This window comes from Micromys minutus (assembly GCF_963924665.1).
Source record: "Micromys minutus genome assembly, chromosome: 4".
Taxonomy (NCBI): Eukaryota; Metazoa; Chordata; class Mammalia; order Rodentia; family Muridae; genus Micromys; species Micromys minutus.
In genome coordinates this window covers 16,699,572-16,824,361 of record NC_137973.1, presented here as the reverse complement: position 1 = coordinate 16,824,361, position 124,790 = coordinate 16,699,572, and the positions used below count along the sequence as shown (strand labels likewise).

The 124,790-nt window shown below is 44.3% G+C and overlaps 1 protein-coding gene across 1 annotated transcript; it reads left to right on the top strand.

Annotated features, from left to right (window-relative positions):
* The first annotated feature begins 6,424 nt into the window (after positions 1-6,424).
* Positions 6,425-105,220, top strand: FNIP2 (folliculin interacting protein 2). Its single transcript, XM_080916280.1, has 18 exons — positions 6,425-6,667; positions 48,218-48,344; positions 51,005-51,145; positions 53,327-53,427; positions 53,531-53,602; positions 56,182-56,282; positions 56,423-56,512; positions 57,967-58,038; positions 62,863-62,992; positions 69,398-69,599; positions 69,959-70,047; positions 73,282-73,428; positions 73,546-73,715; positions 80,459-81,776; positions 82,656-82,812; positions 96,122-96,322; positions 99,359-99,474; positions 101,897-105,220. The coding sequence occupies exons 1-18, from the start codon at positions 6,573-6,575 to the stop codon at positions 101,973-101,975; spliced, it is 3,408 nt and encodes a 1,135-aa protein (XP_080772406.1). The 5' UTR covers positions 6,425-6,572; the 3' UTR covers positions 101,976-105,220.
* The last annotated feature ends 19,570 nt before the right edge of the window (positions 105,221-124,790 follow it).

Genomic DNA, 124,790 nt, shown 5'->3' with positions numbered 1-124,790 from the left:
CTTTATCCAGGTTGGTCACCAACTCCCACACATCCTCCTGCCTCAGTCTCCCAAAGTGTCGAGACCACCTGTGTATGCCACTATGCTTATCAAACAGTAACAGCACCACCAGCAACAATTACCCCCAAATTAAAGGGGACAGGGCTAGAGAGATGGCTCAGCGGTTAAGAGCACTGACTGCTCTTTCAAAGGTCCTGACTTCAAATCTCAGCAACCACATGGTGGCTCACAACCATCTGTAATGAGATCTGACGCCCTCTTCTGGTGTGTCTGAAGACAGTGACTGTGTACTCATATATAATAAATAAATAAGTTTGTTTTGTTTTGTTTTGTTTTAAAGCTGTATGTGAAGCCAAGAATGGTGGCTGGGGCCTAGAATCTCAGCACTAGGGAGGCTAATTGGATGAATGTTGAATTGGAGACCATCTCGATCCACAAAATATAACTCTGCCTTAAACAAGCAAACAAACAAAAACAATATCCCCAAATGAAGGCAAACCAACACAAATTCCACCTGGCTGGGAAGGGAGCTAAATGGTAGATCCCTTCTCCAGGATGCACAAGCTCTGGGTTTAATTCACAGCTTTGGGGGTAAGGAAGAACATATGCAAGTAAAGGAAGAAAAAAAAGGGGGCGTTTGTAATACAGCACTATTAAGGATTATGAATAAAGAAAAGGTTTTCACTTTTGGTGACTGTAATAATCTGGAGAATTCTACGCCAAGGCAATCAGTCTGGCAAAGAAAGATAAGAGCTACAGGACCCCACTGGTTTACAAACCAAACTCACAGAGGCAGAGAGTAAAACGTGGCTACTGGGGACTGGGGTTTGGCGAATCAGAGGATGGAGAGATTGACCAAAGGTCAAGTCTCACTCACAAGAAGTTTTCTGAGTGCCATCTATTGTTACCATGGTGACAAAGCTAGTAACAGCGTATACGGCATAAATATAGTGTATATTCTTTGTGAAAAGAATAGATTTTTAAATGTTCACCAAAAAATGAATGTCAGCTAATGAACAAGCTAGATGTAATCATTAAAAATTCAGTACCTGTATCAAAGCATTACACTGCCCCCCAGAAACATTTTAAAGTACTGTTGGTTAAAAACAAAAATAGGAAGGATGGGTGATGGCTCAGTTAGTAAGGGGTCTGCCATTCAAGCACAAAGACTTGAGTTTGGGTTCCACACACCTAATCTTGGGCATGGGTGTATAGGTATATAATCCAGCGCTACTGAGGCAGGAACTGGATCACTGGTACTTACTGGCCACCCAGTACGGCAGAATTGTGAGATATCATGTCTCTAAAGATAGTGAGGCTCATTGGATAACAGCAGTGCTTAAGCATAAAGACCAGAGTTCAAATCCCCAGCAACCATGCAAAAATCTGGGTACAGATAGCATTGTTGGAGGGTCAGTGAGCTCAATGGTCAACGCCCTAGCTCCAGGCTCAGTGAGACGCCCTGTCTCAATGGAGGGAGTGAGGGAGTAGGGATGTGACAGCTTCTTCTGGTCTGTGTACATGCCATCTACATACATGTCCATATAACACACACACCCCCACATACACACACAGAGCAATGAGGAAGATGTCTGATGTTTTTGGGACTCAATATTCACACACAATATCCCCACCACTACAAACCTGCACACACACACAGTTATGTACACATAAAGTAAGAATAAAACCGTGTTGAGGCATGATGGTGCACATCTGTAATCCCTGGCAGTTGGGAGGGGAAGTCAGGAGGATCTTCAATTTGAGACCAGTCTGGGGTCCACAGAAGATCCGGTTTTAAAACAGGAAGGAGAACAGCCATGAGGTAACTCAGTGAGCAAAAAAAACCACTGCTCCAGGCACCCTCTCCCCACAAAAAAAAAACAGGATAGAGAGGGCTGGGGAAACCTTCAGAGAATAGCTAATAAAACAGAAAATTTGTGCTGTGGATATGTGGTGTGTGTGTGTATTGGTTGGAGGGGAACTTTGTGGTGTGTGTGTGCATGTGTGTCTCGGTTGGAGGGGAACTTCATGGAGTTTCTTCTCTCCTCCTACCTTTAATGTGAGTTCAGGATTGAGCCCAGGTTGCCAGGATTTAGGTTCTGGGTCAGGCATGGTGGCATATACTGTAAGCCTGGTATCATGGGGATATCACAGTCATTCTCAGATGAATAACCAGGAGAAGTCCAGCCTTGACATCATGAGTCTCTTTCCCTCTCCCAAACCAGCATCGTGCCAAAATGCACGTAGGTTTCTAAAAGGAGGAAATATTTAATTACCATGTTGATTATGAAAAATCTCCTGATTTTGGTATCCCTTGAGTGACCTCCACGGTGAGAGTGTCGGGTAAACGGGTAAACGGAGTCCTTCAAATTCACAGGATCAGTTTGCATGGATTAGTTCTTTAATTCCTCAGGCTCCTTAGGCCAGACCAAAGATTGTTAAGATCGTATTTCTTAGCTGCAACTCTGTTTACAGGAGCAAGGATTTCATTAATTTCTTTGAGATAAGTCTTCTGTAGCCTAGATTGGCCCCAAATGCCACGTGTAGCTGATGACAACTTTCTCATCCAGACCTTCCCATCTTTATCTGCATTTTGAACTTATAGGCAAGTTCCACCATGCCTGTCCTCAGGAAGTATTACAACATCTCCCAACAGTTATTTCTTTTTTTTTTTTTTGGAAGGTTCATAATTTTATTACTGGACAAACATCCCAATTTAGCCACGAACAAGTCTTCAGGTTAAAATGTTAAAATCCATCTGGTAGGACTGACCGATGACCACAGTTCAGCATAAGCCCTCAGTCCTGCCGTGTGTGAATCCGCACAGGCCCAGCTTCGTTCTCCTCCAGTGTCTTCTCTTAGAGTTGTACCTGATTTTGTTACCAGTTTTCATCCGAATCCACTGAGGAATAGGACGATTTTTGCCTTTGTTTCTTGGCCAGGAATCGCTTGATTCTGAAAGTCTTGTGGGATGACACGGCGAGAGGTTGTGTCAGGTGTAGCGCACAGGATGGCAGAGGAAAGAGTCAACAGTTATTTCTAACTATACTACTACTACAATAAAAAAAGGTAAAATGGAAGCAATTTTATGCTGGTTGGTGGTTTTTGTTCTGGAGACACTGTCACTCTGTAATTCATTGTGTGTCTAGGCTAGCCCTGAATTTGTGGTCCCTTGGATGCTATGAGGTATGAATCATCATATTGCACTAAGGATGTAGAATTTGGAATCCCCTACAAGGTTGATTCAACAGTGAAACAAGCCATTATTCTTAGATCAGCCTTCATTCCGTTATTGAATGGCCCCAAGACTGCAACGTTCTTTGAAAGAATATAAAAGTAATCTGGAGAGATTATCTTTGTCATTATTTTAGAGCTTTAATTAATCACTGATGGGAACTGAGGATTCTTCATTGTCTTTTCACAATGGCAAAGAGAGGAAACACCCAATGAAAGAAACATTCCGGGGCAGTACCTCTCGCTGTCAGAGAGCCTTCCAGCTCCGGCCCTCTCCTCCAGCCTTCCTGCGGCCACCGATCAAGACCGCTGGATTGGACCTTGCAGGGACTCTACAAACTGTGAGCCACCCATTCCCAGCGCTCCCGCTAACCCCGCCCCCCCCCCCCCCACATCCCAGCTCCAAGTTCAAACTCAGACGTGACTAAGCGCATGTTCCGAAAAAACAAGCCCGAAAGTGGTGAAGCACTTTTCTTGATACCCCTCCAAGCACCCCATCCCCACCTACAAGCTCCCAGGGGCTTCATAATTCCGTTGAGACCCAGGAGGGAGCTCTGAAATGTAGCTCCAGAGTTCTGAACACATTATTTCCCCTAATAAAATAACAGTAAGAAAAAAAAAAAAAAAGAAACATTCTGAAATACTAGGAAAAAATAGACTGGGCTGGGCATGCAGCTCAGTTTGTCTGTCATACGTGTAACCCAGGTGAGTAGTACATGCCTGTAATAGAAATATATGTATGTATATATGTATGTATGTATGTATGTATGTATATCTCACATGGATTGCAGGAGAACAGATTACCCTAGGTTAAACCCCACCACCACCAACAGAAAACTGGGATGGGATCATTGGTTCTGAATATTTTCTCTGGAAGACTAGGAATTAAAAACACAAATTTCTTTATGATATAAGAAGCAATAGAGAAAAAAATTTAAAAAATGAAATTCTCTTATAAATTTTGGATTCAGATAAAATTTCTCTTCTAAATTTGTTTAGAATAGCAGGATTGAGGACCAATACCTCTGTCCTTGTGGTATCTTTTCCTGGTTTTATCTGCAAGCTTCTATCAAGATAGGTGCAACATTATATCCAGGGATTAAATATTAATAATTATATCTCAATTAGGAGGGAAGAAACCTCTCCCGTTTTCCCTCTAGCCTCTTCAGGAAGGAGTACCAGGTTTCAGCAGGTCAGGAACGGTGTTCATGATAATACAACAGAAATCAAACAGAAACAGACTGCAGAGCAATGCGTATATTGAAACAAGTCACATGAACTGATCGATCGGCTTGTGAAAGACAGCCCTCAAAATTCCCCTTTTCCATTTCCTTGTTTCTCTGCCATCTCCAGGCGTTCACAACATTCCTGTTCCTCTTGACATTTAGAGCCATGTGGCAGTGCTAAAGACTGGGTTAAGAAACCAGGGAGGAGCCCTCCCCCACCCCCGCCCCCAGCAGCTCAGCGCTATGCCCCACCCCGCTCTTTTTGATTACTTATTTCTGAAATATGTTTGCTTTTAAGTGTCTAAATGTCCTCTTTTTGTTTGTTTTACTTTTTAACTGCGTTTGTTGTGTAACTTTACTGCATGTGAGCTCAGTGCCCCGGGGGCCCAAAAGAGGAGAAGGATCCTCTGAACTGGAGTTCCACTTGGTTGTGAGTTTTCTGATCCACCTTCTGGGAAGAGATCTCTAGTCCTGTGCAAGAGCAGCTTATGTGTGGAACCACTGAACCATGCTTCTCCATCTTTAACTTTCCACTGATCAACTATAAGAAATCTTGGCAGGTCATTTGTTTACCGTTCTCACATTTGGGGGAGACAGTTGAACTCAAAAGTTGAACTCCAGCCCAACTACCTACCAAATGAATCACATTAGAGGTCTAGGATGCAAAACAGATTAATAAACTGTTTTGAATGTGGTTAGACTCTTCATAACCGCAGGTTCTTTAGCGTCTTGCACCACAGCACATTAAATTCTCAGGGGGTCTGAGGCCAGAAAACACTGGCAAACGAGTCTAGAGCACACACCTCTCTCTAAATCAAAATCAAAGTATCTGCTGCATTTTTTTCTTATGTGCCCTGATTATGTGAACTCGAACTAGGAAAGCAACCATTTATGTCTCTCTCTCTCTCTCTCTCTCTCACACACACACACACACACACACACACACACACGGTCTTAACAAACGTGTAGCTTTTTGTGTGACTTACGTACAAGTGGGACCCAAGACACCAAACAAAACAGTGACCTGAATAAACTGTATATTCCAAGCTGAACCTGCAGATTTACTCGGGCCCTGGCAGCAGCTTGCTGAGACCTCAAATGCAGCAGGGGCCAGAATACCTTAGCACCAAGTTGCTCCTCCAGCACACGTTTTCTGCTATGAGTCCTGGACCCGACAAAATGAGGACCAAGTTCAAGGGCTCCCCCCCCCCCCCCGCGAAAGAACATAAACCTCCATAGTTGTGCACGCGAACTCAGTAGGTCAAGTGTGCAAAGACTCGTGCACCCCGCCCAACTCTCCAGCCCCAGTAAGCGCCGGGCGAGTGCTAACTCCGGGCGTGTCCCTAGTGATGTCGGCGCAGGGCGGGTGGAGCGCGCCAATGGAGACGTGAGACCGCCATGCTCCTCCCTCTCCCCCCCCCCCCCGCACTCCTCCCCCCGCCCCCTGCGGTCATAACTCCCTCCTCCCGACAAGCCTCTCCCCGCTCCTCCCTCATCGCCCCTTCCTTTACACTCCTCTCTCCAACTCCCTCGTATTCCTCTCCATCACTCCTCCCAACTCGCTCCTCTCCCCATCTCCTGCGGTCCTCCCTGTCCCCCTCGCTCCTTCCATCCTTCCTGCTGCCCCCTGGCGCCCCTCCCCTCTCCTCCTGGCGCTCCTCCCTCATCCCCTGGCGCCCCTCCCCTATCCTCTTGGCGCTCCTCCCCCATCCTCCTGGCGCCCCTCCCCTATTCTCCTGGCGCCCCTCCCCATCCCCTGGCGCTCCTCCCTCATCCCCTGGCGCCCCTCCCCATCCCCTGGCGCTCCTCCCCCCTCCCTCGTGCTCTCCCTCCTCTTCTTCCCGTGCTCCTCCCTCTCCCTCGTGCTGCCCTCTCCGCGCTCCTCCTCCCGCGGGAGCGAGCGAGCTGTCAGCCGGGCGGGCCGGCTCCGTCATATGACTGCCGGCGGCGGCGGCCGCGGCGCACCTTCCGTCCGCCGCTGCGGTCCCGCGCTCGCGCCCCTCCGGGCGGCCGCGCCCCCCGTCGCCATGGCCCCGCCGCGGCCGCTGTGGGCTGCGCGCTGAGCCGTCGGGTCCCGGAGCTTGGCCGCCCCGGGGCCGCCGCGTGCACGCCATGGCCCCGACCCTGCTCCAGAAGCTCTTCAACAAAAGGGGCGGCGGCGCAGCGTCCGCCCAGGCCCGGCCACCCAAGGAGGAGCCGGCCTTCAGGTGAGCGCGTGCGAGCCGGACGGAGGCCGCAGGCGGGCTGCGCGGAGACCGGACCCCCGCGCCGCCCTGTCCCCTCCTTCTAGGCGGGACCCCGCGCCGCCAGCTCCCTCCTTCCCGGCTCCTCCCGGATGGGACCCCACGCTTCTCTGTCCCCTCTTTCCGGGCGGGATCCAGCACCATCCTCTGCCCTCCCTCATCGGGTCCTTCCAGGTGGGACTCCTCTTTCCACTTCTTTCAGGGTCTCAGAGCCGCGAACCGCCCTGTCCCTTCTCTATTGCTTCCTCTGGGTGGGACCCTAGCGCCGTCCTCCTTCCCTGCTCTCCAGGTCTTCCTAGGTGGGAATCCCGCGCCATCCTCTGCCCTCTTCCCTCAGGTGCTCCACCAAATTTCTCCATGTGCTCTCGAGTCTGAGCACCTCTGGGACCGGCGTATACCATCCAGGGTCTCTGGAGGGAGAGTCGCCTGCGTCTCCCCTGCTCCAGAGCCCTAAGCTGTCATTTTGCAGGCAATTCTAACCTACTGAGTATGTGACAGTATTTTGAAGTTGGAAAGGGCGAAGCCACAGAAAAATAGCATCTTCTTTCTTGCAGTGTATGACAAGCTCGCCAGCGGATGAATAAAAGTGTGTAATTTCCTCATCAGTTAGAAGGCTGATACCGCATGATGAGTGGAAAGGGAGGGAAATGCTCTTATGAGACGTCTCAGGTTCTAATTTAACAAAGCGGAGGCTGATATTTAATAGTTCATCTTCGGAACACATACCTTTGAATTAGCGTGTGTTAAGAAGCTTGCTCAAAACCCACAGCTCTAAGTGGCTGTCTTGCCTTGCATTTTGATCTAAGCGATTGACTCACTGTGCAGTATTTAAAAACCATGTACTAGTCTGCGTTTAACTGGTAAGCTTCCAAAGATGCTTTCCTGGGTTCTGTGCTGTCTCTCAACACTACTAGTTGAGAAAACCTTTTATTTGCTATATAAGTTTTCAGCATTAAAAAAAGCAAGCAAGCAAACAAACAAACAAACAAAAAAAAAAAAAAAAAAAAAAAACAACCGAACACTTTACATAGATTCTGGCCTTCCTGAGGTATTTTATGTTCAGAATGTCTGCAAAAGTAGTTTATTGCTAAAGAAGTATAGATTTAGTACAATAAACCTTTTAACAATAAAACTTTGAATTTTTTTTTTTTAAGACAATGGCCTCACTAGGCCAGGTTGGCCTCAAACTCTTGTCAATCTTCCTGCCTTTGCTTCCCAAGTTCTGGAAACAGAAACATGAAGCATCACACTTGAAATGAATTTTGCTTAAATTTCATCTTCTATATTGCATAAAAATGCATTCAAAACACACAGGAACCCTAACTGTAGTTGCACAAGATTCTCTCTTCTCTTGCATTTCTAGTCTTACGTAGCCCAGGCTGGCCTCGGTCTCCTGATCGTCCTGTTACTCTCTCTCAACTGAAAGATTGCAATAAGCACGTGCTGCCATTCCTGGCTCCAGCTTGGAGGGAAGGAGACGTTAAACAGAAAAGCATTTGTTTGTGTGATGTTTGGAAGGTAAACGGTGAGGATTCCATGTGTCATAGTGTCATTTCCGTTAGGCAGACTGATCCTGGCTCTCTGCCTTTTGTCTGCCTGGTAGTGATGTTGTATTGTAGAATTACTTTGGAGTCAGGACATGTAAATTCTTGGAATCCCAGAGTAGATCAAGATCCCAGGTTTGGAGAGAGCGAGAGGCTTGTGTACCAGAGGTACTAAAGACTTTACAGCGTTTGGATGCCTGTGGAGATGCCGTAGTACTTGTGGCTGTTCCTTGAGTTCCCTGTCTACTTGTCCACCACCACTTTTTTCATGGATGAGGTTAAATTTGGTGTATTTTGAGCAACAACATCAACAACCAAAAAAAAAAAAATGGCTATATTTAGGGCCTGGCCATATTAGGAGAATTGATTCGCACTTTTGAGCACAATATTAGTACCATATTTTGTCCTCACATTTTTTTATATTCATAATCTTTACATTTTTTTATTGCATTGTATACTTATTTGTGTGCATGTGGGTGCACATACTCAAGTTCTACAGCGTGCAGGTGGAGGTCGGGGACAACTGTCAGAAGTCTGTTCTATCCTACCATGTGGGGCAACAGGTACCCTTCCCTGCAGAGCCACCATGACAGTCCTCATGTGCTATTTCTTGTCATTTGTTCACCTCGGGTTTTTTTTTTTTCCTTCAGTAAGCTTTTTGAGGTAGATGTTTTTGGAGAATTTTGAGATTGCCTCTGTTCCCTTCTTGAGAGAGTCTTATGTAACCCAGGCTGACCTAGAAGTCAAGGTTTCCCTCAGTCCTCATGTGATCAAGTGCTGGGATTACAGATTCACCAACGTGCTGGGCACTTGTATGACCTCTCTTCTTATGCGGGCTCTCCTCATCATCTCGAAGTCTCCCTGTTGGGTGTCAGGAGCAGTTTGTTGTACAGAGCAAGTGGCTCCAGTCCCACACTGTTTCTAGACGTGTCAGCCTTCACCTACAGAGCACTGTCAGAGTCAGGAGTACATCTTTTACATTTCGTGTATGATCTGGAAACCACCCCTTCTTGGTAAAAAACAGAAAGGAATATGCCTTGGTAAAAAACAGAAAGGAATCAAGAGGCCCGATTTACAGTCTTAACCAAAAGCAGTCAGGAGCAGTATATAATTATATTTCTGAAACTTAGATCCTGCTTAAAACCATAGTGTGTTTGACACTTGATAAAGTTCTGTTTGCTGATCTTCTAAATGCTTTTCAGTTTTAATTAATTGATAAGTATCAATTTGAATAACCGTCAGGCTAAAAATGAATACAGTTCAGAAACAGAAAGTCTGGACAAAATGCTTACTAAAAATATTTTTTATATGTATGCGTGCCTGAATGTATGTATGCGTGTTTCATGCATGTGAGACTCCCCTGGAGCTGGAGTTATCTTGAACCATCATGTACATTCTAGGAACCAACCTTGGGTTCTCTGTAAGATAGTAAGTGCTCTTAACAACTCAGCCATCTCTCTAGCCCCTACATGGTCAATGTATATCCAGTCAGTGTCTTCTGTGTCTTGCTTATGTTTGAAACATTATCTATATTACCTTTTTTCTTTACGGAGGACCAAACCCAAGATCTCATGCATTCTAGTTAAAGCATTATTTTTTTTTTAAAGATTTATTTATTTTATATATGAGTATACTATGGCTGTCTTTTTTTTCCTTTTTTTAATTGGATATTCTCTGTATTTATATTTCAAATGTTATGTCTTCAGACATTCATAAACACCAGAAGAGGGCATCGGATCCCATTACAGATGGTTGTGAGCCTCCATGTGGTTGCTGAGAATTGAACTCAGGACCCGTGGAAGAGCAGTCAGTGCTCTTAACCACTGAGTCATCTCTCTAGACCCCTAAAAACATTATTTTAAGATTGTTTTTGTTTGTTTTGAGACAAAGTCTCACGTAGCCAAGAACCCTTCTGTTTCCAACTCCCAAATGCTGACATTACCTTGTGTGCCACTGTGCACAGCTCTTGTATTATTATCATTTTCAATGTTTTGGTGGGCTTCAGACTGAATCTAGAGCCTTGTACATGCTAGGAGTTTTCAGGTTTTTATGTTTTTGGATTTTTGAGGCAGGGTCTCAAGTAGCCCAGGGTGGTCTGGAACTGCTGATTCTTAAGTGTGTATGTGATGTGTGTTTCAATTGTAGGTATGCACCGTCGTGCTTGGTTCTTGGTTTTGTTTTTGTTTAAGATTTATTTATTTATTTATTTATTTATTTATTTATTTACTTACTTATTTATTTATTTATAAGTACACTGTTGCTGTCTTCAGACACACCAGAAGAGGGCATTAGACCTCATTACAGATGGCTGTGAGCCACCATGTGGTTGCTGGGAACTGAACTCAGGACTTCTGGAAGAGTAGTCAGTGCTTCTAACCACTGGGCCATCTCTCCAGCCCTTGTTTTTGGTTTCTGAGACAAGGTTTCTCTGTGTATCCCTGCTTGTCCTGAAACTTGCTGTGTAGTCCAAACAAGATTCAAACGAGATCCCCCTGCCTCTGCCATCCGAGTGCTGGGATTAAAGTCATATGCCACTATCACCTAGCTTCTTGTTCTGTTTTTTTGTTTTTGTTTTTGTTTTTTTTTTTTTTTTTTTTTAATATCTTTAGTAAATTGTTAGACCAGCATCCACTTGAAAGGTGGTGAAAAGGATGGGCTGCTAGTTGTTTTCTTTTATCCTGAATTGGTTAGATGAAGTGGATATCATGTGGGATATGGAGACTAGACCAAGGCATTGCAGCAGCCCGGTAGCCAAGGAAATGCAACCAAGAGGGAGCTTCCTGGTAGTTAGCTGTGTAAATGCCACCAAGAGGGAGCTCCCGGCTTTCTACCAGTCCTGGATACCTAAGGCCAAATGGCCTAGTTAGTGGTAATCCCCATTTGTTCTGGTAGAACAATTCGAATAATCTGTTACTAGGCTGGGATTAAATATAATTAAATCCACTTACTGCTAAAGAGCAGCTACTTCCAGTTTACGGCTTGGCCTTCCACCTGTGCAAAGCCTGCTGGGACATCCGTGCTGTGTGCCCTACAGTTGAGGGTGGGGAGGACAACAGGTTATATGCTCAGTAAACAGACACAGACACATTAGAAATGATGGCAAATATATTCATAAGCCAAAGTCTGAGAATAGATCCAGTTTTATACTTAGGTCAGAATTAAGAGCTTATTCACTGTTCTTATGGTAGGTATGATTTGGACAAGATTGCCTTCTTTCATAATGCCAGCTCCCAGCCTGTGGTTATTTCTAATGAGATTGTTCTAAGGTAGGGTAGAGAATATCCTAGGAGGCAGAGCAAGGTGAGTGAGAGAGAGACAGAGAGAGGTGTGTGTATGATATATGTGTGCATTTGGGCACGAATGTGCCACAGCATGCTTGTGCTTAGAGGACAGCCTTGGGTACAGGCCCTGGCTTTTCACTTAGCTTTAGACGGGGTCTGTTGTTTTTTTCCGGCTGCATTTTCCACTAGTTGACCTGAAAGCTTCCAGGGATTCTCTTGGTTCTGCCGCTGGGATTACAGACTATTGTGCTATGTGGCTGACTTTTATATGGGTTATAGGAATTCAAAGTCTTGTTCTTGCGTCTCTGTGGCAAGCACTTTTACCCACCACAGCATTTCCCTAGCCCCATACATTTAAACCTTTTAATTCCCATAAGACAAGACTATGGAGATGTTCTTTCCTGCCACACTTGCATTTACTGGCTTCCTGACATATCATCTCATAGTGATGTTAGCATCTTAGTGATGTTAGCAGAGGTGAGTAGGGAGATTGTGCTATCTGATGCCCCCAGAAGATCCACACACAGTGGTGCATGCCTATGTCCAGGAACTGGAGGCTAGTTTCAGCTTTGTATAGAGAGTCAGAGGCCAGCCTGGGCTAAGTGAGACCTTGTCACAACAAAACAAACAAAAATGTATCTTGAAAGACAAAATGGGGAAGCGTCTTACCTCATGTAACATGTTGACATAAAGTTGAACAGTAAGTCTATAGGTTTCTCTGCTTGTCCAGTGTTAAATTATGCGATAAACCATACAGTCCTATGTAAAGGAACTTATTTAGGTGAAGAGGTAATAAAGTGTGCTTAAAAAACCAAACTTCCAGAAAGAGTAAAATGCAATTCAAAGTGATTTTTAAGTAGGAATGAGTCATCCTAGGTAGCGAAGTTTAGTCTTATTCTATTGAAGCTTTACTAAACATTATAATATTTTCAAAGTTTGATTTTTCCCCCCATGCCGACTTGAGAAAATTGAAGTAAATGTTTTTTCTCTTCCCCACCTCCTTTTTTTTTTTCATTTTGTTTACACATTTTTTATTTTTAGCCTTGGCGTAGTCAGTGGTGGAACACAGACCCTGTGATTGCAGCGAAGCCTTCGAGACAGACAGCAGGCAGCATTTCAAACCTGCGCACACGTGACTGCACCTCCAGAAATACTTACAGAAACGCAGTATCTTTTCTGAGTTATTTCCATTTTTTTTCTCATCCAAAACACTTAATGGAACAGATGAAACCCGTTCCTTTGTAGAGCTTAGTTCCATTTGCAGCCCTGAATTTGATATGTCAGAGACAATGTATTCTGAAGCTATGGCGTGTCAGTGAGAGGACACTGTACTGTTCTGTAGTACAGGGGTCTGACATATTACATATTTTAGTGGCATACAAACATATTTTTAATAACGTTTAAAATTTTCACTGGTACATATTATATAAAACAGTGGGTTTCATTCTGGCATTTTTATACATGTATGTAATGTGCATTACTTAAAATCATGGTTTTCTTTTTTTTTTTTTTTTTATGGGTTTCTTCATGTCATTTCCATATATACATGTAATGTGCTCTTATATCTGTAAACTATTGTCCCTCTCTTGTCTCTTCTTCATGGTCACCTTCTTTTACCTCAAAGTTTTTATTATCAAGGATGAAATTTTAGTTGAGCTGGAGTTACAGCCTGGTTGGTAGTACTTACCTAGAATGCAGGAAGCTCTGGGTTCAAAGTCCAGCAGCATGTAACTGGGTGTGGTGGTGCATATAAAAAGAGCTTGGGAGGTGGAGGCAGGAAGGCTAAGGTAATTCTTAGCTGCAGAGTAAGTTAGAGGGGCCTGGAGAGATGGTTCAGCATTAAGAGCACTAACTTTCTTCCTGAGTTCAATTCCCAGCAACCACATGGTGGCTCGTAACCATCTGTCATGGGATCTGATGCCCTCTTCTGGTGTGTCTGAAGACAGCTACAGAGTATTCATATAAATAACAAACATCTTAAAAAAAAAAAAAAAAAAGGAAGTTAGAGGCCAGCCTGGGGTACACTAGAAATGAACTTTCTACCTCTTTGTTGAGACAACCGAAAGTTCCCATTACTAAAATTCTTGTTGTGAATTTAATACAAGTCTTGGGAGGGCCAGTTTTGCTGTGAGCCTAGGAATGGCTTTAGAATTAGAGCATAGTTTTATCACTCAATGTGAGTTTACAGCTTTACTGAGTGCCTATTACACTGGGCTAGGTTAGATGTTTTTAAAGCAAAACTGTATAATTATGTTTTTGTTATTGTTTTTCTTTGAGTGAGGGTGCCACTGTGTAACCTGGGCTGGCCTGAAATTTGATGTGCAGACCAGACAGGTTCCACACCGTATCTTCCTGCTTTGAGCAGTACCAGGCAGGGCTGCTGTAAATGCCTTCCGAAATGTGAGTTTGCAGTGTTACACATTACTGTTTGATGAAGTTTGTTGGACTGGGCGTTTGCAAGACTCATAGCTCCAAGGAGGACACTGGAGTTTGTTATTGTTGCTTTTTGTTTTGTTTTTTTTTTTTATTGTTGTTAATTTAGGTTGTGTTTTTGTGGTTTTCGGCTAAAGATCAACTTAAGGAAGCCACTTTGTTTCTTGGCAAAGGAAGTTGTTTAAAAAAAGAAAAGGGATCTTTCTTGCCTCCTTGCTTTCTCTAACTGCTTTGGCTGTGAGCCTGAGCTACTGGTGGGTGACTAGGAGGTAGGAATGGAGTATGTGTTACTTCTCTAGCTACTGTTTTCCTTGTGTGTGCAAAAAGGGACAGATGATTTACAGGGATAATGTGGACCTTTGGGCTTGGTCTGTGAGGTCATGTTCTTGGCTATGAAAGTAAGTTGGCGAGTTCCTCTCTCCCAAGCATTCTTTATCTCAGGTTTGTAAAAATGATTATTATATAAAAGAGGAAAAACAGGATGGACTTTTCCAGCTCACTGGGCATGTAATGGTGATTTCCCTCCACTCCACCCTGTCTGTAAATGGAGCATGCATGACTCACCATGGTCACACAAGGCACTTTTGTAACCCTGCTTGAATGGGAGGTTGGGATGGGGATGGAAGGCTGGCATCCCACTTTGTTCTGCCCAGCTGCCATTGTATGGACTTCTGAGAAGGACAGTGTGCCTTCTCATACCTCATACTACAGAGGTTTGAAACAGTGCTTTCTGTGTGTACCAAAAGAACGACGTAATATACCAACGTAATAAAAGTGCGGCCAGTAAGAACGTAATGTTGTACATCCATGTTCTGTGTAGAGTGCTCTTCTGTTACATAGGTTTTAGTAGTGAGAGCCAGAGAGATGGTTCCTTAGGGGGTGGCGCTTGTCATCAGGCCCAGGACCTGAGTCCAATCTCTGAGACCTACGTGGTACAAGGAGAAAACTGACTCATGCAGGTTGCTCATTGAAGTCCACATGTGTTTCATGGCTGACGTGTCTACATACATGCATGATGCCGTAGATATTTAATCTCTCTTCTTAAGAAAAACATTTATTTTATGACTGTGAGTAAAGACTCTGTCTTCAGATGCACCAGAAAAGGACATTGGATCCCATTACAGATGGTTATGGTTGCTGGGAATTGAATTTAGGACCTCTGTTGAGGTCCTAACTGTTGAGCCATCCCTTCAGTCCCCTAGATATTTCATCTCAATCGGGGCTTTCTACTCCACCTTTGATCATTCAGTTCCCAGATAAAAGACACATAGTTGTGTGTATTTATAATAAATAAGCCTTACTCAGCACTTGAGCTGGGCAGATATCTACCCTCTAAGCTATTAGTTTTTACCTCCCTATAAATAACCCTGAGTTATGACTTGACATTGCACATGGGCTACTCTTACTCCAACTGGTCACATGGCTATTTCTTATGATCCCTTACCACATGGCATGTTCCTCTCTCCTCCTCCTCCTTGTGGTCACTCCCCAGACTCTAAGCCCCGGGAAAACCAAACTTCACCTATCTTTTTTTATGCCCACTTATAGGCTGTAGGCATCTTTATTAACCAATGAGGGATAATTTGGGGGGTAAGGTTACATAGTATCACTTGTGTGTGTGCAGATACTCTCATTTCTGGGGGCAGCCAGGCCTTGGGGGCCAGTATTTAGCATTGCAGTACACAGCAAAAGGCCAAACTTTAACAATTTTCCTTTTTTTGTCTAAAAAAGATTTTCTTTTATAATAATAAGACACATGCAGTAGGAACAATTATGAAAATTATTAGGTGAGAGTTACATTAAAAAATCTAGTTTGTTCATATTTGGTAACTCGGGAGGAAGTATTTTATTATCTGTCCTATCTTGGTGAGTTCAAAGTTCTGTATCTAAATCACTTTCTATCTTATATTACCATCCTAAAAACATCTTTTTAGACCTAGAACGTCTTCTTAAATCCTAAATAACTTTAGCTTATAGTAAGGCTGACTGACTATGTAGCCTTCAACCCCATCAGAGACCTGAGAAGGAATAAATATTACCTGAGTATGTGGAAGTGTAGGGACATATGTGCGCATGCGCACCCCCCCCACTCATCTACCTTGGAATGAGAAGTCAGAGGAACAGCCTGTGGGTGTTGGTTCTGTCCTTCTACCATGCGGGTCCTGGGGATGGAACTTGTCAGGATTGATGGATGCACCTTTACCTTCTTACTGGCCTTTCTGCTTTAAACTCCTGATCCTCCTGTTTCAGCCTCCCTTGCTGGCTGGGATTATAGATGTATGCTTTCACAATGTACCCATGATTTGATTATTTTGTAGATTAAGTTCTGAATTTGTATCTAGCATATAGACGTAGAGAAGTGTGTATGTGTGTGTGTGTGTGTGTGTGTGTGTATGTATTGCTTTGAAAAATAATTTTTTATCACCTTAACTAGAATTTAAAAAAACTTTAAGTACTATTTTATTCTGTTATTTACTTACAGGTATGGGTGCTTTGCCTGTATGTCTGTATATATGAATGAATGTATGTGTATATGTATCCTGTGTGCATGCCTGGTGCCCACAGAGGCCAGAAGAGGGTGTTCAATCCTTAGAACTTGGAGTTACAGATTATTGGGAGTCATGTGGGTTGGTTGAACCGAACCCAGGTCCTCTGCAAAAACAGTGAGCACTTTTAAGCACTGAGCTATCTCTCCAGCACTGGGTTTTTTAAAGTCGTAAATAAGAACTTGCCTGTATTTCATAGCTAGATCTTTAAATTAATGGTCATTGCTGCTTTTTTAACTTACTGATACCCAATAGAAAGTGAAATCTAGTTACTAGGTATCCTGTCTGCTGGGGTGTAGAAACTCATCCTCCCAGAGCCCAGGGTGAGCTTGCACACTTGCTGGAAGCTCTGTCTGATTTCCCCTAAGCTTACCTGCACGTTGTGGCAACTGTTGTTTTTTCACAAAGACATATTTTTGTTTAAGGTTATTATTACTTTTTGCAGAGTTAAATCAAGTGACGTACAACTTGCTTGCATACTGAGCCACATTAATATCTTCAAACCGTGTGTGTGTGTGTGTGTGTGTGTGTGTGTGTGTGTGTGTGTGTGTGGAAGTCAGAGGACAACATTGTGGAGCTGGCTCTCTCATTCCACCTGTGTATTCGTTTCAGAGACTCACAGGAAGTAGCTGGGGAACGTGATGAGTGCTGACGGTCTGGGGGTTCCTACCAAACCAAGGTTCCACTCAGCAGCACTGCTGTGTTCCACTCACCAGGCTGTAGTCGGTAATTTTCATGGTGGGTGAGCTTCTGCCATGATGTATCTTTCCGTTTTACTTTGGGTGTGGGAGGGGGCAGGGATTGAACCCAGGGTCTCACGTGTTAGTTAGCTGAGCCTCTGATTATTTTAGAGACCTTCAATGTAAGGCACCGAGCCTACAGCTCACCACTTCCTTTCCTTCTTTCTTTTTAGGTTTTCTTTTATTATTATTATTATTATTGTTATTATTATTATTATTATTATTATTATTATTATTATTATTATTATTATTATATGTGTGTTATTGTTTGGTTGAATGTATATACAGTGCACATGGAAGGCAGAAGAGGGCATTGGATCCCCTAGGACTGAAGTTACAGATGGTTGTGAGCTGCCATGTGGATAGCGGGAATCAAACCTGGGTCCTCTGGGAGAGCATCCAGCATTCTTAACCACCGAGCCACCTCTTCAGCCCCGTCACTCTTTTGCCTTCACAGTTTTATCCCAGAGATACCATTAGTAAGGAGAGTGCAGATACCCATTTGAAAAATACCTAGAGCAGGACACTGGTAATTTTAGCATCCGGGAGGCTGAGACAGAAGGAATGAGAGGTCAGGGTTAGCCCAGGCCACATAATGAGTTCTAGGACAGCCTGGCTCCGGTGAATCCCTGAAGTAAACAAACTTGAATGTGGAGGCCTTGGTTGAGTATGATCTCAACATTTGGGGGAGTCGGTTTGCACACATCTCCCCGTCTTCCTCGGAAATGGGGGGTTGCTGAGGGAGGAGCCCATTCACTGACTGGTTTTGGCTCTGCACGGCATAAATTCTCTTGGTTGGTTTCTTCTGGCCTCATGTAGTTTGAAAGATTGTTCAGTTTAAGGTTGAGCTTTGCATCCACTCTTTACCTGCTGCTGTGTTTCTGGTGCTGTCTCATCAGGACAGAGGGATAGATGCGCAGATGCCTGTGGGAACGACATAATAGAACCAATTAGTAATATTTTAGGTAACAGCAGGGTTTTGAGCCCATGTAACCTGGGAGAATGGTAGCATAATTAGCAGAAATGGGTACTTAGGAGGAGAAATGATTTTTAAAAGGAAATGCATTTGGTTTCATGTGAGTTGTATTGAGGTGAAATTGAATACTCCTGAGTAATAATGCATGAAGGTAGAGTTGTTAGAGAGAGATTAGCTAATATTTGCCTGAGTACCAGAGTTCATCTTTAACTCTTTGAAAACTTTCTATTTTGCCCCTTCCCTTACTAATTACTTTGTTAAAATTGCTTTTCCAAACTAAGGTCAACTGCCATCTGTGATCGTTGCTGATTGCTTCAAAAGGGATGCTGGTCCCTCTCAACTCCTGAACGTAGTATTTTATTTCTTTTTAATGTGGCAGTTAATAAGCTCTAAGCTTGTTTTTTTAAAAAATTTGTATGTAGGTCTATATTTGAATTTGAGACATTTGTGAGGGGCTTGGGAGGACTACAGAAAAAAGTGGGGGGCATGAGTGAAGATGGGAGACTATGAGTGAAGATATGGGGGGCTTGAGGGAAGATATGGGGGGCCATGAGTGAAGATGGGGGGCTGTGAGTGAAGACATGGGGGGCTGTGAGTGAAGACATGGGGGGCTGTGAGTGAAGACATGGGGGGCTGTGAGTGAAGACATGGGGGGGCTGTGAGTGAAGGAAGACATGGGGGCCTGTGAGTGAAGATATGGGGGGGCTGTGAGTGAAGACATGGGGGGCTGTGAGTGAAGATATGGGGGGCTGTGAGTGACAGGTACTACCAGAAGAGGGGAAGGGAGGGGGGGAATCTTTTGGTGCAGTACTGTGAACATTTTAGAAGCCTGTTACTATGTAAGCTAATTTTAAAAATAAAAATGTCTCTACGAGTTGTAAAATTAAAGTCAGCACAACTACTTTAGAAAGCAAGACTCACGGAAGTGTCATTTAGATTTGTCTTTTTTTGAACTGTTCAGTTCATTGTTGCAGTAGTGACTGGAACTTGTAGTGTTTGGGGAGGTTATTGTTTTGTGTTTTCTTTCTGTATTCCTGATATTAAACCCCCATGGGAAGTACAGCTGACACAGTTTCTCCCATTCTTTAGGCCATCTAGTCTGTCCTGTTGCTACCTTCTTTTGCCTGCTGAAGCTTTTTAATTTTAGTATAATCCTATTCGTCAATTTTGAGGACTGTTTCCCGTGCTCTTCTGGTCCCGTTCACAAATTTCTAGCTTATACCTGTATCCTCAAATGTTTTTCCTTGGCCGTTTTTGCATTCCTTGTTTCTGTGTGGTCCTTTGGTTCAGTGGTTAAGAATTGGGTGCTTTTCCAGAGGACCTGGATTTGATTCCTGGTACCTACATGGTGGCTCAAAACTATCTGTAACTCCAGGCTTTTGGGAGCCAATGCCTTTTTCTGGCCTCTGAGGGCACCACGTGCCTGTGGTGCACAGATAAACATGCAAACAAACACTCATACGAATACAAATAAAGAAGTTCTTAAAAGTTAAAGAATCCAAAATTGATTTCTTTTATGCAGGTTGACTCTTTTAATTGTGGTATTGTGCCTCGGCTAGTTTGTAGTCTTGTGGTATGGAAAATGTTCCTTCTGCCTATTTTCCCTTGTCCTGTTCTATACTTGAAGACTGCTGCCTTTTGTTTGTTTGTTTGTTTGTTTGTTTTGTGGCCGGGTCTTTTGTAGCCCAGGCTGTCCTTGAACTCACTGTGTAGCTCCTTGTTAGACAATAGGTCATAGTCATTAAACCCAGACCATTAGTACTTTGGTATTGTTTTCATTAGACATTTGCTTCTTTCTGGCATTGATGGACTTAGAACAAGTAGGCACCTCGAGTGAAACCCAGCCTCCTTCGCTTGGCTAGCTGCCTCACTTCCCTCATTTTATTATAGTGAACCTACCTCAGACCTTCACAGTGTTGACTTTCTCTTTGTGAAGGTTCATAGCTTGGGAATTGCGTTCTCTCTCCGTTGTTTCCATTTCAACAGTGTTCTATGTAGCCCAGGTTGGTCCTCACCTTATGTTCCTCCAGCGTCTGTCTTCTGGGTGCCTAGATTACAGGAGTGCTCCACCATGCCTACTACCTGTCATTGTTGACTGCACCATTACCTGCTTTGGTGGTTAGGAATCAGGTTCTCTCCCTGAACCTGGAGATGTCACTGATTGGCTAGACTGCCTGACCAGCAAGCCACAGACACACACAGACACACACAGACAAACATACACAGGCACATTAAAGATTTATCTATTTATTGTATATGAGTACACTGTAGCTGTCTTCAGACTCACCAAAAGAGGGCATTGGATCCCATTACAGATGGTTGTGAGCCACCATGTGGTTGCTGGGATTTGAACTTAGGACCTTTGGAAGAGCCGTCAGTGCTCTTAACCACTGAGCCATCTCTCTGGCCCCCCTTTGATCTTTTGCTTGGGGCCTTTGGTAGGTAATTTTGATAGAGGCACATGATAGAGAAGTTCATCTGTCTTCTAGTTTGACCTAGTTTTCTTCATAGAAGCTTCTAAAAGAGACTGTGTACTTTATCCTTCTCTGGAAGAAGTTGTGGACAGGTCTCTTTAAGAGTTGCTGCTTTAAATAAAACAAACAAACAAAAAAAACCTCCAAAGCCAAAATGCTATATTTGGGTCAGGTATAATGGCACATGGATGTTATCCCAGCATATAAGAGGCAGATGCAGAAGAATTGCTGCATGTCTGAGGCCAGCCTGGTCATTTCAAGGCTACAGAGGGATAAGGAATAAAACCTTGTCCCAAAAGGCTTTGAAAAAAAAAAACTCAAAACAAAACAAAGAAACAAGAAAACAACAACAAAACGGACTGAAAAGATAGCGCAGTCATGAAGAGCATCGACTGCTCATGCAGAAGACTTGGGTCCAGTTCCAGCACCCCCATGCTAGCACATCACCATTTGTAATTCCAGGGACCTGACATTGTCTTCTGGTCTCTGAAGGTACCACGTGTGCACACAGTGCACGTTCATATATGCCTGCAAACCAACCATGTACACAAAATAAAAATGTTTTTTTTTGTAATAGAATTGAAGTTATCCAGGGCATAATCCTTAGAGGAATTGAGGGACTGGAGACAGAGAAAGAGAGAAGAGGAGTAGAGGCTGGCCATGAGCATGTGGAGTGGGAGAGGAGAGTGGGGAGAGAGGGTAAGGAGCAAGAGGACAGAGCAAAAGCAAGAGAGCAAAATAGTTTTTTTTTTTTAAAGCCAGAAAACCAAAGAAATTATTCAAAATGTTTTGATTACACCACTTATGTATTTTGGTATATGTACGTTTGTGTGTGCACCCGCACAGGTGCACACGTGCTGTGTTGCACATGGAGGTCAGAGGACAACTTTTGATAGTCCAAACTCATCTGCAATCATGTAGGTCCCCAGGATCAAACTTAGGTTTGGCTAAAGGTTGCTGACACAGCCTTCTCCCTGCACCCACAAATCCTAGTCTTTGTTCTCATTCTTGTTTTCTAAGAAGCCACACCAGGTGCTTTCGTGCCAGTGTGGGCAGTTTCACTGTGGAAACAATTTAAAGTAGGAAAGACTGATTTTGAAGGGTTCAGGCCGTGGTTATTTGGTGGCAGTGGGAGCGTATGGTGGAACTTCTTCCCGGTGAGCAGGAAGCAGTGAGAGAGAGAGCAACTGGAATGTTCCTTAAGCAAACATGGCTCCACTGGCAACAGGCTGCACGCAGGAGAACACTGAGCCGATACCTATTAGAGTCTGCCTCTAATCTGGTTATTGCCCTGCCCGCCTGCTGCTCTCTGGACCACACTCTCAGGATTTCCTGCCATTCAGTTTTTGTTAGTAATCAGGTGTGCTGTTGCCGAAGTGTAGTGGCGTAAGCCTCCTGGCCTCATCGCCTTTAGATACTCATCTCTATCCAAGACTGAAAACAATGTGACTGGGAAACTCTGCCACAGGTGAATGAATGGCTTTGACTGGAAGTGGGAGAGTTTTTTTTTTTTTTTTTCCAGCTTCAGGGATCTTAGAGAGCAGCCTAATCCTGCCAGGGGTGAGGGATGGGTAGGGTGTGGCAGGGGGAGGGAGGTGTTCCAGAAGAAGGGTGCCTTATCTTGGGAGTAGATCTGGTAGAGGACAAATGTGATAAAAGTTTGCTTCAGACCTGCTAGTATTGTTCAGTCTGACGCCATTAAAGGTACATGAGAAGAATGAAAGCATCTTTGTTCTTCTGATGCTGAAGAATCAATTGATTTTCTATGTACAGTAGTTTGATGGCTGATATTGGTGGTCAACTTGACAAACCTGGGAAGAGATCGTCTCAGTCCACAAATGGCATGTCTTTGGAGCGTTTTCTTGGTTGCTAATTGATGCAGGTTGGCTCACAGACCACTGTGGGTGGTGGCATTCCTAGGCAAGTGGATTTGTGCCAGCTTATGAAAAAGGTAGCTGAACAAGCCATGAGAGCAAACCAGTAAGGATCATTCCTCCCTTGGTCTCTGCTTTGGTTTCTTCCTGGGCATCTCTTGATAATGTAAACCAAATAACCTTTTCTTCCCCCAAGTTGTTTTTGTTCAGTGTTTTAGCACCACAACAGCCATGAAAAGTAGAAATTGACTAGTGACCAACTGGACTTGACAGTTAGCTTCCCTACCTTCTACCTGTAAGTCCACACTCTGAAAGGAGCAGTGTGTGTGTGTGTGAGAGAGAGAAAGAGAGAGAGAGAGAGAGAGATCGAGAGCTCTTAATTCCTGAGCATTTCCTCATTTACCAGGATAATGGTTTTTGTGATATTCGAACTAGCACTACCTCTTAATATGATGCTTCTGATGTGTGCTTTGAGTTAGAAGGCTAAGCATAAAAATGAACTTATCCGACCCCTGTGTGGGGGAAAAACAACTCATTTCAAACTCACATTTTCTTACTCTTTTCATAACATAGACATTTTTGACCTGTGTGAGGGTCTTTACCTCTTATCAGGCAGGTAACAAGTTCTGATGCCTCTGGGGTATTCAGATCCAGTAAGTTTTGATACCATCTAGCTGGATACCCATGGGGAGATAGCATCATGTCCCACAAGACTCCTCCCCACAGATGCCAGTGCCAGGTGGTTTCTTATGGTCTGGCCCACCAGTTGTAAATCAGGGTTCCCACAGTCCTCTCTGCAGGTTTGATTAATGAGCTTGAGTCATTCACAAAACTCAAGGAATGCTGAGATGGTCGGCATCTGCCACCAGGCCTGGCTCTCTCTGATTTTCCACAGCTAAATCATAATTAGAATGTGCTGCCAGTTTTCTGAAAGAGGAATGAGGGTGGGGTGGGGGAGTGTCAAAAAAAGGTGGAGAAGACAGGAGTGAATGAAGTGAGGTGTGGTTGTCTTAGGAAGGGATTGGTGCTTTCTCCTAAGGCATTGCTCAAGTTCCCTCTGAAATCTTACTTTTACTATCCACAAGCACTGGAGATTGAGAATGTTTTTCATTTTCGTTACTTAAGTTTTATTTTGTGGGGTGTGTGTGTGTGTGTGTGTGTGTGTGTGTGTGTGTGTGTGTGTGTAAGCCAAAGGATAGTTTGTGGAAATCGGTTCTCTATTTCTGCCACCTGAGTCTGGGATGGTTGTATGTTGCATTCTTGGAATGCAGAGGCTACTTAAAATCAACTGCTGTTGAAAATACTGGGAAATGTCTGTTTTTTTTTTCCCGTAAGTTTGTGGATTGTAGTGCCTCCGTGCTCGGCGGTTCATTCCCCCACATTCGCTACAGCTCATCCCAGACATGGAAGCTTTGAAAACAGGTAAAAGGTGGTGGTATTGGGGGCACTGATAGAGCATCGCCCTTTTGGAGATGAGAATCAGAGAGACCCAGAGAGAAGATCTTAAGACATTCTTCTTCATCTAGAAACTTTCCTCCTGAGAGGAGCCAGAGTTAAATGTGGGTCTGGTTCTTGCTAAGAAATATTTACAATAAGGAAAGCCTTCTACATTTCAGTAACTGTGTTAGACTCTAGCAGGAGCTCTGAAGTGAGACAGGAGCGTTAACAAATGAACAGAAAACCCATACCCCTGTTACGGACTGACAACCTAGTCCTTGTCAGTTCAGCTCTTCTCTACAGCGTGTGTGTAATTCTCAATCCGTGTCCCACAGGGCGACCGTGGGGAGATCCCGCGTCCCTGTGCACACTGGCTTTGATGTTCACGTTATAGGTTTGTCATTTCATGGCTCCATTTTTCAGTTCCTTGTCACATGATTTTCGTTATTATGTCATTTATGTCTGGTGAATGCGAAGGTCCAGCAAATAGGGGTAACGGTTCCTCTCAGTTCTGTGTGCGTAGGGGAGACAGGCAGCTTCCTCCCAGCGGTAACTGGTAACGTTGGACCCTGAATTTCAGCCATCACAATCTGCTATTCACCAGGGATTGGGCCTCCTTTTTGTTTCTCGCTGGTCTCAGTGACAGAAGCTGGAAGTGGAACGAAGGCAGATCACTTGCCATCATTGTGGTTTTGGATCTGTGCTGCCCAGCTCGGTACCATGGCAACACGCAGCTGGTGCTGCTCCAGATGTGTCTAATCTGAGTGGAGATGGCCTGTAAACCACTGAGGTATGGTTGCTGCGATCCCTGAACATGAGAGGCTGAAGTCGGAGGACTGCTGGGGCCAGTCTGGTTTAAAGATTAATCGGACAATTTCAGATGTGGTGCATGTCCTTGAGAAGTTCCTTGTCTAGCTCTGGAATTCAGAAAGGACATCCTATCACTGCCGTGGGTGAGATGTGAGGAGGGAGCGATGCCGTACAATGGCACCTACGGCACGAGCGTTCGTGGGAAAGGCGGAATCCAAGATTCGCTTTCAGTGCCTGCCTCTATGGCAGTGTTCGAAGTCCAGGTGTCCTTGTAAAATTATGATCCTGGACAAGAAAAGGCTGAGACTGTCTTCTGAGGCACACACAGCGTGGGGAAGAGCTGAGGCCTGGTTACAGCTAGGCAGTTCTGTACTCTTAAGAAGCAAATCCTTCCAAGTCCATCCCATCTCCTGTGGAGGATGATGGAGCATCTTTCAGAACAGGGGCATTGTGGGAAATTCTTACCGAGTGAACAACCTTGGTTTCTCCCTAGTGAGCTTACAAGGTCTAGCTTGGAAAATTACTTAGAAGGTGTTTTAGACAGAGGAGTTGGTGTGTTTATGGGTGTTGTGATTGTCAGTGGAAGGGGCAGTTTGGAAGCTAATTATTTCATAGTTATATTTCTCTCAAGTGTATCGGTTTGTTCTGCATGTTACTGTTCTCTGTGAACTCTGTAGAATCTGTTTTAGAATTTCTTGGCGATTCCAGAGAACCAGTTGCATTTTGTGAGGTTGGAATTGGCTAAAATTGGCTTTGTGTGGTGTGGATCTCATGCTGTCCCCCGAGCTGTCAGCGCACAGTGGGTACTCTGGGCCTCCGTGCACACAGTCAGGACATCCCGTTTGTCTGAGCCCCATAGGTGTTCAGAGGTTTTTCAGCTGCTCACATGTATTTCAAAGCCCTTAGAGATGGGAAGAGTTGTAGCTGAGGAGACTAAGATGTTTGAGTAGTTTTCCTGAGTCACTTGTCTTCTGACCCAACCTTCTGTTCCTGGTGTGAGCAGCAGGGCCTCTGGCTGAGCTGACCCCCTCCCCCTGCATGCTCTGATGCCTCCTGAGTTCCTGGTACTCAGGCTTCCCATGAGGCACTTACTCAGAGAATCGTATCTGCTGATTCACAGTTCAGCATCCTTTTCCTTGCTTTCCCTTCTCATAAACTGATTTCTACATATTCTTAAGCAGCGGGTGTAGCTCCCTCCCCTTTTTTTGGCTATTGGAACCTAAAGAATGTTGAGTATTAGTTAGTGATGCATCTGTTACACAGGAAGCTTTTAATTTTAATTTTGTTCTGATATAAATCATGGTTGTTGCCTATCAATATAAAATGAAAAGAAGACAGGAGAGAGCCATCTTTTAACAAATAATTCTATTTATTTGTATATGTCGTTTTTAAAATTTATTTATTTACTTGCTTTTGAGATAGTCTTATGTAACCTACCTGGTCTACACAGTGAGTCCCTATATCAAAACTTAGTGTATATTATTAACTAGGTATTTTAGCATATAGGCTGCTTGGCTCCTGGGAGGATCATGAATTCAGGTCATTCTTGACTATATAGTAAGCTCCAGGCTAGTCTGGGATATATGAGAGTTTGTCTCCAAAAACCAAAACAAGCACTAAATAAAACACCCAAACACCCTTAGAATCTAGCACCAGCAAGGCCCTGAGTGCTGTCCCCTACCCCAAAGTTTACAATGTAAGAGAGGCCTTTTCACGAAAACTGTCTTTTTCAGGGAGACTGGGGAACGGGTCTAATGTGGGGCAGGTGTGTGCAGCACAGGGCACATGAGGAAGTGCAGAGGTTGTGGAAACAAGGCTTACTTACCACAGAGGCCTCCCTGCTGTGGTTAGAGCATGTGAAGTGGTGCTTCTCAGTACTGCCTTGTCTTATGACCCTGGCCATATATAGCACTCTGCCGGGAGTGCTCAGTGACAGCTACGTTTTTGTGAAGAAGTCAATTGTGCTACAAGAAGAGGCTGTTCTGAAACATTCGTGTAGGTGCGTTTCCAAACCTATTCCCCCCAATGATGAGACTCCGGTAAGAATAATTCCGTGTAGATCATTGCGGCCCGTACCTGTACTCTCCGCTCGTAGGAGAGGGAGGCATAAGATCAGAAATTCAAAGTCATCCTTGGCTACGTGGAACATTTGAGGACAGCCTGTGGTATATAAGATGCTGTCTCCACGCCACCCTCCACCCCCCCAAAGAAAAGATTTCTACAAATGCTCTTCAGAATCCCAGGATACCTCTATTTGAACTGTGTTCCTTGTTCACATGATTTACAGGAAACGAGAGACCTGTGAATGATTCCAGACACGATGGCCTCAATCCAACAATAGCTTAGCTTCCAATGTCTAAACAGGACTGGACTATTGATATCCTTGCTAAAGGTCCAAATCTGGTGACAACCTGCAGACATCAGAGTTAAATTTTAAAAGTTATCTAATGCTTGTTGCTAATGTTTTCCAGTGGTTGGTAATCTTTTTTTATATATTTATTTCATGTGCATGAGTGTTTTGCTCAAATGTGGGCTGGTGCCCCGTGTGTGTCCTGGTGCTCTCAGAGGGCAGAGGATGGCATTGAATGCCCTGAAACTGGAATTATGGATGCTTGTGAGCCACTGTGTGTGTCCTCTGCAAGAACAAATGCTCACAACCACTGAACTGTCTCTTTAGTCACGTAACTGTTGATAATCTTAAAATGAGTATGGCTGTCGTTAATTTTACCCAAACACAATCGGCCACAAAATTATATATAAGAAAGAAAGAGGTCTCTGGTGCTGGACCTCATAGGAAGAAAACAGAAACTAAGACAAAAAGATTTATGCTTGTAGAGAGGGCTAGTTATTTTTCTTACACAGTGCCCCTTGGGGCAGTGACACTGCAGACATGGGTCAACCTCTTAGTCTCTCCCTTGGTACCTTTTTAATGACAAAGTATGAGAATAAAGTAGCTAAGGCCACATCTTATCACAGCTCTTATCAGGGCTACTGTTTCACAGGCCAGGGGTAAGGAGTGGGGAGGGGGCCCTCCAGCCTTCTCACCTCCCCTCATTCTGTGCTGGCCCGAGGACCCAAGCTTGATCCCTGGATCCCACATGGTGGAAGTAGAGAGCCAGGTCTCAAGTAGTCCTCTGATCTCTAGGCATAGTACTCCGGCCACACCCGCACACACAGTGCATAATTATAATTCAACAGTGTTTGCCCTGTGTGGGTTCTATTGCTCCTTAGCATTAAAGTCTCCCAGTGAAAAGAATTCTACAGTTTTGTTTATAGCTGCATCTCTACATTGTTGCTGACTTAAAGAAATACTAACAAAGGTGGTGAAGAAGTGTGAGTGAGATTGTCCCCTTTGACAGGGCAGGTGCTTTTGAAATGCTTACCTACTGGGTTTTCTTCTCAGCTGTATCTCAGGTTGTATTGGCTCCGGTTGATTCCTATGCAGTAAGACCTACAGAATCAGGAAGTGAAGGGATCATTTCTGGGAAAAATTTTATCTATTTGTAAATAACAATAAATTTCTAATAAAATAATTAAATTATAATTAATAAAATTATAATTTTAATAATAGAGTAACTACTATAATTAATGATAAATGCAAATCTATTTGTAAATAATAAATGCATATTATTGGAGAAATAGAGATTAGATAAGGGAGAAAAAGAAAAGTAGCCTCAGACTAGCTCCCTTAAGACATTCTTCTGATAGGGGTAAAGAGATGGCTCAGTGATTAAGAGCACTGACTGCTCTTCCAAAGGTTCTGAGTTCAATTCCCAGCAACCACATAGTGACTCACAATCATCTGTAATGGAATCCAGTGCCCTCTTCTGGTGTGTCTGATGACAGCAACAGTGTACTCACATAAAATAAATAAATCTTTAAAAAAAAAAACATTCTATTCACCTCTAGTTTAGTTTTTCTCCACTAAGAACACACATAATATCAAAGTGTGTATACAACTTTGAGTCTTGCTTTTTTAAAAAAAAATTTATTTAGTGTGGGAGTAGACAAGACTTTTTTTTTAAGATTTATTTATTTTATATATGTGAGTACACTGTCCCTGTCTTCAGACACACCAGAAGAGGGCATCAGAACTCATTACAGATGGTTGTGAGCCACATGTGGTTTCTGGAATTTGAACTCAGGACCTCTGGAAGAGCAGTCAGTGCTCTTACTCGCTGAGCCATCTCTTCAGCCCTGTAGACAACATTTTTTGTGTCCAGGTTTCTATGAAGATACCTTGTCTTTAGTGCCCTTGATGATTCTCTTCAGAGTACGGAGATAAGGGGAGAAAAATCACCTAGATTCTAAGAGGAACAACAAGCTTTCTTTGCTTTATAAAAAAGGGTCTCCCTAGGTCGCTGTAGCCCAGGCTGTTCTTGAATTCCTGTATAGCCCAGACTGGCTTTGAGCTCATATTGTACAGAGGCTGAACTTGAACTTTCAGTCTTCCTTCCGTATCCCTCAGAATGGTAGAATCCTAGGCACACACTACCAAGCACAGCTTTAGAAACCATAGATCTTCATGAATTTTCATGTAACTTAAAAAAAAAATTAAATTATGCTGGGAAATAGTCCCAGAGCTTGGTAGTGCTAAGCGTGAAGTATGCTTAAAATGAGGGGGAAAAAAAGATAAGTATGCTTATTTGAAGTCAGAGCAGTAATACTGGCTGATTCTGGTGTACTCTTAAGCCAACTCTGGTGTGGGGTTGGGAGGGAGGGAGGAGAGAATGTGAGCAGGGATGTCCTTGTTGGAGCTCGGTGAGAGCCTGCACCTGCCCACCTAGTTGGATGCCAGGCCAGGCAGTCAAGTGGTAGCAGAATGGACACCCCGTGGTGTACTTGGCTCCTGCACAGGGGATGTTTACAGCTGAGCAGGGCAGGGTTCATGGCCAGGTGTCTGATGAGAGACTTAGTCACCCACAGAGTGTATGACTGGGACCTTGTCCTCGGTGCTAACTTAGAATCCAAAGGATTTAAAGTGGTAGGAAGGATTTTGACTCAGTGCCGGGATATCTGGTAGTCTGTACAGATGGTCACACCCAGGTGGGCTCCTGAGAACAGTGTGAGGATGCTCGTGCTTGCGCCAAACGCTCACAAGACAAGGGTGCCTGTATTTAAGTCACCGCTTGGCCACTGACAATTCACAAGCTTCCTTCCTCCCTTCTCTCACTCGTCCATTTTTCCTCCCTCCCTCCCATTCCTACCACACCTTTGTCCGCTCCCAGTTTCGGATTCTCTCCCCTCTCTTTCCCTCTCTTCATGGTGCTGGAAAGTGCACCTACCAGGCAAGTCTGCTAGCCCTAGCTCCAAGCTACATACTTTATACTCCATACGTTTTTAATTTTTGAAGCAGTATCTCAGTAAGTTGCCTAGGCTGTCCCTGAACTCACTATATAGAACAGCCAGGCCTTACACTCATCATCCCCCTGCCTCAGTCTCTTGAGTAGCTGTGATTCCAGGTGCGCAGCCATGCACAGCTATTGTTTCCCTTTCGTGTGTTTGGTTTTCTCTGCCTGTTAAAAGGCCACATTATTACTGCCCACTTCCTGTGATTGACAGAAACCCAGGGAACAATTCCAGGCATGCAAAATAAGCACTCGGTGTATCTAGCTAACTATTATCTGTATTGTACAACTGGGTTTGTATATATTGCCAGATTTCCTGACTGTCATGCTTATCTGATGAGTGGAGATAATTCAGATGTGTTTTGGCACAGATAGGCAGGAGTATTATTTTATTCCGTACTGAATTGGCCTTGTGAGGCTGAGGTGCTGTTGAGTCGCTACCCACTACCTCTGATCTCATTTCTGACCAGCTTGGTTCCAGTCTCGAATCTGGCTCTGAAGCTCCCCTTCTAAAGCACACTGTAGCAAAAAGTCCTTCCACTCCCCAACCTTAGTCTGCTTGCTGTGGGCTAGCATGAGAGAGCTTCCTTTCTTCTTCCCTCCCTCCCTCCCTCTTTTTTTTCTTGGGTCTCTTGTAGCCCATGCTGACCTCAAACTTGCTGTGTAACTGAGGATGGCCTTGAGTTCTTGATCCTGTTTCTGCTACCTCTGAAGTGCTGGGGTAACAGTTCTGAGCCATGAGTGTTGGATTTTGTCCTTTCTTGAGACAGGATCTTATGCAACTCAAGACACTTGCTGACATCATACAGACTTGCTTTGTAGCCAAGGATGACCTTCTCAGTCTCTTTCTAACTTATTTGGGGGTAAGTTTCTGTCACTGAACACAGAGTTTATTTATTCAGCTAGACTGGCTGGCCAGCAAGGCCTGAGCATCTTCCTGTGTCAGCTTCTCAGTGGTGAGATCACAGGCGTGCATTACAGTGCCTGGCTTTTACGAGGGTGCTAAAGATGGAGCCCAGGTATTCCTGCTGACTGAGCCATCTCTGTAGCCGTAGCCTTGACTCTGACACACAGTGACACACAAATCCCCCCGCCCCCACTCGCCTCTCAAGACCTGAAATTACAGATGTGTGCCACCACACCTGGTGCTCCAACACACTTCATTCTGAGTTAAAATATGCAGAAAACCACATATTTCACTTGGTCAGTGCTTAACCTCTCCAATGTTGAGATCAAGAAGCAGCGCCGTGTAATCCTCTCAAGCCTCCTCCTAGACACCACATTTAAAACCACAGCTGTGCTGTCAGTTGTCTGGAGATGGAAGAGAGAAAGGCACGGTAAAGGGTTGGCTGTCATACTGTGTCCCGCGTTTTTGGTTGTTTCTCGTGGAGATAATGTGAATTGGCAGAGAAGGATTGTTTAAGTGGGTTTAGTAGATGTGGGTACATTGCCGGAACTGGGCCAGATTTTAGGTTTTTCTTCTCTCTAACCCATTCCTCAACTGTGGCTTTTGAGTTGGGTTTTCATTGTGTATCGTGAACACTGCTTCCCCTTTTGCAGTATGAGGTTAGAGAGATGTGAAAATGCACCGGTACTTAACCTGAAACTTTTCTGCCCGTCATTCTAACTCTCCTTGAGGTGTGGACACTCACATTCCTGGTGTCCAGTCTTGGAGTGGAGGTGGTCCTGCAGCAGTGTACTGATGGTTTGGAGAAGACTGTGCATGACAGGAAACAGTGCTGTGGGTGGTCAGAGGTTCTTAGCACAGGCAGCAACACATGAAGACAGTTGCTATCTGAGTTTCGTCGGTGGAAACTTGCTCTTCTTTCTGTAGGGTGATTCGGTCCTGGGGTTTGTGACTGAAAGCAGTACAACAGCAGTTTAAACAGCTGAGAGGCAGTGCTGTGTTAGGAGTAGAGCACCTACGTAGCATTTGTGAGGTCCTGGTGTCAACCCATCACCAAAAACTGTACCCTGTAGCCCATTTCTTTCGGATATTGCAGGGCTTCGTTGCACCTCAGAGCTCTCTAGCCCTGCCTCCTCCCGCCTGAAGTTTGCTGTGCTAGGAGGCCGCCAGCTGAGGCAGCAGAGGTGTGTTGAGCTGCCACCAGCTGTGGGGGCTAGTCAGTAACTGTGGACGATAGTGGGTGCTCTCTGTTTTCTCTAATGCGTGGAAGAGCTCTGTGAGGAACGCGGAGAAGGCCACCAAGAGCAGGGCTACAATAAAGCTGGGTAAGTGTGGTATGTGTGGGTTTAGCGTTTGAGTCGGGCACCCAGCATGACTGTGTGCCACCGTGTGAGGACCTGTGTGCTGGATGGTTCCGTTGCAGGAGAAAGATGATTCAAAATAAACAGGGCAGTGCAGAGCCCAGGAGATCTCAGTACACCTTTTCTTGCCTCTGTCTGTCCTGGGAGTGCGCTCACGTCTCAGAAGGATGGTAGCAGTGATACAGTTGTTCTTCATTTACTGCAGAAACTTAAAGACTTACTTAAACGTGGAACAATTTGGGGTAGAAAAGAGGCTTCAGAGTTAAGCATGATAGTGTGGTTTTTGTATTCTATTTATTTTATCAGATTTTGAATTACAGAGTTAAAGATTAAGGAACATAGTTAGAGAGGAAATGTCATTTTCACATTTTTTCACAAGTTTCGATGTCTTTTCTCATAAGACATGATGTGAGTCATATTGATTGGAATGACCACAAGATCTCCAAGGCTGTGGGACTTTGTGGCAGGGGAAGGGTGTACAATGTCACAGACGTCAGACTGTCACAGAGGCATACTGCTTGTTGCAGGTGGCTTTGTGCCAGAGCTTTAGTGCGAACATGGAACGCTCGCTACGCCACTCAGAAGCGTCTACACCAGATGTAAAAATCTCTCTGTGGTTCCAAGAAGAATACCGAGACCCACTTTCTATATGCTGAGAGTTTATAATCTACTAAACATCCTACAGCATATTTATAATAGAAAAATAAGCATGTAGTATGTATTAAAAGTGTGATTAAAGTTATTTTAGAAGCATTCAGAGGACAGAGGCCTGGGTCATATGGAAGATTCCCATTGGGAACTTAAGGTTACTGTTTAAGGAAGTGGTTCTCAGGAGTGAGGTTCTTTAAGTTTCTGTTCAAGAGAATCCTAGCCAGATGCAGATCCTTATCCAAATAGCATTTGTGAGTATGTCTTTTTGTGTGTGTTATTCTTGATTTAAATTAATGTACACACACACACACACACACACATATCTTGGGTAAGGGATAAGATATTTATGACATTATTTGGAATTACTTTGGAAATTCCAGTTTTGTGGCTAAACTACTAAGTATGTGTATAATGTTGAAAAAGAATTTCATGACAGTTGGCAGTATAGTACAATGGTTAGAATACTTGCCTAGCATGTGTAAAGCCCCTGGCTTCTATCTTAGTATCCTTTTGTGATCTTTCCTTACCTGCTAGTTAAATACAGATTGAAGTTTTAAGCCAAAATATTATTTATTTTATTGCTTATTATTAAGTATTTTTTAAAGACAGCTCGTGTAACTCAGGCTGGTTCTCAGACTGTCTCTACCTCCCTAATGCTGAGACTTGATATGGTTTATACCACTCTCAGTTTGTGAGGTACTGAGAGTTGAATGGCAGGCCTCAGGCACCAAATCAGCCCCCAAATTTATGGGTTTTTTATACAAAAAGTGTGGTGCAGTCTCCTAGCACTTCTGTATAGATTTCAGGATTTGTGCCCTTTTTGTTGTTGGCTTGTTTGAAGCAGGGTTTCTCTGTATAACAAACCAGCTGTCCCGGACTCCATTTGTAGCCTAGGCTGGGCTTGAACTCACAGAGATCTGCCGGCCTGTCTCCCAGTGCTAGAATTGAGGTGTGTGCCGTCCTCCTACCCCATTCCCCACTCTTATGCCATATTTAAAGTGTCCTGTCAGTCTTGAGCCTCCTTGCCTTTCTTCATTAAGGTTAGTCTTAGTACCAGATGACTGGGAGATACTGGGAGATACTGATTGGTTCTATTTGCTGGGGCTCTCTGTCTCCTCAGGCCGCTCTGCCCTTAAACTGGAACTATTTTTCATAATATTTAGATATTTTCTCTTTTTTTAAAAGTTATTTTAGATAGTTCAAAGAATAAAAAGAACCCATGACCAGATTGTGGCCTGTTGTCAAGCCTCAAGCCCCTTCCCGACAAAAGGAATTCATTCTCTCCTAATTTGGGTCTGTCTTGATACCATCAGTTTAGCGCTTGCCACAGAAAAAGACAGTTTGTGATGAGTGTGTTGCAATCTCGATTACTTTGGGAGTCACTCTCTCTCTCTTTCTCTCTCTCTCTCTCTCTCTCTCTCTCTCTCTCTCTCTCTCTCAGTTCATTTGGCAGGGGGCTTCCAGTATCACATGGGGCATGTAAATGTCTTAAGGCAACTGAGGCCTGGCAGTTTGTTTTTCTTACCTTAAATTGGCGGGTAATTTATAAAGATACTTTTAGGACTAAGACCATAGAGCCAGACCTTAGGGACCGACCCTTTCTTCAACCTAATTCCAGGCAAAAGGACTTGGCACCACTCTGCTGTTTGCTTCTAGACTTGACCTGTGTTTAAGGAACCTGTGGGTTTTATTCCTAAAGGAAAGCACTTTTTCCACACACCTCCAGCTCAAATTTATCTCATAGCGTTTTCATTTCCAGGTGAGCTATGTTGATGCAGAATTGTTCTAGGGTTCTAGTAATTCAGGGCTGAGTTCAGTGCAAGAGTTAGGAGGCTTTTTGCTATCTGTTGCCTCTCATCATTGCCTGACGCAGACACACACACACACACACACACACACACACACACCCCTCCCCACTCATGATGGCCAGAATGTGCCCGGACTCTGCTTCTCATCCCACACATGACTCCTTCTACATATTCAGATCTCCATTTGACTATTGTGGGCAGCCATCCTCCATTCAGTATGGACAGAATTTTGCAAGGTTGTGGAGTAGGAACTGTCAGCTGATGCATACTCACATGAGAACCATTAAGAGGGCGGTGTGGCCAATGTCAGAGCAACCTTGCAGCTGAAGGTTTACCCAGAGCCACATGAGCTGGGCTCGTGACTGGTGAAGGCAGGGCTGCGCGGAAACTCAGCTCAGCTGCAGATGGTGTGAGTCAGTGCAAGCTGCTGGACCTGTTGCGTGCACTAGAGTGCAGGCTTGGGAAAAGCAGGGAGAGATTTGTACTTGTCTACTTTATTATGGGTTTACTGAGAGCACATCCGCTTCTAGAAGTCATCCTGGGCTTCATTTACATGACGAATGGACGTGCCTGTTTTTAAGCTCCTAAAAGAGGAAGTTAGTAGTAGCTTGGCTCGTCTCTGCTTGGAGTGAGATGATCTTTAGACTGGAGCTGCTGCTCGTCACTGTGGAATATCCCTCAGATAACGAAGGACCTTTCCGGAGTGCCCTAGTCCACACTGATGGTCAGGATCAACTGAAGAGCGTCTGTGTCCTCCGGAGATGTGTGGTGATACAGGAAATAGTACAAACTGGCCAGGAGGCCAGCAGGAGTCAGCCAGATGTGTGCCGGATGCCACTTCTGGTGCTGGGAGGATTCTCAAGACACTTGTATGTGCAAAGATCCCAACATGTGCCAGAGGAGGACAGGACACACATTCCACAGTGTTCAACCACAGGTATGAATGTTTAGGTCTATTTCAGTCTGGAAAATACTAACCTTACTGGACTCTAAGAAGTTTTATTGATTTGAATTATAGTTTCAGGAATGCTTTACATGGGAAAAATATGGTTATTGGCGGCTTGTAGAAACAAGCCCTTTTCTTTGTAGAAAAGATGTAGGCCCAGGTATCCTTAGTGGCTCTTAGGAATCTGTTACTATCTTACCTTTTAAGTTTTCATTGCCTCTGCTGGGGCCAGCTTGCACGGAATCGGTTGTGTCCCCATCTGGAACTCTGAGCTTTACAAGGTGAAAGATAAAGCTCTGAGCTTTGACTTAGCACACAGGGGACCAGAGGTCGGGCAGGGACTGGAGATCTGCTTTGTGGTGGGCCAGCTGTGAGAGTGCTTGAAGCCAGCCACTGAGGGAGAACCTGGTTCTGCTCTGGAAGGTGCCTTTTATGAGAAGGGTGCGCATGGCAGACTAACTTGAACAGTGAGCTTAGCCGTAAGGAACACAGATGGACCTGCTCTGCTTATATTCTTTCTGGATTTATTTGCTTTATTTATGTGTATGGGTTGTTCTGCCTGCATGTGTTTCTGTGCACCACTTATATGCCTAGTGCCCATGAAGGCCAGAAGAGGACGTCAGATCCTGTAGAATTGGAATTACAGATGGTTGTGAGCCACCATGTAGGTTCTGGGAATTGAACCTGGATCCTCTGGAAGAGCAAGCAATGCTCTTAACCACTGAGCCATCTCTCCCAACCCCTCTATCTACCTTGGAAGAGTTAATTTCTCTAGTAGAGGGACTTAATGCAGTCATTTTGCAGGAGTTGGTTCATGTGCTGTCTTCCAAAGGTACCTGCTCATAGCGCCAGAGGTTGGTGAGTGATGTAGACCATTAGCAAACTAAGGGTGTCACTTTTGTATGTGTGTTCTTACCTGCTTCTTATCAAGAAGGAAGAGCTGCGTGTGGGGGGTGGAGCTGCACCTCTGGAAGTCACAACCACAGTGCTGACTGTGACTGAGTCCCACCCCTACTGCTGAGCTGTGGGGTAGCCTCAGGTTGTTTAATGTCTTCCTTGGGAGGCCTAATCTGCTGCCTTTTTATTCTTCTAGACTTCCAAGTCTCCAAGATGTTATTTGGGGTGGCCATCCACAAAGGATAATAACTTGAATCATGGCAATTTTTAAACTTGTTTATAAACAAAAAACCTGTGTGAGCCAATGCTTTTCAGACTTTCAGTAAACTTTTGTTATGACCAATAGTTCTCACCCCGCTACTACTTTAAATATCACAGAACACTCTGCAACCTATTTTTGTCCCTTTACTTTAACTTTTTAAAAATTTTTATTCCTGGAAGGATTAAAGGCATATTTTCTGTATTTGAGTTTTGTGCAGTAATAACTTTATGGTTGGAAACGTAAGCTGCACACTGTTGATTCCAGCTTCGTGGCAACATCCAGAGGAGCCTAGCAACCAGGAGCCAGTTGAACGTGTCTTCCCTCTGTCCACCAATCTGACTCTGCTCACATCATTGCGTGTTGACCCTGTCATCCACAGTGAGCACTGGTGTGTGTCTTCTGTCTGCACGTCTGACTCAGTGGTCAGGGGAACTTAGTGGCTCAGTGGCCAGGTTTATTTCTTCCAGGGGCAATTTGGACCGCATCCAGAGCACAAGTATCTCGCCCCACCTGGGAAATATGTGTGTTTGAAATTCACTGGAATTCATTTCAGGTCAAACCAGTTGCCTCGTCTGCTCTGTGTCCCTTCCTACAATCTTAAAAATGTGTGTGTGGGCTGGTAAAGATGGCTCAGCAGATAAAGGTGCTTGCTGTGAATCTTGACAGCCGGAGTTCAATCAGTAGCTCTCTCATAGTGGAAGGAGAGCACAGACTCCCCACAAAATGTCTTCTGACCTCCAAATGGGTCCTGTGGTTTGCGTGCGTGCATGCGTACATACATATCACACACACATGTGATGATACTTGAGAGCCACACATATAAGTAAATAAAAGGAAGCGCACATATACATACATACACATATGCATATATTTGCCACGTATAGTACCGTGCTGGTTTCCAGAATTCATTTAGAGCCTTGACTAACCCCAATGGTCGCTGTAAATTGTTGACAGGAGCTGGCACAGCTTGGATCTGGCCCCAAACTGCCCACTGCTCGCTAAAGCCGTGTGGCGGTCAGAGAAACGTACAGCTTACTTTTTGCTCTTATACACCTTCAATTATTCGTTTCAGGTCTTAGTTGAGCATATTGATGAGCTGAGGCTTTTTGTTTACTTGCTTTTGTCCCCCTCATGAATTTCCAATTAGGTGAAAAAGGAAAGATCCAATAGTACAGCAGTACTTACGTTGTACGCAGGTAGCATTGGCCCGGTGACAGCCAGTGCTGACAACAGCCCAGGGCAGAAAGTGCATTCTGGTATCTCGGTGTGGCTCATAGGTGGAAGCGGGCTTCTGTATCTTCACTTCCGTTTTCCCTTGTTTCCGTAATGACAGCAGCTCATGGAATTCCAGAATCAGTAGCAAAAAATGTTGTATCTTAAGTGGTTTGCCAGTAAAGAATTCTTCCCTAAAATTCAGATGAAATCTGGTAAATTTGCAGCACGCAGGGTGAGTAGCGTAGTTTTCAAACAGTTGTTTCTAACGCCTTCCTTAAAACATAGATTGTAGCAAATCTGCTGATCTTTAATTTTTTATTTTTTTTTCCTGAAAAATCTGAGAAGGCCATAGAATTGTTCCCTAGGACTCTTGGGAATTCTTGCCAGCTGTAATAAGCAACGGTCTCCCAAATGTCAGAGGAAGGCTGGCCTGGCCTCACCTTGTCCCTGAAGTGGAGAGGAACTGAAATAAACACTTCGGAATCCATTGTGCTTCACGGTTTCAGATCTGCAAGTTTGAATTGAGAAGAAATTGTACTGTGTGCTGTGGGGGCTGGGAGGAACTCAGGTGGAGCTAGTACTCCATGCCCAGGGTCCATTCCCAGCGGGGAGAGGAGCCATTGGGTGAAAACCATTCTAAAAGGAAAAGCTGCAGATCAGCTGGTGGCTTGGCAGGTTTCCTTTAGTGAATGTCATGAAGATAAGTGGACCGTGTATGGAGGATTACTAAGTTGGGGATGCAAAACCAGTTGTAGATTTAAAGGCAGAGATACTACTCGCAAACTGCAGGATTCTGAAGACCTTTGTAAAAGGCCCTTAAAGGAAAATGTAAGCGTAGGCTCCTGGTGTGGGAAGTATTTTCACTGTGTTCTGCACACAGAAACCATGAAAAACATACTGCTTAATAGGGAATGTGTTAGGTGGACAGGTTGAATGGAGTGGGGAGAGAAAACAAAACACAGCTCAAGCAAACAAATGAAAGCCCCAGCCAAAAAGCAGGCAGCTGGTCATCATGTGTTTGTGACTGCTGGGTGTGACTGTGTCAGTGTTGAGTGTGTCCGAGTTCTGCCCTCCCCACGGCCCTTCCCACTTCACTGTTTATATGCAGCGAGGAATTCACTTACCGACTGTGGAGTGAGTTCCCACTGGTGGATGATTCTGGTTCGGGGATGTAGTCTGAGGCTAAGGGAATACAGAAAGAAGACTGCGGGAAGTTCATAGGGCAACAGTTGGGGAAGTTTTCATCTCTTCTAGGAGAGTCAGAGCAGCGCACAGTCAGGGATTGTCACAGAAGCAGATGACTGTCATAATTCTTGTCTGGGACTATTGTAGCTGGGCACTTGTTAGTCACCGTATGTAATTCAGGCCAGAGTGACAGTGGCCATTCGTCACTGCAGTGTGCAGGCCAGCCATTGGGCAGCTGCTGGAGCACTGCTGGAACACTGGTGGAGCACTGCTGGAACACTGGTGGAGCACTGCTGCAGCACTGGTGGAGCATTGCTGGAACACTGGTGGAGCACTGCTGCAGCACTGGTGGAGCACTGCTGGAACACTGGTGGAGCACTGTTGGAACACTGGTGGAGCACTGCTGCAGCACTGGTGGAACACTGCTGGAACACTGGTGGAGCACTGCTGCAGCACTGGTGGAGCACTAATGGAACACTGGTAGAGCACTAATGGAACACTGGGGGAGCACTGCTGCAGCACTGGTGGAGCACTGATGGAACACTGAGGGAGCACTGATGGAACACTGGGGGAGCACTGCTGCAGCACTGGTGGAGCATTAATGGAACACGTGGAGCACTGATGGAACACTGGTGGAGCACTGGTGGAGCACTGCTGCAGCACTGATGGAGCACTGCTGCACTTGGGTGCCTGTGGGACTGCTCCACAGTCCCTGGCTCTCCTGTTCTCACTCCTGTTGTGAGTCAGGCTATGGTTTAGCCTGTCTTACTGTTTCTTTCTAAAGCTGGTTAAGTGCTGAGCAGTGTGCAGCAAGCCCTGGTGGTAAAGGAACTCCAAAACCACACTCAACTACAGGGCAAAACTAAGCAGAACATACACCTTGTATCCACGCACTCAGCACGTTCTTCACCACAGCGGCACATTTACATAATGGCACATTATCACCCAGAGTCGATCCATATTTGAGTTCACTCTTCACGTATGCGTTGTTAGTTGTGACAGACGGGCCCTACAGAGTACTCACAGTACCCTGGAAACCAGCTTCATCTGTCTCCTAAATAGAAACAGTGTTTTTCGGAATGTCGTTTGGTCAGACGTATACAACAGACAACCTTTTAAGATCAGATCCCTTAGAAATAGCCGCTTAAAGTTAACCCATGTCGATTCATGGCTTGATAGCTCAGTTCTGTTTAGTTCCGAATCATCTGTTGGCTGTTTTCTCACCTGATGAACAACTTGGTCATTCCCAATCCGAGTGTTAGCAGTTCATCCGTGAAGCTGCTGTAAACATCTGTGGGCAGAGTTTTGCATGTGTTTCATCTCGTTTGGTTGAATAGCCAGAAGCTCAGTTGTGGATTATAAGAGAAGGGTGTGCTCCAGTTGGTAAGGGAATGCCAGGTTATCTCCAGAGCAACCCCACCTCTAGCAAATGCACGAGCCGACTTTTGGATGGTCTGTGTTCCAACTCTTGCTCACTCTCATAGATTCGTAGTTGGTACCTCACTTCTGATTTGCATTTTCCTGGGTCTTTCCTTTTGCTTTGTTTTTGAGACAGGAATTTACCTGTTGCCCTGGCTGACTCAGAACTCACGGTGTAGACCAGGCTAACCCTGAACTTGTGATGGTCTTCCTGCCTCTGTGACACTTGCTGGGCTGATTTGTGGTGCTCCAATGACATAAGATGTGGAGTACTCCCCTGCTGCCTGCTCTTTGTGAAGTGCCTAATCACACCTCTTGTCTATTTTTAATCATGCTTTCTTTTAAAAATTAAAAAAAAAATATGTGTGTGTGTGTGTGTGTGTGTGTGTGTGTGCGCGCGCGCACCATGTGCATGCCTGGTGCCTGAGAAGGCATCATATGCCCCAGAACTGAAGTGGGTTGTGAATCACTTTGTGGGTACTGAGAACTGAATCCAGGTCTTCTACAGGATCAAGTGCTCCTAACTACTCTGCCATCTTTCCAGCTGCAGTTTTTAAAAGCATGGATTTTAAGGTGTAGATTACACATGGAATGGTAAGGGATACCATGAGGCAATCTAGACTCGTTCAGTAAGTTTGTGTTCCGTGTGCAGCCGGCTATTCCAGTCATTCTATACAAGCTCAGGTATGTCCGTAAGCAAGGGGAGAGTTAGGCAGGGTGATTTTAGGCCACTCCATCATTTTATAGGGGTAGAAATGTTGGAGTAAGACATCACGAGAAAGGCTGACTCTTGGCCCAGGCATCTGACATTCAGGGCAGTGTTCTGCTCTTTCCTGTGCATGGTGGCCCCAGGAGAGTTGAGTGTGGCTGATGGTTCTGTGAATGCTACACTCACAGTGTTACTGCTTTCCAAGCTTACCCAGTGTGACTCCGAGTTCACAGAAGACAAAATAAACCATCTCCGTGCTTGATAGTTCCTTTTTCTAGTTCCCAAACCTCAGGCTACACTATGACACATACTATAATGTTTTGTTGTTGCTGTGTAAACAGATTATATATGGACTTAGGCATATTTTAGCTTGTGACCTTTGCTACCATTTATACTGTTGTTTCAGGATTGGGCAATGTGAAACAAGCTCAGAAGGATAACGTCCTTAGCATAAAACTTTGGCTAGCATCCTTGAATAGGTATCAGTTATGCCCAGGAAAAATCTAGAGACCTGTAAGTTTATGCATCCTTTTGGTCTTACCTTTAGGTATTGTAAATAAATATCAGTGGTTCTACACTCCTTTATCCTGCGTTTCCAAAATTTAAAATTTCTGAAAAATCTACAAGTGACCTGAATTGATCAGTATATTATAATATTTGCATTTAGTATCCATCTAATGTCTGTATTTATCTAATATTTGTATTTAGATATTCATCACTTGGGCTGTTTGTGGGAGTATGGCTGTCTCTCACACTGTGGAGGATGTATTACATAATATGTAGTATATGCATCTTTCTAAAATCTAAAAAACAAAAAACCTGAACTCTCAAACATCTGGCACTCAAGAATTCTGCTAAGGGATTATGTATCTGATTTGGTTATAAATTACTACGATTCACAGAAGTTGCTTTTGTGCTTATTCTGACTTTTTTTTTTTTTTTTTTTTTACAAACTTGTAAGTCACATAAGGCACCAGGCTTGGGGAAGCTCAGTGTCAGGGGTAGTACTTTTTCAAAACATCAGAGTTATGGGTAAGAACTGTTGAGGCTGGAATGATGGCTCAGTGGTTGATTATGTGCACCTACTGGAATGATGGCTCGGTGGTTGACTATGCGCACCCACTGCTCTTGCAGAGGATCAGGGTCTGAATCCCAGCACCCGTATTATGCCACTCAAAACCGTCTGTAACTCTAGCTAGAGGGGCTCCAACTCCTCCTCTTGGCCTCTAAGAGTACCCATACATATGTGTAAAGATGATAAGTTGTTTTGGACAGGTGACTGTCTCTGTCACATGCACCACAGATGGATTACTGCCATCTGGTTTTTCGTAGTTTTGCTTTTCTTGAAATAGCTTGCTGCTGGGTGGGAAATAGTGAACATTTCGCTCTGAAAAGATGAACTGTGATTGCTGCCTCAAACGCAGAGTCTCTGGATTGATTACTGGTGTGCTCCCCCCATCAAACTTTTGGAAAGATTTCTATTTGTATCTAGAAACTGACTTATGAGTGGGAGGAGGGAACTTGTGAGGGTTGTAAACAAAGAATGTATTTAAGAGCAGCTGGGTTGTGTCTTTACCATACAGTGGGTTTTATGGCAGCAGAGGTCATGATGCACTTACCACCTGTGCCAGTGCCTGGGCCACTGCTTGGCACACAGTGCACAGGTGAGAATTGCCTAGTAAATTGACAAGTGTCTGAGTTTCTGCTGTTATTACGACCACTTGGAGACCGCCTAGGCGGTCAGGAACTGGTGACCCTCCTGTGTCAGTCAGCCCTTATGTTGGGGTTATGGGCATGATCATGGCTTTGTACAACCATACTTGCTTAGTTTTGCTTTAGTTAACAGATAGCTTAAAGTTCCTTATCATAGCTGACTTTAAATATTGACATTGTCGGATCACAAGACTGCCTTGAAATTCTTCATATGTGTTTACTTTGGCTATATAATATTGCTTATACTGAGACCAAGAAGGGCATGGCTTCTGACCTGGGCATATTTGCACCACTGCTCTTCTTACTGTAACAGTAGACACAAAGGAATTGGTCTTCTGGAACATAGCATATTATGTGCCATAAAGTACACAGCAACCATTCTATTCCTTGGGATGTGTTTCTCCTTGAAACCATGGATGTCTTAGAGCAGTTGTTCTAAACCTTCCTAATGACTCTAATACAGTTCCTCATCTTGAGGTAACAATAACCATAAAGTGATTTTTGTTGCCACATAAAAGTTTGTCACTGTTAGGAATTGTAATGTTTTGACTATAGAGGCTTGCCAAAGGGGTCTTGGTCCACAGGTTCTGAACCTCTGCTCAAGATAGTATTACCTCTGCCCTGAGAATGTTCTCTCCTGACGTCAGCGTTCTACCTAAGGTCCTGTCATTTCCTTTCTTGGAAAACTTGGTGTTAGCACATCATCATCTAGAGAAAGAAATAGACATTCTTCAGCTGAGTATTTACAGTGTGTATACATTCTAAACCAGCTTCACTGCCTCATTTGGCACATGACTGTTCAGCAGGAGACACTTCCGGTGCCCTCAGGAATGTGATGGGCAGTGTTTGCCTTGTTGTTTGTGCTATGTATTCAGGGGCAGGAATTGTTCTTCAGTCCCTGTGCCTGTGCCCAAGTCTCACTCTTAAGAGGACTGAACTTAGGAGGTTTACACCCATTCTATGTCAGCATGATCACACTTTCACTTGTACATCTCCAAACACCTTATTCCTAAATACGGTATGATTCATTAGGACCCCAGCACATCTTTTTTAGGAGGGCTTTGGAGGTAGGAGAACTGTAGTCATAACATAGTTTTGTTATAATATATGGAATATATCTTATTTAATCTTTTTAGTATGACTTGGGTCTTTATTTTTGCAACAGGGTCTTTTTCTATAGCCCAGGCTGACCTTGAATCTTCCTGCTTCAGCCTCCCCAGTATGATTTATAATACATAGATACTTCAAACAGACCTGCTTTCTGTACTGAAAATTCTTTGCATTATCCCTGTTGTTACCTTTTAGGGAAAGAAATCTACGTTTTGGTTACGTGCTTTGTACTCTTGGTGCTTGATCTGAGAAATAGGGTGTTCTAAACAAACAGATGGCATCATGAGGTTCAAAGTTTTTCTTTTACCCTTTAAACTTACCATTAGTGTTTGTGTGTGTGCGTAAGTGCCATGGCACACAAGTCAAGGGCAGAGGACAACTTGAAGTGGGTTTTGCCTTTTCTGCCATGTGGGAATTGGCCTATGCTAGCCTATCTCCTTTTTGTAGATTCTCTTTCGCCCTAGAGAAGGGACCTCAGAGACCTACCCTGGGCTATGAATCAGGCAGAACTGAGGCTAACCCCAGGCTGATTCTTATTCCAAAGAATCTCACTGCCATACTCGACTGTAGGTTTTTTCTAGGAATATTCCAGATGGCAAATGTCAAAATAACGATTGGGTTTAAAAAAAAAAAAAAGCTGGACATTCCGAGATTCCAAGATATATATACCTTTCTCTTCTTTCTCCGTCTTTTTGTTTTTAAAGACAGGGTCTCATTCTGCAGGCCGCACAGCTCTGGAAATCACTTAGGGCCCAATCCTTCTACTTGTAAAATGCTGTGATTATAGCTAAACACCACCACACCAAGCGCTTATCCTTTTTAATTGAAACAGAATATGAATTTAATAAAATGTTATGATCATTATTGAGTTTGAATCATTTTATAGATGTAATCTTTAGCCTAACTGAAATTTAAACTGATAGTCCTCAAGGATTGCTTCGTAAACTTTGCCACTTTGGCAGAATGTAATTTTATGAGCAAATTCAAACTGTATAAGATACTAGGAGACTAAGTCTCTTTCTGTCTGCCTGCCTGCCTCCCTCTCCTCTTTCTCCCTCCCCTTCTCCTTTTTCTCTTCTTACTTTCTGAAACAGGGTCTCACATCATGGTGACATGGAACATGCTAAGTAGACTAGGCTGTCTTCGAACCCAGAAATCTGCCTGCCTCTGCTTCCCGAGTGGGGATGCTGGCATTAAAGATATGTGCCACGTGCCTTGGGGATTAGCTCTTTGGTTTTTTGTTTTTCACTTGTTATAACACAAGCACCTTCCTACTGAGTTGTATCCCAGTCTCTGTGGCTTTTACCACCTCCTCCTCCTTCCTCCTCTTCCTTCTTCAAGATGTATTTATTTATTTTATGTACATGAGTACACTGTCGCTCTCTTCAGACACTCCAGAAGAGGGCTTCAGATCCCGTTAGAGATGGCTGTAAACCACCATGTGGTTGCTGGGAATTGAACTCAAGACTTAAGGGCAGTCAGTGCTCTTAACCACTGAGCCATCTCTCCCACTCCTCAGCCTTTGTGACTTTAACATACATCTTAGTGGGACGTTTTGTTGTTTTGAGTTTGTTTTGTTTTTGAGACACGTTCTCTATTACATACCCCTGGTTGTGCTGGAGGTCACTGTGTAGACCAGGGTGGCCTGGAATGCACAGGGATCTGCCAACCTCTGTGCTGGGATCAAAGGCCTATGCCACCACACCCAGCCGGAGTTTTAATAGCCTTGTATACATTTAAAATTTGGCAGTGTGGGTCCTAGTCATCAGACTTGGTTTTGACAGACATCGACAGGAGTATTTCGTTCATAGGGTCAGCTAGTCTGAGTGCTAGCAGGTTCTCATTCCATTGCATTTCTGCTTTTCTCCACAGTGACTGTCTCACACACACACTCACACACACACATACTCACATACATATACACACTCACACACACACATACACACTCACACACACACACACACTCACATACACGCTCACTTACACTACCACACACACACACACCCGTCATGAAGTGTAGGCTGGCCTGTAAGTGTTGGGTAGCTCCCACCCATCAGCCTGGGGTCATATGGCATGCCTCACCGGTCATACCTTGAACACTGACTGCCTCTGGCCTAAGGGCAGAGGACAATAAATGTTGCCACCATGCTCCATGTCAGAAGGTAAGGGTGCCAGGTACAACTTAGAAAACACATTGGTGACAGAAGGGACAACAGAGCTTTCTTCTTCTTTTTTTCCTTGCAGTTGAGGTTTAGGAGAACAAATCTGTTGCCCTTAGTGAATGTGCTTCAGATTAACCACCATTGCTTGAAAGGGGAAGGCCCAAAGGCCCCCAGCTCCTCACACAAACTGGCCTTCTCACTTGTGGGAGGGAGCGCTAGCTTTTGGGGCATGCATGTCGAGCTTGTGTGAAGCCCTTTGCGTATTTTACTTAATCCACAGAGCACGTTCATGAGGTCAGCAGTTGCACATTGATCAATCCAGTGGTGAATTGGAAGGGAAGCCTTTGGGTTTGAGTCCAGCTGTTCCTGATCGTATTCACACGGTCTACTGCGAAGGTTTCGTCTTCCCTCCTTTATCCACCCGCCCATTTATCACCCACACCTCAGAGTCTTCTTGTCCTATAGTACAGTCTGCCTGAGCACTTGGCACCCTCCCGCCTCAGGCACTGCTTTTAGATTCTGCTTTAAGCTACCTCTGCTGCTGGTCACTGCAGCCTGTAGCAAGCAATGTGAGGAGCCTGGCTCCCCGCGCCTTCCACTCCCCAGGTCTGCTTTCTTAGGGCAGTCGGCTATCTGATCTTATCAGCCGTCGGCTTTCCTTGGCTGCTCTTTGTGTTCAGAGCTTATCCTGTCTGGGCCTGCATCTGTCCCATCCCCCAACTCCAGGACCTCATAGGGCATCTCTCCCTGCCTTCCCTCCCTTTCCTGTGCTGCACTCTGCTGCTTTGTGGTGATTGCGCTAGCTGGTCATTCTTCACTTCTGGTTTAAAAGTTGACTTAAGTCCTTGGTGACTTCTGTTCCTCACTCCTTAAATCTCCCTGTTTTGAGACAAGGTCTTGCTGTGTAACCAGGATGGTCTAGTTCTGCAGCAGTTCTTGCTGCTGTAGACTCCTATAGATGTGAGTCGCTATGCCTGGCTCTGAGACCCTTTTGTATCCGTTATTTACTTTTCCTTTTGAACTTCATACAGTTTGTAGTTATGTATTTATATGTAAGCATTAGGTGAATAACATCCCCCAGGAAGCCCTGAACTAAACAAGGCAGGCCTCTAGTCGGTTTGATTAATTATTGATTCCCTTGCACCTACTACAGAGCCTCGAACACACTGCAGACTAAATTCGTGTCGCTAATGATGTGCTTAAAGCACACTCTGCAGATAGTTCCTCTTTCTAACCAAATTCTTTACTGCTGAATAGACCTGCATTTTCTTAACATCTTTTGCTTGGGAGCAAACTGTGTGTTCCTTTTTGCTAATCCTCATGGTTAGCAAACGCATTTGGTTTCAAAGCCTCTGTACCAAGCCAGACATGCTAGGGTAACGTAATAACCTTCCGAGGTGGAGCTGCTGCTGCCAGGGGGTGGCTCACGGAGGCATGGTGTTCCTCCACCTGCTGTGCTCTCCCCAGACCCAGGCACCCTGCTTAGCCCTGTCTTGTGGGTCCTTGCAACTTCTTTCTGCCATTTGTGCCCAAACTGACTATGGAAGGCAGTGCATTGTCTCCGGTGAATTATTATTAGAGCAGGCTTGCCGCTGTTGGCATGGGGGATGTGAGCATTTGCGCAGCCAATTTCTGAGCACCTTGGCTGGACATGGTCACACTGACTGTTGCAGATAATCCAGCTTGTCTCTCTTTTGAATCCACAGTTGGTCGTGTTCGGAGTTTGACTTGAGTGACATCCGCCTCATAGTGTACCAGGACTGTGAGAGGAGAGGCCGACAAGTCATGTTTGATTCCAGAGCTGTTCAGAAGATGGAGGCGGCGGCGGCTCAGGTGTGAGATGCTGACTGGCTTCCAAACCTCCCTGGTGTGTTGTACGCTACCTGCAAGGGTGCAGAAGAAGCGAGTAGAGCCTGTGTCTGCGAACACAATCATGGCAGGCCAACAGTGGACCATTGACATCAAGAAAGATGCAATTGCTGGCGATTGTAATCTAGTAGGATTTTTGTAAGCATCAAGCATAGTGAGAAAATACATTGCTGAATGTTTGCCAGAGGAGGAGGCCATTCTCTCCAGATTTTCTCATAGATAGTAAAAGGTGCCAAATGCAGCTCAGGCTTATTATAACCCATCACTAGATAGGCTGGGGTAGGAAGGGGTGGGTGTTGGGGCTAGCCTGGGCTATGAAGTAAGGCCGTGTTTCAAAAACTAAAATAAATGAGAGGAGTTATGTAGAACAAAGTCAAACAAAATGAAAAAGCTTTCTCACTGAAGAGTCTTAATAGACTGATGTTCACTGTCATCTTACCTCTTCTGACTAAGGAACTGTTGTAGGGAAGGGGACGGAGGGAGGTGGGATGGGGAGTAAAGGCAGGAGAGATCTTGACCTCTTTGAGCCAGACTGGAAAAGATAAAAATAATACCGAAGAACTTTGTCCTCCCTGGTCTCCCAGGATTCTTCTAATCTGTAGTCATGGCTAGACCACTCATTTCAGTTCAGTATTTGTTCAGATTTACAGATTAAATAAACCCACTGATACTTACTCTTATCTTGTTTAACTACTTGCTTCCGATACTGACCAAATTCTGGTCATCTATAGAATTTGTAGCTAAGTAAATGAACAGTTACCACATGGCCTTTTATTCAAAAAGGCCAGTGGGCTGTTTTCGAGCCTCATTTTGATATGTTAAAAATTATTTGGTGGGAGTATGTCTGCTACTGACTGTGTGTAGAAGTCAGAGGACAACTCTGTGGAGCTGGTTTCTACTTCCACCTTTATGTGGGGATCAAACCTAGTCACAAGACTTGTGGGACACGTTCTTTTTACCTACTGAGTCATCTCGCTGGTCCTTGTTTTCCAGGTTCTGCTGAGGATCTTTGTTTGCAGGAAGGAAATGTTTGGTTTAAGGCAGTCCAGTATATAATGCATATACTTAGAGAATTCTGCCAGATGGCTTAGTGGGTGGGCGTGGTGGGCGGGCTGAAGAGAAACCAGAGGAAGCACTGATGACTCACGTTTGCTTTAGTGGTAGGTGGGGATCAGAGGCCTAGGTGAGCCAGCACTTGATTCTTTATTTGCTGGGCAGGAAGGAGACAGCTCTCCCAATGCTTCTGACAGATGGCAGACTTCAGACAGCTTAGCTGAGCACTGTCCATCACTGGCGCTGCTGTGGTTGCAGAGAGAGGGGGAAAATGACTTCATAGGGAACTGAGTCAGTATACCTCATCAGGGATAACTTGATAATCCCGACATAGGCTTTCTTTGAAGTACTCATTAAATCAAATGAGCAACTTGGGCTGAAGAACATTCTTGTAGCTTGCAAGGGCTACAGGAGAATCCATTTGGTAGCTTTCTTACTGCACCAGGTGCTGTTTCCAACTACAAGTCAATGTGCTATGCTCCTGCAGTGGGACTTCCTGTCACCAGCTTTCAGCCCTCCAGGAGGCTGTTTCTGGTTTAAGTGGTATTAAGTAACATCTGGGGCTAAAGGGTTTGTTGAGAGAATGCAGGATGTTCAGGATTAACCCTATACCACTTCAAATTCCATCACTGCAGGAGTGCCTGCTGTGGACCAGCACTGCTTGTGTTTCCTTTACATTCCTTTTCCAATCCAACCCCTCCACAACCACATGCGCTTGATAAGCACAAAACACCCTGAGTTTGAATTGCACGTGACTGCAAGCATGTGTGTTAGACCACCAGTGTGACTGTCACACTGGAGATAAGATAAGCTGCTATTGCACCCACAGGTTCCCTAGCATCCACCACGGAAGGAAGGAAGGAAGGAAGGAAGGAAGGAAGGAAGGAAGGAAGGGAAAGAGAAAAGAAAAGGCAGGGCAAAGAAAACTCAGTAGAAGTCTTTTCTATCCTGGGGTGGGGGAGGGTCACTCTCGATAAATAGAAGTGAGCACGTGAGGGAATGTGGAGTAGGTAATCCTGTTACCTCTGACCTTTGAGGACCAGGTTCCCATCACATGCTCCAGGGTTTGGACCTCATCTTTCACAGCACCGTGCTGGTGCTTTACTTTCCTGTGGCACTAGGAATGCTAGAAAGAGGATGAGAAACACAAGCCTGCGTGTCCAGGCCAATAGGTTTCTTTCTTAGTGGCATTCAGTTGGCAAAATTTTGAATGTCACCTTTCTCCTCATGAGCTCCATATATTATGACTGTACAGTACTGAAGTCTAAAGCCCAGAACAGGGAGCATTTGTTTATGACTTTACTGTATAAAATAAATGTAGGTACTGACATGTGAATTATTTACAGAGAATAACATGTCTACACAAACATACCACCATTTTCTGGGTAGTATCCCTTTCCCAAATGTTCCAGACTCCCAGGAATGATATTTTCATTATTATAAAGAAAACCTAAACAGAGCATTTGGTTTTAATGCAGTTCAGGCACCTGGATGCTTTAACAGATTTCCATTTGATAAAGCATCCTGATAGACTTGATGATCCGTCACCTTACCTGCCTCTCTTCACCCAGAAAGCAGAGGATGTCCCTATTAAAATGTCAGCCAGATGCTGTCAGGAAAGCAGCGGTGGCAGCAGCAGCAGCAACAGCATCTCTTCTCACAGCTCTGGAGGATCTTCACAGCACACTAAGGAGCAGCTTCCAAAGTACCAAGTAAGACATGTTGTCTCTAGAACAGCCATGGACGTGAGCATCTCAGTAGAGGGGTGCTATTGTGTTGACTTGTTGTCAGGTTTGTTTCTGATGACAATAGCCTCTGACTGGTTATGTAGCCAAGAATGACCTAGAACTGATTTTCCTGCCTTCACCCTCCAAATTCTGGGATTACAGGTATGAACCATATCAGCTCATTTATGAGACAGTCTTCCCTTCTAGCGAAAGCAGCTATGGAACTGACCTTGTAACCCATGCTGATCTCAAATCATCCATCTCAAGCTCAAGCTCCCTAGTGCTGGGATTACAGGCATGTGCCACCATAACCACCTTCCCATGTTTTTATTTTTAAGCCTGTAACAGAGTCTTATCTCTACCACTGCTGGTAAAACAAGGTCGGGGTGATTATTCCAGCAGCCACAAGCAAGCCTTGAATTTGAAGACCTGTGTGGTCCATTTGCCCATAGGTTACAGGGCTCAAAGCTAGGTGAAAATCCCAGTTAGCACATGGTCTTTGTTCCAAGAAAAGCCAGGTTATAAAACAGACGGAGTAGGTGGAACTTATTAGTAGAGAGTATGAGAAATCAGTTGGCTTGTATTTGAAGTGGGAAGAGGTTGATCTGAGTTATAACCAGAGATGAATCTACTCTCAATTAGCAGGACCCAAAGTTTCTTTTTCTCTTTCTTCTTTTGTCATTATGAGGTGTGTGTGTGTGTGTGTGTGTGTGTGTGTGTGTGTGTGTGTGTGTGTGTAGATGCATATATATTGGAGTTTAAAACACAGAATAATTCAGAGAAGCACATGGGAGAAGTGTCCTTTATTCTTTGAGCTGAGAGTTTATTTGCATGGGCTGGCTATATGCTCATGTGCTTGCAACCCATTAGTTAGCTTCTCATTCCTGTCTGTAAGGGTGCCAGCATGGCCGAGCACAGTCTGCAAGAGCATGGTCCTCACACAGGGCCAAATGTTAGGTATCCTGCTTATCAGATACTCACATTGTGAATGTAACTGTAGCAAAATTAGAGTTACAAAGTAGCAACAAAATTTTATGCTTGGGGTCAGTGCAGCAAGAGGAACTGTATGAAAGTGTCATGGTTAAGCATCCATTGCTCTTCAGATGCTTTATAGCTGAAGGAGAGGTCTTGACCTAGAAAGAAGTCATAGGGGATTTCTTGTGTAAACGGTGAAGCATTTAAAGAATGCTGGACATGGAGTAGGAGTGTTCTCCATGAACTCGCCACATTCAGGGGGTGATTTTAGAAAGAAAAGGTTCAAGTAGGAAGGAAAGAGTATCAAATATGGTTGGTAAAGCAAACTAGAACATGTCCACAGGGTTTGAAGGAAGATGGAAAATGGGAGATGGCGACCATGGTTAGAGCAGACAGGATCAACTAGGCAAAGCCAGGCTTTGTCAAAACCTGGAATTTAGCACCCCGTCCTTCAAATAAAAAGATGGTAAAAAGGCAGCAGAGACTAGTTGGAAATGGTAAGTGTTTCTGAAATATTTTTACAAAGTTTTAGAGCAGTAAGACCACCTTTATCTCTTAGATTCTCACAGAGTTCTGCCTGAAGTGTAAATCGCTTTTCTTTGCTATGATAAAGCACTCTGACCAAAGGAATTCATTAGGGTTTATGGTTCCAGAGGGTCAGAGCCTATGATGGCAGACCAGAGGCATGGTGGCAGGAGCTAGAGGCTGGGGTCTCACATCTTGAACCTCCAGCATGAAGCAGAGAACAAACTAGAAGTGGCAGGAGTCTTTACCTCTCAGAGCTCTCCCCCAGTAACATACAAGGCCACTCCTCCCAAACCTACCCAAACACCAACTGGTGACCAAGGGTTGGGACATCTGAGTTTACAGGGAGCACTCTCATTCAGATGACCACAGCTAGTGATTGTTTAGTTGAATAATGTCTCTTTTCAGGATCCGCTCAGTATCCAAAGAAGAGTTTTTTCTGTTGCCTTCATAGTTAGATTTTATAAATGGAGATCTTTTGATGTGTACCTAGATTGTCCCTGGAGCAGGAAATTTAAAAATAGTGATATTTGGGAATTATAGTGGGTAAGGTGACCGTCTGTAGCTCTAGGGAACAGTCGTGACAACCTACTCAACCAGAGACCCAAAGACCGGGAGACGGTGCTTTCTAGTGCATTGTTCCATGGAGTGTTTCCTTGTGTGCAGTACACGAGACCAGCGTCTGATGTCAACATGCTTGGGGAAATGATGTTCGGCTCGGTTGCAATGAGTTACAAGGGCTCCACCCTGAAGATACACTACATACGGTGAGGCTGCCCCTGTGCCACCTGTGAGGGAACGATGGTACTGACTTCCTCATTTCAGAAGCACATTTCTTTCCTCTTATTATTATTACTTTTTATTTTTTAGATCTCCTCCACAACTGATGATTAGCAAAGTCTTTTCTGCTACAATGGGCAGCTTCTGTGGGAGTACAAATAAGTAAGTGGGTTTTGTACCCCTTGTGTTTTTATGTCTGTTTCTAGGTAAATTCTTGAGGGTTAGAAGACATTTTAAATGACTAGCAAGGTAAGTGCAGATTAATGAAGGTTTTAGTCATATTCTAGTAACAACAAGTGGGAAGTTTTTAGACTTTCTTCAGTGGCCCTAAAGACAGGTGACTTTGTCTGTTTTGGGGAAAAGGCCTCATTAGTCCAGGCTGGCCTTGAACTCAACTGGATGTGTAGCTGAGGATGGCCTTGAACTCCTGAACCTTTATGCACTTTCAACCTCTAAGCAGAGATGCTTGGTGTACGATTGTTGTTTTGTTTTGTTTTTGAGACAGGGTCTTTCTGTGTAGCCCTGGCTGGCCTAGAACTAGCTCCGTAGATCCGGCTGGCCTTGGACTCGAAAAGACCTCTCTGCCTCCTGAGTGCTGGGTTAAAGAGATGTGCCTTCACCACTTGGCTGTTATTTGTTGTTCGATGCAGGGTCTCGCATCATAGGCCTGGGCTGGCCTTGAACTCACTGTATAACTCAAGCTAGGCTGGAACTCTGCGTGGCCCAGAAGGGCCGCAGCTCAGTGTGTAGCCTGCTATGGCCTTGAATTCATGGACCTCCTGCCTCAGCACCTTGAGTGCTGGGATTACAGACAGGCGCTACCATGTTCAGTTTACATTTTTAAAATAATTAACTTGTACTTTTAATATAAAACTTGAAGGTCATAAGTTAAGGGGCATACTTGAGCTATATAATAGAGGCAGTTTTTTTTCCAAACAACCCTGGGGCTGTGTGTGTGTGTATACATACATAGATATAGATATATAGTTTGTTTTCATTCTACTGCATATTTTGGGACCACTAAAAAAGTAAGTCTTTGACTACCTTTCACAAGATAGTCACTTACCTTTGGAGCATCATGATTTATGCTCATAATAGAAATTTATGTTTATTTTAATTTTATTTATTTTATCCACTCATATATCATGATCAGTTTCCCCAGTCTCCTCTCCTCCCAGTCCCTCACCTCTCCTGCTTCCTCCCCCTAATCCACTCCCTCTTCATTTCCCTTCAGAAAATTGCAGTCCTCTCAGAGATATCAACCAAACATGGCATATCATAGTGCAGTAAGACTAGACACTTCCCTTCATATTAAGGTTAGAAGAGGCAACCAAGTAGGAGGGAAAGGATCCCCAAAGGCAGGCAAGTGTCAGAGACAGCCCCTGCTCTAACAATCCTACTAGAAAACCAAGTTACACAACCATAACATATATGTAAGGACAAAGGTCAGACCCATGCAGGCTCCCCAATTGTCAGTTCAGTCTCTGTGAGCCCCTTTAAGCCCAGCTTAGTTGATTCTGTGGGGTGTTTGCGGTGTTCTTGTCCCTCTGGCTTCTGCAGTCCTCCCTCTTTCTCCTCCTCCAGAGGATTCCGCAAGTTTTGCCTAATGTTTGTTATCTGTGCATCTGTTTCTGTCAGTTCCTGGGTGAATCCTCTCTGATGACAACTGGGCTAGGCACCAATCTGTGAGAACAGCAGAAAATCATTAGGAATCATCTCATCTGCTTTCTTTTTCCCAGTCGTGTCTGGTTCTATCCTAGGTCTCTGGGCTATCCAGCCTCTGGGTCCTGGCCTCAGGGGGTGGACTGCCTTCAGCTGGACCAGTCACTGGTTGGCCACACCCACAATTCCCGTGCCACCTTTACCCTGGCGTGTCTTGCAGGCAGGACAGATTGTAGGCTTTGTGGCTGGGTTGGTGTTTCAGTCCGTCCACTGGAAACCTTGCCTGGCTACAGGAGAAACACTTCTGATTTTCAGGGAAGGGGAGCTGTGCAGGCATGATCTGTGTAGCTGTAGTCCAGGCTGTCATGGAACTCAAGGTTCTGTTGCCTTTACTTCATGAATACAGACACTGGAGACATGTGCTGACATTTGCTTTTCTACCTTTTGAAGAATGTCTTTGGCATAATGTAAACGCTTGTTTATCCCACTAACTGTAAAAATATTGAGTTCATTCTAAAATAAAATTTTTATTGTTCTGTGTATTTTTTCTGTGTTGATAGTTAGCTCCTCGTTCTACTCATTTTTATGAGTAATTTTTATTTTCTTAAAGGGAATCATATTTTCCAATATGTCTTACCCCTGAAACAGATTGCTAAACTAATAGATACTAGCCAAGACTTAAAAGTAATTTCTTTCGAGTGTTATTTGAAGACCCTTGAAGTGAATACTGGTATCTTAGGTGTCAGTTTCTAAAGCCAGGGTTAAAAGTGAATAGCAATATGGAAGATGTTCGTTCCTGGAGCACAGTTAGTGTGGTGTCTCATCTCAGATTCCCCAGTGGTTAAGAATGTTCTTGTGTAGGTAGTGGTGTAGCTTGGTCACTTCCAAACATTTTTATTTTCTTCCAACAGATCGCTCCCAACCTATTATTCTAAATTGTTGTTATTTATTACTGTTGTTGTTGTTGAAACTTATTTTATAAAGAAGAATTTTGAGTAACTGATCAGTTGTCTGTAGTTAGGAAGCTATTAAAACCTTTTTTGTTAACCTCTTGTGTTTTCCTTCCCGTCTTGATTTAGCCTGCAGGACAGCTTCGAATACATCAACCAAGATCCTCAGGCCGGAAAACTGAACACAAATCAGAACAGTTTGGGGCCTTGTCGTACTGGGAGTAACCTAGGTAAAGGAGACAAGTGAACAGACAGTTGGGGGCGTGGTTTGCTCCATCTGTTTGTTGTGTTCTGGTTTAGTTTTGCGTTATCTTTAACCTGTGTTTGTTTACTTGTGTGTGTGCCTTGCGTCTTCTGTGTTCTGCTCCAGGTCTGCTGCAGGCGTGCAGCGGCAAACTACTGCAGGGGTTGTCTGAAGGAGGACCTCTCCGGCTCACCCGGAGTGCTTCTTTCTTTGCAGGTTTGTGTGGAATGCTGAGCACAGTGTGACCCACACACGTTAAAACTCCTATGCAGGTTCTTGGGAAAATAAATCCATTTCTTCTTCCCTAGAAACCCAAAGGGCTTTCATGGCAGGAGATGCTAACTTTAAATGCGGCTAGTCATGTTGTTTTGAAGTTTCAGCCATGTTCTGTTGTGAATGTCTTTGCTAGTGGTCCAAATGTGAGCTGACTGATAACAAATGAGCCCTTAGTGTTTCTAGGAGAATTGATCTCTTCTGATTTCCCAGGCCTCTTCTGCTGCTGTGAGCTGTTTCGCTTTGCTGTGCACCTCTCTCCCATTTATTCACCTGACCCTTACCTGCATGGAGTATCTAAGTCACTCTATTAGGAGCGTGGGAGGGCTCAATCACACCTCTCTCTCTCTCTTCCCTTCCCACCACCCCCAGCATATTAACTTAATCAAATTATTTAAATGCAAACGTCAAGGTTCCATCCAGGTGTGATAATCTTGATATTTTGGGTATTTTCTGGGACTTAACTGGCCTTGCCAGCAGAGGTTGCTCAGTGTCCTTTGTAGCATGATTAAAAAGCATAATGTTTCTAACATTTAAAGTTGTGAGGAAGGCAAGTGGAATATTTTTTCCCTTCTGTTCCTTTTCCTGGCCTGAAATACACTAAGCATTAGAGTTTTCTGGTGCCTAATGAAACTGATACGACCATCCCAGCTCCTTAGAACAATTAAAACATGGAAAATAAACATGTTTCTAAAAAATATTAGCAAGTGTGTTATTCATCCACAGCAATGACTTGTTGTTCATTGTAAAATTTACTAGAGCAAATTCTCCTCTACCTTTCAGCCCTGTGAGTGTACAGCTCAGTCTGAAGCCTTTTGGATAGACCTGCTACTGAAGTGTGCTTTTCTAGATTTATGCCAGGACATGAGTTTTTTCTGAATAACTACAATACCATGTATGGGGAAAAGAACTGGAGGGAAAAGCTGTTAGGAAGTTAATGTTTCTGTGTCTGCCAAGAGACTGTTATAAATAAACATTTCTAGAACTATGAAATGGTTTTTAACTATTTCTCTTCCTAAGCTGCTTACACCTATTACTGAAACTGATTGAAGTATAAAGCTTTTGAAAATATCGTACTGTTAGAATATACTAATGATGAAGAAATGTCTAAAGTAGAATGCTGGCTGTATTTACCGCATGGATGGTTTAATGTGCATGCTCATTTTTAATAGCTGCCGTTCAGAAGAGTCTGTAGGCTCCAGCATAAAGGCAAATGGGTGCTGGCTTTCTTTCTTGTGGACTTTTTATGTATTCAATTTGCTTTCTAGTTAGATGCTATCATATATTAGTCCTTCAGTAGCAGTAGCCCACTTTGAAGCCTAGGAATGACTGGAGCCATCTTTTAATGCCTTTGCCTCTGCTGAGCCTAATAACGTTTCCTTGTCTCTTTGTCTTAGCGCACAGCACACCTGTGGATATGCCAAGCAGAGGGCAGAATGAAGACAGGGACAGTGGCATTGCTCGATCAGGTACCTCCTTGTGCTGCTTCTGCGTGGACGGCGGGCTCTCTGAGACGGGAAGCAGGAGCCAGCCTTTGCTCTGTACTCCCCCAACCCCTTCTTTCTTCCTCTGTAGTCTAAATCTCGTGTGTCTGAGGATGTGAAACTTTGATGGTCATCATCTCAGAACGGTTGTGCACATAGGCTAGTTTTATCTCTCACTTAAATTTGCATGACACTGGTGTATGGTAATAATTTTTTTCCCCCAGCGGAGAGCTTTGTTAAGCCAATTGTACTAGGAATTTGTTTGCTGACTGCTTAGTCAGCAGATGGAGCAGGCCTGTGGTCACAATGAGAGATGCTACCAGCTGACTACCACCACCCTTTCTATCCTGTGATGCCGATCTAGATTGTACCTTAGTTCCCCTTCTCTGCTCATTTAGAGGCCTAATCTTGCCTAAGACTGCCTTAAGATCCCCCCAGTTTCAGCTTTTGTACAAATCCGTTTATAATTTTTAATTTATGGTACAGATCTGAGGTTAGTTCCATGTTTCAAGGACCCAACAAGGAGACATGTTGGGTTTTGCCTGATGAAAATGCATTCTACAGTCAGCCTTTCAATGAGAACCAGGAATGTCCTACTGGTTTGTCCCACGGCCTTTGACTCCCTTTACTAGAGGCCCACCCGCTGAGCTAGACTAGCTTCAGGCCTTGGTATCTTTCCTCCTATTTTTCACCTGCCTCAAAGCTCCTGGGTTGTTTCTGGGTAGTATCAGACCCCTGCAGTCACCCTTTTCATTTCTGTTCCCAGAGTCACTAATGAAATGCAATAGTTGATTAATCTCCTTGTTTGGTTTATATATGTGTACATTGGGGCAATTAATGGCTCATAATCAGCTAACTTTCATCATGCAGGACTTTCCTTAGTTTTCCCCAGTGCCTTCTTATGCTTGAAGAACACAGTGCATTTGGCTGTCATACCTACTAAGACTGTTTTGTTTTGTTCTTGAAGTTTGTTTTTGAGACAGGGTGTCTCTACATAGTCCTGGCTGTTAGGAAACTAACTGTATAGACCAGGCTTGCTGTGAACTCACAGAGATCCGCCTTCCCCTGTATGTCACCACACTGGTCTCTTCAGACATTTTTCCTCGGACCTTCTTTGTTTTTGATACTCATGATGGTTGGTTAGTCTTGGTTTCACTATTTGAATATGCTTGCTAGATGGATTTCTCATGATTAAACTGTGGTTGTGGGTTTGAGCTGCATAACCACAAAAGTAATATACCATCCTGCTCACATGGTGTCACGGGTATACACTGGCACTGTGATTTATGAGTTCAGTTCCTGACCTTGTTTATTAATGAGGTTGTATTAACTGGGTGTCTTCACTATGACACTGCTTTCATGCATGGGGACAGGAGAGGGGAGCTCTGACACCCTGTTCCAATACTGAGTTCTTCTGAGTTGCCTGTTGTTTTCTCTCCCTGCCTCAGAGTCGGAGTGTTTGTCGTTCATAGGCTGTCTCTGGAGGGCAGCACGGGTCTCTTGTGGATATTCTGAAAAAGTCTTCTGCATCTATATTTAAAATAAAAGCTGATTTAGTTACTTTTGAAAGAATTTTCAAGTTAGGGGGCTAGAGAGATGACCCATTCTGTAAAGTGCCTACTACAAAAGCGTTGGGGACCTGAGTTCAGCTCCATGGCCCACATGAGACCTGGCGGTGCACTTCTAGACTCTCAATGCTCCTATTGTGAGATGGGCAGTGGAGACAGGCGGGGCCTGAGTAGCTCTAGAGTCAACTGGCCTAGCATGCGTGCGCAAGAATAAAAAAGGAAAGAGACGTTTAAGTAAGGCCTTGGAGGAAGACACTGGTTGCAGGCGTATAGGAAGTAGCATTTCAGGACTTGGCATCAACAGCACATGGGTTACCAGGGCGGAGGGTGGAGCTCTCTGGCTTCTGACATGAGGAAATAAACAGGAAGACAACATTAACCAGAGTTGGGAGGCGTGAGGCCAGCAAGGGAGAAACAACTGAGGTTTTTGCTTTTTATTAGAACTGTCTCCAAATTCTCCAGTTGGGAATTATCTGCTGTGTTTAAAATGAGAAGTTGTCTTGATGAGGATGGGTCAGAGCACCGGAAATCTGGAAGTCTTGAGTCTACCGTAGTTAGTGTAAGACTTATAGGCTGGGCTTGAGACCAGTCTTCGCAGGACAGGTTAGTAATAGGCTCTCTTCCCCTTCAAGTGTTTGTATTTAGCAAGAAAGAAAACTATACCATCCTCACTGTAACTACATTTCCTGTGTCCTTACAGTGCCCAGTGTGAGGAAAGCCATGGATACTTTTGAACATTTCTTTTTGAATGAAGCATATGCAAATGAACCTTCAGAGTAAGAACAGACATTATTGAAGTGTTCGGATGAAATACATTTCAGCTTTGCTGCAGAAACAGCAAAATGGTTTCAGAGATGCTGGAGTAGAGTTATAATCTAATGAGGTAGCCAGGAGCCACCAGAATGACACAGGAGGCTGGGCATGTCATTTCACTATCAAGGAGCCCTGTGCTGAGATTGGAAAATTGTAGGTCTGTCTTTGGGAGAGGAGAAAGTCCCATAAGCAAATGTAAAGTGTGGGGTTTATTGTTTTGTTCTTTTGAGATAGGGTCTCTACATAGCCCTGGCTATCCTGGAATTTGCCCTATAGACCAGGCTGCCCTCAAACTCATGGAGAGCTGCCTACCTCAGCCTCCTGAGTGCTGGGATTCTTGATGCTTAACTGGCAAGAAGCTCCTTTTCCTTTCTGTGTCCCCATAAGTTTTCCTCTTTCTGTCCCGTATGAGGCAAGTTTTGTGCTACCAAACTGTCTCCCCTTTGCCTTTGAGACAGGCAAACCTTGAACTCCTCTCTGTAGTAGTCCAGCCTCCTAAATAACTGGTGTTACAGGCCCATGATGCCAAACACATCTGAGGGGACCTTCTGAAACTTTAAAGTCATTATGTAATCTTAAAATGGATTGCCTATAATTAATTTTATTAATTGTGCTTATTAATTTAATGTTTATTAATTTTCTGTATTTGAAAATGAGGGTCAGAGGCTGGGCATGATGACATATGTCTTTAATCCCAGTAGCAGGGAGGCAGCAACAGGTGGGTCTCTTTGTGAGTTTGAGGCCAGCCTGGTCTACATATAGTGAGTTCCAGGAGAGCCCAGTTACATACACCTGATCTCAGAAAACAAAATAAGAAAGAAGAATGAACAAGTGAGTGAGTGAATGAATGAATGAATGAATAAATAAAAAAGAGGATCAGGAGAGGGGAAATCTCACATGGATGAATTGGTTACTTTCCCCAAGTTTTAACTCCAAAAAGAGAGTGAAGAAATAGGCCAAAGAAAGAAATACATGTAAATAAGCTTTGTTATCTGATGTTGACTAAGTTATATCTGTGGGCTATGACTTTAGAGATCTGCAGTTCATACGCCAAGGAAGGATTCCTTTGTATTTAATATTCCTTTGTATTGTAAAGCCTGCTCACGTGTGCCCTGGTTCTATCTGCAGGTTTGTGGATCAGGAATCCGTGTGCCTAAGAATTAGAAGGTGGCTAGGTATGGATAGGCTAGGATTCTTATTTCCTCCAGAATATGCACTGTTAAAAAAAAATGCCGGTGTGGTTTTTTCCCCCTTATATCTGCAGAATATTTGGAAGAGAGAAATTTTAGTCTCCCCCTACTGGCTGCTATGATTGGCAAAAGATTTGTGTGTGTGTGTGTGTGTGTGTGTGTGATCATACTTTTGGCGACTTTAGTGGGCTCTTCCTACCAGCCCTCTCCACCCTTCCACCCCAACACTAGGTAGGGGAGAAAGAAGGTTAGAGGAGAAAGGAGGCATCTGTATCATTAGACTACCTTCTGCTTATTGGAGGTGTTGAGTTCCTTAGGGCAATGTTGATCTTTGTGGTCAGGATTTCTTCTTTCTCTTTGCTCACAACCACTTCACAGACCTCAGCAGCAAGGGAAGCAACAGCCTCCCCCTCGGGGCGCTGGCATTTTTATACCCGCTTAAGAGTCCCCAGAATCCTAGACATAAACTGTCTGCAGCTGGCAGAATCCTGTCTCTGCGAAAGCACAAGACAAATCGTAATCAGTGGCTGTGGACAATCTAAAGTAGCCACGAATCCTACACCTGGAATTAGTGACAAAAACATAGTCACATAATACTTCCTGTGTTTTTAAAGAAATCAAAATTCTCAGTGTGTGTATATTTATGATGGTGAAATATACATTACATAAAATTTACCATTTTCCACTCTTCCTGGAGGTTGATTTTGATTGTAGGAAGGCTGTGAAGCTCAGACTAGCCTGGGACTCACAATTACATAGCTAAACTGGCCTCGAACACAAGATCCTCCTGCTTCTACATCTTTAGTACTGTACTGCCATGCCCGAGTGTATTTATTTATCTGTTCATTCATTCATTCATTCATTCATTTGTGGGAGGGGTGAGTGAGTAAACATGTATGTGCAAATGTATAAGTATGCACTGTGAGTTTGTGTCACCTTGGGTGTTATTTGCTTCCTAAGGTAGAGTCTCTTCCTGGGATATGGACATTTCTGATTTGGCTAGGATGACTGGCCAGTGAGCCCTGGGGGTTCTTCTGTCCCTTCCTCCTCAGTGCCACAATACCAAGTGTATACTAGCAAGCTTAGGTCTCCCTATGGCTTCCGAGTAGTGCCCCCTGACTGTGGAATCCACTGTAAATGCACAGCCCTGTGTCGCTGAACACAGTTGTGCAGTGCATGATGGTGCGCGTCGTGAGGACTCAAGCTGGATTTCACATTCGAACTGTACTTCCTTGCAGCTTCACTGAGCAGCCTCTTGATCACACCCTTCCCGTCTCCGAGCTCCTCTACCTCCTCTTCCAGCAGTTACCAGCGCCGCTGGCTTCGAAGTCAAACAACGAGTTTGGAAAATGGCATCTTTCCAAGGAGGTGAGTTCCGTGTTTCCTCTGACTAAGGAAACTGCTCGTATAAACAGCTTACAGGACCCGACAGGCTTATCCTTGCCTGTTGTCAGAACAAGAAGACCCAAACCTTGTCATTAGCTCCAGCTTAGCCTGAAGTTTACACATTAAATTGTTTAAGGAGATAGTAAATTAAAACTAGGTAGGCTGGCCTGGAATACGGTTTGTAACCCAGACGGGACTCACTCGCCATCTTTTGCTTCTGCTTCCTAAGTGATAGGATTATGAGAATGTTGATACTGAGGACCCATGGTTTTATTTAGATGATATTGGAAATGTCTGAGTAGCTGTGCAATGTAGGCGCTAAATTGGGTGATGATTTAAAGTGAATATGCTCTATCAGCAAGAAAAGGTGGGATCAATATCTTCTCTGGTTACCCTGATTCCAATATGATATTTGAGGCATAGTTCCTTTGTGGCACTTAAATTCTTAGCCTGAATAGGTGTGGGTGTGCGTATACGTAGAGATAGCCTCAGGCTCTTTTCTACCTTGATTTCAGTTTGCTGTTGAAGTTGAGATTTATTCAGTTGTGTACAGAGCATGCATTGGATGCTATAACAGTAATATCCCTTGGTTTTGTACCTCAAAACATTTGAATGGAATTTCCACGTTGCTAAACTAGGAGACAATCTGTGAAGATGACTCAGTCATGTGCTTTCGCTGAAGTAGTGACCAGTAGGAAAGATGACAGTAACAGGTGTACAAAGGACCCGAGTGGGGGGAAACAGCGGTGGGGTCTCATGGGGGCCAATGAAGAGCCCAATAGGAAGATAAGCTGGGGGCCTCTCTTCTGTTCCTCTCAAAACCCTAGGGAGCAGCATGACGTGGTAGCAGCTGGTCCTTCACTGAGCTGCCGCTCTTAGTGAGTGGACTGAGGAGGACTGATGAGACCGTGGAGTTAGAGAGGAGGGCAAGTGCTCGCTCTGCCCTCAGCACGCATGTGCTAGAGCGTGTTAACTGGGTTCCTGTGGCTTCTTCTCATGCACATTAGGGTGGTAACAGGTTCAGCCTTGGTGTTGTTAGGAGAATAAAACTAGATGAGCGAATCAAGTCAGACCACATTTGGTATACGGTGAATAAAAACATTGGCAGTACATGTGTGTAGGTTGATGTAAAGGCAATATATGATTGGACAGTAGAGAGTGGGGTGGGGACAAGGTTGATAAGGCGGGAGAGAAGGAGAAAGCTGGTAATTCAAGATGGAGATGGAAGAAGAGGATGGTTCAGATCAGGGTGAACTAGATCTATTTTATCTTGTAGGTGGGAGGTTTATTGTTTGGATATATTGTGGATTGAGAATTTAACATATAAATCTGTTTGATAAGTTATTGATTGTTGAATCATGCTTTTACCGGGCTGTAGAGGACCGTGTGGGTATTGGGCTTCACGCTGTGAGACTGCAGGACTGGTAGCAATAGAACCTTATTTTTAATTTTTACGGTAACACATATGTATAATCCTAGCACTTGGGAGATAGACTTAGGGCAAGCTTGCATCCAAGGCCAGCCTGGGCTACACATAGACACTGTCTCAAAACAAAAACAAACAAAAAACCCCCAAAATTTGGGCTCTCAAAATGGCTTTATAATTAAAGGCACCTGCTGTCAAGCTTAATAACCTGAGTTTGATCTCAGGATTCATACAGTGGAAGAAGAGAGCCAACTCTAGGAAGTTTCCCTGTGACTCCAGATACGCGCCATGGCATATGTTCACAAACCACATTCACATACAAAATTTTAAAAAAAAAAATTTTTTTTTGAGACATGTTCTCTACATAGCTGTGGCTATCCTGGAACTCACTGTGTAGACCAGGCTGGCCTCAAACTCAACAGAGAACCCCCTGCCTCTGCGTGTCAAGTGCTGGGATTAAAGGTGTGCGCCACTATGCCCAGCATCTTTTTTTTCAGCTGCAGATAAACTACTGGCCAATGGGACTTACTTAGCATTGTTACTGCTCTCACTGGAATGAGCATGTCAGGGTCACACCATTTCCATCCTCACTGCCGACCTGCAGCCTCTTTTCTGCAGTGGGAAGGAGGGATGCAGAAAGCCGTCCCGGGACTGCTCTCCATCCCTTCAGACTTACGTCTGAAGCTGTCTGTAGCATTTGCAAGCCTGTGCCTCTGAAATCCAAAATCAAATTGCGTGGAGACCCGGTGCTGGGAACTGTGGCTCGTTACTGAGCTTCCACCTAAATAAGTACGTTACCTTCAGACAGCCTGGCCACATAGTCAGGTCTAGCTACATCGTCAATGGGACCAGTGTGACACCAAAGTGCCAGGCCCTTCCTTACTCACGACGCAAGAAGGATGTTGGTAAAGTTGCTAGAATGTAAAGATCATGTTTAAAACTCTTACTTAAGATGTTATAGTCATGTGTGAGTGACACCGTAAGATTATAAATCCTGAAAACAGCATGTTTGTGTCATAGTTTAATATGGTATAAAACAGTATGATTCACTCTAACTTTTTTTTTAAAGATTTATTTATTTTATGTGTATTAGTACATTGTAGCTGTTTTCAGACACACCAGAAGAGATCATCAGATCCCATTACAGATGGTTGTGAGCCACCATGTGGTTGCTGGGATTTGAACTCAGGACCTCTGGAAGGGCAGTCAGTGCTCTTAACCGCTGAGTTTTCTCTCCGCGCTCCCTTCCCCCCCTTTTAAGTATCGATGCCCCGCTCTGCCGTTCTGACTAATGCAGAAGAAGAAACACAGTGATCAGTGCACATGGATCTCAGCCTGTTTTGCAGGCACATGCAGCTGAGGGGTCCAGGAACCCCCTGTGCTGTTGATGCCTCCTTTTCAGGAAGCATGTGGCCTGGAAATGGAGTCTTTGTGTTCATTCCCATTCTCTGACCTGGAACCTGGAGCGCAGCCTCTCGTGGCCGAGCGCTGCGGTTACAGGTACACACCGCCACCAGAACAGAGCCCCCGACATCCAAAGCTTCTCTGCTTGGAAAGAAAGTCTACAGTAATTAAAAACACCCTTCCTATCCTGCTCGGGGGTATACACCTTCAACTCTACCACTCAGGGAGCAGAGATGGATGAGTTTGAGGACAGCCTGGTGTATGTAGTAACTTTCAAGCCCACCAGGGCTACATGATAAGAACATGAAGTAAATTTAAATTTTAACATAAATAAGTAGAATCTTCTTAAAGAGAGGTACATGTAGTTAAGCTCTCCTCCAAGTTCAGGCCACTTCATCCTGCTGGGTGGCACGTTTCTGGTACAGGACACCTATGTATCCATCGTGTCCAGCTAGCAATAGCTCTGCTGCCTGCGGGGGCACGGGAGCCGCGGGCATCTCATCCCCTAAACCACCCAAATCCCAAAGGAGCCAGACCCCAGGACACGCCCCTTGGAAGCCTTTTAGTTATTAAATTGAACAAAGTTGCCAGTGGGACATTCTTAGACTAATCTGTTCCATAGGTTCAGTGTACGTTCAACTCTGACCTCAACAAGAACTGTGCTCAGCAGCTCTGATATCAACTATAGTTGTCCTTATGTACTAAAACGTGATAGTTTTTACTTTGAGTGATTATGATTTTGAGGTACTTATATATGTCAGTATATTCTTAAGTGTAACAAAACACAACTTCATTTATTCGTTTTCTCTTTGAGATAGGGTCTAGCTATATAGTCCATGGTAGCTGAGCTCATGGCCCTTCTGCCTCCCTGCCATGTGCTAGGGTATGGATTATCTTCCCTCCTCTGTTTGATTTCTCTATATGGAGAAGACTTAACTGTGTAGCTGTGTGTGTGTGTGTGTGTGTGTGTGTGTGTGTGTTAAAACCCACTGACTGATCTGAGTGCTTCCAGATCTTCCCTCTGGTGCTGCATCCATCACAGCATCCAACAGTGTGAACTAGTCAGGGTGAGCATCTGGTCACTGGTGATTTCCAAGAGCCTAGACTGGCAAAGCCGGCATCCTGGGTTATAACTCTAGAGTCATTCCCCAAGAGCTTTCTGTCCCCAGGCAAGTACTGCTTTGGTTTCTGTGGGGTTTGTTTTTTTTTTTTTTTTTTTTTGTTTGTTTGTTTTTGTTTTTTTTTTTTTTTGTTTTTTTTTTTTTTGTTTTTTTTTGTTTTTAGTATAAAATAGTTTTTTCAGGGCATGGGGAAGGGAGTTAAGAGGGTAGTAGGGGCAGAGAGAGAGAGAGAAGTAGAGGATGGCCTTGAGCAAGTGGAGAGAGAGGGGGGAAGGTAATAGGGAGAGAGTAGGAACAGTTTCTGTACTTAAAAGGCTTGTGCAGTGTACCTGAACCTGAAGAGAGAATGAAAAGGTATCTGACTATACAGTTGGATTCTTTGAGACACTCTCAAGCATTCTCTGTTGTGGAATGATACTTAAAAGAGAATTAGGATACTCTGACCTGATTTGTTTCGTTGTGGATAGTTGGCCCAGAACTACAGAGTGAAATCCTAGGGCTTTAGATGTTTACAGTAGAGACAGGAAGATCTAGCCTCTGTTCCCCTAGGAAAGTTTTACAGCAGTTCAGCAGGTGGCACTCTCTGCTATACTAAAAAACGATAGTTGAGCTGACGGTTGTTTAGAGGGTAGAGAAGGAGATGAGTCAGATAGCCTCGTGTTGATCAGTTTGAGTGTGAAAGGAATGGAATGATGCATGTGCTTTACTTTTGAGAAAGAGGAGAAATAGGACATTGAGCAGAGAGAAGCTGTGCATTATTACACCAGAGAATACTTTGTTATTCTTAAAAAAAAAACAAAAAACAAAAAAACAGGGTCTCATTATCCCAGCTGTCCTTGAACTCGAGTTCAAACCTGTATCTTCAGCCTGTCTACCTCAGCCTCTTGAGCTGGTGGGATTGCAGATGGACACCACCACACCTAGCTAGAATTTTTATAAGCAGAACAGAGACAAACTAGTGTCTAGGAACAAGCTTTTAATACAGGGGCCTTATAACAAAGAGTAGGAGCCTTTTCGAGTATCAGGTCATTTTCTGAGTGAAAATTTGTGACAGTCTGCATGATTCTCCAAGCCTTCTCTAGTCACTAAGAGCTGCAGATTTCTCAGAGAAAGAAGTTGGTGGTTTGTTAGGATATTTGGTGTTTTCATGATACCTGCAGATCAGGAGTTCTTATCAGTCACACCCTCATCCCAGATCTTTAGGGATGCGGAGAGCAGAAACATGCCTCAGAGCCTAGAGCAAAGTGCTCATCTCCCTTCTTTTAAACCTAGCTTTTCCAACCATGCAGCTTTGGATGTATTAGTAAGTGTTAGTAAGAGTATGTGTGTTAGTAAAATCCAGAGATAGTTTAAAACTTACAGGATACTGCAGACTGTGAATAGAGCCCTAAAAATGGTACAGTTGGTGACAAAGAAAACACGTGTCGCATGCTGCTGTGTGGCAGGCTGGTTATACTCATTTGCAGGATACTCTCTGGCCTTTACTTTGGTGTAGAACAGAACTCTTTTTCCCTCTTGCTGTAGTAGGTACCGTGGTAGCTCTCCTGACTCTTCATAGCATTTAAATAAGAGTCAGGCTAAACCATTGTTGTATTCTTCCTGAGATGTATATGAAGAATCTGTTGGCTCTGTAACACTTATTACAGAAGCAGTCCTTTGACTGTATCAGAAGAGAGTTGAGCCTTTCTGTGTAGCAGATTGCCCAGAGTGCTGGGTCAGTTAATCGCGTGGCTTCATCTGAGCACTTCATCTGCTGGTTTTTATAGCCTTGGGGGTGGTTCCGGTGAGTGTTGAAGCGTAAATATTCCACAGGACCTGTCTTCTGAGTCTCGGGCACACATGTGGCAGAGCCCTGTAGGCATGAGAGGACAACTTTGAGGAGACAGTTCTTGTCTTCCGCCTTGCTGAGGCAGGGTTTCTCTTGTTTCTCCTGTGTCATATGCTAGGCTAGCTTGCCTGTGAGTGCCCCACCACAAGTTCTTCTGTCCCTGCCTGTCACCTCACAGTGGGAATGCTGGGATTGTGGTGAGTCTCAGAGCTGGAGCTCAGCTGACTGGGCTTGTGCAATGCAGTAAAGACATTGACCCCATGAGTACCTCTCTAGCTAGAACCTGTATTTTGGTTAAACTGGTGTCTCCCGCTCTTTCTAAATGCAGTCAAAAGGGTGAGAATCAAGTGTTTAAACTGCCACTGGCTTTCATCTGAGGTTCTTCGGATGGTAAGGTGGCAGTGTGTAAGATGTAAAATGTGATAAGTGGATAGATGTCCTCTTGGTTTTCATGATAAAGGAGCAGGAGAATGAGTTTGAGGTAGATGGCTGGCGGCTGAGTCCTCACTATTCCGTACAAGCGTCCTGAGCATCATCCCATGGCAAAACAGTTTGCCCTCAGCGACTCACTGATACATGGCCACTTTTCAAATCTCATTTTCCTCCAGGTCAACTGATGAAACATTTAGCTTGGCTGAAGAAACATGTAGCTCTAACCCGGCCATAGTTAGACGGAAGAAAATCGCCATCAGCATCATCTTTTCCTTGTGTGAGAGAGAGGCCGCACAGCGGGATTTCCAGGACTTCTTTTTCTCCCACTTCCCCCTGTTTGAATCTCACATGAACAGGCTGAAGAGTGCAATCGAAAAGGTAAGGAATGGGGGTGCAAGGTTCCGGGACCCATTCCAGACAGATAAGGAAATGAAAGGCAATACAATTGTGACCTACTGGCAAATAGGGAGAGATTTGTGGTTTAAAATGGCACATTATGTGGGGGGATGGTCTGCCATAAGGAGGTCAAAACATGTCCTGGCAAAATGTCCCTTAGGATTTTTAAAGATGGAGACCAGGATGCTCTAGGAAAGAAGGTTACTTCTTTTTGATGGGGGGGGGGGGGATGTCGTTACCATCAGGGTTTTAAGTGTATCATTGTTCACTAATGAGTCAGCAGGTCAGTCATAGAGGAATTTCTTCTTAGAGAGTAACGTGGCTCACTCTCTTCCATGAAGGCCATGATCTCCTGTAGGAAGATCTCGGAATCGAGCCTTCGTGTCCAGTTTTACGTGAGCCGTCTGATGGAAGCACTGGGAGAATTCAGGTACAGTTCAGGGTTTGAAAATCCAACAGGAAGGGATGAGCAGGTGTGTGACCAGCTGCCAGGAGACTATTAGAAGAATTGGGGCACTGGCAATTTTTAGTCATTGTAGTGTTCTGCCCCTGAGAACAGAGCAAGTAAACATTTGAGTAATCCTCACTGCGCCTGGCAGTTCTTAGTGGGACTCGTTTTTTTGTTTGTCGTGTTCTTGGGGTGGGTGTTGCAGTTTGGTTTTGTGTTTATTATGAGATGGAGTCTCACTGTGTAGTCCTGGCTGGCCTGGAACTGAGTTGGCTTCAAAGTCATAGAGATCCTCCTGCCTCTGCCTCCTGAGTGCTGGGATTAAGGTGTGCATTACCACATCTGGTTTAATGAGATTGTTTTCATCAGAATGAACTGAAATATCATTATGTCTTGTAATCAGTTCCATAATCTTACATGGCTGCTGTTCCGTAGACTTCGAAGGCAGAGTCTTTTTTACCCTTTGTACAAATGTTAAAACGTGGGTTCAGGGGTGTCCTGAGCGCAGGGAGAAAATAGGTGCATGTCATGGAATCCTAGCTCTCACTTGCCTGGGCACATGTAGTGCCCATGTAGTGCACATGCGTGCCTGTGGTGCACATGCGTGCCTGTGGTGCACGTCCTGGTCTGGACAGTGATTGTCTGATGCCCCTTCTCTGATCTAGGGTCCCACCAGTCATCGAATAGCCCCGTTTTCTTTACTCCCTGCCTGTAGACTGTGGTTAGCAGGGTGAAATGCTGTTAGGTGGGGTTTTCCCACACTCTGCTCATCTGGGTTTCTTAGAGCCAGTCTCTCAGCGGGGAATGGAATCTCATTGTGAAGCAGTGTGCCAAATAGCTGAGTGCTTAAAAAATATACGGTTCCTAGAATGTTAGAACATATTTTGCTGGTGAGCTCAATGCTGCCTGAAGCAAATTAGTACTGTTTCTGACCTCCAGCTACAGATAAGGAACTGTTTAGGTTGTGTCATTTGACGACTGCCTGGAAAGTGCTGAGTAAGCTTTCTCCATTGATGGCAGCATTGGATCGGCTTGTTGTCCTACTATGGTCCTATTCAAAGCTGATTTGTGCCTGAGAGTCTGGATGCTAATCTAATCACAGGACTAATCTTTCAGAGGTGAAAACCATATCGAACAGTTTTATACTCAACTTTGTCAGTGAGCCCTTCCAGAAGCAGACAAAATAATGTACTAGTATTTAGAGATATGAATTCTGTTTTATTTTGGCTGGCTTGTTTGTTTGTTAGTTAGTTAGTTGGTTTGTTTTCAAAACACAGTTTCAGTGCATAGCCCTGGCTTTCCTGGAACTCAGTAATAGAGCAAGCTGGTCTTGAACTCAGACCCACCTGCTTCTGCCTCCCAAATGCTGAGATTAAAGGTGTGTGCCACCACACCCAGTTGAGACATGAATTTTGTAGGTAAATCCTAGACCTTGCTACTTTAATCATCTTCACTGCTACTGTTTTTATAGATACATTTTTAGTTGAAATAGAATATCACTTTGATTCCTCCCAGACACCCTCTTTAAACCCCCTCTCGTGTCTTTTTCCCGCCCTTACACGCATACATTGATAGGTCCATGCACAGATGTAAAAGCACAGCTTGCTGAGTTTGTTTTGTATAATCGCTTTCAGGGATGACCACTCTGCAGTGGACAAGCAGTAAGGAGACTTATCGCTAAAAGAGGAAACTGAGTCTCCTCTCTCGGTAACACTAGCTGCCTGTAGATTTTAGTGCAGGGTGGGACCCCAGGATGAGCTTTCTCTTTAGAGTTGATATGTCCATGTGTGCTGCTGCTGTTCGGCTCTTGTGTACGCAGCCATTTCTAGAAGAAACTGTGTCACTGTTTCTGGTATTTGGCACTTGCAGTCTTTCTGTTCCCTCTTCCATAATGCTCCTGGGGATATGTGATGTAGATTTATTCACTGAGGATGGCATCCCCAACATCTTTTGATCGCTGCGCTGCGTCCAGTCATGGAGTCATAACTTCTTAACTCAGTAAATCCTACTTTTGGAAGTGTGAGGTTTTTTGTGTTCTGTTTTTGCCAAGGTAGGTTGTGCTCTGTCCTGATCCCTTCAGGTACACAGCTGCTTAGTCTAGTCTGAGTATGTCTGCTCCGTCTAGATTTGGGAGAGACCTGTGTTATTCATTCATTCGGGGCTGAATTTCCTTCTTATCCCGTGGAGAGTCTGAGTAAGTTTTCACACCTGGAAAAACACATTTGAGCCCTGTAGCTTATAACAGAGCCTGCCGTGCCTGGATCCCATTCCTTGCCTTACCACTAAATATGTGTGTCTGCCATAGAAGTTGGCATATGTTAGTGAGGGAGAGCCATTGTGTAGCTTCTTATGTAAAACAAGATGGGCGTTTGATGTAGAAAGCCAGCGCATTAACCAGAAATCAGTAGAGTTGAGTCACCTAGCAATCTCATTTTCAACATAGCATGTGCCTTCTCTGTCCTGCATTCTGTGTGTGTCCCATGCCACCTAATTCTAAATAGAGTTCCTATGTGGCTGTGGCTGCCTCGTACTCAGAGTTGTCCTGCCTGTCTCTGAAGTGCTCCGATGACTGGTACACCCAGCTCCTGCTCTGTCTTTCTCTGCCGATGCTGTGGAGCTGAGATTGTTACCCAGTGAGTGAGTACTTGTCTAGCATGCAAAAAGACCAGGATTTGATTCTTGGGACCACAGAAGCAAAATAAATAGCATCTAAAAGTGACTGTATGATACCCTAGAAACCTATACAGTTTTAAAGTTTTTATGTATAAAATTTAAAATAAAATTTAAACATGATTATAAATTCTGAAAAGGGACATTGAATTTTTTAACCCCTTTTATTATTTGTGTGTGGGTGTGTGTGTGTGGGTGTGTGTGCATTTGGGATCTAGCCCAGAGCTGAGTACTTTTTCTTTTTAATGGATGCTTTAATGTTAGGGATGGTGTGCTTTTTCTCTTAAGGGTTTCTACACTGCCACGTAACTTTGCCATTGTCTTGCAGAAGCACTCATAATCTGTAAATAAATGAACATTCCTGGATTCCAATAAAGATGGTAGCACTCAGATTTGTGCAAAGTATAGTTTCCCAACCTGTATTCATTTATTTTAAAATTTCATAAGGATTATATAGATCCAAATCACAGTGTTCAACTTTGTTCTTCGACACTAAGATACCCACAACAACTATTTATTACAGTTTGTCCCTTCTCTCTCCTGTAGAGGGACTATCTGGAACTTATACTCTGTTCCAAGGATAGCTGAACCGGTATGGCTTACCATGATGTCGAACACCTTGGAAAAAAACCAACTCTGCCAGCGCTTTCTCAAGGAATTTATACTTCTGATTGAACAAGTCAACAAGAACCAGTGAGTATAACCCTCTTGGGACTTGTGGATCACTCCTGAGCCAGTGTGTGTTCTGCACGGGACATGCCTTGCCCTGTATTTGACTAATCTGGGTATGCTCTTGTCTGTTTTCCCCAGGTTTTTTGCTGCCTTACTGACTGCAGTGTTAACTTACCACCTGGCCTGGGTACCAACTGTCATGCCTGTTGACCACCCTCCCATTAAAGCCTTCTCGGAGAAGCGTACCTCTCAGTCCGTGAACATGCTGGCCAAAACACATCCATATAATCCTCTCTGGGCACAGCTGGGTTAGTACCTATTTGACTCTTCAGAGAATGTGTTAAATAGGAAAAGAAATATTCTGGGAACTCGCTTGTACTGGCTTTCTAACCAAGTCTCTTAAAGATCGTCTCTTGGAGGAATAAGATAGGCCCACAGATCTGAACTGACAGGCTCCTCTAGTCCCTTTCCATTGCTGGCTGCTTTGTTCTGCTCTTTTGAGACTTAATAGGGAAACTGAGTTCTCCACACCCACAAAGTCTGTTCACCCTGTTACGGTTTCTTTAACTACTGACTGTTTGGGAAGATCATTTTTTGTGGTCAAGTTGTGATAGGGCAGGGGAGGGCTGTCTCATATCTTACAGGTCACTCAGCAATATACCTGACCTCCATTCGCTAGATGCTAGTACAACCCCTGTCTTCCTAGAGTTGCAACCATCGAACTGTCTCCGAATATCAGTGGGAAGAGGAGCAAGAAAAGGAGTGAGTGGCTGGGGAGAGAAGAGCAGGAGAAAGTGTCACACTTCCATCTACCACCGCTGTGACTGCACCATAGATCTGATGTCTTATCTGTCACTTGGTCCTTGCATTGATGGTGGTCTTACTTCCTCACCCCATATATGAGTAGGCATGGTATAGTAATCTAACACTGCGCGGGTGGGCCTGGGGTTACATATCTGGGTTTATGAGGCCTTGTTCTCAGCAAGCATTAGAGTGACACGGTATGATCACATGACATTCTGTCCCACCCGTGTGCTGGAACTCAAGAGTTGAGGCCTCCATAGTTAGCTGCCTGGTAGCTCCTTCCTCCAGTCTTTTGACCCCACCCTAGTACTTGGATTAGAGTGTGCATGGGGTGTGGGAGCCAGAGGCTTCTGTTCCCTTTGTTTCTGAAGGTAGTCACTTAGCATTCCCGTGCCTCTTCTTTTTGTATGCTAACAGTAGAACCTGGGACTTTGTGTGTGGCCAGATAAGCACTCCACACTTGACCTGGGTTGGGGTTGGGACTTGTGTTTGCTGTGACAGGCAGTCACTTGCACCAAACACCATTGCTCTGGATGCTGCTCCTGAAACTACATCATGGAGCATTTATAGAGAGAGAAGGAATCTTCTTGCAGGAATCTTCAAAGGGTCATTGCCAGGGAAAGCAGTGGGCTGGGGGAAAGCACTGTGGCCTAAAGTGTTTCAGAAGCTGCAATGAACGCTGATACCACAACACCAGCCGTGTTGTTAGTGCCCTGTACACACACTCCTTCCTGTCACAGCTGCCCTTATTTTATAGCAGTAAAAGTACTTGCTTGTCCTTGTGCCTCATCGGGTAACAGGCGCGTCTTTAATGAATTAATCTGTGGATAGTAAAACCGTGTTAGACTGGAAACGACTGACTACACATGACTAATCCTAGGTCTTAGGAGGCTGAGGCAGGAGGATTAAGGTAGGCTAGTCTGGGCTATTTAACCAAGACTCAAAAAAAAAAAGACAGTGCTTCTTCATATTTTGATACTTGGTACAGCCGACAGTCCCCAGCCCGCCTCCTCACTCAGGGTTGAGGAGCCCCAAGAACATGCTGCTGTTCTCATTTGAGGAAGATAATTTTTGAAAGTGTGGTATTTACTGCTGGAGGGAAATAGGCTGGACATTAAGGAAATACAGTGTGTCCTGCTACAGAGTTGATTTTCAAACAGTGGTAATTAAGCAGCATGCATTTAATTAGAAAAGTGCATTTAGACATCAGGATGCTTCTCCTGCGGGGATTGAGCTAACTCGGAGCCACTGACTCCTTGTGTTCAGCATAATAAGGCAAAAATCCCTTCCTGTGGGCTTGCTTGTTGCTTTTCATTGGAGATCATACGCCCCTGAAGGCCTTCAGCTCTCTTCCTCAGAAGTCCCTCTGGGGACTGGGTGTGGGTCGGAATAGTTTAGGGAGGGAATGAAGCCTTGCACAGAGACAGCCTTATAAAGACTTGAGCGACTGAGTCTCCATTGTCACAACTGGTGAGAACCATTTCCGTGGCTAGGCAGAATGCACTTAAATTACAGTTATGTTCTGTGTGACATGGGAGGCAGGAAACTGTAAGCTCTAGGGACTAACAGCAATGCAGATGTGATTTTAATTTAGTTTCCTAACTAATAAAAATGGTTTTGTCGTGGGTGATTTCATCGTGTTACTGAGGGCCTATCAGGACAGTGTACACTTCTGTTCTCACCTGTGTGGTATCTCAGCCCTCTGAACAGACGCTCAGCTGCAGTCTCTCTTCACACTCAAGCAGTTGCTCCTAGGAGTGCAGGGTGCTTTTGCCACCACGGGCATCATGCACAAGGATTTCCGCATTAGGGATGCCACCCACCAGTGGCCTGTGGAAGCCATTAGTGGGTTGGAAAAGCACGTAAACAGGATACTAGGGTAGAAACCGAAGGACTTGCACACAGGTTCTGTAAAATGGGAGTTTTAGGATGTGCTGTAGGTGAGAAGCCTGTGCTTGTGGTGAGTTGTCTCCTGCTGTCTTCAAGGTGCCCTTTTTTCCTTTGGCTTTTGGCAGGTCAGCTTTAGGGTGTCTTTTACTTTTACTTGGGTTTTCCTTGGAGTTTCGTAGTTGGAGTTCATTGACCTTCTTGGATGAATAGACCCTATGTCACTCATGAAGTTTAGGTTCTGAGGAATCCTGTTTTAAAATCTACTTCTGCTCCAGACTCTCCCCTCCTCTTCCCAGAATCCCTACTGTGTGCATATCACCATGCACAGGGCTGTGTACCTCATTCTTCAGTTCTCTGTCCTCCTCCTCAGAACACGTAATTCCACTTGACCTGTTTTAAGCATGCCTCTTGTTTTCTCCACCCTGATGAGGTCTGCTCTTTATCAGAGTCTAAGGATTAAATGAAATCAGACTTGGCTATCACTAGCATGGTACTTCTTATATTTAAGACACTTGTGAGGTCTGCATTGTATAGACAAGGGAAAAAAAAAAAAAAAAAAAAAACTCTTCAGGAAGATATGTTTCAGAGCATTATCTTTTGTTTGCAACAATTAGTTGTTTTCTGGCCAGAAATAAAAAGTAATAAATACTTGTAAATCTAATCCGACAAGAAAGCATACATCTCTTTCCCCTCCTATAACTATAGAAAATGTTGCCCACCTTGATTTTGATAGTAGCAGTCATCTAGTTTTACCTGACCTTTACCATGACCTTTCATTCAGGTGTGTGTGTGTGTGTGTATGTGTGTGTGTGTGTGTGTGTGTGAGTACACAGATCTGTTCAGGTGCATACAACCATGTCAGTACTGTTGCTCTCTGCCTTGTTCCCTTGAGAAGGGCTTTCTCATCACCAAACCTGGAATTGCTTAACTGTTCCTCAGCAGTTTGGGTACAAGTGCGTGTGGCTGGCTATACCTGGCTTCCTGTGGGCACTGAGAAGTGAACCTAGGTCCTCAGGCTCTTGCTGAGTTACTTTCCCAAGCTTTACTCAGCAGGGTTTCCCTTTTTATCTTTTTTGTTTACAAATACAGTATGTTCTTTCTCTAAAGACTCCCCATTTTCCATTTCTATGGAAGATTTTGAACCCTTCCCCTACATAAGGAACTTTGTGCCCCTTTTCTAGTTTTGCTGCTGTGGGCTGCCTACACAAATGACCCTTCTTTATGATTGGTGAAGCCCTGTTTACATGAAAAGTTATAGACTATGCTGCTCCAACACTTAGAAAATAAACTTAAAATATATAAGGTTCAAGCCATCTGGTAAATTTTTTACATATGTGTATTTTTTTAGGGGTGGGAAGTGTTTGTTTGTTTGATACTTGACAGAGTCACTGTATGTAGTCTAGGCTGGCCTTGAACTCACTGTATAGCCTGTGCTGGTCTTAACTGATCCTTTTCTCAGCTTTCTTAGTAGCTGGGATCATAGGCCCACACACCAGGGCCAGTGTGTATGTGGTAGCATACCGAGGCTGCTGTCACAGAAACACCCACGAACTCTGAAGGGACTGATAGACTGAAGCTTGGGGAAACAGCATCAGAAAGAAGGCCTGGCATTAGCCTGTGCTGAGGGCAGTTTTCTCAAGCCAAACCATAGCATCTCACCACACTTCTGAGCTTTGACTTTGAAGTCAAGGATGACTTCTTAGAGGCTAAGGCTCCCTTAGCCTTCAGTCCTGTCCTTGTATAGAGAAAATTGTTTATTATGATTTCTGTCTCTCTTTAACTGTTCTTGGAAGCTGTGTACTAGGGAAAACTGTGGAGGACAAACTTCCTTATGGTTCCCTAGAGAGAAAACTTCCTGCTTGTTCTCACAGTCTCTCTCGACCTCAGTCCACTAATTTTAGTTGTCTCTAACCTGTGGCTTCCTGCTTCTCTGTGGACGCATTCCTCAGCTGAGTCTTGGCTTCCTGCATTCTTTGTAACCGTCACTGAGCATTGCCCCTTATACATGCAACACGCCTTTCAGCGTTGGTGGCTTTCAACCTTCTGGTTAATTTTTTTAAATCATTTCTGACTCTGGCTCGATTGTATAAGGATATAGTCTTTAAGATCTTAGCTTACCTAAGTAAACTAAGTGCATACCCAGTCAGTAAACATTGGCTGTCTATCTTAGCAAATATAATCAAATGATTGAGCTTGATGACTTAGTAGTTAGGTAACAGTACTTTTAAACTCTCTGAGAGTTTTGCATGTTTAGATCATATTCACCTTCCCTCCACCAGTGCTTCCAGATCCACCCCCTTCCACACCTGACCTTGTATCCTTTTTAATTTTATTTTTTAAGCCCATGAAGATCAATTTGTATTGCCTATTATTAGGCTTTTTTTTTTTTTTTTTTTTTTTGCGTATGGTGTTGCCCTGGAGTATGGTTGGTTGGCTTACCAGGGACAATACTAGTAGAAAATTGTCTCTTCCCAGTAGCTAATTTGTCTCTTCCCATAGTTCCATAGCTAGGGCGGGACTTCATACCTAACTTTCATCATTAAACTGGAATCTGGTTTGTCAAGACTGCTGTGAGTTTATCTGTGCAGCTGCCTGCCCCACTGTGTCCACTGCCTCTGGCTCTTACGTTCGTCCTGTTCCCTCTTCTACAGTGATCCTTGAGAAGAGGGTACAGTATATGTATTCTGCTTAGGGTTGAACATTTTTGCCATCTCTTGCCTTCTGAACCTTGGTCAGTTGTGGGTCTCCATGCTAATAACCATTTGCAATAAATAGAAGCTTCTCAGATCTATGGGAGCAACTGTAAATCATTAGCACTGTGCCCATTTAGCAGAATCACAGTAGCATGTTTTCTCCACAGCCTGTGACCTGTACAGACTAGGTTCTTGGCTTCATAATTATGCTGAATATGAGTTGTATCTTGTGGAATACGACTTAACTTCAAGCTAAGAGTGACTGGTTTCTCCCATAGTAATTGTGCCACTGTTACACCAGAAGCCATGTTTTACCAGGGTAGGTCTCTTTGTAGCTCATCCCCTCTAGCATGCATAGTACCTTCCAGCACTGTAAAAGCTAGTCAGCTAAGGCTGTAGCCTCAGGTAAGTACCAGCTATGTTCTCTACATGGTGTCTTTAGCAATAGCATCTTACTCTGAAATTCTAGAGAGTAACTAACAGTATTGGCAATGGCCTGTAATGTTTGGGGAGGCAGGGGTAGGGTCTATAGGATCTCAACAGCCAACAACTCTAAAAGAAATAGCCCATTTGATAGCTTGTGGTATCTGATAGGAACACTATTGCCCTATGGTAGGTAACCCTGTTCTAATTCGTGTATTTGAGTGTGTGTGTCTAAGCTTCTACAGTCTGTGATCTTTATAGGACTTTTTAAAAGGTCTTTAATTATCTCTGCCTGTCTCCCTCTCTACCCTGCCCTTGGTTTCCCCACCCCCAGTTTAACCTTCCCTTTTAACCCTTTATGTCAGTGTGTTCTGTGAGCACTATCGAAGTACTTCTGTAACCTTTCATCTTTCACACTGAACACAGAGCTGGCCAATCGGCCCATTTTAACCAACTTATCAGAACATAACTAAGACAACATTTTGTCTCCTGTAGAATTTTTATATTATATAAAATAAAGAAAAATTCCAGGTTCATTATTCATGACTAGGTAATTTTTTTCTTATAAATTAAACTGAGTCCACTTAGAGTCAATCACTGTACTATGAGAATCCTATACATACTAACCTCATTAAGTGTTTTTAATTTATTTACTTCTTATCAGTTTTTAAATCCTTGAATTTGCATTTACCCTTTAAGGGTTACTGTCCTGGGATTTTCTTGATTTTTAGTTATGTGTATGTGCTTGTGTGTCTGTGTGGAAGTGTGTACATGCTAGCGCAGGTATCTGAGGAGATCAGAAGATGGTCTATTCAGAGTTACAGACAGTTGTAAGAATCCTTGCCCAATGGGAACATGGGTGCTGAAGGTTGAACTTGGATCCTCAGCAGAGCACAGCACATGCTCTTAACCACTGAGCACTCTCTTCAGTCCTCCCCGTCCAAGTGTGTCATACTTCATCTGGTCATTTATGCAAAGCAGTGGCTTCAACCTTCCATGGGCCAGCATGTGAACATAATGAAGGGCTTGCATATCCAATAGAGCGGCTGCTGTGCCCAGCTGGATGCTGGGCTGCACCGGTGTTATCTCAGGGGAACTGGAACATGGCCATTCCTAGAAACTCCTGTGTGTCAAACAGTAGTTGGAGGCTGGGAATCAACTTAGCCATTTTATCCTTGTAAAGGGCAGACATATCCATGCGTGCTAACACCAGAGGGTCTTCTGTCATCTTTGCCCTGCAGGTGATCTTTATGGAGCTATAGGCTCTCCAGTGAGACTGACTCGCACCGTGGTAATTGGGAAGCAGAAGGATTTGGTCCAGCGCATTCTTTATGTGCTGACCTACTTTCTCCGTTGCTCTGAACTGCAAGAGAATCAACTGACCTGGAGTGGGAATCATAGTGAGGATGACCAGGTTATAAATGGGAGCAAGATCGTAACCGCCTTGGAGAAAGGAGAGGTGGAAGAGTCCGAGTATGTGGTTGTTACGGTGAGCAATGAGCCTGCTCTGGTACCGCCAGTCCTGCCACCAGGGGCACCTGAGAGGAGGAGCCCTGAGCCTCCAGTAGTAGCTGAGCTCCCAGAAGGCATCAATACTAGTGAACTGGGTCACAAACCTGAAAACAGATGCAAGAGGCCAGAGCAGAATTCTGAGGCTGTTAGCGTGGGGTTCCAAGAAGCAGAACCTGGCAGTTCATGGACACCTCAAGGCACATTCTGTGAGGACAAACAGAATGACCAAGAGGCAGCCCAGAATTGTTCTTCAAGACCTCCCAGCTGTGAGGTACCCAGGGTAAGCAGAAGGGTGGACCAACAGACTTTGCATGCAGAGCTGCATGGGGAGATGCTAAAGAAACGAGCAGAGCGGTCAGCAGCCTGGCCCTGCCCTGAGAGACATTCCCAGGAGGATCCTCCTGTAGAGAAAGTCACTTTCCACATTGGGAGTTCCATCTCTCCAGAGTCTGGCTTTGAAAGCTGCACCAAAAGAATGGAGGAGCGGTTACAGGTCTGTGGACATTTTCATGGGGCCAGTGCCTCTGCCAGGTCTAGCATGGACACGGGCCTGACTCAAGACCAGCAGGGCTCTGGGTGCTCCTTCAAAGCTGACCTTCAAAGAGACTTCGCGCCTCAGGACCACTCTTCAGGGGGAGAAGGTGTCTCTGAGGACAGAGGCCTCCGAGCCAACATGGCACCTGCTGTGGGACAACTTAGCCGAGTTGACGGCCCCCTTCCGCCTACCACTTGTGCAACAGGAAGTGGCCAGAGACTGCCAGAACAGACTAGAGATGTGCAATTGAAAGGTGACAAAGGACCTTCATTGGAGCCTGTTCCAAACAGATGTAGACAGCAGGGTGGCCTGCTGATTGCTGCAGATGTCCCCTATGGGGATGCCGGTGGTAAGGCGAGCTACAGGAGCGAAGGAGACATTCCCAGGAATGAAAGCTTGGATAGTGCTCTTGGAGACAGTGACGATGAAGCGTGTGTTTTAGCCCTGCTAGAACTAGGTCACAGCTGTGACAGGACTGATGGGTCCTTTGAAGTGGAGCTGCCTCTGCCAAGGTAACACTGCACAGGGAACTGGGGTCTGTCCGCAGCCTGACGCTGTGACCGTGCTAGCCACTCATGATCGCTGTCCGCGGATCACATGTTTTTCTCTTAAGTATTAGAGGTATCACCGCCTGCGTTCAGGGCTTTCCAGCCTGCCTGATCTTCAAGGATGCTTACCCTCTTGGTGCAGCTAAGTGCTTGGACAAAGGATGGGTGGTTGCCTTTGCAGAAACGCTTGGGCAAGTGAAGAGCCACAGTGGTCATGCTTGCAGGGAGAGCGTTCCCTCATGTCTCATGTCTGTGTAATGTGTATGGCTGGCTGTGGATGTCTTGCTTCTAAGGTGATGATAGATCACCTCACTGAGGCTCCCCCCTGCCGCTCAGGACCGAACGTTTCAATTAAAAGATAACTTCTGTTCTTCACTGTGGTGGTTACTGCTGTCTGCAGATAGGTCAGATTCATAAAGCCATACTGTTGGCACTGATTCCTCAGCTTCATCCTTCTGACAGAGACTGGATGGTGCATGTTCAGTGTAATGTATAAGAATACGATCCTAACAAGTCTACATGGACTAACAAGTCTAACTATGTAGCCTAGGCTAGCCTTAAACTAAGGATAGGCACCTCCACATCTGGCTTAAGAATGAAATTTTAACTAGCCATGGAAATAGTATGTTTTTTTTTTTCAGGCTTCCATTTTAATAAAGAATTAACCTCTTTTTTTCGAACTCCCCCCTTTTGTCACACTTACGGTCTTCTCACTAGAAGACCCTGATAAGAACCACAGGGAAACGATATTTTCTTGTATCATTGGAGGTTTTTCTTCCATTGTGCTATAAACAGTTTGTGCTTCTTGAGGCTATGTACTTAATATTTCAAATGTTGTTTTAGGTCTCAGAGTACCAGCAAGCCAAATGTTAGAAATTTTGGCCGCTCGCTTCTGGCAGGTTACTGCTCCACGTATCTGCCTGACTTGGTGCTGCACGGAACCGGCAGCGATGAGAAGCTGAAGCAGTGCCTGGCAGCTGACCTGGTCCACACGGTGCATGTAAGTGACCAGTGTAGGACCACAGGGTGGCCAGCAACTGGGTCCTCATCTTACATCTGCATGAAGGATTGCTTGTGAGGACACAGTGACATGACAGCCAATGAGGTGTAACTGAGAGTCTGGGGACTCTGAGCAGAACTGCAGAGTCCTGGAGCAGGAAAAGAGACTGCTGGCCTGTCTGGGGACAGGGAGGAAGGTGGAGCATCTGGCTTCCGGTTCTCTCCTCCATCCTCCAGTTTCCTTTGCAGGAGGCCAGAGAGCAAGGGCACAGCTAAGGCGCAGACCTCTGCTTTTCTACAGAGGTCAGCCTCCTGGAGCCAGAACGGGATGGGTAGAGTTAAGTGAGGGTGATGGCTTTGGGCTAGCCTGGCAAACAGATTGGCAGAGGATGAGTGACAGTTTTATGTCTTCAGAAGGAAGACTGAAGAGATGTTGTCTGTGGCTTGCTTTTTATCTAAATCTTGCAAGTTTCTAAAAGCAATTACTTTAACTGATTTGTCATTGAGCTCACTTTGATAGCTGGGTGGAGGGGGCTGTAGAAAGATTTACAGGTATTAAGGAAAATTGCCTGTAGCCACTGCTAAGTGCTTTTCTGTTATCTGCAGCGTGACAGGCGCTGAACACTTACAGAAACTGTGTCAATGTGATGGACCTGTTTTTAATTGTGCTGCCGTTGGGCAGATGCGCAAGCATAGCTGTGTTACAGTTAGAAACATACGCTGTTTTGTGCAATGGGGAGAACCCTTGTTGCCTCATTCAGATCGTTGGAACCTGGCTTTATCTCCTTGTTGCACACTCTGTGTGTTAAGGAAGAGTTTTTGCAAAGTAGAGAAGAAGGTACTGTAGGTTCCCTTTGGCCTTGAGCATCCAACCAGATACAAAGCAGACACGGGTTAAACAGGCTAAGAGCTCGGATGGGAAGCAGAGATCAGGATCCAGCACCCCATAGAGGTAAAGAGCTGTAGACAAAGTACCTAGGATCGAGGCAGGGCTTTCCGAACATACATGTGCTTACCCAAATATGCCGAGTCCCACACACTTTGTGATCAGACACCATCCCTCAACGAACAGTCCTGGAATAAAACTGTGAAGCCTCAGTTATCTATGAGTAACTTACAATTCCCTTTATTCTTATCATCTCAGAGGCGGGGTCATTGATCCATCCCATAGAATATGCTCAGGGCCCCCCTTGCAAGGTTTCATCTTTCTGCACTGTCCTAAGTCTGCCTGTCCTTTGTGTGTTTGGTGCATGTTGGGACATGATGGGACCCTGTTTTATGATGTCACTTCCTGCCTGTATTCTTATATGCAGAGCCCTTGGTTGTTTGCTTTCTGTGCTGCTATTGGTTTGAGTTCTAAGGATGCTGGTTTTGCTCCTTGAACCTTTACGTCACCAAGCCTGAGTTCTGCTCCTGACAGAGGCTCGGATAGGCTGTAGGAGTTAGTGGGGTTGTCCTCGGTGACATTGAGCTCATGAGCTGCTGCACATTTTCCCCAAAGTACCCAGACTCACTTCCTAACTGCCATGGAAAAGCAATCTCCTACTTGATAACCACCTCCAGCTTATCTGTGACACACAACTCATAAAATTTTGGAATTTTTTTATAGGTCGTCAATTTCTAATTTCTGAATATTTGATTTTCATCTTGACCGTCTATCTCTGTAATTCTTATATTTGAGAAAATAGCCATGTCTACATTATCATTCCTCTTAGAGCTATTCCATTTTCATTTTCTCCCTTTTACAAACAGTAATTTTACACTGTAGGAGCTCTCATTTCTTTAAGCTACATAATCATCTTGAGAGGTTAAATTTTATTAGGCATACTAATTTATTTCATGTGCTTACAAAATTCAGTCATGTGCATGGTGTTACAGGAAATTGTAAAAATATCTTTATATGTTTTAATAACTTTGTATGTCCAGTTAACATTAGTGGATTTTTAATTTTATGTAACAAACTCATCATGAGTTTTGTGTTTGTCTGTTTGTTTGTTTAAGACAGAGTCTCACTGTGTAGCCTCACATTCTGAGCAATCCACCAGCATCTGCCTCCCAAGCCCTGGGATTATAGGTGGGGCGCCATCATGGTGGTCTAGAGTTTTGATTTTGAAATGGAGTTTCATGTAGACAGCCTCTGTGACTCACACTCTGGTCTGTAACAAGATGTAACAAGGGCTCTGGGTATACGATACAGGCATGAGGTGACATCACCTTTATTCTGCTTTCTCTTTAAAAGCCACCTGACTTCCAGGTACAAATACTTGGGACAGTGATGTGCTGAGCTGAGAACAGTCAGGAAGAGAAGCAGAGAAGCACGCGAGAGCTGTGCGTGCGTGATGCTGAGAGCCCATGGGGGAGAAGTGGGGAAGTCCCACACCACTTGCTTTCACCACCTGAATTGGGGGTATAAATAATTTCAGTCTCATTCCAGGCTTGGGACGTTTAATTCCTTTTAAAGAAGGATTTTCAAAAGCAATTGTTGTAAGTTATTGATTGTTTGGTTTTTTTTTTTTTTTTTGTTTTGTTTTGTTTTTAGACTTATTCATGGTTTTTGATTATAAAATCTGGCTTTATAAATATGCACCGTATAACCACAGCAGAGTAGTTTTCTTTGAAGCACAGGGAAATTTCTTTCTAGTACATTTAGTATCAAGAGTATCCTTTTGTTCTTTCTGTTACCCTGCTCTCTTACAGAAGAGGTTTTTGCCATTTGTTTTCATGGCTTGCATTGTCTTTCAAATACTAGGCCCCAGGGTTTCGCAGGTGTTTAGCACTTGCTGTTTTTCAGTCTGACTTTGTTTGAACTCTTTGCCTCCTAATACATGTTACCCAGCTGCTGTAACAACCCAACGTAACTTTTCCTAGCAATTAGACGTATACTTTCCTCCACTTTCCTCTTCACTGAGTGGAAATGTGAACCAGCAACTCTCTCTTCCTGTGGCCCTTGGGCAGCCTTGTCTGTCTCCTGTCAGTGTTGGTGACTAAACTGAAGGCAGAGGAGGGCGACAGACCAATACCAGCAGCACCAGCTTGGCTCTGAGTCCTGGTGTCACTACCTGCCAAGATTTTCAATTATGTCAGCTAGCGTCACTTAAACTAGGGATGATTTTAAAGGACACAAGAACAGGGAAGCTGTGGTGCACTGAATGGATAAGAGTTTGCTTTCCAGGTTGGGGAGAAAGCTCAGTAGGTAAGTGCTTGCCAGACAAGCATGAAGACATGTTTGGTCTCCAGGACCCATGCCAAAAATAAGCCCAAAACAACTACAACAAAAATCAAATGGGTGTGGTGGCATGCGCTGGGGAGGCAGAGGTGGGAAGATCCCTGGAGCTCACTGCTGGCCAAGCTTAGCCTGCTCAATGAGATCCTCATGAGAGAACATGTCTTGAAAAACTAGCTGGATGTGTGCACGGAGCACCTGAGTTTGACCTCTGGCCTACATTTGAGAAGTTGGGCGTCCAAAAGAGGCAACCTAGGTTTGAATCATACTCAGCTCTTAAGGCTTTGTGGCCTTTGGGGGAAGTGTTCCTCCTATAAAATAAAGCGCACTGATATCACTTGAGTTTGAGATCCCATAAGCTACGTCAAGTGTTGAGTACAGTGCCTGGTACACACTACTAAGCACCTATTTAAACAGGAAATGTGAAAAGGCCTTACAAATGGCAAAGTAGTGTGAGATGTTCTTAACAGGTAGGCAACAGTATGTTAGTTAAAACAGTTACGTTCAGAGTTTAGAAAGATGTGCAAGTGTCCTCAACGCTCTCTTGTTTGGTTGTGGGAATTGGACACAGAGAGCACCTGCTAGAGGTGACTGAACTAAGCCAGAGCATAAATTTGTCCTTTGTTACATAACAAAGAGTTGGCTGGCTTCTCTTACATCAGGTAAGGTCATCGGGACTAAGACTGGCATCCTAACAGTGATCTGGGCTTCAGGCATTTTTTTCAGACTTGTCTATAAATAACAGTTGGGTATAGCAGCCTGTTCCACTTCATTTTAAGAGCAGCAGCAGATTGACTCCAGAAATACCACATAGGAGTCAGGAGCACAGATAAGGAGCTTTGCTGAAAGCCTGGCTGTGATACATGCTCATGAATACTAATTAATTCACGTGGGCAGCCAACCAGCCAGGCTACAAAAGAACAGCCTGTCCCATCAGACAAGAAATCATTACTTAAGTAGCACATAGTATTAAATGCCTCAGGTCAGATCAACAGGCTAGAGAGGAAACCATTTTGGATGAGTCCCTTGTTTACAACACCCTGGCCGTTTTCATTTCTCCAGGTTACATTAGTAACTGGGGGGGGGGGGGGGGGGGGGCGCTGCAGCTCTGCCTTCTGCTGCTGTAGCCCTGAAGGCAACCCACCTGGGACAGAGAGATGTGTTTAGAGGGCTTTTAAATGAAATGTGTTATGTTGCTGTTTGTTTTTTCATACATCATCTTACCATGTAGCCGAGGTGGGCCTTGAACTTGCAAATCTCTTGTTAGCCTCCTGGTAGCTGTATAGTTCTGGGATTACAGGCATTTGTTATCATGCCCATCTCACTTGTCTGTCCTCTCCCTCCTTCCCACACACTACACGTGCTCGCTGAACGCTTACCTCCAACTCTTAAGATACATGTCTGACCTGTAACTGGATTTTGTTGCCACTTTTTAGTAATAAAAAGAGCAGAGATCTTTGCAGATGATCAGGGCTATTATTTAGTGAGACCTTTGCACAGCATGTGTATATACACGCACATGCCTTCATGCATGTACATCAGTATGCACACATGTTCACATAGGCCTGCAGTTACCGTCAAGCAGAAACAAACTGATTTTTTTTTTTTGCATTCTTAGTGTGTCGCCTGGTACATGAGAAATGCTTGCTCTTAGAACTTTTACCTTCTTAGAACTGAGTATGTTTCTTATTGGCGCTGAAACGCTGATGGGAACACGCCTTCTTCTGGGGTAAAAGGGAATGTGCATAATCTTTCTTCAGAGTTGTGGGAGAGTGTTGTGTGTGACATGTTTTTGCATTCATTTCATAGTCTCTTAAATTTATTTATTTTCATGGTCATAAGAGTTTTGCCTGCACAGGCCAGAGGGGGAACTGGAGTTAGAGATGTCTGAGTCATCATGTGGGTGCTGGGAAGAGCGTTTGGTTTCGTCTTGTTCTGTTGTACTTTTTATTGACTCTTCATAAATTTTACATCATGCACCCCAGTTCCACTCATCTCCCATCCCTTCGTACCCATCCTGCGCCCTTGCAACCTCTCCAAAGAAGAGAAAGGAAAAGGGGGAAATCTTGTCGAGGAAGCTGTAGTGTATGACAATGTGCCCCGTAGTGTACCGTTTTATCCACACTTCTTTGCTTGCAGATTCTCAGACTTCTGGCTTTGGCTTCTCTCTCAGGACTACGTCTTCACTGGGGCTCCTCTCGGATATCCTGTTGTTGCCCCGTGACATGGAGATCCTGTAGCTCTGGATCTGTGGCACCGGCTCCTGGAACAATGTCCTTAACCTGGGCCGTCTCTACAGTACCTGCATTTCCTTTCTGTCCTTAAAGGAGACGAAGCCTTTTCAGAGTTGAGCACATGTCTACTTTGATTTTCCCATTCTCATTTTACTATGAGATACTTAGATACTTATGTCCGCCTCCACTAAAGGCTGCAAACCGTCTCTGGCGTTGGATGGCACTTCATCACGGGACTTGGTTCAGGGACTCTGCGACCTTGTACGCTTGTTGCAACTTCAAACTGAATCTGGTCTCAGCCTCGCCATTGAGCTGGTGGCCACAGGCAGAATGTGGGTATCCGCCACTGAGCACAGCGGGCAGAGCACACAGGCCCCTTTTCGCCCCTCCAGCTCATCACACGCAGTGCCGCTCTTCTTCCCTGTGTCCATAGTGCTCATGGTGTCTTGTGGTTCTCAGAGGCCTCAACCTCCCCGCAGCCCACAGTGACTGCTGCTCTTGCTGCTCCTCCTTTCCCTTAGTTTGAGATGGGATATTGCTTTGTAGCCCAGGCTGGCCTTGAATGCGAGCTGTTCTTGTCTGACCTACTAAGCGTTGGGAATACAGCTATGCAGTCATGGAGACGCTTGTCTCTTATCATGTGACAACGCTTCATTCTTAAGTGAGTTCTCCATGGGAGAAATCCTGCTAAACAGATGCAGATAGCGGTGTGATGTATAGTTGTTTCTTCTCCGTCTTCATATGCACTAGCAGTCTGGTGGCAGCCTCTTGGGTTTCCTGCCTGGCGTCGCTCTCCATGGTTGAAGGAGGTAGGCTGGAGAGGAGCGTTGTGCTGTGGCAGACTTACTTTATCTGTTGAGAATCACTGGAGTGTCTTTCATAGGACAGGCACATCTGTATTACTCAGCTGTAGCCTCAAGTAGGAGGATTCCAGCCACAGGGTGCACCAGAGACATCGAGATGGCATCTCCCGCCAACATGTATGAGAATGTTGTTGGAGTTTTAGCATCCCCAAAAGCCATGCTTGTCTACCATCCCAATATACCAAATAACCAGACAATGGCCAGCAAAAGTGGTAACCTTGTCATTCTGCAGGATACGAGCTAGCCTGGCCGGTCTCTCCCCAGCAATTGCTACTGCTTCTGTACAGCTTTAGGGAGGGATCCCAAGAGTCCTTAAGCAGTGGGAGCTCCTTGGGGCTTATTGCATTGACTTTCTGAACCTTGTAAGTCTCAGTTCCTGAATCTTAATAAGCTTCACTCTTTCCAAGAAGGAATGTTTTAATTCTAAGAAAATCTTCACCCAGCAGTGTGTGTTATTACACACTGAGCTTGTGAGGTTTTGATACATATATGTATTTGATAAGATGTGATCTTAAAAAATTTCACATGAGCAAGTACTTGGAAGGTCAAAGCAAGAAGATTGGGATTTTAGGGTCATCCTTACTGCATAGCAAGTCCAAATCCAGTTTGAACTACATGAAACTCTTTCTCAACATGTCCCCAAATCTATTTAGTAAACTCTGCCATTTTGGTATAGCTAATAAGAAAAGGTTTATATTAAAAGAGATGTAATTCTTGGCATTGAAGTACACAAGTTTGAGGCTAGCATGAGTCCCAGACTAGTCTTTATGTAGCAAATCAAAAAAAAAAAAAAAAAAATCAATATAATTCAGTTTTCCTTTGTGCAGTGTGGTGCTATACATGCTTTAACTATAGAACCTTCCCAAAAGAGACTTGATAAGTAAGGAACAGGGTTGAGTATGGTGGCTGCCTTCATTATGGTTTCTTTTGTTGTGCTAACACGCCGTGACAAAAATGAACTTGAGGAATATACTGTAATCTCAGTGCTAAAGAGGCTGAAGCAGGCAGGTCACAAGTTGGAAGCCCTGGCTGGCCCCATAGTGAATCCTAAGCTCACTGAGACCTACGTACTGAGGGCATGTCTTAAAAACACAATTAATTAAGCTCCAGGGTATTTGGGTATGTGTAGGCTTGTATTACTGAAACAACCCAAAACATGGGTTTCCAGCTTGCTTCGAAGTGTGTAATAATTCAGTAAGTAGCATTTCCAAGTTCCTGCTCCTGTGCTCTAGAGGAAGCTTGAGGAAACTGCTGACCACAGATCCATGTCTGCCCGTGTTCTTTCTCCTTGTTCCCGTGACCTGAAGGGGACTCAGCATACTTTCCATGCGTGACCTTCCCTTATGTTTTTTTCTTAAAGAATTACTTTAATTTTACATACCAACCCCTCTGTCCTTTTTGACCAGATATGTTGCTACAGCCCTTTGCTATAATTCACACATAGAGAATGCTCTTCCTCAGTGCTTAAAATGCTTTTCCCTTTGGTGGGTACCGTACGGCTTGTGTCATACAGACTGTTGGGCAATTGGCTTGGCACACGCTTCTTCCCTCCCTTTTTCTGCTGCAGGAAGATCATATAGGAAGTTAGGGTCAGTTGGATCCTAGGATCCAAATCACCTACAAATCAGGGTTTTAAAGACTAGATTGTGAAGCTGAACTTGGTAGCAAATGCTTATAATGTCAGCATTCAGGAATCTGAGGCAACAGGATCACTGTGAGTTTGGGGCCAGCCTGGGATACGTAGTTAGTAGCCTCTCTCACAGGAATATTTTTAAAGTTGGTTCTCTAGGAATGTGACGGGCATGCTTTGAATTTATGGTATGCTGGCACATGACCAGGGATGAATGAATGAAACACAGATTCAAATTGCGTGGCGCTTGGGTTCAGAATTCACACATACAACGGTTTCCTTTTCTATGTTTAGAAAGGCCAGGCCTGTTGGTGAGAAATGGTCATCATGCTGTGAAACCCTGACTGACAAGGCCTCAAGAGATGCAAAGAGAAGTTTCTGGGACCGAGTGTTGCCGGGAAGGGGCTGCATACTCCTCAGGCCTACCTAGCCAGAACCCAGCACTGGGCTGCACCCCAGTCTGGGGTCTTTAGCTGTCTGTCGTGGAGAATGCATTTAATGGGAGAGAAGTGTGAGGATGAGCAGGGAGTGTGGGAAACCCCGGAACCTTCTGTGAGCAAGAGTATGCCGTGAGAATTGTCTTGGCAAAAATGGCCTCATTCAAAGTAGTGTATCAAATTCTTATTATTGTCATTGTCATTGGTACTTCTGCTTAAATAAATGTTGGACAATTAGACCTTGCATGGTTGCTGACCCTTTCAGTAGTAAAAATGTAAACCCTGAAAAGCCTTGGAAACAGTACAAGAAGAATGTGGGTCCCCCAACTTTACACACAGCCCATCAGACACTAATCGTGTGAGAAGAAAATCAGGATTGTGTCCACCTCCCCTTTGGATGACAGCGTCCAGGATGAACTAGGGAGTGATATCCTCTGTTAAAATGGCTCTTTTGTTCTATACGTGTTTGGTTTCTCTTTGCACCCTCCCGTACGTCATTAATTCACCATGATGACTGTTGTACAATGGCTGCCTTGTGTGTGTTTAGGGTCTTGGTTAGCAGGATCCAGCTGCCATAACTATAACGTAAGCAGAAAACACATAGGGCTGGCGAGAACAGCAGAGCAATCAGGGTAACAGCAGACCAGGCCCAGAAAGCACACGGGCTTGTTCTAACTGCTGTCGGGGAGAAATGTGGCAGTGCTGCCCAGGGCTGCTGGATCTCAAGGAAGGAGTATTGCTTACTATGGCACGAGCACCTCGATGGAGGGGAGACAGCAGCCTGCTTACAGACCCAGTAGGCCTTCTCCAGGAGGAGGTTAGGAAGTTCAGATAATCAACAGATGACCTGCACAGGGTGCTGGGTGGTCTTAAATAGACAGAACGCAGCCAGTGTTCTTCAAGAAGTGAGTTAGAAAGGGGCCTCCTGTGTATGGATGACACAGTGGGCTCTGTCAGAAGACTTCACTGGCGAAGCAGTCACTTCCTGAACAGTCGTTTTTTTTTTTTTTGTTTTTTTTTTTTTTTGTTTTTCTTTTTAAATCATAGCATGGAAACATGTTCTTTTATTATTTATTAGGAAAATGCAAATTAAAATGACTATACACCCTATATGATGGCTACACTTGAAAACAGAGTCTGAGACCAGGATTCATACAAAGTGTCAGAAGCTGGGATATGTAGCTGGTGGCAATGGAGCCACTTTGCAGAGCCTGCACGTACCACGTCAACCAGCTTTTCCGTTCAGAATTTAGTGAGAGAAGTAAAACCCTGTTCCCATCAAGATTTGTAAATATGAATGCTTACAGCTGTTTTGTTCTTTTTAAAAGGATTTATTTATTATGTATGCAGTGTTCTGCATTTATGTATGCATGCAGACCAGAAATGGGCACCAGATGTCATTATGAGATCACGAGCCACCATGGGTTTGCTGGGAATTGAACTCAGGACCTCTGGAAGAACAGCCAATACTCTTAACCACTGAGCCATCTCTCTAGCTTTGCTGTTTTATTTTTAATGGCCAAACATTTGAAACCATCTCTCTCTCTCTCTCTCTCTCTCTCTCTCTCTCTCTCTCTCTCTCTCTCTCTCTCTCTCCTCCCTCCCTCCCTCCCTCCCTCCCTCCCTCCCTCCCTTTCTACCCCCTTTCCTCCCTCTCTTCCCTCCTTCATCCTCTTCTCCCTCTCTTTCCCCTTCCCCCTCTCTCCTCCCTCCTCCTCCCCTTCTCTCTCTTGATTTATTTCTTATTTTATAAGTATGAATGTTTGTCTGCGTATAGGCATATATGTACCATATTCATGGCTGGTCTCTGAAGAACATAGCAAATTCTCTAGAACTAGAGTTACAGACGATAAACTGCCAGGTAGGTTCTAGGAACTGAACCCAGGTCTTCCACAAGAGCAATATGGCTGTTCCATCTCTGGATAAACAGATGGTGCTATACTCTTACAAGAGGATACTCAAAAATAAAAATAAGGCACTAAAATGCAATGATAACGGCTATATCTTAGAGGTACTATTTTTAAAGAAGCCAGACACAAAAGATTATGGGCCATGTGATTTTTATTTATAAGAAATTCTACAAAAGTCAGAACAATATTTCAAGGAGGCTTAGTTTTTCAAAAACTACTTTATTTAGGGTTCTTAACCATTTCAACCTCCCTTCTGACCCACTGACCAGAGGTAGAGAAAAAGGAAGGTTAATAGGAAAGGGTGTTGTGGACCTGTTTAGAAGTAGTTTCTTGGGACCGTTCTACTCTGTTGTCAGGATACCAGCAGTCCAGTTCAATATCAAACACCAGCCACTAATCAGCAGTGATGGCTTGATCAGCAGAGACCGCAAGGCTTTGCAGAATAGGCACACATCAGTGGAAGTGGCCAGGATCAGCTGGAATACCACGAGAAGTTCTTTGGCCTATTTCTCTCTATGAAGTGACGATCAGCTAGTGAATTGTGTCATGGCGTGGCAATACAAGAGCTTCCTCCTGCTGTTTGTGGGCTTTCATTTATAAAGCACCACATGCCCTTTTATAAGACAGCTTCCAGGAAAACATCATGTGACACAGTTGTTAAACCAGAAATTTCTACTTCAGTTCTAGAAGGCATATTAGTTGTTGCTGGGATAACTAACTATAGAGGTCTGACTACAAAGGAGCTTGAACTTCTGTGGATCCTGCAAAATTCTAATACACGATTATGACAATATATATTGTGCACAAGTATATATCTATTAAATATATATTATATATAATATATTAAATATATTAATATATATTAAAGCTCATCCAATTTACATATATAACTAGTAAATTGTAATGTGTAAATTATGTCAATAAACAAGACAAAAAGAGGTTCAAAAGACTATAAAAGACAAACTTCCAACTAGCACACCAGTACCCTTCCAATATAAAATGATAGATACATGTCAGCCACATGACTCATGGGACACTTGCGTAAGGCTAGGAAAATTTAACACTCTAACATGACTAGTATTTCTAAGAAAAAAATTTCATACTAAAAGCAATCATTAATTTGATAAAATTAAGTATAAGCGTTCTATTATAAAACATCATACCTACATATTATTTATATCTGTACCCCCAAATTTTGAGATCGGTTTTAAAAGTCAGGCATTAAGAAAATTAACCAGAAAAACAGCCATTCTGAAGATATAAGTGTAGATTATCAACAACCTCAAAATTATCACCCCAGAACTAGGAGAAATAACTCCAGATGAAAAAACAAGCAGCTGACTGGTAAAAAAGCCTCCCTTAGCATGTGAATGGACGAGGGCTGTCAGGGCTCACTGGGATCCTGAGAAATGCTGCCTTCGATACCACCCACGGAGCACGTGCAAGACTTGAGGCTTTGGGCTTGGATAAAAACCATCCATGAGGAGCTTTTCCCATTCTATCACCAGCTCCTCCTGACTAGCCACATACATGAATCAGTAGCTCAGCTATTTAACACCTACAGAACTACAGTTTCCATCTTGGATCTCTCTATCTCTTAGGAGTTGCTACAGGAAGGTAATGAGTTCAGAGCAACTACAATAGAGCAAAAGCCCAGTTTTGAGAGATGAGATATTTATGAGGTCATTTTCTCTTGATATATCAAGGTTGTCTGTGTTTTTTGTTTGTCTTTTGTTTATTTTTTCCCCTGTTACTGTGACTAACAAAACCAGCTTAGGACAGAAGGGTTCATTTTGGCTCACTGTTTAGTCTGTCATTGCAGCAAAGTCACAGCAGCAGGAGCCTTGGTTCATCTGGTCACATTGCATCTGTGGAGAAGCAACAGAGAATAATGAACGCTTGTGCTCTTCACTTTCTCCTTTTTGTAGAGCCCAGGATCCCAGCCTAGGGAATGGTGCCACCCATCACGAGCCAGTCTTCCCACCTTAAATATCCCAGTCAAGACAGTCCTTTACAAGCATGCTCTAAATCTCACTTGACAATAGAGATTAATCATTGCAGATGCTTATACCCTATCGTACAGTTTATTATGAAGTATTTACATTTTAAGTATGTATCTCAGCAGCCAGACTTTGACCTTTTAGATTCATCTGGATAAAAAGTCCTCAGCCTGATTATAATTGACAACCACAGTTACTAAGGAAACTTTGCTTAACAGTTAAAGCTATAACTTGAAGGGATTGTTGCTGGCGGTGGTGTGTTTACATGCTTGCACATATATGCCTGTGTATATGGAGGCCAGGTGTGTTGGTCCTCAGGATATCTGTCCAGTTCCTGGTGTTTTTTAATTGTTTTTAAAGAAGTGTGCGTGTGGGGGGGGGTACCTGCATGTGTAGTGTGCAGGTACCCACAGTGGCCAGAAGAGGGCATTAGATCCCCTGGAGTTGGTTGTAGGCTTTTGTGTGCTACTTAAAAAGTACTGGGAACCAAACTGCAGTCCTTTGGAAGAACAGGAGGCTTTCTTAAACCATTTCTCAAGTCCCATCTACCTTGTTTTGCGAGACAGGGTCTCTCTCACCGGGACCAGCACTCACCAACTTATTTTAATTTTTCTCATTCTAAATAGGAATACAGTCATTCATAAAAACAGTGAAGTTAATATAGTAAATGTTGGGAAACCATGTTCTATTTTGTACCTGTGAACTCTAACATCTCATAACTTTTCTGAAAATGATTTTATAAAGAATGCCATCTTTAAAGTTTTTTATTAACTTACTTGGGTTGTGTGTGTGTGCGTGTGTGTGAGCTTGAGTTTTAGGTTAGCTAAGAAGAACCTACCCTGTGAGCCATGCCACAGCTCCTGGCTAATTAACGTCAAGTGCTGCTTTGGTGTCACACCTTCCTGAGGACCTGTAAAGCTCCATGCTTCCGTGGTCCGCACCTTCATCCTCTGATCTTCATCCTCAGTCCGTTCCGAGCTGGAGAATGCTGACCCACCATCTGTCTCTTTCAGCATCCAGTGCTCGATGAACCCATAGCGGAAGCCGTCTGCATCATTGCAGACACGGACAAGTGGACTGTCCAGGTGGCCACAAGTCAGCGGAAAGTGACAGACACCATGAAGCTGGGCCAGGATGTCTTGGTGTCTAATCAGGTGTCCAGTCTACTTCAGTCCATCTTACAACTCTATAAGCTCCACCTCCCTGCTGACTTTGTGAGTATTTGGCCTTCTGTCATCAATAACCATATAACTGGAAAATAACTTTTATTCAATATTTTGATTATAAAGATCACAAGTTCGGACACATCATGGTTAATATGGGTCCGAGGCCCGCCAGTTTCTGAAGGGAGCGAGTGTTTTCTGTAAGCGTCCTCACAGCCCAGTACAGGTGAATGGAAGCACCTCGAAGGTGGGATTGCTGTGTAGGAACTGATAACATGGCGTCGGCTGTTCCTTTCCACGTTGATTTAACGATCACTTGTAACATTTCAAATAGAAATGAAGAACAACCTAGAACATCCTAGAAAAACCACTTGCAGCTCCTCCCACTTTTGATATGTGGTATGTGTGCAGAGGTTGAAAGTTTGTCCAGAGAGTGAGAGAGAAAGGTTTGTCAGGGAGAGGAATGGAAGGCATGTATCTGGGCAGTTTGAATATGCTGCCTTTCTGCTTCCTTCCATTCAGTGCAGGGCTGCTTTCTGCAGCAAAGCCCGAGTTCAAGACTTCCGTCTCCCTCCTGGCCTTGGGAAACGGCCCAGAGCTAAAACAGGAAACCGGGAAGCTGAGTGTCAGCTAAATACCCCGACTGCCACTTCACTGGTCACCCGTGACTCCTGTGGCCAGGTCCGCAGTTCTCCACTTTCCACACACTTTCTAAAGGATGTGTATGAACGCTGTCACACAGCAGCAGGTCAGCAAAACCTTGGAGCATCCCTGGGTTTCATTGGCCATCACTACTTGTGTGGTGGGTGATTCTGAGTGTCTTTGAAGCCTAGGTTTCTTGTTTGCAACATGAAGATGTCATAGATATGCTGTAAGGATGCTCTGAGGACCAGAGAGGAAGTGCTGCTGCTGCCTTTTTTGTTTTTCAAAAGTGTCAAAATGCCACACCAGCACAGGTGGCTTTAAGAGCCACTTGCACATATGTTCACGGTAAAGGGTGGACACGACAGCCAAGTCCGAGTTCTACTCCCGTGCGTGTGACCTCTCAGAGCCTCAGTCCCTATCTGTGCATCTGGAAGAATAGACAAGCACAGGAGTCTGCCTCACATGCTTAGGAGAATCAGTCAATTCACACGAAGCACTTGGAACCATGGTAGATTTTACAAGCCATCAGTAAGGCGGTGTGACTGGCGTGTCTCGGTGACAGTTCAACAGTATGGATGGTGTAAGAACTGGCAACACCTTTCATAACAATCTTTATTTGGCTCTTAACTGAAGAGTTCTCTGCAGGCTGCCTGTCCAAGGGGCATCAGGAAAAGCACTCGGGGTCATTGTGGTCTCATTTTCTCCTCGGAGCACTCTGATTTGTCCTGATTTTGAAACTTGAATTTCCTTTTCTGTAAGGGAAGGAGGAGATATTAGATCCTGTGGCACTGTGTTGCTGGCTTTACAGATGCTGGATTATCTAAGACGTGGTTCTCATTGTCTGACATCTTAACTATCAGAGCAATAAATTATAGAACATCCCTTTGGCTTCATTTGGTAGAAGTATACATGACCACTTGGTAATTACTTAACCTGGGAAAACCAAGATCTGAAAGAACCCCGTCTAAGCACTGCTTGGGGAGGAAAGGAGAAAAATAGCTCATTTTAGAAGTTAAAAACTGTATTTTATCTCAGGAATACAATTTTACAAAGAAGGGAAGACCACTCAACATAATTCTGTTTGATTATGAAGCTTTAACAAACCGTTTTTGTAAGTGTGTGTTTTCCATTTAGCATGCATCCCTAGACCCACATTGCATCATATACTTTTTCTGTAGACTAAAGGTGCTATATACATAAACCACTATAAGACTTAGTATAATTCGAATGTTCTTTGATGTCTTGTAACTCTTATTAAACACTTTGTTTCACTCCATAACAAACCAAAACATGGTAGAAAAATCCCACCATTCATTTAGGGAACCATTTCTGAGAGGATCAGAGGTGTCCCTCTGACTAGAGTAGTACTTACAGGCTGTTGGGTTCATCCCTAGCATAGCACCTAAGATGCTGACCAGCGAGAAACTGAAATGTCCACATCTCACAGACACTTTGCCCTGACATTGAGCAGCCCAGATGGTCAGGGTCAACATTTTCAAATGCATCTGTTAATCTTTGCTACCTGGAGAATAAGAGGCCCAATGGTCTAGAAGGAAATTATGCATGATGGGACCAAAGCTGTCAGCTGTGTCCCAGAGATACCTGGACGGCTGCCTGCCCAGTGTAGAAGCATTTGCTGCCGGTGAGAGATGTGGATGGCTGTAGTTCTCTAACCACTGAGGCTGGACGCCATTCCAAGGGTGAAGATGTCTTTCCAATTGCTACTAAAGACTGGTTAAAGGATACTCTGCACACCACAATCAAAGTCTGAAACGATCTTGCTCTAATCACTCTGCTTTTGGGAAGGTATTATACCAGAACAGTCTGAGGTACATGAGGAAAACAAGAACTAAAACATTTTCCACAAAGTTATAGCCCAAATGTAAAATGCCCCATGGCTAAGTAAATAGTGGTAAGTTAATATTCTCTAGAGCATTGGCCATAAAAATGGCATATAATAAGCAATTCTTAAATATGAGATTATTGTTAAGTTTCTTAATGACAAGAAATTTTGTGAACAAAGACATAAGATGAGTGCAAAAACAAATTCACTGTTGCAACCCAGAACTCACTGCTTGGTAGGGTTTCCATACACAAAAAGTGGAATATGGAGCTCAAGAGACTTAGGTTGACAACGGTACTGACCATGAGACTGGTTCCACGGATAAAGAGTTGACAGTTTAGAAGCCGAAAGGACAAGAGATGTTTATGCTTATGGAATGACTTCAGTTCTGTAAAATGTTTTCTTTTAAAGATACTAGAATGATATTATGTAACAATGGTAATCGCCATTTTATGAAAAACTCAGTAGTTTTGGGTTTATTTGAAAGGTGGACAGTCATAGTTGTATTTGTAGAGCGAACTAAAGAGAAGCCCAGCTCTTAAAGATCCTGGCGGATGCTGCAATTATAGTCCTCATTGTGAATGCTCTTGGGTTTGCAGTGTATCATGCATCTGGAAGACAGACTACAGGAGATGTACCTTAAAAGTAAAATGCTTTCAGAGTACCTCCGGGGACACACGCGTGTGCACGTGAAAGAGCTGAGTGTGGTGCTGGGGTGAGTTCTATGAAAGGCTGGCCTTTCTCCCAGGTATACTGGCTGTAGTCTGGTGCAGCAAACGCACATGCACACACATTCAAACACACACACACACACACAAACACACACACACACACACCTACCTATTGGCCTATGTCATTACCTCCAGGATTAATATTTCTTACTGTGCCCATTCCCCAGTGAGTTGCAGCATGTAGTTGGAGTGACATTTGATCTAATTCTGCCTCTTTATCACTAATGACATGAAACAATGCAAAAGTCACAAGCTGTGAGGAGTAGAGGCGGTGGTGGGGGTGGGGGGTACTTCCTGTGGACCTCCTGAGCTCACCCCACTCGGGAAGACCTGCTCAATACTAAGAATGCACACTATCTTCTGAGGACATTTGTCACACTTTATCTATAAACAAATTCTGACTCCACTTTCATTTCAATAGAAATAACAAAAAGACTACACCTGTGAGGAATTTCCCTCATATTTCTGATGATGATTCTGCTCATTTGGAATAAGATAATACTATGTCTCTAATGTCAACCTTTAAATTTTCTATTAAACCTGATAAAGTTTTTATTTGCTTAACTTTGTTTTCCTTTTTGAACAGGCTGCTTTGCTTACTTCTGAGATGGAGTATCACTGTTTAGCCTAGGCTGGCTTTAAATTCAGAATCCCTTAGCTTCAGACCCTCCACTATTAGGATTACAACCATGTGCCACCATGCCTGCCTCTCAACGTGTTTTTTTTTTGTTGTTGTTTTGTTTTGTTTTTTTTTATTACTACTACTACTGCTACTACTACTAAATCTATCTCATTCTTGTGTATGTGAATGTACTTACATGCCGCATATACGTAGATGCACTTGGAGGGCATAAGAGGGATATCTGATCCCCTGAAGCTATATTTACAGGCTGTTTCGAGGTGGCAGACATGGGTGCTAGGACTGAACCCATCTTTTGGAAGAGTAACATGTGCTCCCAACTGCCGAGCCATCTCTCCAGCGCTTACAATATAGCTAATAGTTAGGCCTTGAATTCTTAAAAGATTTTCTTTTATAGCTAGAGGAGACAGTCATCTTTTCCTGTTGTCTTAGTCACCGTTATAACTGTGTGGAGACACCGTGACCAAAGCAATTCTTATAAAGGAGAGCATTTAGTTGGGGCTGGTTTACAGAATCGTCATCAGGAATATGAGGGAAATTCCTCAAAGGTGTAGTTCTTTATGTTATTTCTATTATTCTATTCAGCTGCAGAAGGAGGTGAGTTTTATATCCTAATCCATAGGCAGAAACAGAGAGAGATTGGGCCTGGCAGGGCTTTGAAAACCTCAAAGCCCACTTCGAGGGACACACTTCCTCTAACAAGTCCACTCCCAATCCTGCTGGTCCTTTCAAATAGTGCCACTTCCTGGAAACTGAGCATTCAAATAGATGAGCCTATGGGGGCTGGGGACTGTTCTCATTCAAACCAGCACACCTGTCATATGTTCTTTTTAAGTAATCCATTCTAAAGAATTTTCCTCTCGGAGGTATTGAGTTTTTGCAGTTTGTTTGCAAGGTGCTTCTGCTGCTGTTCCTTCTCAGCCTCATACTGTAATCCTTCCTCAGATGCCCTATTGCTGGATCTGTTCCTGTGGATACAGGACTTTATTCTACTGCCTGACTCTGACAAATGGACATTCATGGTCTCAGAGAAACATTGAATTTTGAGAGAAACAATTAGGATATATTCCTCAAACTGAAACCCTCCAGTTCTTTCCTTCCCACAACACCTACAGTAGTTTACTAGCATATTATATCCCGTGTGCTGTAAGGGTCAGCCCACACTGTCCATCTGAAGTGATGGCACCTCTTCCCAGTTTCCTTTTCCTCAGAATACTCAGTAGCTTAGAAGAACCTGTTGCTTGAAGAACCTGCCTTCCTGTTTCCTAAGATTGATTTAAGCTTAGTGCAGAGGCCTTCTAGAGGAAGGAGATGCTGAGGAGGCCAGAAAGCACAATATAACATGGTAATGCAAGGAATAAGAAAAGTCACCTGTGGGCGTCGACTTGGATGTCCCCTGCTGGAAGAGGAACAGCCTTGTACCCACTGTCCTCTGGGGTGAAACCCCTTTGAAGCAGTGTCTACTGGGAGGTCTTTTCTTTTTCTCACATGTTTTCCTTACTTTTTTCTCCATGTATGTAGATCTGTGTAGGAGTCAGGACAACTTGCAGAAGTCAGTTCTCTCTCTTCATCATGTGGGTCCCAGGGACGAAACTCAGGTCATCAGCCTTGACAGCTGTTCACAGCTGAGCCATCTTGCTGTTTCTGTTTTACGTTTTCGTTCATCTTAAAAGATGAGCTAGACTAGAAGCTGGGGCATAGAGACAACACTTTCTTATGAGGTGACACGGTTTTAACGTGCTCTCTTTGAATCTGTCTACACTCAGGATTGAATCCAACGACCTGCCCCTGCTGACGGCCATCGCCAGCACGCACTCCCCACACGTGGCGCAGATCCTCTTATAGCCGAAGTTCACCCTGGAAGACGAGACGGGAAGGAGGAAGCCTCAGGGATGGCAGAGGCGTGGGAACATGGACCAGCCGACCCTCGTTTGTGTGGCTGTTGCGTTGGGAGGCTTCTGTTTACTCCGTGCAGTGGCAGTTTGTGATTCTTCACTCTGAGCCATTGTCTCCCAGGAATCAAAAGAAAGTCACCTTTCTGGCTGGAGGGGAGCACCGAGGTCAAACTCAGCAGACGCCCCCAGCTGTTGGGTAGAAAACTGAGGACTGACTTTGGAGTAGGGGAAACCAGTGTCTAGAACATTCCAGTAGGAAAGTGTTTCCTGTCCAAGCATGAGAGAGCTTGAAGGGTTGCTCTCAGAACGAGCTGTGGGTTCTAGGTCAGAGCTCTTTTACCAACATTGCCCTGAAGAAAGCCACATTGTGCCACTGTCAGCCTGGAGCTGCAGCAGGACAGAGGATGTAGAAGAGGGTTGCTGTGGAGAAGAGAGTGCTCTGGAGACCCGCGGTTGCCCCAGAGCAGGCCTGTGAGGACGCCGGAGAGGGAGTGTGGGGCAGTGAGCCAAGCATTCAGTGTAGTGCCTGTGCTGGCGGGTGCCTTGGAGCACAGAGTCTGACACTGGGTACTCGTCTCTGGCTTTCGTGTCTTTAGCCTTCTACAGAAAGACCTTTTACCAAAGTTGTTTCTTCAGGCGACCTGTGGTGGAGCTCGCCCACCTAGCAGTCTGCACTGATACCGCGGTAAGGTGCGGCCGCCAGCTGGGGGTGAGCCCTCAGCTCGGACCAGGACCGCAGGCAGCTCCGACATTGAGAAACAGTCCATGTGCGAGCTCAGTTTTTACACCGTCAGTTCTGCACTTTTTAATCCCTTTCATATTCTTAAACAAAAAAAGTCTTCCCAGAAATTTACATGCCCATTTGTAAAACTTACCAAAGTGAAGAACCATAAAAGCCCAGTTGGTCATTAAACCTAAAGTTTACTGACCATAAAACAGTCCATGTTAAAATACAAAAACAAAAATTCTGGTGTTTAAAAAGCAGGAGCCAGTCAGGTAAAGTCAAACACTGTCAGCTCCTCAGTCTTTCCCACGAGTCTCTGGTGCCTGGAATGTGGGATAGCTTCTAGGAGCTGTGTAGTTTATGTCTGATCAAATCCTGATCCGTGGGACATGTTTGGCTCTCTTCGTTACAAATGTGTTCCTTGTAGGCCATGTGCTACTGGGGACAAATGCTTGCGTTATCTCAGAGCATGGACTCTTGTGACCTTCTTTTCCTTCTCTTCCTCACCCTCCTCTCCCTTCCCCTCTTGCCCCGAACATCTCTAATTTTTTGTGATATGTGAAAATAGATGGTGCTTCGAGGCACTTAAGTTTTTAATTTGCATTTTTTTCATATTTCACAAAGTTGAAGCGTCCCGGTTTTTAAAATATCTTTCCATTTTCTGTTACCTGTCATTTGTTTGGTGTTTTCCATTTCCGGGCTCCATGACATCGTCTGCCAGGGAACCCCATGTGTGGCTCAGCTTTCCAGGCACTTGTTTTTCCTTGGTGTGGATGAGCTGTCAAAGCGATTTCATGGCCACTTTGCCAGCCTAGAGATTTCCCCTTCTTTCTCCTGGCTTCTCTCCTTTACACATGGACTCTGCCTCGTTCACCAGCTCCGGAGGTTTTGGAGAAAATAACCCAATACAGAATGAGTTTGGTTCCCGTGTGGACTAGGAACACGTTGAGCCAGACTCAGGAACTGAGCCGTCATCAGGTTAAATCTCGGCTTCGTGAAGAAACTTAGCTCAGCACTTCAAAGCCTGAAAAACAGTTAAGCCTGCCTCTTAATCTAATGTTCCAAATTGCAGAAGAGAAGTGGGAAACCCTGGGCTCACATGGGTTATCTCAGCACCCCATCATCACTTGCTAGTGCAGAGAAGGATGTGCTGCTCTTCTGGCTCCCGAGGTGTGGGGTGTTCACGTTTCCTTTGTCTTAAGTTCAGCCTCTTCTCAGAATCGGAAGTAACTAAGTAAAGCATCTCATGGATGTCTGTTGAGACACACCCACATCCTGTACCAGGTGGCATCATCTGTCATAGCCGAAGAGTCCGAAAAGGTGTTCCACCTTCTAGGCATAACTCAAGGGAATTTTATTTTTAATGTTTAAATAAAGAAATCTACCTCAGTTGACAGGATTCCACCTACCCTTAGGGTTTCTTCGACTCTTCAGTCTTGCCTGTTAGGTGTCACCGGGCAGCGCTCTGCATATTTGACTAAGTAGGCTATCGAGGAGAGCAGAGCAGTCACGTGTCGGTGTCCTCTGATGACCTCTTTCTAGCATGTGGCAGTTTTATATTAAGTTGATAAGTGATATGAATGTATAGGCAATTATGTGTGTTCTCAGAGCGGACAATGAAAATTTAAAATGTAGCTTCCACACTTGTGCATAATCCCAAAGTATCTTGTTTTACCAGTGTTAAATAGCTTTTGTACAGCTTCAGCCCATTTTCCAGACGTGTGCTGTTTTATACCGAGAGTAACTCACGTTCTCACATCTCATGGAGCTGTGTTTACACATCGCAACTTTTTAACTTGCCGTGTTTTTCAGAGTTAACTTTTTTGGAGGGAGCAAATTCCCCACTTGCTAAATGATATTAAACTGTTGTCTGGGCTCTTAAAAATCAGGTCTTTGACTTTTATAAACTACTTTGTAGCTTTTTAGGTTCTTCATTAGTTTGGATGTACATAAAGAATGTAAAACATTTGAACCTCTGAAGATTTCTTTTGCTGCACACTCGGGTTTTCTGTTCACACAGACTTTCATCATTGAAAAGATCCAGAGCTTCTTTCAGTTAATGGGAACCCCTTGTTGTATTGTGCTTGGTGATGAAGAATACAATTCTTGCCTAAATCAAGCCGCCCCCTTTGAGTGTCCGTGTTTTAAAATGTTAAAAGTTGGTGACCATCTGGGACACGTGTTTGCCTTACGTTTAAGCTTCAGTGCTTTAGAAAAGAGACAATTCTGGGGTGAGTTACTATTGATCTTTCATTAAGAGAAATTAATAGGACTGTGTTTTAAGCCGGTTGAGTAGATACAACTGTCAGTGTGCAGAGACTTTTTCCTAAAACAACATTCATGTATTGTTTTGATCCATTTTCCTGTGACATTTGGTGCAATAAACTTTTTGAATTTATCTTATTTTCCTGGTGCTGCATGATTTGTTTGTTGCATTTAATCACATACAGAGTCTTTCCGTGACTTATGGTGACCCGGGGTCATTGTATATATCAGTACTCTGGAAGGGCAGGGGATTCTGATGAGCATCCTGCTGAGTGAGACCACCAGCCCCAGCACACTGTTGAGCTTTGACACATCCTGGAGCCCATGGGAATGTCCCCGAGCCAGTCTGTGTGACCTGCAATTGTCCTACCTGACACCCACTTGTGTAATAAATCTGTTTTTAATGATCTAAGCTGAGCATTTGTAGTTTCTACCTGACATTAGCATATGATGAATTTTCCAGGAATGTAACTTGTCAGTCCTGGGGTTATAGATTTACTTGTAAGGATTTAACAAGTGGTTACTTGATCTTCACTGCGGAACTGATGGACTTTGGAAAATTTCAGCAGCAGCAGCTGTGGCTCCATACGATCAGGAGGACACTGGTGCAGTGCTCCGTCGGTGTGCAGCTGTGGCTCCTCTCTGCATGGAGCACTGTGTGTACACAGGCATCTCTCCTTCTCCAGACTGTACATGCGTACACAGCACATCCAGGCCGATGGCTCAGCAGGCATGGGCACTTGCTGCGAAGCCTTATGACCAGCGTTAGAGCCTCAGAACCCACACGGTTTCGGGAGGAGAGAGCAACTCCCAGGGACAGCAAGCAGCTTTCTCACATGCTGATGACAAGATGTTTTGCTACATCTCTACAGCTCCATGGTACACCGTCAGTAGGACAGTAGCCAGGGACTTTGTGTGCCACTTATCCACCTGGGCACCAGCATGCTTGTCACCTTCAGCTGGTTTGTGACAGGGATAAGAACCTACTTTTTGTCAATCTGCGATTCGGTACCTGAGCCTTCACATGGGGCCTTTGTGGAGCACAGATTAGGCCAGGGTCTGGACCTCCTTGGGTCTTCCCCTCTGTGGCCGTGCCTGGGTACCAGCCGTCTTGGCTGCAGTATCTTGTGTCCCCTTTCACAGCTTTCTCAGCCTCAGGCTACACTTCAAGAGAGCAAAGTACCTAGCTTCTGTGTATCTGGAAAGCATTTTAAGCCGTCACACACACCACACACACACCCTAAGCCATGAATACACACAGCACAGTCTACATTCCCCTTTGGTTTCCTGCTGCCTAGACTCTAATGCCATACATCTTTTAATCCTCACAGCTGGCTGAGGTGGGTGCTGGGATGATGACGTTTTGTCAAATTGGCAAATATAGGTCAAACACCCAATATAGGTCATGCTGTGAGGGTAATTTTTAAATGAGATTATATTTAAAAATCGGTGGATTAAGCATATTCTTTCAGTCAGGTGAAGGAGTTAGACTTCAAAAATCAGACCACCCCTATCCCCTACGACATCCCCATCCAAACTATGACATCCATCTTTTTCTGGCCCAGCCTGCCAGCCAGCCCTATAAACTATGGATTTTCTAGCTCCTACAGTCACATGAGCCAGTTCCTTATAAGAAACACTCTTGTGTCTCCTCTACATGTGCACAAAGGTCCACTGACTGATACAAGTACTGAAGGGGTCAGTTCAGTGCTACTTATAATTAAAATGGAGCTGGGTAGGAGTCTGGTAGTGTAATACCAGCTTATAAGAAAGTCTCTTCTATCTGCCTCTTCCCTCTCCCTGCCAGTCTCAACTCTGTGGTCCCTGCTGGGCTCGAACTAGCTGTGCAGACCAGGCTAGCACTGAACTTGTGATTGTCCTTGCTCCCACCTCCCAAGTGCTTGGATTACAAACATGAATCACTGTGATGGTTTATATATGCTTGGCCCAGGGAGTGTGTGACCTTGTTGGAGTAGGTGTGTCACTGTGGGTGTGGGCTTAAGACCTAGCTGCCTGGAAGTCTTCCACTAGCAGCCTTCAGATGAGGATGTAGAACTCTCAGCTCCTGCACCATTCCTGCCTGGACACTGCCATGCACCTACCTTGATAATGGACTGAACTTCTGAATCTGTAAGACAGCCCAATTAAATGTTGTCCTTTGTAAGACTTGCGGTTGGAGATGGTGTTCACAGCAGTAAAAGCCTAAGACAATCACCAAGCCTGGCTATTGTCTTTCACATAATAGCACAATTAACCCCATACTGTGGACTTCTCAGTTCTTCTACCAGTATGTTCCAAACCTCTCCCCCTGAGCTCTGAGGGTGCAGCCTATACCCCTCATTCCTATAACAAAGATTTCCCCAAACTCAGAGTGTGTTGGTCCAATTCGTCTCTACTTGTTGCTTTTCCTCCTGTCTTTCCGCCTCACTTTAACCATCTGCTTGAGTTGCTGTTAATGCTCTGAAAACTCACCTTCATTTCATACCAAAAAGTTTTAACCAATTCTGTGTTGGTTTCTACACCTTGCTGAAATGATTTGATCTTGTCCCTCTACTCTGTTTAAAGATCAGCTCAATAACCCCCAAGGGCTTTAGCATCAAAGATTCAGGTGAGGTTAGTTGGCTGATCAACATCATTACCAGGTCGTCTCTATGTGTACAACACGCCCTATCATCAAGCATGGTAGGTACTGCTGAGCTGTATGTCTAGTCTCATTTCTTTCCCAGACTGGCCTTGAACTTAGTGCTATCCAGGCAGGCTCCTGCCCCAAACTCCTGAGTAGCTGAGATTACCAAACCTCTACCACCGGTTCACTTTCTTACTCTTTTAAGAAATGGAATCTCACTGTGCAGCCAAACCTGGCCTCAGTTTCCTGGGCTCACGTGAATCTCCCAACTCTGCCTCTAGAGTAGTAGAGACCATGGCACACTCCGGTGCCTAGCTTCTTTTCCCTCTAACGTGCAGCCATATTGAATTACTTACACTCCCCTGCAGGCCGGTGCTGCCTTTGCCCTCCCAGCCTCCACTGTCCCCTTGTCCAACCAACTCCCCTTCTGTTCTGTCCCCAAATTCAATTCATGGTCAAGTCCTCTGGCACTATGGTACTCAAGGTTCCCAGACCAACCACCACCCGTGTTGCCTGGGAACTGTACAGAAATGCAGAACAGCAGACCCACTACAGACCTACTGAGCTATAATCTGCATCTGAATTCAGTCACCCAGGGTCCGTGTGCACATTAACATCTGAGACTATTCATGCGTGTGCTTCAAAGGCTGTGGCAGAAAGAATGCATGAAGTAAAAGAAGTTTTTTTTTTTTTTTTTTTTTTTTTTGAAAAAAGAATACATCAGGCATTGAGGTGACATTAGTATGTTGGAATTTAGAAGACCTCAAGAATACTGGCAGGGCAAGAAGGAACTGGAAATGAATGGTGTTCTGTCGTAAGCTTTACAACATTCAGTCACTACTACCGCTTGAAAAGAAAAAGATCAAGATGGAAGAATAGCAAATGCAAGAGAAGATAGAATTTGAGAGATGTTTGTAATGTTTAAAAAGAAAGGAATTTCACAGGAGAAACACTTTTGCCCAATTGAATTCCAGAAGTATTTGTTGGTGCATTCTGGGTAAATGTGTACAAGAATGTTTCCTATTGTTAAATACCTACCTGAACTTGTACTGAGGGTTTTTTTTTTAACACAAATAATATAATTAAGCTCTCAAGTTTGTAAGAACAGAACTATATCCAACAGCACAAACAATCAAACATTCTGACTCTCTCCAGACAGGAAGCTGTGTAACACTGTGACAAGGGCAGGTTTTCACTTCCTGGTGCCTCTTGGTACAATTATTCTTTCAGCATGAGAATGGGAGCTATCATGGGTTGGCAGGATTAATACAGTAAAAAATTACCATCTGGCCAAAAGCAATCTACAGGTTCAATGCAATCCCCATCAAAATTCTAACTCAATTCTTCATAGAGTTAGAAAGAACAATTTGCAAATTCGTTCAAAATAACAAAAAACCCAGGATAGAGGAAAACTTTTCTCAACAATTAAAAAAAAAAAAAAAAAAACAAAACTCTGGGAGAATCACCATCCCTGACCTCAGGCTGTATTACAGAGCAATAGTGATAAAAACTGCATGGTATTGGTACAGAGACAGGTAGATCGATGGAACAGAATTGAAGATGCAGAAATTAACCCACACACCTATGGTCACTTGATCATTGACAAAGGAGTTTATACCATCCAGTGCAAAAAGGAGCATTCTCAACAAATGGTGTTGGTCCAACTGGCAGTCAGCACGTAGAAGAATGCAAATCAATTCATACTTATCTCCCTATACAAAGCTCAAGTCCAAGTGGATCAAGGACCTCCACATAAAACAAGATACACTGAAACTAATAGAAGAAAAAATGGGGAAAAGCCTCGAACACATGGGCACTGGGGAAATTTTCCTGACCAGAACGCCAATGGCTTATGCTCTAAGATAAAAAATAGACAAATAGAACCTCATAAAATTACAAAGCTTCTGTAAGGCAAAGGACACTGTCATTAGGACAAACCAGCAACCAACAGAATGGGAAAAGATCTCTGCCAATCCTATATCCAACAGGGGGCTAATATCCAATATATACAAAGAACTCAAAAAGTTAATCCTATTAAAAAATGGGGTACAGAGCTAAACAAAAAAAATTCTCAGTGGAGGAATATCAAATGGCTGAGAATCACTTAAAGAAATGTTCAACATCCCTAGTAACCAGGGAAATGCAAATCAAAACAATCCTGAGATTCCACCTCACACCACTCAGAATGGCTAAGGTCAAAAACTCAGGTGACAGCAGATGCTGGTAAGAATGTGGAGAAAGAGGAACACTTCTCCACTGTTGGTGGGATTGCAACCACTCTGGAAATCAGTCTGAATGTTCCTCAAAAAATTGGACATAGTAAGATCTGAGGACACAGCTATACCACTCCTGGGCATATACCAAAAAGATGTTCCAACATATAACAAGGACACATATTCCACTATGTTCATAGCAGCCTTATTTATAATAACCAGGAGCTGGAAAGAACCCAGATGTCCTTCAATAGAGGAATGGATACAAAAATGTGGTATATTTACACAATGGAGTGCTACTCAGCTATTAAAAACAATGACTTCATGAAATTCTTAGGCAAATGGATGGATCTAGAAAATATCATCCTGAGTGAGATAACCCAATCTCACACAGTCACACATGCACACACACACACACACACACACACACACACACACACAACAAAACAAAAAACAAAAAAGCCCGTACACATGGTATGCACTCACTGATAAGTGAATATTATTAGCTCAAACACTCAGATTACCCAAGATAACAATTCACAGTCCACATGAAGCTCAGGAAGAAGGAAGACCAAAGTGCAGATGCTTCAGTCCCTCTTAGAAGGGGAAACAAAAATATTCACAGGAGGAAATACAGAAACAAAGTTTGAAGCAGAGACTGCCCCATCTGGATATTCAGCCCATATACAGTCACCAAACCAGGCACTAATGCTGAGGCCAAGGTGCTGACAGGAGTCTGACATAGCTGTCTCCTGAGAACTCTGCCAGATCATGACAAAAACAGAAGCGATGCTCACAGCCAACCATTGAACTGAGAACAGGGTCCCCAGTGGAGAAGTTAGAGAATGGATTGAAGGAGCTGAAGGGGCTTGCAATGCCGTAAGAACAAAAATAACAACCAACCAGAGCTCCCAGGGACTAAACCACCATCTAAAGAATACACATGGATGAGCCCATGGCTCCAGCTGTGTATGTAGCAGAGGATGGCCTTGTTGGGCATCAATGGGAGGAGAAGCCCTTGGTCCTGCCAAAGCTTGATGCAGCAGTGTAGGGGAATGTCAGGGTGGAGAGACAGGAGGAGGTGGGTGGGTGAACACCCTCATAGGAGCAGGGGGAGGGGGATGGGATGAGGGTATGGAGGGGAATCCTGGAAAGGGGATAACATTTGAAATGTAAGTAAAATATATCCAATAGTAGAAAAGAAAAGAATGGGCGCTATGCCAGCATGGTGGCACCTGTGATAATTCTAGGACCCTGGAGGTGAAGGCAGGAGAGTCAGAAGTTCAAGGTCAGCTTCAACTACATAATAAGTTTGAGGTCAGCCCAGGCTACATGACACCTTATCTCAAAACAAAGAGATATATGGTGGCCTGTCAGCCTCTCCGACACGAGTGACAGCCGGCATTCACAGCTGCCTGAGTGGGCACTGTCGTGCGGATGCTTCTCACGTGTTGTATTCATCACTGGCTTTTGCATGTGTAAGAACATGTAAGAACATATGTATGAACATGCATATGTAAGACTGCTTGGAGCTAGTTCCATGATAAGGGGCTACCCAGAAAGGTGGTGGGGCTTTTCTCAAATGTCCACAACTCTGAGATCCTCCAAGCAAACAGACGTGCATCACGAGTTTCTAATATACTCTGAGAAAGCCTGCCTGGTGAAAATTTTTATTTTGAATTATATATATTTTTAGAAAGGACATGATTGTGTATGCTCACTGCTCGCTGAGCCCACACCTGTGCCACTTGTCAGGGTTTCCCACGCACAGCACACAAGCTGGGTCAGCCTGCACCGAGACGACAGACCAGCCCACCTGGAGAAAACATGCCAAGAAGCCTCCCTGTAGCCTTCAGAGACACAGATGAAGACTGAGACACAAACGGAGAGAAACTAAACGGAGAACTAAATAAGATGCATGGCCCTACCGTAAGTCAGCAGAATTCGATCATTGAATTTAAGACCTGAGTCTCAAAACTGTAACCATAACTGGATAAGAGAACATCTTTGTTCTTAGGGAGTACACCTTCAAGTGTCAAGAAATAAAGGGCATCATGTCTGCTTTTGCCTTCAAACGGCTCATGGGGGGGATATATGTATATATATATATATATATATATATATATATATATATATATATATATATATATATATATATATATATATATAAAGCATACATATATTTAGAGTGAGGAAAACAATACATCAAAATATGAAAACCTAATTGATAGGTCTGGAAGAAAAGCATGTAAGGCTGTTCTTGCAAATTTTCCTCTGAAATTTTTAAACCATTTAAAAGTTAAAAAAGAAAACTTCTTAGTAAAAAATGAGATGCAAAACAGAAAGGCTTCGTTTAGACTTAGTGGATGATTGGAGGTGTTTGGAACTATTGCGTGATTATACTCAAAATACATTGAGTAATATGACTTGTCCATCTCATGTCAATCAATGTTACTCATTACCTCAAAATCATCGTCTTCCCAAAAGTCAGCCCACAGGCCAAGGCTAGCACCTGAACTAGTCCCATTTTCACCACAAAGTGTCCCTGGGGCCAGGGCCTTCCCAGGAGGACAAATTTAGCTCCCCCACGGAATGCTTCAGAGGGCTGCTGGTGTGGAGTTCTGAAGACTCTTCTTTAAGGAAGCAAGGTGACTCCCCGTGTACAGGACAGGAGTCTGAATGGATATGAGCTATCCTTGTTTCCTTTCTGTCACAGAAACTTTCAGTCAGACTCTGTATTAAGCGCTGGATGGTGACAAAGAGCATTGTGCTGTGGGATTATGCAGAAGGCCCAGATAGGAGACTGTTGTGTTTTTAACACATACTTCCGAAAAGGACTGTGGAATGTATAACATCCTTTACTTGATTCTCACGTTCCCTCTCCAAAACATTTCAGGAAAGTACCTGATGTTCCATCTTATTTATTCTTAGAAGCCTATATAAGGAAATGGCACCGCTTGCTAGGATCCTGGAGGTACTAAGGGGGCAGTCGGGAGAGTGAGCTGGAGTGTTTTGAATGTTCTGAGTGCGTGCAAGGTTTGCGGGGGGGGGGGGGGGGGGGGGGTTATAGGTTTGCCTCCATGGCCCGGACTGTTTTCTCAGCTTGTGGAAATTAAGGCCTGACCAGTCTCTGCAGGTCAAACCATGTGATGGATAAACATTTGTAGAGGCAGGACCACACACTCTCCTGTTTTCTTAAGCTATAAAATGAGTCTCATACCCAGCTCCCCGACACAGCGGACACTTGTGGTGGAAATCTAACTGGGATCCCAATCTGGGTTGATAGGGGAAAGGAAACTATGAGACTATTAGAATCAAATTCCACTCTCAGTCCTCAGCAGGGCTTTTCTAGGGATAACTCAGAAAAAATGGTTGCTTACCTTCTCTTCCTTGCTTGGCAGCTTGGGCAGCTTGGAGGGCAGGGTGCTCTTCAGTAACTTACTCTGTTTAACGAGAATAGCCCGTTTGGAGTTTCTCTGTTCAGAGTCCTCATAATCTCCCATATTCCAGGCGAGAAAACCACGACTGAATCCTCGTTGCCTGTTCAGGACAAACGGCTTCGGTTGCCTGCAATAGGAACAAATGGAAAATGAAAGAAATTAGGAAAATCAAAAGCGAGGAAGAAAAGGTCTAGAAACGGCCGCCAGTCTGTAAGACTCCTTTCTCACTGTTTAAGGAAATTTCTGACCACAGAGCCAAGGGCATCTGTCGCTTACCTTCCACCTAGAGGAGGTTCTGGGTGTTTCCCACCCTGTGTATCTCCAGATGCTCAGCTGATGGACATTCCTGCCCACGGACACCTGACAGAAGCCGTAAACACTCCCATTTCCCCATTGCCTGTGGAGCCTGTCACAGCCGTGTGGAAGAGTCTGTGAAGACAAAGGAAGCCGAGACCCAATGTGCAGGTTGGGTGCGTAACTGCTGCTTTTAAGGTTTCATGGAAACTAGGAAAAGTGCGGTTTTATAGTCCCAGAGTCTAGCTTTAGATGATTTAGGAAGAAAATCTCCCAAGCACCGGCTTTGGATCAGGTTTACAGTATCAGCCTTGGTTCCTCTGGGGGAACAGGCTGCAGTCCAATCAGCGGGCTGTTGAGTATCCCGAGTAACAGTCACACTTTAATACAGAGGTACATCTAGCCTGGCAGGCTGGTAGTGTAGCAGGTTCCACAGCTGGATAGAATCACCGATGTCCCTCCCCGGCCCGACTTAGCACCTTCTGTATGAAACCTAGCCAGCAGGAAGTGCTGGCTCAACTACAGCTTGATTTCTGTGTCCTGCAACCAAACTTCATAGAATCTTCAGAACTAGGGTCTAATCAGCGATTTCTGGAGAATCACCAAGACCATTGGCTTTTGGCCTGTGCAGTTCAGGGTACTTCTGGGACCCCCACAACCGCCATGAACAATACAGAAGGAGGTGTCCCATACCTTTCCATGATTTCAGTCTCCACAGTTCCTGCTGAGAAGTCAGTTTTATGTCTTCTTTTAGCTGTTTTCCATAGTCTATCTTTGTGGTCGTCGAGGTTAGACCGGACATATACAGCTATGAATCTATTTATCTGGGTTCTATTGAGCTTCTCGAATATTCGCCCTACTGTTCTGGCAGTGGTGATAATGTTGTCCAGTGATGATTCCCATCGTATTAAAAGTGCCATCTGTGTCCCCGGAAGTTCCTGCTCAGTTAGCTCAATGGTCAGCCAATGATGGTCAGAGACTTTCTAAAATGCTTTGAATCATTGGGGATTCTGGTCTTTTTACATATTGAGGTGTATGTCTATGTCCTGGAAGGCAGGTTGTTGGGAGCCGTTTGTGCCGCACCCAAACATGGCTCCGGCTTCCCGCCGATGACTCAGCAAACAGAGCTGTTGTCCAGCCCGATGGACGTAGTGCGCATGTATCACAGACGTCACAGCCTGCTTTCGGGGCATACTAATGAGCTACTGGAGGGCGTACCAATCAGGTAGCGACACGAGTCTTCTGGGCATATATAAGCAGTGCATTTTTCTTCCACGTGGTCTCCTGCTCAGAGTGCTGTACAATAAAGGTTGTTCGCAGAAGAATCCTGTTGTTGCACACCTTTTCTTGCCGGCGGGAAGTGGGGTGCGCGACAGCAGGTTACTGTGAAAGTTAGCCTTAGTTTACCCTTTGCACAGTGCTTCAGAATCAGCCCAAGTGAGAGCCTGGGTGATCTCAGGCCTTCTGGACGTATACAGTGTCTATCCCAGGCATCCTGCCTTTTAGATTCCTGGAGCTGTTGTGGACACTTCTCACACATCCTCTGTGCACACTCTCATTCTCTGCTTTGTCCCTTTAAGACTTTTAGGTGGCGGCTGTTTGCCCCAGCTCGGTACCCGGCTGATAGCTGTGACATTAACTGCTGCTAATTTCTTTTTGATCAATGCCCATGAGACAGAGGAGCTGTTAATCCACAGTCAGTGAAATAATTGGAAATTCCAGGAAAGGAGCGTTTCCTGGGTTTTCAAAAACAGGTTAACTATGATATCCGTGTGTGTGTGTGTGTGTGTGTGTGTGTGTGTGTGTGTGTGTGTGTGTGTGTACGTGTGTGCACATGAGACTTCCAGAAGGTCTCCACCTATGTCCTACCTCTAGGAATTGGGGGACAGCAGTTTCTCGTGGATATTGTCTTTTAAGGCAATTGGTTTTCCAGCCTGCCTGGAGTTAAGAAGAAAAGGGGGCAGGAGCTCAGCCTCATGCACCCTGAGGATCACAGGCACCACCGTTTTTCTTAAGTACACCGAGAATGATTATGGTTGTTCCTCTCTCTCTCTCTCTCTCTCTCTCTCTCTCTCTCTCTCCCCGTGTGTGTGTGTGTGTGTGTGTGTGTGTGTGTTTAAAGGTAATTCTTTTGAGTTGATTTTGTTTCCTTGGTGGTTGGTTTGTTGTTGGTTTGGTTTGGTTTGGTTTTTCAGTTCTTTCCAGAGTTATTTTTATCTGACTCGGTTTGCACAGACATATTTTTACAGGTTCTTCCCCCACCGTTTCTGAGGTGTCACCCACGTTGAATCGCCTTAAATGAAATGGAGATTCATTTAGAGGGGATTAGCTGTCTCTCCTCCACACGCTGCACTCGGTTGGCCCTGAGTTCCCACTGATGCTTCCCGGCGGCTCCTAGCATCCCCTTCCTGTGTGCTGGACTGACTGCTCTCCACACGTTCTAGTCTGACATCCCAGCAGCGCTTGGGTGCTGGGCCTCATCCTCCTCGGGGAGTCCTTGCAGTTTGTGTTTCCAAATCTCTTCTCTCTAGCAGTCTAACTTTTCAGGCAATTGTAGTCATATTCCTTCCTTTAAGTCCATTTATCTGTGTGCATATGTGTGCCATGGTGCATGTGTGTAGGTCCAAGAACAAGTTTCGAAAGTCATTTCCCTTCTGCTATGTGGGTCCCAGAGAGCAGCCTCAGACCATCGGAGTCGTCAGCACATGTCTTACCATTTCTTCAGGCTCGCTTACATTCTTCTGGATGTTTTCATTCTCTCTGCCCTGTTACCACTGGCACTACCTAGAATTTGACCCAATTCTCGTTTTTTAAAAAAAGATTTACTTTAGATTAAAATGTTTGAGTGTGTTTTACCAATACATATGCCTGCAGAAGTCCGAAGAAGGTGTCAGGTCCTTCTGGAACTGGAGTTTAGAGATGGTTGTGAGCCATCCTGTAGGTAAGGGGAGGTTGAACCCAGGTCTTCTGCAAGTACCAAGTGCTCTTAACTCCTGAGTGATCTTCCCAGCCTGTGTGTGTGTGTGTGTGTGTGTGTGTGTGTGTGTGTGTGTGTGTTGGGGAGACTAAACAAGAGATTCACCCCTATTAAACAAGTTCTCCACAATTAAGCCCCAACCTCAACTCATTTATGTTTGTGTCTTTAGTATCCTCAGTGGGTTCTGTATTTTGCTTGCACCAATCATTTTTTTAAGTATATATTTTTTCCTTTCTCCTGTGAGAGAACCTGTGATTCTGCACACAGTGAAGGGATTGGCAGACAGCAGAATGGATCTCAGGCCGACTGCTTCGTTTACTCTTGGAATTTTTTTTTTTATTACACAACAATGTTTAATATTTCTGCTACAATTGCCAGTTCAGAGATTTATTTCTGAATATTTCCTAGCAGCCTGAACATTAAGAAGTGGGATGAGGAGAGGAAATAGGCTTCAGCGCTCAGGAAAGACTGGCTGGCCCGTGCTTACGTAAATGTCTAAAACTGACATGTCAAGCTTGACTTTCATTTCAGACACTTGTGTCACAGAAAACACTCCAGGTGCTGAAGAGGGGCGCCGGGAAAAGGCGGTGGCTTGTTCCAGGTGCCTAGCCTTCTGTGAGGAGCTGGGACCTCTGTGGACTCCGTGGCTACTTTGCTTCATCACCAAACAATCCAGTGAGCTTGAACGTTTCCATAAGATGATTAGACTAACTAGTTATTCCGGGGCACCAAGTGCCCAGCGCCCATGGCGCCTGACGCTGCCCTTTCTCTTCTGTCTGCTGCACTGACCCAGATCTTCTGAACTCTGCCTGGGGTACTAAAAATATTCTAATAAGTGGTTAAGCGGCTGTCCTTTGGATTCTCAGGTTAAATTTTAAAAGTGTCTGTGTTCAGTTCCAGTGAGTCAGCCTCCCACCTAGTCCACGGCACAGTGAGTGAGTTACTCGCTGGAGTTTTAAATAGAGGCGTTTGTTTCCTCTGAGGCTTTGCGTTTTCCGTACCCACCATGAAGTGATGTAATTGTGTATCCGAGTGTTTCTAGCTTTCACTGAGGACTGTAATGACCTGTTCTCTCTTAAATTCTTCCCTAAGGAGCTGGCTCTTTCAGTGGCTGCCTCCTCAAGGCGCCATCAATATTTGCTCTTTCTAATTCTGGAAGTGAAAAGAGTCCCATTGGCAAAGGGGAAGTTTTGAGCTACACATGAAGAAGCACTTGGCAGGTCCTGTGTTGTCTAAGGGACAGGTCCTTCCCTCTGTCCTGTCCTTGGAACATTCACAGGAGACCTTTTTCCATGGATCTTTTTACATCTCTGGTGCAGCCCACACCTACCACCAGACCTCCTAATTAAGGTGAGTTTTTTCATATTTTCCTTTTCCAACCTAGCCTTCTGCATAGGAGCACAGTGCAGATGGGGTGATCTTTCAGAGATGCTGGATGCTTGGAAGATCATCCTTACCCTTATCGTGGGCTCTCCATCCCCACCAGCGGCCGTGGGGCTTGAACACAGTCAGGCATTGATGCAGACACTCAGCCCAGAGGGTTAGAAGGGTGGGACAGGATGTCAGGATGTCCAGGTTGGTGCCACACATATCGTAAGAGAGCCGAGTCCAGCTTTGTTTCTTTTGGACGACTCTCCATCTTGACACAACACCCTAGGATTATTTATGATGATGCTTTCTTAACATTTCATCTTTCCCCCTGGATAATACTTATTTGGTCCTGGATCAACAGCCTATCATAGACATCACTAAAAAGACAAAATAAAATAAAGTTTTGTTTTGTTAAACCAGATAGATCAAAAGAACATATGTATTCAACAATTACTGATAGAAAAACGCTTAAATGCAAAGGGGTTAGCCTAGAAAAACTATCGCCCAGTGGAAAAAGAAAAGGGCTTATAAGAAGTTATTTTTTTGTTGTTGTTGTTGTTGTTAAGTTTTTGGGTTTTTTTTTTCCTTTTTATTTAGGTGTCTGTGTGTCTGTGTGTATATGTGTATGTGGGTAATGTCACCCTTGGGAGCCAGAAGAGGGTGCTGGAACTAGAGGTACTAGCAGTTGGGGTTTCCTCACAGGATGATTAGAACTAAGCTCTGGTCCTCTGCACGAACTTCAAGTGTTCTCAGCCACTGAGCCATCCCCCCAGCCCCAAGAAGCTTTCCTTTTTAAAAAATCTGTATGCATGTTTCGATTAAATGTTATGTGTATGTATCACAGGCATGCCGTTTACCCAAAGAGCCAGAAGAAGATGTCCGATGCCCTGGAGTTAAAGATCACTGGGAGAGAATCCACATGGGTGCTGGGAACTGGATCCAGGTTCCCATGGGTACAGCAAATGTTCAGCTGATGAGCCATATTTCCAGACCTGCCCATTCCACATGCCAGGATGCTGTGCTCATTAGGTAAACCCCTCAGCGGCTTATAGAATTCTCCAGAAGATACAAGACATACTTGCTTTATGTTTAGGCTTTGGGATACTGGGAAAACCAAAGGTCTATCTTTGAATTTAACAACCTACTTAAAATGGAGGCAAAAAGTAATGTTGGACCCAAAATTATGGCCAAATAAGAGAATCGATGGCCCCCAAAGACCCAGAAGCCATCCACTTGTGTATTTGTAACGTGCATCTGTGACCCTTGGGTAACAAACTGCTTTTTCAGCAAGCTGGTCCCTTGGGTTTGGTTTTGTTGTTTTTCTTACAGTGTCAGCGATGTTTTGTTGTTCTTGTCTTTAAATAATAGATGCCTTAGCCAGATTTCACAGTCTAAGCGTGCATCCAGTAAGTGTGCAGGGACTTGCCAGATGTCCATGTCATGTAGCAAAACACACACGGGGATGTGAATAAGCATTTTAAAAAAGCCGCTATACCTAGAAACGAGTGAGAGGAGCACTAAGGAATTATGTGGATGCTAGACTTTCAAGGGTAATCATTCATGATGAAGCACGGAAGATCTGTGTGTGTGTGATATACATGTATATATGTCAGTACATGTGTATATGCTGTGTTGAGGGAGAACAGAGAGCCGTTTCCTCAGTTGCTTTCCACCTTACTATTTTATAAAAGATTTATTTATTTATTTATATATGAGCACCGTAGCTGTCTTCAGACACACCAGAAGAGGGCATCGGATCTCATTACAGAGCCACCATGTGTAGCCAGGATTTGAACTCAGGACGTCTGGAAGAGCAGTCAGTGCTCCTAACCACTGGGCCATCTCTCTACCTTACTTTTAAAAATAGGGTCTCTGACTGAACTTGGAGATTAGCTGGCTAGTGAGCCCTGGGGATCCTCTCATGCTGATCCTCTACTCTGATCACCTCTATCCACTTCCCTGCCCTGTGCTATGGTTAAAGATGTGCTCTGCCACCCCCAGCTTTTGTGGGAGTGCTGGGGGTCTGCACTCAGCAAGCATGTTATTTACTGGGCCATCTTCTCTGCCTGGAAGATACTTTTTAACACTTGCTTACATCTCTTGAACTTAGACGTTTCTCCATCCCACATAAAGAAAATGTCTACAGTTTTCGTGTCATTCATAGTTCAAAAAAACCCAAATTTGTGAAGTGGCTCATATATGAGAGAAAGGGTAGGTATCATATTGAAAGGGTAGGTAGGGTAGAGATTACTTAAGTGTAAACAATGTGATTCCTTAGAGCATAAAATCTATCCAGTTGAAAAAAATAAAAATCAAATTGTTTCCCCGAGAAAGGCATTTGAGAAACTATGACAGCTCCCCCGATTTGCCAGTCTGACTATAGCACACATTCAAATGACACTCAAAATGCTACTTTTAAGACACAGGAAGGGGCGATGCGTGTGCAGCTTTAATTTTCCCTCCTGGAACAAAGCACACCCTCAGAGAGATTGTTCCGTCTTGTGCATTATTATGTGCACGTATGCTTCAAACCTAGTGTTATGGTCACTTGAGTTTGATCTATTGCTTTTTTTCCCCCAGGAAACATGACCACTTTATTGTAAAGGTGTTTTAAACATTCTACCACCAGACCCAGTTAAAGAACTGGGACAAGAATCGTCTCGGTGCCTTGAGTGAGCCACGTCGTCATTAATTTACCAGATTGGCTTCCTTCCCTGGACTCCAGAATGTGATTAATGATGTCACCAGCACATTGCTGGTGGCCCTTCTGGACTCCAGTTGGGCTCCCCTACGCAGGCTCTGCTCTACTCCAACCCGTCCTCTCGCACAGAACAACAACATGCTGCAAATGCTACCGTTGCCAAGAACCTGCTTGCAGTGTGGAAATACGCGGAGAAATTGGCTGCTTCTCGTTCGGTGTTTTAAAGTGACTTATATGAAGGGACCATTGCATCAAGTACTCTCAGGCCCATAGCCTCAGAAGCAGGTGTCCAAATACCTAATAGATCATCTGAAGGCCCCTGTTCGGAGTGCAGTGTCACTCCTGACATTGGCACATAAGCCATCCATTGGCTTCAACAGCCTGGGCTTCCTTTATTTATGCTGGTGCTTCCTGGACAGCCCTTGCTGCTTTGTGAGTGTCAAGGGAGGAGAGGAAAGGCATGCTTGCTGTAGCTGCTTGGTGTTAGTTTGGAGCATCTTCCTCTCTAGAAAGGAAATCTATTCCTTTGTTAACTACAATGACATGTGGTGCAATTTGTCTTTACTCATTTGCAAAACTAGAGCCCACATAATGAACAAATGACAACACCTATCACTCAGTGGACCAGTGATGGTGTCACACTACTCACTACCCAGCTCAGCAAGCATCAGCTGACTGCTTGTCTCTCGTCATTAACAACCCCCATCCCCAGGACACCCTACCTCTCTGGTATAAAACGCAGGACATTTCTTATCATAACCACATGGCCAGAATTTCCCTAAAACATTTAATACTTTGACCAAATAGTCACCACCCAAAAGTTGAGTTGTCTCCTAACTTTTTAAAGTGTCAGGAAATCCAAATTAGCTTCACACCTCTTTGGTGACTCTTTGAAGCTTTTTTCTTTTATTACTTCTTAAGATCTCATTCGTTAACAGAACTGGGTTGTTTGTTCCATCAAATGTCCATAATGCATCTTCTGTTACTCTTCACTGACGCTGCTTGACATTTTCCAGTTTTCGTATTATTTTTGCACGTTGTCAGTGGGAGTCAGAGCCTGGTCTGAGTCATGCTGAGTTCTGTGGCAAGGCTGCTTCATGAATTTGCTGGGGCTGCGGTAGCAAAAAACACTACACTACAAGCTGGTGACATAAACAATAGCAAGGTAGATGAGTCTTTCCATGTGTGTCTCATGAGTTTTTCTGTAACTATGTCCCAACAACCTAGTCTCATAAAGAGCACACATGTTTTCCTTCTTTTTATTTGGTGGTGCTAAAGACTGAGCCCATAGCTTCATGCGTGCTAGACAAGGACTTAACATCTGAGCAACACACCAACCCTAATTTCTTCTTAAAATCTCAGTAGAGGTTGGGTAAAGAACTTTCTGTGCAAGCTGGAGGCCCTGAGTTCACATGCCCAGCACACACATAAAAGCTGCACATGGTGGTATATGTCTGAAACCCCAGTGCTCGGATGGGACGGTGGAAACAGAGATCCCAGCCAGAACACATTAGGTTCAAATAATGTTTTTAAATTCTAGTATTGGATGGAGTTAGGATTCCTCAGTGGCACCGTTTGAATGTCTAACTCCATGGACAGTCACATGCTGAAGTACAGAGTTAGGTCTTTACTGTAGAAGTCTGGGAAGGAGCTCAGTGATAGAGCACAGGCTTTAGCTTGCATAAGAGTCTGGGTTCCATCTTCAGAGCCAGCTAGGGAGGGACTAGCTTCTCCCATCACAGTGCACATACCAAAAGAGGTACATACAGTCTACTCATTCTTGCTATGTTCCTGGCAGCCGCAGAGCACCAGTGCATCGATGCAGTAACTTTTTAGGCCTTACACAGGGGCGGGGATGGGGTGGGGTGTGCCTCCATTTCTGTTGCTCCCTTGTTATTCATTAGCTGGAGAACTTGGATTTCCTTTTTAAAAACCACCTCATTTTCTGTGTGGTTATGTGGTGGTGTGCTTTGTATTGCAAAAGTGGAACTCATGTGGCATTATTTCTTCCCGTTTTCTATTTTCAAAGTTAGTTCACTGGAATGCTCTGAAAGGGCCTCTGTACTGATGGAGGTACGGATGTACTATGGTGTTGGAGATGGAACCCAAGGCCAACAGCAAATGCTCTATCTCTGGCCCATAAAATCTCTTCAAGTATGACTTCTCCAGTCCTCGGTTTTGTCCATCTTTATGTGAGTTTGGAGATCAAACTGGGATACTGACGTTTACTCCAAAACCACTTTTATCCGCTGAGCCATCTCTCCAGCCCTACAGTGGGTTTTGGCAACGTTCTTGCTCTGTGGTCTTGCTGCATGGCCTGTTGAGCAGCTTCAGGCTCATCGATTTCATCTTCTCCATGGCCATGGTTAGCCATTTCTCCCAGATGCCCTCATTCCGTTTGGTGTGAAGGGGTTTGAAGGATCTGAATCTTAAGCCAGGTATAGGATGTATGCTTGTTTTTTAGCACTCAGGAAATTGAGGTGAGAATGGGGCCAATTTGGGGTACAGAGTGAGTTCAAGACCAGCTTGAGTTACACAGTGTGATCTAGTCCCTAAAACAAACTAAAAGAATCTAACTTCAAAGTTTGTATATGTTTGGCTCAGGGAATGGTACTATTAAAAGGTGTGGCCCTGTTTGAGTAGTAATGTCACTGTGGGTGTGGGCTCCTCATAGCAGCCTTCAGATGAAGATGCAGATCTCTTAGCTCTGCCTGCACCATGCCTGCCTGGACACTGCCATGCTCCCATCTTGATGATACTAGACTGAATCTCTGAATCTGTAAGCCAGCCCCAAATAAATGTTGTTTTTTATAAGAGTTGCCTTGGTCATGGTGTCTGTTCACAGCAGTAAAACCCTAACCAAGACAGAAGTTGGTACTAGGAGCTGGGGTATCACTGTGATAGGCCTGACCATGCTTTTGTTTGGAGAAATAAGGATTTGGAGAAGTTGGAAAGCAGTGGAATGCTTTTAAGTTGGGCTTAATGGGCTATCCTAGGAATATGGAAAACTTTGTTGCTGAATATATGATTTGAACGCTACAGACCTGGCCTAAGAGGTATCCGTGGTGAAGAATTTTAGTATGAGGCCGTGAGACTGTTTTTGTGGTATTTTGGTGAAGAATGTGGCTGCTTTTTGCTCTTGTATGAAGAGTCTACCTGAGTCTAAAGTAAAGAGATTTATATTAATTGTATTGACAAAGGACATCTTAAACACACACACACACACACACACACACACACACACACACACACACAGCAGAGACTATTCTCTGGTTAAGTCTCATGAAGAACGTTTTGAACAAGTGTAGCAAACTTAGAAAGAAAAATGTAAAATATATGGTTCTAATATTGAAGGGGCACCAGGAAGTGAAATGGAACTGAATCCTATGCTCTAAGAGATAATAGATTAAGGAATTTTTAGGGCAAGATCCTACCCAACTACATTTAGATCCAGGCATGGTGGTACACAACTTTAATCCAAGGAGACAAAGCCAAACAGATCTCTGAGCTCAAGACTACTCTGGGACAAATCAGGTTCTAGGTAAAGAAAAACTTAAATCCAGGCATGGGGCTATCCACCTTTAATCCCAGCATTACAGGAGACATATCTCTGAGTTCAAAGTTAATCTACAGAGCAAGTTCCAGGAAAGCAAAGCTTAGGCAGAGAGGGAGACAGAAAACAAAAAGCTGGTAATAGAATAAGGGGTGAGGGAAATGATCCAACCCCAGAAAGCAGCAGAACTCAGAGCTTCAGTCATGTGGCTCTGGCTTTAGAGTGAAAAATAGAAGGGACTTTATTTATTTATGGCACAATTGATGCTGGTCATCTGGAGCTAAGAAATTAGTGGTGATTAAGAAGAAAACAGCACCATTGAGGTGAAATCTGGGATTCTGAGAGCACAAAGAAGCTGTGTTCCAGAGAAAGCCAAGGTTGTACCTCATACTATAACTGGATTTGGTAATGTGTAAGAATCAGCCAGGCGGTACTGGATTTGAAGGCATGAAGGGGTCATGGAGAGCAGCTGAGCCTTTGCACTGTGAGAGACCTTAGAAGGCCATTGGTGAAGGTGCAGCCTCAGTTGTAGTTGACAGCCCAGGACTGAAGGAGTCATGCAAAGGAGCTGAGGCTTACACCATGAAAAGAGCCTATGATA

Bases quoted from the DNA above. Each gene is read 5' to 3' on its own strand.
- FNIP2 (XM_080916280.1), top strand. From the start codon at position 6,573: ATGGCCCCGACCCTGCTCCAGAAGCTCTTCAACAAAAGGGGCGGCGGC. The intron at 73,429-73,545 runs GTGAGTATAACC...TGTTTTCCCCAG, and splicing joins GAACAAGTCAACAAGAACCA to GTTTTTTGCTGCCTTACTGA. The intron at 73,716-80,458 runs GTTAGTACCTAT...TTTGCCCTGCAG, and splicing joins TCCTCTCTGGGCACAGCTGG to GTGATCTTTATGGAGCTATA.